The 137,566-nt window shown below is 39.0% G+C and overlaps 1 protein-coding gene across 1 annotated transcript; it reads left to right on the forward strand.

Moving 5' to 3' along the window:
• The first annotated feature begins 18,901 nt into the window (after positions 1-18,901).
• On the forward strand, positions 18,902-121,556 carry cgnl1 (cingulin-like 1). The gene is given in 20 exon segments (XM_028822808.2): positions 18,902-19,045; positions 45,436-47,053; positions 49,166-49,260; positions 52,255-52,360; positions 53,139-53,213; positions 53,215-53,241; positions 53,427-53,575; positions 55,268-55,409; positions 57,286-57,498; positions 87,140-87,346; positions 90,513-90,617; positions 95,666-95,818; positions 97,755-97,925; positions 100,762-100,923; positions 101,727-101,816; positions 111,979-112,062; positions 114,116-114,240; positions 114,712-114,820; positions 117,469-117,632; positions 120,695-121,556. Coding segments are annotated over 19 exon segments (3,906 nt in total). The 5' UTR covers positions 18,902-19,045; positions 45,436-45,460; the 3' UTR covers positions 120,831-121,556.
• The last annotated feature ends 16,010 nt before the right edge of the window (positions 121,557-137,566 follow it).

The following is a 137,566-nucleotide window of genomic DNA, read 5'->3' on the forward strand; positions in this document are numbered from 1 at the left end:
TTCCGGGTCCTCCCTGCGTGGAGTTTGCATGTTCTCCCCGTGTCTGCGTGGGTTTCCTCCCACAGTCCAAAGACGTACAGGTTAGGTGGATTGGCGATTCTAAATTGGCCCTAATAATAATAATACATTTTATTTATATAGCGCCTTTCCCATGCTCAAGGCACTTACAGAATATAATAAAGAACGGCAGAATATACAGTATATAGCATATGGCCCTAGTGTGTGCTTGGTGTGTTTGTGTGTGTCCTGCGGTGGGTTGGCACCCTGTCCGGGATTGGTTCCTGCCTTGTGCCCTGTGTTGGCTGGGATTGGCTCCAGCAGACCCCCGTGACCCTGTGCTCGGATTCAGCGGGTTGGAAAATGGATGGATGGATGGATAGTACCTAGTGCATAACTTTATTATTATTATAATACAATTTAATGAAAACTCAATTGTTTACAAGTTTCGTTCTCTAGGCTCTAATCCAACAAACTGTACTTTAACATGATACTTAGAATCTCTTCTTTCTAACTTTTTGTTCTGCAAATTTTGAAATTGCGTCATCAAAATCGATACCTTCAGCCACACTATTTTCAGTTGACAAAATGGCTAAGCTAGAGAGTCGTGTTTGCTTCATAGTGGATCTGAGATAATTCTTAATTAGTTTGAGTTTCGAAAAACTCCTCTCACATGATGCAACAGAAACACAAAGTTAAGAAAAATTTTAATGCTAAAGTGAGATTGGGAACAGAGTCTAAAAGTTCGACCACAAACTCTAAGAATCTTAAGGAAGTCCAACCAAGAGACTCTTCTTTTGGAACTTTGGCGGCTTTTAGAAATCTTCTTAGGCGTGGAATTTCTGTAAGGATGCCATCTTCAGAAAGCTCATTGTAATTTTCAACCAAACTTTGTACGCAATTGGGAAGTTCAGTTTTCGTGGTTTCGATCAGATTGCTGGGCTCTAAGACTGCAAACCGATCTGATATACATTTCATGCCTTCGCAACGTGTATCGATTTCTTGTTGAAACCTATCAATGCACTCAAACATTGACCTTTTCAGTTCTTGGGCCAAAGTCAGCGGCTCGTCTGCAGCCTTCTCTCCGGGTATAATTTTCTTCCTCCTGACAGTTCTTCTTTTTACTACAGTATCCATCGTTCACCCCGCAATTCGCTACAATTAGGGATTGTTAAAGCCCATGGAATTTATTTGACATGTTATTTTATGTAACAAAAACGCGCATTAATACAAAACCGGCAATTTTTTGTCACCCACTCAGAGCTGGTACCCGGTGCGGGCCGCACCCACCGCACCCGCATTCCTACGCCGCTGTCCCCATGGGCCTCACAGTCGCTGTCCACTGCTGTCTTCATATTTATACGATGTGAGGCGAGGAACTTATTACTTACTACATATCAGCCAGAAAACTCGGCGTTTGGGACCGATGGAACCATCTTGTAATTTTATATAGTGCCTTTCTACACTTAACACAAACGGTCCTGAACTGCTGTTATTTCCTAATTTCTCTAATGTAAGAATTGACAGCCTCTGCAGGCCAGTCGGGGTCAGTCACGGATGACGGCTGTCCGGCTGATTTACGACTCCAGATTGTGTGTCCTTCCTTTGTCGTTGTTGTCGCCTCCTTGTCTAATCGCTTTAGAGACACAGAGGACATTTACTGCCCCAATTCTGATGAGCCAGTCCTGCCCCGTCCTCGACTAATTCGCGCATGGAGAGACTGGGCGTCAGATTGAAGCTCCGCGCTTTGATTTACAGTTCAACAAGTTGGCCACTAGATGGCACACTTTCAGTTAATTTGAAGAGCAGGCGATAAGGAGACTCGGAGTTCAAATGCTGGAAGTTCATTGAACGGACCGTGTGGTTGCTGTCAGCTGCGTTTGGAAAGAAGCCATTCCTCCATGTTTCATTCACACAACATTGCTGCCACAAATAATTTAATGATGGAGCCTTTGGCACGTCCAGAGCAGTGTGGGGAGTGCGCAGTAAACTGTGATTAATAACTGCGTATTCATATTTAAGGTCTGCCGAAAGAGCGTCGATAGGGAACAGATGGAAGTGGACATTTTGTTATTTTTTTTAGAGATTTATTTTAGAAAATAGCGGAGTGATATCTCCAGCGGCACGGAGTTAAGGCGAGGACCCTGGCCGGCGCAGAACGCAAGCCCATAGCCTTCAACACGCATTGTGAGCCGCTGATCGACCGGCTGTGTCGCAGAACGAATCCATAGTTATGTCCGTCTATCCGTGGTACCCCATCGAAAAACACTAAAAACACCATCGGCCATAGTATGTGTGAAACCCTCCAGACCCGACCCGTTAGTAGAAAACAGAATTTTCTTTTGTATCACTTGACTTGAAATCTGCTGTTTGTTAAATCGAATGAAGCTCAGCCGGCATAAGCTTACCTGGGCTCGGTGTTAATTATACGATAACGTAAAGTGCAACAAAGAAACGTGGCTCTAATCCAAAACCTCCCTCCATGCAGTTTCCAAACCTGGGCAGGGGCGCGGGGAAGATGGAGACGAACCCCGCAGCATAGAAAACAAGGCAGGAGCAACACCTAGAGGGGGCGCCAGTCCGTCGCAGACACGTCGTTTATACATGCCGACTCATTTTATTATCATTGTTATTTCTGAAAATCACTAATCTTTACAAAATATTTACTGCGCAAAAAAGTGAGATAAAGTCAATAAAGAAAAATGAAGAAACCCCCAAACCAACTATTCAAATCTCCGAATGCTCCAAAATGTCATGTAGTGGCAACATTTTGTAATTCGTTTGAACTGGAAATTCAAGAGCCGAGCTCGCTGGACCCTGACGTCGCACATCTTCATCCCAGGACTTGGGTTTTCAAACCGTCTGTGTGTCGTGTCCAAGACCACCTGAGTGCCCGTTTAAAGACAATCAGTCGCTCTGAGAACAAGACGAGCCCTTCATCCTCCTCCCAACGCGCCTTCGTGTTGTTGAGATTTCATTCAAGGGAACATCAAAGGTGGCATTGAAATAAGAACAAAGGCCGTCCTGAAGAGCAACCTTCATTCCTCTACACGTTTCAATCTGAAATTGATCCGCACTTAAATGTTCCCAGGAACTGAATATATTTGGGAAGATGACATATTGATATAAAAAACGATTACAGGTAATGGCCAACAGCAAATGACCCGCTCTGTTTAGGTTTGGTTTGGAGAATCTGAAAGTCAGGATAAGAATCCACAAGTTGTAAAATATTTGTTATGCTAAACGCAAACGGAGACCCTTACAGCACTTCTCACCTCCAGTCTCTCAGTACACGCAAGTGCGCAGGCTGACGTTCAGCAAATCCAAGAAATCACCAGCAACAAACACGGAGCGGATAAAAAACTCACCGCATGGCCGACGTTAAGGGACAGGAAGTGCAGGGCAAGCAGACCGCTGGGGCTTATGGGCGTCGGACATTAGGAACAAATCTGTGGGGTCTTATTAGCTGTCTGTCGGGGACCACCTGTATTATATAGTGACTTTCATATCTATCTATCTATCTATCTATCTATCTATCTATCTATCTATCTATCTATCTATCTATCTATCTATCTATCTATTATATAGTGCCTTTCTATCTATCTATCTATCTATCTATCTATCTATCTATCTATCTATCTATCTATCTATCTATTATATAGTGCCTTTCTATCTATCTATCTATCTATCTATCTATCTATCTATCTATCTATCTATCTATCTATCTATCTATCTATTATATAGTGCCTTTCACTCTATCTATCTATCTATCTATTATATAGTGCCTTTCTATCTATCTATCTATCTATCTATCTATCTATCTATCTATCTATCTATCTATCTATCTATCTATTATATAGTGCCTTTCACTCTATCTATCTATCTATCTATCTATCTATCTATCTATCTATCTATCTATCTATTATATAGTGCCTTTCACTCTATCTATCTATCTATCTATCTATCTATCTATCTATCTATCTATCTATCTATCTATCTATCTATCTATCTATCTATTATATAGTGCCTTTCACTCTATCTATCTATCTATCTATCTATCTATCTATCTATCTATCTATCTATCTATCTATCTATCTATCTATCTATCTATCTATTATATAGTGCCTTTCACTCTATCTATCTATCTATCTATCTATCTATCTATCTATCTATCTATCTATCTATCTATCTATCTATCTATCTATCTATCTATCTATCTATCTATCTATCTATCTATCTATCTATCTAACATCTGAAGTGGCCAGATCTCATTTTGTTTCCTTCCTTTGTATTTCTTATTTTTCTGTGTTTTCTTTGGATTGCTTTTCAAGTGAATTGTTATATCTGTGATCTTATTATTATTTGTTTGATCTAGTAGTACTCCATTGTAATGTTCTGTTTTTGAAAATAAAACAAAAATGTCTAAAACCAAAAAAGATTTGAAATGGCTCCTAAGATCCATCACGTATTGCAGGCTTCTCAGCTTCTTGCCAGTTGTGTTCGGGTTCTGCTCATTTTTGGATCGTCTCCCTTAACTCGGTGAGAGTTGCTGTTGCTGTTGCTTCTTCTGCTGGTCCACCTTTTCCATTTTGCCAACAGTCCAAGTCCAGTAAATGAACAGTTGTGTGCGTCCAGCCAAGTGTGTGTCGGCTCTTTTGGTCAGTGCAAGCCCACCGGTTCTGACAGTAGCCCTCCTTATGCTGCCGCAGCTCTGCTGTAAATCAGCGGACACAAACCCGTAGCCCCAGCACAGACTCCACGTGGTCATCTCCCTTCACTTAAGCGTTTAACCCTTGGCTTTTACTAGTTTCTTTACCGCTTGGGGGTTTGGAAACATGTAGAGTTCAAATTCCACTTTCATTTTGGCCATAAACATTTTTTTAAAGTTTTTGATGTATTTCTTCATTTTACGGCCACACCATGTTGTGTTCCTATGGGTGCCGTCATCTTCTACTTGCAGTGTTGCTCTGCCCTGACACTGAAGGTGCTCAGTTGTGAGAACATCGACGTGACCACACAAAGATCAGCACATCAGTTATGGATGAAGAGTCTGCACACGGTGCTACACATCGATTCTCTGGTTCAAAAAGTCAGAGTTAGAATTTAGGGCTTTGTTTTAGATTTGGTACAAAAAAAGTGTGAGAGAAATCTAAGAAAGTGCAGGAAAGTAGAATGAGGTGGTATAGACACGCGATGAGGGGTGACAATGAACATGTGAGCAAAGAGTGATGGGAATGGAAGCCCAGGAGACCAAAATAAAGGTGGATGGATAAAGCAAAGCAGATCTGATGGCCGAGGGGGTGGAGGACCAAGCTGAATGGAGAAGGCTGATCAAACACTTCGACCACCACATACAGTAGAAGTGGGAAAAGACCTCCTCGTTCGGACAGCGCTGCGCGTTTCCAGGGGTGTGTCCTCTGAGGCTGTGACCTGTGGGTGACTGACACAACAGGTTCAAAGGTCTTCTGAAAGTCACATCCTCCACCGAGTTGTGGATTCATTACGACGTCCTTTCCTTAATACTTTTCTCATTTAATGTTTTTGTGCCTCTGACCATTTTGCCAACATTACTTGACTCGGATCTTCGTTTCTCATCTTGTCTACTGATCTCCTGATTTTGACCTTCGTTTTGTCCCACATCTGTCTCCTGATTTGTCAGCCTGCTAACGTAGCAGTTATTCATTTAACGTATTTCTGGTGCTGAAAGACTTCACTTTGTTTTTTGATTTTTAGCTCTGCGATTAGGATTTGTAAAAAGATAATTTTCACGTCCTGGTGACACACATTTTCTTCCCACGTCTCTTCTCCCAGGCCCATCTGCCCTTCTACAAACAGAACACCACTAGCTGAACATGCGCGCTGCATGTGGACGCTGGACCTGTTAGTTAGCCGCCTGAGCGGAGCTGTTCCTCTACCTGTCAGGTGTTCTCTTTACACGTCTTCATTTAATGATTCTCTTGTGCTTCTTTGCATCATCTGGGTTTTCTCATTTTAATGTATCTCTTCTTCTTCTTTCGGCTGCTCCTGTTTGGAGTTGCTACAGCAGATCATCTTCTTCCATATCTTTCTGTCCTCTGCATCTTGCTCTATTACACCCATCACCTTCATGTCCTCTCTCACCACATCCATAAACCTCCTCTTAGGCCTTCCTCTTTTCCTCTTCCCTGGCAGCTCTATCCTTAGTAACCTTCTCCCAATATACTCAGCATTTCTCCTCTGAACATGTCCAAACCAATGCAATCTCGCCTCTCTGACTTTGTCTCCCAACCTTCCAACTTGACCTGACCCTCTAATGTCCTCATTTCTAATCCTATCCATCCTCGTCACACCCAGTGCAAATCTTAGCATCTTTAACTCTGCCACCTCCAGCTCTGTCTCCCTCTTTCTGGTCAGTGCCACCGTCTCCAACCCATATTTACATAGCTGGTCTCATTACCGTCCTGTAGACCTTCCATTTCACTCTTGCTGATACCTGTCTGTCACAAATCACTCCTGACACTCTTCTCCACCCATTCCACCCTGCCTGCATTCTCTTTTTCACTTCTCTTCCACAATCCCCATTACTCTGTACTGTTGATCCCAAGTATTTAAACTCATCCACCTTCGCCAACTCTACTCCCTGCATCCTCGCCATTCCACTGACCTCCCTCTCATTTACACACGTATTCTGTCTTGTTCCTACTGACCTTCATTCCTCTCCTCTGTAGAGCAGATCTCCACCTCTCTAGGGTCTCCTCAACCTGCTCCCTACTATCGCTACAGATCACAATGTCATCAGCGAACATCACAGTCCACGGGGACTCCTGTCTAATCTCGTCTGTCAACCTGTCCATCACCATTATAAATAAAAAAGGACTCAGAGCAGATCTCTGATGTAATCCCACCTCCACGTTGAATGCATCCATCACTCCTACCGCACACCTCACCACTGTCACACTTCCCTCGTACATATCCTGTACAACTCTTACGTACTTCTCTGCAACTCCCGACTACCTCATACAATACCACAACTTCTCTCGAGGCACCCTGTCATATGCTTTCTCCAGGTCCACAAAGACACAATGCAACTCCTTCTGGCCTTCTCTATACTTCTCCATCAACACCCTCAGAGCAAACATTGCATCTGTGGTGCTCTTTCTTGTCATGAAACCATACTGCTGCTCACTAATCATCACCTCACTTCTTAACCTAGCTTCCACTACTCTTTCCCATAACTTCATGCTGTGGCTCATCAATTTTATCCCCTTTTAGTTACTACAGTCCTGCACATCCCCCTTATTAAATATCAGCACCAGTACACTCCTTCTCCATTCCTCAGGCATCCTCTCACTTTCCAAGATTCCATTAAACAATCTGGTTAAAAACTCCACTGCCATCTCTCCTAAATACCTCCATGCTTCCATAGGTATGTCATCTGAACAAACAGCCTTTCGATATTTTCATCCTCTTCATAGCTGTCCTTACTTCCTCCTTGGTAATCTGTTGCACTTCCTAATTCACTATCTCCACATCATCCAACCTCTTCTCTCTCTCGTTCTCTTCATTCATCAGCCTCTCAAAGTATTCTTTCCATCTGCTCAACACACTCTCTTCGCTTGTGAGTATGTTTCCATCTTTATCTTTTATTACCCTAATCTGCTGCACATCTTTCCCAGCTCTGTCCCTCTGTCTAGCCAATCAGTACAGGTCCTTTTCTCCCTCCTTAGTGTCCAACCTCTCATACAACTCGTCATTCGCCTTTTCTTTAGCCTTTGCCATCTCTCTCTTCACCTTGTGCCTAATCTCCTTGTACTCTTGTCTACTTTCTGTATCTCTCTAACTATCCCACTTCTTCTTTGCCATCCTCTTCCTCTGTATACTCTCCTGTATTTCCTCATTCCACCACCAGGTTTCCTTTTCCTCCTTCCTCTGTCCAGATGTCATGCTAAGCACCCTTCTTGCTGTCACCCTTACTATATCTGCTGTAGTTTCCCAGCTGTCTGGTAATTCTTCACTGCCACCCAGTGCCTGTCTCACCTCCTACCTAAACTCAACCTTGTAGTCTTCCTTTTTCAACTTCCACCATTTGATCCTTGGCTCTGCCCTCACTATCTTCCTCTTCTTGATCTCCAACGTCATCCTACAGACCACCATCCTATGCTGCTTAACTACACTTTCCCCAGCCACCACTTTGCAGTCTTCAATCTCCTTCAGATCAGCTCTTCTGCATAGGATGTAATCTACCTGTGTGCATCTTCCTCCACTCTTGTACATAACCCTATGTTCCTCCCTCTTCTTAAAATACGTATTCACCACAGCCATGTCCATCCTTTTGGCAAAATCCACTATCCTCTGACCTTCTTCATTCCTCTCCTTGACACCATACCTATCAATCACCTCCTCATCTCCTCTGTTCCCTTCACCAACATGTCCATTGAAATCTGCTCCAAACACCACTTTCTATCCCTTGGGTACACTGTTCATCACTTCATCCAACTCACTCCAAAAATCTTCTTTCTCACCCATTGCACACCCAACTTGCAGTGCATATGCACTAACAACATTCATCATCACACCTCCAATTTCCAGCTTCATAATCATTACTCGGTCTGACACTCTTTTCACCTCCAGAGCACTCTTGACATACTGTTCCTTCAGAAGAACTCCTACTCCATTTCTCCTCCCATCCACACCATGATAGAACAATTTGAATCCACCTCCGATCCACTTGGTCTTACTCCCCTTCCATTTAGTCTCTTGCACACACAATATATCAACCTTCCTTCTCTCCATCATATCTACTAACTCTCTCCCCTTATCAGTCATACTGCCAACATTCAAAGTTCCTACCCTCAGTTCCACTCTCTTTGCTTTCCTCCTCTCCTCCTGCCTACAGACACGTCTCCCCCCTCTTCTTCTCCTTTTTCTTCTTCTTCTTCGACCAACAGTAGCTTAATTTCAGCCAGCACCCTGTTGGCTAACAGTACTGGTGGCGGTCGTTGTTAACCCAGGGCTCGACCGATCCAGTTTGGAAATTTGTGTTGTTGTCCGCATATTGATTTGGCAAAATTTTACACCGGATGCCCTTCCTGACGTAACCCTCCCCTGCGTGGAGTGTTGGCTGGGATTGGCTCCAGCAGACCCCCGTGACCCTGTGTTCAGATTCAGCAGGTTGGAAAATGGATGGATGGATAAAGATAGCATATTCTTAAACTTATAGCATAAGAAAACAATATTTATATTGTTGTTTAGACTGTGGGTTTAAGTAGAGAAAAAAGACAACTATGCAGCTTTTTATGAAGGCTTAGTGGTTTATGATGTCTGCTTCCTCCATTCTCTTTTCCTTTTTGCTTGATCTGTTAATCTGAGTTCCTTCCATCTGTGGCTCTTGTCCATTGTTGTGAGTTTATGTCTGCTCTCTTTCCTCCCATCTGCCCTTTGTTGGCCTTTGCAGACATCTTTTCCTCTCAGGGATCTCAGGGAGCCAAAGCGTACGCCTGTGGTGTTGGTGCATCACGGATCCAACATGACCTTCTGCTCATACAACCTTATCCTTGGATCAAGTGAGTTTAATTATAGTAATTCTTTACATTTACTTAGCACTTTTCTCACTACTCAAAGCACTTTTCTTACTGAGTAGAGAGCCACTACAACCACCACTAACATGCAGCATCCACCTGGATGATGCAGCGGCAGCAATTTTGGGTTTTGGCACCAGTGTGCTCACCACACATTAGCTGTTAGGTGGTGACGTGGTGAGAGAGATAGTTAAATGATTAGGGGGCCAGAATGACTAGGCCGTGGTGAGCAATTTAGAGTGGACATCAGGATACACCCCACTCTTCACAAAGGATACTCAGGAATCTTTAATGACCCCAGAGAGCCAGGACCACGGTTTTACGTCTCATCCAAAGGACGATGCCATTTTTACAGCACAGTGTCCCCGTCACTGCACTGGGGCATTGGGACCCACACACAGACCACAGGATAAGCGCCCCCTACTGGCCTTGTCAACGCCTCTTCCAGCAGCAGCCCAAGCTTTTCCTAGATGGTCTCCTATCCAGGTACTGGCCGGGCCTGAACGTGCTTAGCCTGTTCTGAAATGTTGGTGGTTTGGCTGCTGGTCATAAATGAAAGGATTTTAAATGTGCATCCCAGGAACTTGAAAAGGTGCAAATGTTAGTTATGGAGTCCAAGTGGTGATTGAGCAAGCCTGGCGAAGATCTGGCATCCATTCTCTGTAACCAGCGTTAAACATTTGTGGATCTCTTATTCTGCATTTTGTCCATTTCATTTGGACATTAATGGACACCCCTAAAGTTTAAATGTGCCAGTACTCAATCAGATATCATCCCGCTCTACTGGCATTGTCAACTTTTATAAATATGTAGATGATTTATTTTTCAGAAAGTCATTCTCTAGTTGTTTAAGTTACCTTTCAAACAGAATTTAAAACATTTCTGAGCAGAGTTTTATTTTAATTTGAACTCCTTTATGTACAGTGCGCCAGTTTATGGACACAGGCCCAGGGGCACAAGTTGGCATGTATTGGCGACACATTCTTAGGTGTCTTAGTGTCTTCTTTCTGTCCTCTCTTATTGTCAAGTGCTGGTGTCTCTTAAGGGCAGGTGGGGCACTGCCACCCATCTCCTAGCAGATGGCGCTCTTGTGTGAAAATTAAATAAGCAGTAAACTCACCTCGATGTAAATGCTTGAACGGATGGATTGGCATCATAACTGGGACAAAGATTGATGATAACAGATATACTACATTAATGGAGTTGCAACTTACTGGGAAAACTCTAGGTTCGTACCAAAGTTGTGGTGATAATAAAATGAACCAACTGGGGTCCGAGGACAGTTTATCCCACAGGGGGTGAAAGGTGGCAGTGCTACCCTGGTACGATCCCATTTTGGACTTCTGCAGGGTTCCATGGGACCCTTAGTTCGGAAGATCAACCCTGTCAGGGTCCCTGGGTGCCACCAGTGGGTGCTGGCAGAAGAAGGTCTGCGAATTTTGGAGAACTTCCACATGACCCAGGAGTGTTTCCACCATGCAGTGTGATGACATCAGAAGTCCAAAATAAAAGTAGCCATCTCACCTCACTTAGGTGAGTCACAATTGGGAGGCAAAGGTCAACTGGAGGAGTTCAAATAAAAGAATTTGTAGAACCGTGGTTGTTTTTTTAGCCATTATCTACCTGTCACAGTTCAGCTATTTAATAAACTAGGGGGCCTTGCCCCCTGCTAGCTTCACTTGCCATCCCCGCGGCCTGCGCTATGCGCATCTCTGCCTCTCATGTATGTGGAGTTCACTTTCACCAAACAACAAATCTTTTAATTCTCGTGGATACGCCTCTTCATTGGGAAGAAACACTACTTTTCCCTGATGGCAACACGAATTAGATGATCTATAAGTCTCCAACTTAAAGTTTAAAGCCAAACAATATCTATGTTCTTCTGTCATATCACCTATGTCCATATATTCAATCTCTTTTTGCTGTTCATTTATTTCACAGAGTAATAATTTCCATTTGTTAGCAATAATGCAATCTTAACTATCAGTTTGTTCAGACTTTCAAATTTTAGTACTTTCATAGTCTATAACCTGCTCTGCATGTGTATCGCGCCAACGTTTTTGAACCTCTTTACGATATTCTACTTTGTCTTCTACTCTTTGTCTTTTATTTCCGACCCCGCTTGTAGCTGAGAGCACAGGAACTGGGTCTGACAACAGCATTCACACGAATGAGAAGAGAGTGGACCGTCGGCGTGGTTGTAAATGTTTGAGAGGAGGACGGGACTTGTCAAAATCTCTTGGAAAATGTCTCGGACCTGAAATTCTCTCTCGTGGGAGTTGAAATTATCTCTGAGAAAGTCTTGTCCCAGGATTTCCTTTTATAATAGAAAGATATAATTTGTTTAAACTTGGGGCTGTTTGGTAGAGTTACGTCTTGTGTTTGCGGCTCTGGGGTGCCCCCTTGTGGTCAAATGTATTGTTAAAAAACTTAAAACTATTCTCAGTTGACATAATCAGGTTTTTTCCAGTTTTTCACAATATACCCAATCCATTTATTATTGAGAAAAATATTTATTTTTCAAATATGTGAAATTGCCGTTGTGCCTGGTGCTGCTAGCCTGTTTGCAATCTTCAGCCATATCTTTGCTCGGCCTTGCAACTCGATTTTGAAGGGTGAGTGGACTTGATAATCTGAGCAGATGTCATCATTATCACGAATCACATTGATTATTTATCTACAGTATGATTTATCACTTTGCACACTGAACAAAAACTGGACATTTATAAATATTCATTTGAATTTCTGCCTTCAGGGTATTTGTTGTTGATACTGAAATACCTTTAAATGCTGTCCTTTGGTGTTTTCACTGTATCATAGATCTTCATTTTCTGTGATTTTTATGGTATTATTTAGCTGACATTTTATAATCACTAGTCCTTGTAGCCTAATAGATTGTGGAGTGCAAGGTCTCTACAAGTGATAGGTGGGGATGAGCAAGAACGCATTCGGATTGATAACGAAACGAAATGATACATTGTGAATTAGTTGTCTATCTTCCTAGAAATTATTATCGGTGTAATGTTTCTGTTTATTTTTCTTATTGCCTCGTAAATTTCAACTGCTGTGTCTGAAGCCGTCACAGAAGGACCGTCTGAAAATGATTTTTGAAGCATTTGTGGATGAAAATCAGAGAATTTGACTTTTTTTCATTCATGAGTGATATTTTTCCGAACCCTGCTGCTTACACGTGAAGTGTTTTGAGCCTTTTGGCCAATAATGCCGCCCCCAAAAATGTGCCGCCCGGGGTGGACTGCCCCCTCCACCCGCCCCTAGCTATGCCACTGGCGCTCTTGGAGCTAGTTTGCCCCACTGAACATTCGAGTGTAGTGTGGCGAGCAAGGCAGGTGCCCTCCCTAGGCTACTGAGGTGCGACCATATGAGTGCGAAGGAAGAAGGGAGGAGAGCCGACCTCGGACGGTCTGGCCGTGATGCCTGGAGGCAGCCAAGACGGAGGTTGGCTGAAAGAAGCTCGTGGCTGTGGAGTCTCCGCCGGCCACGTGAAAAAGGGGTGAGCCGGGGAGAATGAGAGATGGAGGTGTGCTGAGATCGTGAAGAGAGAGATTGCATTATAACTTCTTATTTTTAATGGATTTATATATTGCCTTTTATCCCCACTTTTCACTGTTTTTATGGATTATTTATTGGAACTGTGGAGCACGGCACTTTTTGTTTGGACACATCTGTTTTTGTTTGTTGATTTTAAATAAAAGCTCTCTGCACTTTTTGCACCATCCTCTGGCTTCATCTGAGAATTGTCCTAATTTGTCAGCTCATATCGGTCATAACTATCGACGGTGTTGTTTCCACCGACTCCTATGTTGGAAGAGGGAGTCTGTAGGGGACTGGCATCATCACAGTATTGAGAAGAATTTATATTGATAGCATTCATATCCGAGGGTCCCTTAATATACAATATTTTTGGTTTTGTTATCAGGGGCAAGAATGTAGCTGTGGTCTTTTTGCCAAAAATGTAAAAAATTGTCAAGGTATCTCTGGCCAAGAAGAGCATGTGGCCATGATATCTCTGCCAATGAGCAGGTACCCTCTAAAACACATGTAGCTGTGATCTCTCTCTTAAAAACGTCAAACGTTACTCTGGAACTGTCTCTAGATGATAATGTCTGCTGAACAAAACGGTATCACTAGCTAAGCGGGAGTTTCAACATGTGACGAGAGGCAGAGCGACTCGAACGGAGGCTGGCGTGTGAGTGAGGAGGTCCTGCCCAGCTCCCTAATCCTGGGGTCCTGCCTCCCCCTCCCCTCAGCCCCCAGCCTGTCTCTCGGATTTGCATGAATAAATCGGTGCTGCAACTGAACTATGATACTTAGCGTGATGAGAGAAGTCACAAAATCGACCAGAATGTTCAAGCAAATTATAGAAAAAACCCAATCTAAATCCGTTAAGTAGTTCTCTCATGAAACGCGGACAGACATACAGACATAGAGGCATTGGATTTATATATAGAGAGATGTAACATCTACAGATTATTATAATATGTGCCTTTACACACCACATTTCACATGTACACCAACTATTTGCCATTTATATACTGTACTGTATATTCCCCACCCATCTAGTACTTTCCATTTAAATAGGCCATTTCACTTATAAAGCACTTTTAAGTTAACCTGAATATATTCAGTGTAAACAATGTATTTGCTGTATAAACCATATGTTTGACATTTCAGCTAAATATTTGGCATATCAGTGAAACATTTCCCATATATGTTGGATTATTTGATATTTTAGATGAATATTAAACGTATCAGCAAAGTATTTGCTGTACAGTATAACCTACTGTAACTGAGATGTTTGCCACATAAGATTGATATTTGACATTTAGGTGATCCATTTGTCATATAATGTGCACATTGGATATTTAACTTGAATATTTGACATTTGAGTGAGACATTTGCCATATAACATGAGTATGCACCACATAATTGAGACTTTTTTCATATAAGATGAACAGATTTGCCATGCAAATGTGATATTTGACACATAGATTTAACATTTACCCTTTTGCACAGAAAAAAAAATAAAAAAGCATGTTAACATTTTGCATTCTCTAAATGTAGGAATAAAAAATGACACCACAAACACAAGTGTACATCTTTGCAAATGGCTTCAGCAGACGGAATCGTAATCCTTCATCAGCCGGCTCCACTCAGGTAAGAAGAAACAGGCAATTCCTATAAGTCAATAAACAAGGCTCAAGTCCCGGCCCCCTAATCTGGTCTGATTTGCGACATCAGTGATAAACCTGAGCCCCCCTGCCCTTTCTAACACACTTCCTCTAATAGTGTGGGAATGGAAATAATGAGTTGGAAATGACTTTAGATGGGCCTGGGCGTGTCAGGCTGTCACATACTGGCGCTTACTCTGTAATTCAGTGACCGGTCCACCTGTCAGCTTTACAGTAGCTCATCTCCTCCTCCTTCACCTCCTCCGCTTCCTCTCACTCCTTACATGACATCAGCCATTACTTCATTCTTCCTCATTTTATACGTTTGTATTAATGCACATGCAGAGATCCTGACAGTTGGATCGGATCTTTGACACTTTGTGAAAGGCTGTAAACTTTCTTGTGTTCTTTTCAGTCTCTTAGGTAGACAACTCCAGAGAGCTGAATGAGTGTTTGCTAAGAGTTTTGTAAAATTTACAGTGTTAGACACTGACTGTCTGAAAGTTATAGATAAGCATCCCAAAAACAGTTTTGATGATGGAACCTCCATGTTTGAGTTCACTTGGTTTTGATTCTCCTTCTCATGTCAAGGAAACATCTGTCCACTCATTTGTTTTTTGAATACCCCATGACAACATTTGGCATAAGACAGAAACCACCCTACAGTACACTAAAAAGTGATTTACAGTTGCCAATTACTGTACATTAACAGGGTTCCTTTACACACTTCAAGTCAGTAAGAGCAAAACCAGAATAAAGGCAGAAAACTAACACAATTATGTGGAAAATGTGCAAACTCCACAAACAGTGACCAAGAACCCGGCTCAGAACTCAGCCCCACCATGGTGCCCATAGAACCAAAACCCTTGTTATTATACAGCAGCTTTCCTTCTGAACACCCTCACAATATGTGCAGCTACAGAACTGTTTCCTGTGTATATGTTTTACAAATGAAACACAGGAAGATGAAGTGATTCATTCAAAGTTCCACAATCAGTCAGTGGCAGGAACTGTCCAGTCATTCTTGTCCAATACCTTAAACTTCTGCATGAGCCTATGCTGTAGGTACACTGTCGTCCGCATCCAGAGGTGGCCTTAGGGGTGTGCGGGGTCTCGGACTGACCAACCCCACATGGGGCCGGTTACTTCAAACGCTGTTACCGGTATGTGTGGACTGTATAAACTTGCACGTGAATTTAATAAAAATAATGGTAACTTACACCAGATTTTCTCATTACAGTGTTCAGCTAAACTTTTGCAAGATAACACACTGACTTTATCAAAATATAACTGGAGAATATAACTTTACAAATCCGCTCAAATAGGACATTTGGAACTCAAAAGTGAGCCCCCTTGCCAGCCCCAAATGCCTGTGGCATATCTGTGGCATAGTCTGACGCACACCTCCTCAAAAATGCGACTACGCATCTAATGGACATGAACCCTGCGCAGACCAATGTGACTCTGATTGGACGGTTGGATATCTTCAGATTTCCTGAAATGGATTTCCATTCAAACGTACGAAAAAGTGGAAAAATGTGAAAGACAAATACATTCATCTATGGAAGAAAATGTGTAGCAAGAGGAGCAGGGATCCTGCAGGGAGAAAACTGACCTGCATTTTAACAGATTTTTCACTTTTCTTGCATGCTACAAACACTGGAAATGGTGTGATGCAGAAGTATAAAATGGCATACCCTGCACCATAGCTTTGACACAGAAGTGTAAATCAGCGTTTAGCCACTAGGACACACTTTCTATAAAAGGTTTAACCGGCAGTTGACTGCTATACTGTATGTTTAAATGACCAGCTTTAATTCTTTCCTACTTATACTTTTCACAAGTTTATATAGATAGACCAACATTCTCCCTGTCCACTGAGTCTGATTGGTCTCTCTGTGTTCAAGTGCCACTACTCTGGGTACTTTAGTTGTCTTTCATAGGCCAAAAGATGTGCAGGTTAGGTTGACTGGTGACTCTAACACTCCACTAACTAGACGTTCCACTACCTTCTTTGTCAAATTACTGCTTTTACTATACTGCAACATCCTTCTAGAACACAAAGACATGCCTGTTATGTAGATTGGCAACACTAAATTTGCCCAGTGTGAGAGATTAGGGGTGAATATATGAGATGATGGTGACTTCCTATATACCTTCCTATTATATGGCTCTGCTTAGCACCTATAGAAATGATTCTGCTCCTTGTGACTCACCCAAATAAAACTGAATTCAGAAAACTGTTTCTATATATCAGGTTCTATATATCTGGTTTACAATGTGGCTCCTTCACTGATATGACTTAATTTCCCACCACTGGTACCTTCTGTGTGGTCTCATCCTCACTTTCGCATTAGTCATTATTGCAGTTAATGCTTGCTGCGCTTAGGACCCTGGAACTAGAGAGGGACCCTAACTCACACAAAGTAAATTCTGTTTCAGCAATAAGTAAACGGGTCAAAACCACAAAATGATGAGATGTAGCTCTGGCTTCAACATTACAATACATTGCTGAAGGGCATCCTGGTTGATTGCCAAAACTAAACTGGCCCAGTGTTGATGGGACAGCATTGTAAAAGAGAACCTCTGTACTGATGATGCACAGATCTTCTTCTAATTTCCTTCTTACAAGAACCTCCACCTCATCCAGGAAGAATGCTCTTCACCTTCAACTTAACCTTTCAAAGCCAGATATCCTGTACTTGCCTTCTGATTCTTCTTCCACATTTATGTCTCTAAGAATTGTTCTTGAAGATGTCATCCTTACACCACCAGTCATGGTCAGGAATCTTGTTATGACTCTTACTGTCATTCATTGAATATATTTCTTCACTGACTCAATCACATGTTTTTCTTCATAATATTCATAGAATCTGATCATTCCTCGCTTAGTTTGCCACACAACTCTCTGCTGGACTATTGCAACTGCTATCTGACCTCTCCAGTTCCTCCAGAATTCTGCTGCTTGACTGGTGTTTTCCGTTCCTCAAATCACTCCTACTCCTCCTTCTCCACTTTGGTCTATTCACTGACTTCCTGTTGCTGCAAGGATTCAGTTTAAAACTCTTGTCTTGATGTGTGGTTTTCTGAAGAGCTCTGCTCCTCACTATCTCCAGTGTTTGGTCCCTCCATATGACCCTTCAACAAGTCTCTGTTCTGCCTCTGCCTGGCCCTCCCTCCTCTTGCCACACGTGCCAAGACTGGACAACCATTCTCCATTCGGGCTCCAAAGCTGTGGAATGATCTTCCCTTGGCTATTCAAATTGCACCCAATGTAATCATGTTTAGGCGTCTTTTGAAAACGCACTTTTTCCTTAAATCTTTTTGGCTTAGCGACTCTTCTACAGAGTATCTGCTGTTGTACTGACAGAAATGTACTGATTTGAGTCTTCGTTTAGTTGAAGGTACAATCATATAGTAATATTGCTGTTTTTTAACTTGCTCTCAGTTGTGTTTGGTGCTTGCACCTTCTAATCATTCTTGTATGTCTTATAACTGGCTTTGTAAGTCGCCTTGGATAAAGGCGGCTGCAAAATAAATAAATAATAATGAATTTAAGCAGCCGCCCTTTAGCCAGCACGTCGTGTTTCCTTTCTTGTGTCGATCCCAGGCAGGCGCAGGCTAAGTTATAGCGATTGCTGTGCACCAGTCGCCCCTCAAAACCTGCTTTGCACTCCACTATTGACATTTGGTTCCCCCGAGTCTCCGAATCTGATACTCCGTTGCGCCCTTTTCTGTTTGCATTAATTAAACGCACATCTGTGATCTATTATTCCAACGCAGGATCTCTGACAAGTAATTTTCTTCGCAGGCTTATGCGGCCCCGATGACAGCATGTGCAAAGTTTTTATTCACTTCACCCAAGGAGAACAGCTGTGATAACAATAAAAAGAAGAAAAGAGAGCAAAAAAAGGTCGATTTAGACGGTATTTTGATTGTAAGCGTGTGCGAATCTAAACTTACGACTTTTAAACTTCACATAGACGGCAAAAGCCTTGCATTCCAGGGCCCCAACCCACCTCCGAGTTGCCAGGATACCCTAGTTACTTTTTACCTGGTCGCCTAACTGGCACGAGCCCGCCTAGCCGAGCCAATCACGATGAGCAGTGGGGTACGAGTGGGCGGGACCTCCTCCGTTGGGGGTTTGGCTCTTGTCTCTGCAGCTACAGTGAACTGAGTGGTGTCTGAGTCCCGTCAAAGTTTATCGTTCGGAGTCTGGAGCTGCCGCGGGATGGCGTGCGGTGTGTTGATCGTGAAATGCCGTTGAAAGTCGAAAGCAAAGCAGTACTTAAAAAACACACGGTAAGTGTCAGCCATTGGGCCGATTTTAGATAATCCAGTAAAAACAACAACAGTTTAAGGCTTGCAGGCTTTCGCAAGTTACGCGGTCTCGGAGGGCATTGCTCCGGACACTGAGTGCCTGCTGGCAAATTTTTTTTTCCCTTAAACGTTTGAAAGTGACACTTCTACGGACTTGTACGCTTGCCGTGGCCGTGTGGGACACATATGGTTTCACAAATATTTTTTGAATTCATTCATTTGATTACAGAATAAGAAATAAAGATAAAGGCGCCGTGATTTTTTCATCCTCGGTGTTTACGGCAGAGTTGGACTTGCCCCGAGCACTATACTTCACCGCTTTTCTCATATGCACCCATAAATGAAATAACTGTGTTATAATTAAAAAAAAACAACAAACTATGAACAACCTTGATTTTAAGACTGTGCCGATACCGATGATAGCCGGGCAGACGGGCGTTCAGCCGGACGCGGCGGAGATGTAGCAACTTTTCTTCGTAAAAGCTTTATTTTTTTACTTTTCCATAAATTAATATGATTTATTTTTCGTGATAGTGCCCCAACTCTCTCTCTCACTCTCACCCTCCCTCTGCAGATCTAACGTTAAGCGAATCATCGAGGTCTTTTATTTCGTGATGTTTTATTACGCACGGCATTTTATCCCCTGTTTACAAATGCGCTCTTGTTTAAATAACTTTCGTAGTGTTCTATTCAAAATCGGAAACAATTTTAGTTTCTTGGCTGAGAGAGGCGGCGTATTACTTATTATTTATATCAAGGATCAATCAAATCTGATATTCACAATGCATTTAACATTTTGAAACCAAATAAAAATCCGTCCTTTTCATGAAACTGCGCATTTTAGTACAGACACAGTGAAGGATAGGACTGGAATCTGCTGTGGACATGACTCCAGACCATCACAAGATATTCTTCACCACACCCAGCTGAGAGTTTCTAGTCCACCATAGTGCTTGTGCTTGTTACATGGGAGGAAGCTTGAAGCCTATGACTCCTCACAAGGGGAATACCTAAATATCTACTCTGTACCCATACCTTGGAAAAAGAGTGTTCTTTGGGAGGTTCAGTTTAGTCCAGTAGCAGTAGGTTAAGGCAGGAACCAAACCTGGAGGAGCTATCAGTCCATCACAGATATTGATATTAGGGCACTTTCGTATAGCATGGTCAACTGTCAGAGCTGCGGGTGGAAACAATGGGCAAACACAGTGTCCTTTATCTCTCTGTGTGCCAGCTGGCAATTACGCATTTGAGAGGAACTGAAGTTTATCACAGCTGCAATGAAAATAAGTGCCCAGTATGGATGGGACAGTGGCCTGTTACTATGCACACTTGCACAAATTTACACCATTTACTAGAGCTGTGGGATGTGAATGTGAATTTGATTAACAGTAGATGTCATTGTGTTAAATTTCACAGTGGTGGATGGTCATTCATGTTGCTAATCTTGTGGTTTTACGTTTACATAAAATAAACTTCATTGTATGTTTGCACTGTTTTACAGTTGTCTTATGTAAAATAAATATTCATTTGATAGGCGTTTGCTAACCTCTTCTATTAATGTTAAGTGTTTTTTTACCTGCATTAAATCCAGGTATTCTTCATCTTTGCATGTGAAAATTTTTAGTACATAATGAATTTTAAAATTGGCGCTGTGTCTTTGCTTTCTTTTTGGGAATGTTTTGGTAACCTCTAGACATATACAGACTAAGCCAAGAAAATGGATAATACTTGGTGTAACTCCTACCATCTGGAAGAAGCTGAAATTGGTTAGAATTTAGTTTTTTTGGTCAGCACCGTCTGTGTGGAGTCAATTTGTTCTCCTTGTGTTTGTGTCACTCTCCATGCATTTCCTCCTACATTTCATGGATGTGCCTTTTTGGTTAACAGGCAGCTGTAAATTCGCCCAGCAGAAGCGTGTGTCATCCTAGGTTGGTTCCTGCCATACTGTGAGGATTGGCACTGGCTTCTCATGACTCTGAATTGGACAAGTGAGTTGGCAAATGGGGGCACTTTTAAAAAGTGTTGGGTTGTGTGGTTCCTCGTTGAACCTTTGCTTGATAAAGCACCATTTTATTCTGGGAAGGGTCATTTGCATATAAAATTGGTTCTTTACATTTTGAAAAACTTCCTAATATGTAGAAAAAAAGAATAAAATATTTTAAGGGATGGTAGGCAATTTAGCAGGACACCTCGACTTGACTTGTGTTGCTGTATGATGGAGCCATTGATATTTCACAAATCTGTTACCCATCTATTCATGGCTCTTTACTGTATGAAGCCTGTTATACAAGTCTAAATAAATAAAGGATCTTTCTGGTTCCCCAAAGGCATTGCTCTGAAGAACCACTCCAGTACTTTTATTTTTAAGAGTGTGGAAGGATGGAAGCTGGACTTGTGTGAGTGCCCCATGATGAACTGGCACCTTTTCCACTGTTGTTTCTTGCATTGAGCAAAATGCTGCTGGCAGTCGGCTTTGGTTCCCACATGAGCCTGTGCTGGATACGCGTGTTCTGATTAATAGAACAGACTGCTAGGACGTCCATCCAACACACTTCTGAATGCTCACCATCTTAGAAAAGCTTGAGTGGGTTTTGTGGTGTCATAACTAAGAAAATGTCTATAACAATAAAAGATAAAGATGCATACTTCACCATGGCTTTTAGTTTTATTGAATATTATATGGAGCTTTATTTAAATAAAATAATTTTAAATGTACCTTTTTACAGTGGCTCTACATTGGAATTAACAGACGAGAAAAGCACATGTGAGAATAAATATTTGCAAATGTGTAAGATGCTCTGAGCTTCATAATTATATAAAAATGAAGTGAGTGACAGCAGAGCTTTTATTTGAACAAACGCCTACATCTCAGTGACTTGTTCTGTAATGACAGTTCCTGAATCTTAAGCTGCATATTTGAAATACTGCACTGTAGTTATGTGAGTTACAGGTGCTGTTTAAAAATCGAGCCATCTGCAATGTTTGCAGAACATTAAGGAATGAGATTGCTCAGCTGGTCGGTTTTCATTCTCAAGAGAACTTGATAAGCAGGTAATCCTATCAGTAACATTGTGAAAGCACAGTTTCTCCCCTCATACATTTTATCGTGAGCAGAACATAGCAAACCGCATTTGAAGCTTTAAAGAAAAAGATGCTGCTGAAGTTGTTTGGGGTGTCTGAGGACTCTGACAATTGAAGGGATTTACATCTAAACTGTTCCTGTGCTTAAAAAACGTTAGCTGTCATGTAGTTGTTTACATAACAAAGTTAGGGAAGGCAGGGAGGCCATTCTGCTCGTCTACCGCACTCGGTTAGCTATTAGCCAGTTTATCCAGGGGAGCGCTTCCTGTTGGTTTAAGCTATCAAATCACCTTTTAGAGTTTATCAGAAATCGCCAATTAAAACATCAAACTCAGTTACTTCCCCTTTTGATATTTCTTTACTACAGTTATGCTTATTTTAAATGAGTGTTTGAATTAACTTTTTGACTCATTAAGTCAAGTCTTCACACTGTGTGATTTTTTTTGCCACCTCAAGACTCAAGATTTTTGTGAACGTTCATTGTTTTGCAGAAATATGCATGGAAAGGCCTTGCATTAAATGGGACTCGGTATAAGTACGTATACATAGCATGTCATTTTTTTTTAAATATACCAGGAGGCAGCGATGATAAGGGTGCATTTTGCACACACTGTGTGTGTGGCCTAGCGAGTGAAGCATTGAACTGTAAACCCCAAGGCTGCCAATTCTTTTCTTCGGCGTCTCATTGTGTGGCCCATGATGAGTCCCACATTATGAAAATACAGTGGACCCTTGACTTACGAACTCAATTCGTTCGCGAGGGCTGGTTGTAACTCAAGTTGGTTGTAAGTCAAGACTATTTTTCCCATAAGAAATAATGGAAATGCCTTTAATGTGTTCCAAACCGCCCACAGCAACACTTACTTAACTTTTTTTTAATAGAAAAGGGTTGTATAATGTGCATAATTTACCAAAAACACCAATAATTTTTCTAATGTACTAACCAAAAAGTTATAAAAAGTGCCTAGCCTACCAGAAACAACAATTTCATACTGTACTCACCATTTAAGTTGACATCTTTGGCTTGCAGGAAGGAAGGAGGAGGAGAATGAAATGGAAGGTGGTTATTGTTTGGAAGGAGTTCCCTTATACAAATCTTTTCTTTGTAAAATTGTCGAGATGGTGGATTTCGACATGCTGTACATATTAGCGAGATGGGTCACATGAACGCCACTCTCATATTTTCACACAATTTCCTTCTTCGTTTCGATTGTGATCGCTTTCGTTACCTTCGCTTCCTTCCTTAGCAATTATCGAAATAAATTATATAAATCACTGCACTGACCGAAATTACGTCCACCAACACATGTATCTGGGCTCCGACTGACGCTTACAAACGCTCTCGGCTGTTTGTTTACAATCGCACAAGCGGATACACGTGACCGTATTCGGGTCGTAATTCAAAACTAAAATTTTGGTCATAAAGCAAGTTGTTCGCATGTCAGGCCAGTCGTATATCAAGGGTCGACTGTATTGCGTTAGTTCTGTGCTTTGTAATGTTTTAGAAAAACCTTCTACTGTTAAAGTCAATAACAGAGTAAAATAACCGTACTAATACACAAACTAATAATCCGGTTTATATTTTTGCTATCTCTTCTGTATATTCAAAATTTTCTTTCAAATTTAATAAACAGCATATTAAAACTATTACAGGAATATCAATTTCTTTTAGGCTGACCTTGAAAAGTCCCTTGAACCTTGGTAGCTCAGTCTGATTACGTGGGAGTTTGGCCGCCAACCACAAAGACCCCAGTTCATTCCCTCACAGTGTGACCCGAGAGTCATTTCACCTGCCTGCGCTCACTTTGTTTGAATGTGGGGGCGATTTTACTGTATCTGCGAAACACCTTAAGTTGGGAGCATGTGTTGATTTTACAACACCACATGATGAACCACCCAGTGCAATGGGAAACACATTTTGATGGTATAACTATAAAAAGATGTCTGAAATACGCCAATGTCTGTTCATTCTCCATATTGGACGTCCAATCAGTCATCCTTTACCCCTCCACATGTACAAGTTTTGTAGGACTGCTTGTACACCCTTGTTATCTGCATGTTTGACTACATAAATGAAATGTAAATAAAGAACTATATTTTTAACCACTTATTTTTTTGTGTTCATAAGAATTACTAATGAATGTTTTTTTGTTGTCTGGCTCATCTTGACTCAGCAGTATAAGAGAATCCCCACATATGATATACCATTTAACTTGTCTTGATGTATAGTTATGTTTGGCATCAAGTTTTTTTTTATGATTTTTAGCTGGCCTGCTAGACCACAAGAAACACTCATTTTTAGGCCGTTTTTATGATAACAAGTAAACCAATACGTGTCTCCAGTCAAAAATGATCAGAAGGACCTGAAGTTGTGCAGGCCACATCAGCTAATCCTAGGGGATCACCCTTATGTGATAACAGAGGAGTAAAAGTTACTCTTTTTTTGCAAAACTTTGAACAAATGGGCACTGGTAGTATAAATATGTGGAGTAGTGCTGGGTGGTATGACCAAAATTCTATATCACGGTATTTTTCAAAATGATACCAGTTTCACGGTATTCAATGGTAGTTTTTTCCCCATGCATGAGTGGATGTTAACCACATTTTCCACTGCAATCACTGCAGTAGACTGGCTAAGAACAACCTATTCCACTATCATGAGAATTGTACATTGTACAAAATCAACATTTTAATGTGCACACAAGTATTAATACAGGTTTGCATGGCCCCATAAAGTGATAGTTTTCAAGGGGGTGGCACTAATGAAGAGAAGGAATCACATTGCATGACAGTTGCAATCAAAATATAGAAACTTTTTATTGAACAAATTTTGCAAACAACTTAAACTATAATTTTGACATCATATGTTCAACCACCCAGAGAGGTATTTAGACTTAGTAAAATATCCAGAGGTGCTTGTCAAAAGTTGTATTGCACTGAACATGTCTTAGAAAAGGAATAAATAGTAAATATTTTTTGTAAACCAACTATACTTTCTGTTAATGTTAACAATCTCTGTCCACTGACACGTTAGCTATATGGATTGTAATGCCGTTGGTTATCTCGATCCACCACTTGCTTTTTTTGTCATAGGCAGTCCTCTAGCAAACGTGTCTACAAGTGACGTCTGACTTGAGTGTCCTCCAGCTTTTTCAGTTTTACCTGAGGACGTGGAGGGTGCCAATCTTAGTTCCATACATTCATGGTACTCCAAAGCATGTTTGCGACTAAGGTAATGCAACAAATTGCTCATGTTGCCGCCTCCGGCGACAACTTTAGCTCGACAGCATTTGCAGTAAATAGTTGCTTGGTCCACATCCGACCTTTTAAAATCAAAGAATCTCCAGACAACAGACGTGGCTCCTTTTTTTTCAGCAAAATTTCTTCTGTGTCATCATGTTCAACTTTATCGTCTGCTACAGCTTCAGTTTTGGAATGTTCTCTGTCCATTTTCACCACCCAATACCTCCATTAACGCATGTACTCCGTTGCATGCGTGTTTAGTGGTGTAGCTGTAGAAAAGGTACCCCCTTAAACAGTTTCCTGCCGTGGCACGTTCCGAACGTTGTTTATGCTATTTAAACCTGTGTTGCAGTATAAGAAAAATCCATATCATAACACAAATAAAAAACGGTTTTCGGTATGAACCGGGATACCTCCCAGCACTAATGTGGAGTATTGTTTTATACGTATTTCAAGGTTGCTGATAACGATTTTGATCACAGTTTTGATATTTGATTCTGTACTGGTGGTCCCAGAAAGTTAAAAATGTCAAATTTTCATCATAAGCATGTAGAGTATCATTTTATACAATATCAAGGTCAGTGATTATGAACATGATGTTGTTTTTGATCCATTGCTTGCCATCTATTGGGCTATATCAGTGGGTGAAAAATTACAAATTTCTGTTACAGTAGAGAATATCGAAACTTCAGACATTTAAATTGAAGTACACATTGTAATATTTCAAATATCTGATGCAATTATTCTTATTATGTACTTCTACCTCATGATTTAAATCATTATATTTCTCATGAACACCTTGAATTAAGATGTTATGTGGTAATTCAGACTTTTATTTATTTCATTTTCATATTACTTTTTGCTGCTTCTGGATTAGAGTTAATTTCTTCACTTTGTACTTTTATATGAGGTATCATAGACCTTTGCAGCCTGATTTGTGTTAGCTTTTAGGAGGTAAAGATGGGCTGCCATCAGAGTTCCACCGCAGGTGGTGTTGGTAGGCCAGTAGGGAGAGCTTGTCCCACTGAACCAGTAAATGTCCTCTCAGCACTAGGATGCGATGCCATCATTTACATTAAACATCATACCAAGTTCTTGGCTCTTCTAGATTATTAAGATGTGTTTTGTACCAGTTAATATCCTGTTTTCTGACCCAGTCCTCAAAAAACACCAACTGATTAAAATCCTCATGTCCTTCATTTTTTTTGTTTATACCATCTGGCACCCAAATGCACCCGAGTATGTGCTTTGTTATCCCTGTGCTCCGAGGTGAATCTGTTTTTACCACCTTCATGGAAATGCTCAGACTAATGGGATGGAGGCCAGTCTGGGCTGGCTGTGTAAATACGTACTTAATTGCCTGCACAAATACTTAACTTGCTACATCTGTGAATTGGTTGACCACAATTGTCACTCTTTATTTTGCTCTCCTTGCATTAACATGTTAGCAGGTAATAAAATGTGTTTTCTTTGGGCTTAATTAGCAGAACAATTTGTATTCTTGTTATGCGTCCTGATTCTGTGTCATCCAGGACTGAATCTGTTGCATTAAAATCCAGTTTCTGAGATGCCTTTCCACACTGTCTGCTTTGGTGTTAATGAAAGGTGTGAGAACATGGAAACCTAGGAATATTGGGTGTATACCATTGTATGCAGCAACCCCAGAAAGGCACTTTTAGGCCAAGTAATGACTTGATAGGTATTGCTGAGGAATAAACTCGTAGCTTGTAAAATGTAAATCAGGTGTGAAGTGCCATAATACATTTTTGTAGGTTTCAGCTGAGGAATGAAACTGTTTCAGAAAAGGAAACAAGTCAATGTTTAATGACAGATTTCCTTTTTTTTAGTTCAGGATGTGAAGGTTTTAAACAGAATGTTAGATACTTTATGACCCTTATAGTGGTAAGTATCAGTAATCTGGAGGAGGCCCTTGGGGCTTTTCTTGTGTGCTTTTAGGTTGTGTTAATGTCTATAATTCAAACATTTCTATGTTACTGACTGAATATTATTTAAGTACATTTGTTGCATATGTAGAAGAGTAACTAGGTAGCTGTGCCACATCTGCTGTCTACTCATATGTGTCCATGAAGCATTGCTGGTTTGGCACTGGCTATGATTGATAAATAAGGCGAAGTCTGAAGTTCCGTTTAAAACTAACATCAACAAGTAACTGGAAATGACATTTTTTGGATCAAAACAGTTGTGACTGCCCCAATTTGTTATTAATTGGCATAATCTCTTAGCGGTTTTCTTTGGAAATGTTAAATTAACCCATTTCTTTCATCCTTTTCCAATTAAGGCCATTGGAACTTTGTATTATTATATAGGTCTATCATATGAAATAGATAATTGTTTCAAATTTTTAAGCCCTACAATTTCATGGCATGTTACTGTCCCAACACACAGATTTATGCTATGCCATTTTTTGCTTGAGTAGAGTGAACAATGCTTTATTTGGACAAGACAAGACAGAGAACTTGCAAGGAGTTCTTTTTCCTTCTGTGCTGAGATGCAGCATATTACAGCTTTTAAAGTGATGGGTCTAATCCGGTTTCTAGGTTTTACTTTAGGTATTTGAAAAATGCTAACGTGTTGAGTGCGCAGCAGAGAGACTTCATCAAGCAGACATTGATTAATACTGTAATTTAAAATATCTGTTCACGATTTTAGAGTGACCTGCATACACTAGCACAGTTGATCATTTCTAAGTTGTGTGTGGGTCATACATGAGAGACGTGTCTACAGTGCTTTTCTAGTAATATCTCCATTTATTTTTCTGATTTTTGTTTGTTTGAGATTTTCATAAGTTTTTGGTTTACCATATCAGAAACACAGAATTAAGGCTTTACTGGACCACTGGAATTATGCAGGGTGCTTCCAGTGGAATTTACAGGTAGAGTGATCCCTGTTAGTTAAAAAATGCACGCACTTGTGTCTCTCTTTCATATTTAATAGAAAGTGAATTATAGTAAACATCATTAATTGTTGAGAATCTCTAATTGCCACATTGTCATGTTTTCCATATACTGTAATTATAAAATGTTTTGAATTGGTTATAGTAAAGTTATTTTATACATGATTAATTTTATTAGAAAAAGGCTTACATATTCCTTTTATATATTAGACATTGAACAGCATTAATCTTGTGTTCTCATTTTTAGTTTTTCTGCTACAATTTTATGTATTAGTGTGGTAGATAAAGTAAAATTTAATTAGCAGATGAAAACATATTATGTCATACCAGTCCTTTTATTTTTTTAAAACCCTCTTATTCTAATGCAGGATTTCTGGGTGCCACATCCTATCCTAGTGACATTGTGTACAAGGCAGGAACCAGTCCTGGGCACTAACCCAAGCCAGACCCCCACCCACAGTTACTCACAGCAAGCTATTTTAGAATCACCAGGCCACCTACAGGCACATCTGTGGCACACGGGAGGAAACTATAGAAGAACAGTAAGATATCATTTTAATATGTGAATTAATTTGTTTCTCAAACCTATTTATCAAAATTCAGGGTTGCAAAGGACCTAAACCTGTTAAGAGCAGCATGGCATGTCACACTTTATCTTGTATACATATTAATCTCGCTATCAGAAATATGTAGTGACTTGACACTCATTGGCATGGCAGTTTTTTTTGAGGGGGTACCAGTAGGCATTTTAATAAGAACCGTCAGTGTGTTCAGTATTTCACAAAGACCCCTTCACACCTTGAATGTGAATTAAACCTACTTGTCATTGCTTTAAATGTTACATTCACACACTTGAGGTATATACAGTATGTGTTACCAACAAAACGTGAAATTAGGTAATGCTGAAAAAAATCTTAAGTATTAATATTTCATGCATGTTTTTTGGTTTTTGGCAAAGAATGAAATCAAAAGCCTTTCATTTGTGATATTTCATAGAATACTGGGAGAGTTGTTTTGCCCGCACCCTTCATCTTGGTTTTGGTTAACAAGACTGTTTAGAACTGTTCAGTCTATGGTGTTTGGAGAAACTATCAGTAATCAGATCATTACAGTGGAACAGTTGTATATTACTGGACCGCAAAATTACAATTACATCAATAAACAGAATTTTCTTTACAAATTAACATTGCTAGGCATTTGTGGCTGAAGTGACAAATGTCAAAAGAGCACTCAAAACAAATCCTCTACTGTTGTGTCCTATGACTGCTTACAGACTAGTAATATCATAAACCTGATCAAAGAAAGAAGTAGTGCAGAGTTGAATTGCATTTTACACAGTTAATGTTCTTATTTTCTTCAGTTGACACATTATTTATTTGAAACAATGAACATAAGTGTATGATCAAGGAGCTGTCAGAATAGTACAAGAGTGTTGCGTGCGTTGATAATGAACTGTTTATTCATTTGTGGTAGCTGTGTCAGCAAAAGTAGAAACCTTCAAGAAAATGAACCCTTCTTAAACAGCTCATTTTCTCTTTTGCAGAGATTCTTGTTGGCATTTTTGTAAAATGTGTTGGTATTTTATATAACTACTGGGTGAACTTTTATATTAACATGAAAAGATACTCCTACTGTACATATTTTGGCAAAAATTGTTAGGCACGGTGGTCTTTTCAAAAGTTACCAGTAGTATGGGCACATGTACAGTGTTTAAGTATACAGGTAAAATTCCGTTACAATGAATATCTTTACAACGACATTTTCATTACAACGAAGTATTTTTATGGTCTTGACATTTTCTCCATATGACACGACTCCATGGAAATCTCATTACTACGAAGTACATTCATTAGATACGTTCATTACAACGAAGTGACCTTGAAATGCTTGAATGAATCATCCACAGAGCAGTTAGTTCTGTGGTCGCAGCTCAGTTGTGCACAACGCTCCCTGGAACAGAAACAATGTAACTTTCCTCATATTTTTTTATTTTTTTTGCTGTTTTTGTTTTTGGTGGTTTTCAGTGATACCTTTTGCTTATTACTCATCAACATTTGAAAAACATCCATTGAAATTTAACTCCTTGTCACCCTCCTATAGAAACGGCAGACAAGAAAAAACGATAGCAGTTCATATTGGGGAAAAAAAAACCATTACATTTTTGCAGCTCTCGATAGCGGCAAAAAGAAAAAAGACGTTGCCAGTGAAATCAGAATTTTTGCCATTGACCCTGTCAACTTTCTTGAAAGACCGAGCAAAAAAAGAAGAAAAATCTCAGGTTGCAAACGTATGCAAACTGCTGCATTTGAAGACGTCGAAAAAGCCGTTTTTATGTGGTTCAGTGATGCTCGTTCAAGAAACATTCCTATTAATGCGGCACTCATTCAAGAAAATGTGAGGTTTCTAAACTCTCTTGAGACTTTCCCAAACTAGACGACACGCCGACGAGCGTCCCGAAGTGCAATCACCGCGTCTGTGGAAGACTGTTTATCTGTTGCCGGAGCAACAACAGGCTCACAGCTCTGATGCAGCTCAGCACTGAAGCAAACAGAAAAGATCTTAATGGGTAACAGTATTATTTGAGGCGGCCCATACGGGTGTGCGCATGGAACGTCTTGTCTCTCCGGCAAGATGTTCATCTTCCTCTGCTGTGGGAGGAGCTGCGTAAACTACGCATTTCAGTGGTGGCACTCTCTGAGGTGCGCAGACTGGGGACTGGCCAGATCTCTATAGGTGGATGCACCTTTTATTGGTCTGGTCGGTCTGATGGCTGTCATACTCGGGGAGCAGCTGTTACTGTAGCGGATTGGCTTCTTCCGATGGTGTCTGATGTCACTCCTTTTAATGAGCGTATTATGAGACTCAGATAATGGCACTCCTTGGGTGCCTTGTCTGTTGTCTCAGTGTATGCTCTGACTGCGGTGAGTAATGTCTCGGCGAGGGAGCCATTTTATTCGCAGCTTCGCTTGGTGGTTGATGAGTGCCCACGAGGTGACACTTCTCTGATAATGGGTGACTTCAATACAGCCAGTGGCACTGACATGGCTGGCTTGAGGATTGTCTTGGTCCCCATGGGTCTGGTGACTGTAATGGAAGTGGCTTCATGTTCCTTGACTTTGCAAAAGGTCAGGAGCTGCAAATCGCTGGATCCTGGTTCCAGCGCCCAGAACCGCATCGTTGAACTTGGTACTCCAATACTGGTGGTGCGGTGAAGGAGATCGATCACATCCTTTTGGGCAGACACTGGAGGCTCTTGCAAAACTGCAGAGTCTACAGAAGTGCCCAGTTTGTGAATTCTGACCACAGACTTGTTGTTGCTACTCTTAGGATCCAGCTTAGGTCCAGTAGGTTACCACCTACTAGGAAATTGAGGCTGGACTTGGCCAGACTCCAAGATCAGGCTGTTTCTAATGAGTTTGCACGGTGTTTGTGTGAGGAACTTGCAGATTTGGGTACGACTGCTGATCCTAATGTGATGTGGGAGACCTTCTGTGACAAGACCCTGAAGGTTGCTGAGGGTTATGTTGGTATTACCGGTGTTCCCAGAAAGAGGTGTTTCATCTCGCAGGGAACCCTGAATATCATCGAGTGGAGTCGCAGCGCACAGCTCAATGGCAACTCTGGTCTGTACCGGGAACTGAGAAGGTCGGTTGCGAGGGCTCTGAGGGCAGATAAGGAGGCTTTTGTTAGAGGAATCTGTGAGCAAGTGACAGCACCATCTGTGGTCTACCGACCTACGTCCTGCTTACAGAGGAATCAAAGCATTACGCACATCTAAATCTGTTCCTTGGAGAGTTGCAGTCATGGCGGCTGATGGAATGGTCCTTACGGATGACACTGCAGTTATGACCCGCTGGGCTGGCTACTTTGAGCAGTTGTTCAAAGCTGATCCTCCTGCTTGGACGTTGGATATCTCTGGGTCCACAGTTCTTAGGCTGAACCTCCAATTAGCTGTGAGCCACCCAATCTCACTGAGATGGCACAGATGGTGAGCCAGCTGAGGGGAGGAAAGGCTGCAGGGATCTGTGGTATCCGGGGTGAACTTCTCCAGGCTTGTGGTAAGGCTGTCCTCCTGGCATTGCAAGACATCTTTGTTTCCATTTGGGAGACTGGCATCATCCCAACTGACTGGAAAACGGGACTTGTCGTCCCTGTCTGGAAAGGGAAGGGTGATCGTCTGGATTGCAGCAACTACAGGGGAATAACACTGCTCTTGGTGCCGGGTAAGGTCCTTGCTAGGGTCGTCCTCAATAGGATCCGTGATCACTTGCTCACCTACCAGCGACCGGAACAGTCTGGTTTTATGCCTAAGGAGTCTACCATCGACTGCATCCTGGCACTGAGGGTTCTCATGGAGCGCAAACGCGAATATCGGCAGAGTTTCTTTTCAGCCTTTGTCAATTTTCACAAAGCGTTTGACTCAGTTGATCGAGCTGCCCTGTGGGACATCCTGAGGGTTTGCGGAATCCCCTCCGAAGTTGCTGGATATCATAGCTGGTCTGTACAGTGGCACTGTGAGTGCTGTGCAGAGTGGAGGCAGGACCTCTGCATTTTTCCCAGTTGATTCTGGTGTTCGTCAGGGGTGTGTTCTTGCTCCTACTCTGTTCAATGCTTGTATGGACTGGGTGTTGGGCAAGGTCATGGGGTCCAGTGACTGTGGGGCATCTTTTGGTGAAGAAAGGTTCACGGATCTTGACTTTGCTGATGATGCTGTGATTTTCGCGGAGTCAATGGAGGCTCTGATTGGGGCACTCGAGAGACTGAGTGAGGAATCCGAGTGTCTGGGCTTGCGAGTGTCCTGGATAAAAACCAAGATCCAGGCCTTTAACGACCTTTTGGGCACAGCCATCAGCAGTGTGTCTGTTTGCGGAGAGAGTGTCGACCTTGTTGAGAGGTTTACTTACCTTGGCAGTGACATTCATGTCTTTGGTGACTCTTCCTATGAAGTCAGTAGATGGATTGGGAGAGCATGGGGGGTCATGAGGTCGCTGGAAAGTGGTGTGTGGCGCTCCTGATATCTAAGCAAAAGGACAAAGGTCAAGGGGACACCCACGTAACACCTGGCTGCGACAGATAGAGGGTGAGACTGGACTGCATGTCTGCCTGGGGGGGTTGCAAACTGGGATCTTGAGTTGTTTCGTCGTGTAGTGGGTGTGGAAACGCACTGTACCAGTGCATGCTCCCCAACTTGACTTGATAACTTGTAGACAGAAGGATATTAAAATTAACAAGAAGGAAGCTACTGAAATAATTGCAAACGCCTGGACGCAAGTTGAAGATAGCACTATAGTGACGAATACAGAATCTCATTACAACAAAATTTTCTGTACAACGAAATATTTTTAAGTTCCCTGGCAGTTCATTGTAATGGAATTTTACCTGTATATTTATAAATACAAACAAATAAAATTATACCTTCAGTATATATACAGTACATATAGTATTTTATATAAGTTTCTTGCCCTTCTTGCCACAGTTTACTCCCCTTCCTCTCTTGATCTTATGATCATCCCAGCTGTGGAATGAGAAAATGAGTAACATGCTCCGCCAAGCTAAGGGAAAACTCTTGTAGCCCTTGAAATGTCTGCTGCTCTTTGTTGTGAATTGGTGTTGTTTATTCCACTGGTTAGCTTAACATGACAAGTTCATTCCATACATCTCATATGCTGCATCATTATCTAATGAGTTGGAAGTTCTTCATATGATATTGAAAGATGTAAAAACTGTTTAGGCATTTTTAGATGACTTTGATTTCACCCTTATTTATTTTTTCCCTACATTCCTTGAATGAAGGAATAAATTTGATGACTAGAAAACCTAAAAATCAGAAATTTGCCCGCATCCAATACAGAGAGATCATACAGACCAGACATGAGTGGTAGGCTCTGCCTGTCCCATGCCTGTGACTTCATGTGCTCACAAATTTGCACTCACTTTTCCCATTTCCTCCTACAGAGACGTGTTATTTGTGATGTAATTTTTTCTGTTTGTAGTTTTTGTGATATTGGCATATCTGTAACCAGTTAAGGAATTATTATAACTACTTGCCAAATATGTGCCCAGTCTGCACCCCCCAATGCCATTTTAAGGCATGAAACACACCACTCATGCCTTCATAAGAAAAAACCTGGTGACCCCAGGTTCTACTCTTTCTTATGCTGACATCAGATTTGAGTTTACTGACCTTCATTCCTTTTTAATGGTCTTAAATATCTCCTTTATGACATGAATTGGACAGCATGATTGTGCACCATTTAATGCTGCTGTCTCACAGCTTTAGGGCTTTGGGTTCAAATCCCTGTCTCTCAGGAGTTAACACATTCTCCTTGAGGATATTCTACAGTTTCTTAAATCAGTCTAAATGTTTGTAGTTTAGGTTGACTGGCTACTCTGAATGGCCTTTCACATCCAGGTATGTTTTCCAATGCACAGACTCCTTGTTTGAGGTTAGTTTGTGCTTTTTGTCTAAAACTGCTTGGCATAAGAAAATGGATGCATGGGTGAAATGCATCTGAACTTTTTAGATCAGACTACTTCATGTACTATGGAAAGTGAGTTATCTTTTTACTAAATTAAATGTGTGTGTATGTATACCTTGTGATGGACCTTTTTTTGCCCTAGCCCAGACCAGATGACCTTTCAATGTTATAGTTTACTATAAAGCAAAAGTAAACAAACAATAAGGACATTTCTTTGCAGTCATTATCCAAAATGAAACTGAGAAACTGTTTTTGGTGAGAATGTTTGTCTGACATTTAACCTTTGCTATCGTGGAGAAGTTTATGTACAGGATTACTTGTGAAAGTAGCTCGCCAGGCCCTATGGAGCAGAGCTGCCACTTCCTCTTTGACAGAAGGCAGTGCTTCCATGGAGCACAATGTAAGGAAAATAGCAGTGCTGGGTACATGTGATACTTGGACTCAAAGCAGCTATTGTATCCTCAAAGCTAAATTGTTTTTCTTAGGATAAGGGCCTCTAGTCTGGATGGCTCATTCATATTGTGTTCTCTTTTGGAGTTGTGCTCTTCCTCCACCCCTCCCTAATCTTTGCAGGGTTTGTGGAAAGTATGAGATGTGTTTAATCAGAAAATCTGCTTAAAACTGATTTTGGAAAATGCAGATTAAAAGTACTGTTTTCTTTTTCTTTTTTTTCTTTTTTAATGCACGTCTCATTCTTTCCCTGTAACACTAGCTGCTTTGTTCTGTGTAGGCTTTGCTCTTTAAAATATAACCATGATGCAAGCAGGTTTTACAACCTGCTCTATTTGTTGAATGCGGCCTACATTTTGTCAATATAAACGGCAATTTTTTATTTTTTTTTTTGCATGTGTGAGTTTGGAGTGAATGGCTAAGTAGAGGTTTATAGCTCAAGTACACAGATTTTCGCTTGCCTTCTTAATATGTAAATCTGGGTGAGAAGGGTGGGTATACGACATGTTCAGTGTAATTATTTAAAAATCTCCTACCCCCTGTGAAGTGTCATTGCGAGACTAGACATCATTTAATTTACACAATGCCTTTTTTTGGTGAACACATACAAAAAAATTACACGGTACAAGTTAACACAGTGCACAGTTTATTTCACATAGAAAACTTGAAGGTCTTCAGCTATATTGTGCCAACACTGACAGGACCAGTCCAGTTTTCCACAAACTGTTTCCAGTATGTATATTGTCCTGCCGCCACAGCGAGTAGTGCCAATTGCTCAGTGCTCCAGAAAACTATAGGCTTAAAGTCTGACCTGTGCCCGTATTTATCAAGCGTCTCAGAATTACTACTAGGAGTTGCACTAAACGTCTGACTAGGATAAGAATGTATCCAACCTCAGAGAAGGACATGAGAAGTAGTTATGAAGCATCCAACTTCCACTACCAGCAAGGAGTAGGAGGCTAACACTGGGGCCTTGAACACTCCTGGATAGCGATGCAATTTCCTAATTAGCTGTTAATGAAATCTATTATTTAATTTAAAGGTTGTCAGTGGTCTCATTTTACCACATCAGTCATTATACAGTACAATACAATTTATTTTTGTATAGCCCAAAATCACACTAGAAGTGCTGCAATGGACTTTAACAGGCCCTGTCTCTTGACAGCCCCCCAGACTTGACTCTACGAAGGCAAGGAAAAACTCCCAAAAAAACCCGTGTAGGGAAAAAATGGAAGAAACCTTAGGATAGGCAGTTCAAAGAGAGACTTCTTTCCAGGTAGGTTGGGCGTGCAGTTGGTGTCAAAAAGAAGGGGGTCAATGCAATACAATACACAGAACAGAACAAACCCTCAATACAGTATAAAAATAAACATTTTACAAGTACGGAGCAATTATATCACCATCTAAATGCTTTGTGGACCACAGCTAATGAGTATTTCTCAAACCTTCACTTTAATCTTTTAAAAAGTTTTATTGAGACAGATATTGTATGAAAGACTTGGGTATAAATGAGATCTAAGTTAGCCTGGTCACACGTTGGTTTGCATTACATCTCATTATTGTTTGACTGCCGTTTAAAGAAAAAATTAAACCATTAAAATGCAAGACACTTAAAATCAAGACAACAAAGTATGCTTCATCAGCATTAGGGATTCATTAATAATGGAGAATGTGGCAGGAATAAAAACCTGCAACCGCTGCAGCCGTCCAGGAACTTAGTTTAACACTCCTGATTGTGTGTGTGTCATTGCCTATTGTCCTCGTGGATTTTCTGATTTCATCTTGCATTCCAAAGATATCTTTTAAATGTCACCTGGTTACTAGAGTAAATTAAATGGCATGTTGCTGTTCTATGTGGTGAACAGGACAAGAGCTCTTTTGAGTTCAGGTTTTCTTTGTGGTTGAAACTGGTTTTTAGTTTTGCTTTCAAGTGATCTTCTGAAAAGTTATGAAAGTGTAGATTTGTTAAGAAAACGCTGCAGTCCTATAAATGTGTAACTTTGCTAGGAAAATGCAGCAATCTGCATTTTTCATCCATCACTCCTTTTGTTACGTTTTTACTTCCTCCAGTTCAACTAAAGCCTGTCCTGACTACACTGGACACAAGGCAGACACTCACCTTAGGTGGGACACTTGGCCATAGTGGTAAATTTAGAGTCATCAGTTAATATGGTACAAAACTTCTTTGAGATATGGAAAAAAAGTAGAGTCCATGGAGAAAATCCATGCAGACATGGAGAACGTACATATACCACACAGAGAGTGATTGGTCTGCGATTGTAACATACAGGATGGTGGGCTGTCAGGCAGCAGTGCTATGCACCGTGTGCTTGTGTTTTCCCCCTGTCAAAAAAATGAAAGGTTTGAGATGACTCTTTGTGTAACTAATTGGCCACATTGACAAGCTGAAATAGGCCCTTAGGCATAGTGTCTCTTAGCTTTGTTCCTTCCCGACAGTGTGTTTGTTTTGTTCTAGACTTAATAAGATGTTTAGGAATAAGACAACTGTGATTTTAGTGAGTTTACGTCACCAGTGATTATAATGTTGGTAAATATGAAAGGAAGTATAACCTGTCTCTGACATGAATGCTAAACTGTTGTGATTTAAATCTTGCAAAATTAAAATAACTTTGCTTTTACTATTTTTGTTTTGGAGTCACACTATATGATTTGCTAGTAGCAGCATGAAATTGTATTGTTTTATCTCTTATAATTTGAATGGCCAAGGAACAATTAAAATATTTTCGCAGAATCCTTAGTGACAAGAGAGGTTTTGTCTTGAGTACATAGTAGTGAATGTTCAGAAACATTTTAATTTTTGCATTTAGCGCCATAACACATTGTGGTCTGTCTCAAGGTGGTGCACACAGTGCTATCTGTTAAAAGGCATACAGAGCGTGTCATTGTGTTTCTTTGATTCCCTTCTCTGCCTTGTTTATATTTTTGACATATACCTGTATGTGATTCAGTTTTTAATTTTTCTCAAGCAGAGCCTTCCCTAGTCAGCACCACCACAGTAATGTAATAAGCTGCAGTACAAGATAGCAAGGCGAATATAAAGTTACTAGCCATGTGCGCCCAACTACGTTGTGCGTGTTAAAGTTGTCTGTGAAGGGCTCCCTGTTTAAACGCGGCTGCCAGTCGTGAACTGGGCCTTTCGTCGCACAGCATTATGATTTTTTATAAGGGAAACAAAATTACAAAAGAAAACCCTTGGACATTGATTCGATAGGAACGGCCTACTCTGAATCACTGTCCGAATAGTAATTATGTGGTGGTGTAGGAGCATTTTTGCTTCTCTCTGTTCACAGTCCGTCTCGTTTTCACGACGCTGTCGTTTCCTCTCATGATCTCTTCTCAACCTTTCTCCAATCTCGCAGGTTGCTTTGTGGCAATCCAAAGAGTAAGGCAATATACACGGAGCAATGGTTATAAAAGGGGGACACACAGGTATCCAGGCTCTTTAAAGCATAAATAGGGATCACTTCACTGACATGTGAGCAAGCCAGGGTACAACTGTGAGACACGCAGCACTCGCCGGCTACAACGTAACAATAATCATTTCCGGAACGTGCTGTTACGTTGTCATTCATTTTACCCACTGTCTTTCTTTCATTCATATGTTACGTAGGCACATACCTTTTATCTTTGGCAATCTCATTCTCTAACCAGGCCTCAGGAGCTAACCAGCGTAACACTGTCCACCACCCCTTTCGTTATTCCGGCACGTTGTTGACATCCGTGAGTAACAACAACGTACTAAACTGGAAGGTGGTCTACGCATGCGTGGAATTCGTGGACAAACAAAGATCAAGATTCAAATGAAGATTATATATAAAGATTAGTTAATTTAAAGCACAACAATTTGTTTAGTTTGAAAGTCTGTGTTGTGAGGTGTGACTGGAGTACTACAGTCTTCAGTAGTATAAGCCTGGAGGAGATTCTTAATGCAATGCCTATGTTTTAGCTGTCTCTCTACTGCCATCTAGTGCTTCTTCTTCTGATTCATTCGCGGACAAACAAAGATCAAGATCCAAATGAAGATTATATATAGAGATAAGGATTTTTTTTAAGATGAATACAACTTAAATTCTTTAACCCAAGATGATTTAATTTAAAATAATCTGAAAGAATACAAATTGTGATGTGTCACCAAGTTTGGCTTAATATTTCTCAAAGGGGTCTTATTGGTGAGCCCCCAGAACTTCAAACAAACTAGTAAATTATTTGAGACCGCACCTGAGGGAGGGAGATGGACAAAAAAGATGACTCGGGGCTAAAGGTGGCCAGTGATTCTGACACTCACTCTCTTTTGGCATGCATACGTGGGAAGCCATTGTGGAGTGTGTACCATTCTGCTTTGGCAATGCTTAATATTTATTGTTGGGACGTGTTTGATTGAGGCGTTGAACAGGCCTAATCCTTCATTTTATTTCAGTTTGTGCATTGTTGTTGTTTATTTCTGTGGATATCTGATGCAGCGTGTTTATGGATGGAGCGTTTATATGTCACATGTTTCCTTTTCCTGTGAAAATTGAATGCTAGCCAGCCAGTCAGGCCTTGCAGATCTGTCTGAAGCATTCTCTGTTTAACTTCAGGTAGAACTAGCTATTGTCAGTGGGAACAATGAAATGAGAGCTATTGTGCAATCGGAAGCTTTTTTGTGTTGTGGTATGCTCAACTTGTCAGGTTGTCTTTGAAAATTTTGTTCAAGATGTAGATGATCAAAGTTGCTTTACTGGTTGCATATTTTTAACATAGTTTTGTATTTGAAAACTTGGTAATACTTTTAACTTTAACTGAACTCCTTGTGTAGTTGCAGTACATCATGGCCTACTTTGCTACATACCGCATCAATAAAAGAACTCCCTGTGATGTGTATTTGGCAGTTTGGACAGTCCGTACTCCTGACTAAGTTTTAATCCTGATTCTACTCACATGGCTTAAATATACAGTATGTGTTACTTCATGAGTAAAGTGCTTTAGGTAATCATGCAAACGCTTTATAAAATAGATTGGTTTATTTAGACAGTATGCTGCAGTAGATGTACAAAACTGGCCTGTAGCGGTGAATTTAGCACTTGTAAAACTCGCTCGTTTATCGTCAAAATTTATTAAAAATTTTAGCTTGTCTTGCAAAACACAAACCAAGTTACTCGCAATCCAAGGTTCCACTGTATAATAATCCATTGATATCCATTCTTTCTGTCATTTTTCATAGCTGTTACAAAGCAGGCATCTTGGCTTTTAGAGACGTATCCGGTCAATCAAAATGCTCTGTATTATAGGCTTGATTTTTGAAACAATGGGCTTGAATCCAAAACTGACTAACAGTTTCCTAATATGTGACTAATACCCATGCTTCCAAGTTCATTTTAAATATACGTAAGTAAACAGCTACTCTTACTAAGCAAGGAATTCATATGCAGATGGAAACAGATTGTAACCAGCACCTGCCAATACCATCACCAACCTAGGGTAAGCATCTCAAATCTTGTTTAAATTTGAGTGGATTTCACAGTTTCAGACATTCAGAAGTTAGTCATTGTATTAATTGTTGCTTTTGTCACAATCTGAATTACACTGGGATTCAGTGCTGGGTAATGAACTCACTGGCATGGTGGGCTTGTAGGTTGAAACTGATATGGGGCAATGCTGACTGGCTTCAGGGTTCATGATTATAGTAACTTAGCTGACCCCACAACCATATATGGGAATGAGCAGGTTTGGAAATTAAAGATATTTAGCTGATAATAGTATCCAAATAGATTCTTTGTCTTATCATTCTGTGTGGCACATGATTGCTGCTATAACTTTTTCCATTTTCCTTATGGGATGCGTACGTTTCTATCATTTACTATCAACTCTGTACAACACCTTGTGTGAGTTACTTTATGTGTCAGTGTGGAAATATAGAAATAATTCTTCTTTTTTTGGATAGATGGAGACTTACATACAGTAGGTAACCTGGGAGGTCAAAGTCCAACACAATAACCGCTAGATCATACGTACATGTTATCAAAATGTAGGCATGTGAGAAACTGACTCTTATAACTTTCATAATCTGCTATGCACATGGAAGGAACTGGGATATCACAAAAGAGGAAGTTACTGTGATTGATACTTTAGCCAGTAGCAGACATTTTTAAAAATGTTTTTTTTTTAACCTTAACTTCAGAAGTATATCTCAGTTTAGTAGTAGGCTGGTTTTTATATAGTTCCTTTTGTACTTTGAACAAGCAAAGAGCAATGCAAATTACATTACTGTAAAGTCAAGAGGTGTGTAATGATTAATCTGCAATATCAACAAATATAAATTGTTTCAATAAATTACTTCAATATTTGTGATGCAATACAAGATTCTAAGCTTCCCTAGCATTTTTCAATTTATATCTCTGCTTTATTGAATTAGCCAAAATAATATGTGGAACAATGAAGTTTATTTTGAATGTTTTGAAGTGGATTGGTTTGTACGCTTGCTGCTAATAACGATTCACTCACAAATTAGGACTGGATGGCACAGTGTTGCAGAGAGTATTATTTTGGACTCAAGAGCCTGGCTTTACTTCAGGCTGGACTGCTTGTTCTCCCCATCTTTCTCTACTTTTTCCAAGTGGGTCCAAGTTTCCCCCTGCAGTCCAGTGAGGGGCAGTCTGAGAAATCAGCAGCTGTAAAGTGGCCAAGAGTTAAGAGTGTCCAGTCAGGGCTGCTTCTCCTACAGAGACTTGCCAAGTAGCACATTGCCCTCTGTAAGGTGCAGTTTTATGGAGTATTAAAGGTCAGAAAAAAGAATGTTTAATACATTTTAAAGGTTAATACATTTACTAAACTATATTTGTAGAATGGACATGTTGTATAGTGCTTGTGTTCTTGAAAGCAGTCTTTCTAAATGAACGATTCCTACTTTTCGAACTGCTATTGTCATGATTCTATGGATTTGAGCACTGCCGAATGAATTTCTGTGCATATTTTGTACTTTTATTTTTCTTTTATGTTATTTATAATAATTATAACTTTGTTTATAGTGTTGTTGCACTCTGATTTTTTTTTTATTGGTCATCATTGTCCAGGTGTCGCTAAGTGGTTTTGATGCATAATCTCACTGACTGTTTGCTGTTTAAGATAGCAGACTGCTATTCGAATCATCCAAGTTTCTTTATTTCAAAAAAACAGTGTAAGCAGTGATCTAGTGAGCCAGGATTTTTTTGCATTTGCATTGTTTTCATCTTCTTTTGGGATGTGTACTGGGCTCCTCTTTTAACTTGGCTTCTTTGATCTTTTTGGTTTTGACCTTGGTCCGTTTTAACTTTGATTTTTTTTTCTTCTTATCTCCTGGTTCTTGTGAAACTCATTTTTCATTTGTGTCACTTGCGTTTTGGTGTCAGAAGAGTTTTATTTTGTCATGTTTGAGCCAGGTTATTTTCAATGCAGTTAATAGCTTAGTTTGGTTATTTTCTATTTTTGGTAATCCAACGGTTACAGAAAGAAAGGCAAAAAAATAAACAGTAACATTTTTGGTTACTATTAGGCTTTTTTAGCATTATTGGTGACATCATCTCAACAACATTTATGCAATGTTTGTTTCACACAGGTGTATTCTTTTTATGTTCAATATTGTTTTTAATTATGGAGCCTATCGCCAGCCATGTATTTGCCAGCATTGCAATACGAGACATCATCACAGAGTTCTTATTTAATGTGACAGCATAGTTATCCGAACATCCTATCTTTGGATCTCTTTATTTGGGGAAACAAACTTTAGTAGTGTAGTGAGGTGTAAACCAAAGCAAAGTAATGTTAGGATTCTTGGTAAGAAACTGATTTTTAAACAGTGATTTGGCTTTAGTGACTTTGGTTTGCCAATTAGTTTATTCCAAGGCCATCAAGCAGTTAAAATTTTGAATCACTATCTGCTGAAAAATGTCACTCAATTATTCTCGATTAGCTGTGTGTTTACCCAAATAATTCAGGAAAGTTCAGTAGCCCCCTTCTACAGAGGAGGGGACACTGGCGCACACATGCTGCTGCTGTTCCTCCCTGTTACCAACATTTTCCTTAAGTGCCTTGAGCATGGGAAAGGCACTATATAAATAAAATGTATTATTATTATTATTGTTAATATTACAGCTGAACAAAACAGAGGGAGACTCTGATGTTGCATGTTTTACCCACCACAACAGAAAGAAAGAAAAGGACCGAAATTGTGGTTAAAGTTGCTGTACTGTAAATTCTTTGCACAGACAGTGGCTCTGTCATAGAACACATTATTAGTTGTCAGAGAAAAGGGTGAGCTCTCAATCCTCTGAAAATGTCACAAAGTTACATAATTTGATGTACCTTGCTAGTTGTGTACAATGACATCCTCGGATGGCAAGATCAGAAATGCCAGTTGTCATGTTTGACATCCCATCTGACTAGAGGTCATGTAATGTGAAATGGGCTTAACTTGGTGTTGATGGGTTGATTCTTTCCTGGCCAGTTAGACTATTTGTTCATTTTCAACCCTTTTTTTTCCTGAATAAAAATACTTAAAGCAATGCTAAGTTTCAATTCAAAATTAGTCAATTTGCATAAAGGAATGCCTCTTTTGCTGACCATATAATATTACATATGTCAGTGCTTGCAAATTACTCATGCAGTTGGAGAAAGTTGATTTTTCTGAGTGGCAGTGGATTTTGAAATGTTAGGCTGGTTTGTGAACCATCTGGAAAGCCTGAACTAACTGCAGTAATAGCAAGAGACATTTCTATCAGCCCAGCTATTTTTTGTCACTGATAGAACAAAGATGTATAAATATTGCAATGTACAGGTTAAATGTGGCAAATGAGCATGTTACTGTATAGCCTAAATAGAAAGTCACTGTTCTGCAAGTTTAAACTAAATAATATGTTTTATTTCTATTTAAAGGCATTTGAGGTTCAAGTCATTATTCTAAATCATTTCCCACAGTAACCTGCTCTTGTAGCAGGGGTATCTGGGTTTATGAGCAAATGCAGACACAGCCACACAATGAGGTAGGAGTTGATGTTCTTGGTTACATTTTGCAGCTGAGTAAGACAGGTCTGTCATCGTGCACAGTGGTGTCAGAAATATAGTTGCTGCTGCCACATTCATTTGCCGGAATCCCACTCCCTTCTAAGGAGTGCTCGCTCTGAGTAATTCACAGGAATTTTCAGTATTCAGGACAAAACACCAAATGCTATGGAAAATGGAAAAATTACTTCTAAATTGTTTTTAAATAGAGTTCATTTGTTAGATATAAAATGCAAATACAAATGAGCTGGTAAATGCCTGTCGCTTGCTTATCTTTTCATACAGGGACATTATCATAATAGTCCCTAACATTGTTGAAAGACAGAAATCTAAAACAATTCTAATGAAGAACCCACAAGGGATTGCGTCACCCAACCAGCTCTACAAAATCAGGAGTGAAATGATTAGTTTTTGTGAGAAATGCCTCAAAACAAGTGAGAACAAATGCAATGTGGAAAAACATGTAAATTCCTCCTAAATGCAAATTAAGTTATAAAAATAATTTGAACCAAACCGAGTCTATTTGCTGACATTAGGCAGATGTTCTGACAGTTTAGCAAAATTCCTTGCTGTTTCATTTTTTCAACATGGTGTCACCGTCTTTACATGTGACTGTGTGATAAATGACAGAGAAGTCAATTGGAAGCTACGGTGCAACTTCTGACATGATATATTGTCCAACCCGCTATATCCTAACACAGGGTCACGGGGGTCTGCTGGAGCCAATCCCAGCCAACACAGGGCGCAAGAGAGGAACAAATCCCCGGGCAGGGCACACACATACACACACACACCAAGCACACACACTAGGGACAATTTAGGATCGCCAATGCACCTAACCTGCATGTCTTTGGACTGTAGGAGGAAACCGGAGCACCTGGTGGAAACCCACGCAGAAATGAGGAGAACATGCAAACTCCATGCAGGGAGGACGCGGGAATCGAACCCAGGTCTCCTTACTGCGAGGCAGCAGCAAGAAACATTCAAAATGGAGCAACAGCATGTTCAAATGGTTGCTGAAGCTTATACTAGGCAGAATCTGCAAAAGTGATGAAAAAGTTTGTCCTTTAGTCAAAAACATAGTTTTATTTTTACAGTAGGCTGTTTGTATTTTTAAATGTGTTGAGGGTTTCATTGTTTCAACTGCTAATGGGATTTTTGTTTCTTTTCAGTTGTGGGCTTTGTCTGGACTCTACAATGGACTCTTATAAGTTAGCTGGTGATCCCAGCAGTCAGTTGAGACAGGATTACCTGCCATATGAACATTCCGGAAGACTAACCAATAAACCTGGAAGTTATGGAGTCAGCATTCGGGTGCAGGGAATAGACGGTCACCCTTATGTTGTGCTAAATAACCGAGACAGGCAATTTCAAACGTTTGAGACAGCTGCTGAAAATGGCTATTCTGATTCATCTAGAGATGTACACAGAACACTTTCAAGTAAAAGTAATGAGTATGATTCTATGAAAAATACAACAAATGGAGAAGTGCCACATTCAGAAGTCCCACATTTGGAATACAAGTCCCAAAAACATATGCTATTGAGTGGTTCACAGAATGGCAGTACAGAGTTCAAACAGTCCTCTAGAAAAACGGCCACTTTGCTTAATTTCCAACGACACCCTGAACTTTTAAAGCCCTATGATCCTGAGAAGAATACTTTAAACTTGGGTGGATTTCCAACAGTTCCTGCACAAGTTTCAGTTACTTCTGATAAAGAAAACAAGGAAAACAAGCAGTGGGATACTTTGCCCAAAACTTCTTCCTCACTTAAATTTCACCATAGGCCTTCTGTAGAATCTGAAAACCTTAAACAAAGTAAAAATGGACCAGTTACTACTGCACCGTCAGTATTCCAATTTGAACCACCTATAAAACTTCACAATTCTGCTAATAATTCAGGTAACTCTTTAAAACTTGTTAGTGGATCTTCTAGTGTTGTGAGTAGTGCCAATTCCAGTTTGGAGCACAAAAAAACAAGACCAGATGTTCTTCCTCTGCGTAGACAAGAGTCAAGTGGACCAGTATTGGACGCCTCAAGGTCAAGAAGATCTTCAGCTTCATCTACAACACCAACTTCAATCTGCTCTTCCAACAAATTTGGTCTAGAAGATCAAGATGATGCTCTTTGTGCTGAAAATGTAAATAGGCATGAGAATAGAAGGTATATACCTTTTCTACCAGGGACAGGACGTGACATTGACACTGGATCGATCCCAGCAGTAGATGAATTAATAGATAAATTTGATGGAAAAGATAGCCCACAAAGAAGGGGTCGGTCAGGACGCAGAAACAGGATCAATCCAGAAGATCGCAAGAGGTCTAGAAGTGTGGATAGTGCATTTCCTTTTGGCCTTCAGGGTGAATCTGAATATTTGGATGAGTTTAGCAGAAGCCAAGGCAGGTCAACTGAACACTTGCTTCGCCCATCCCAGTTACGGCAGCAAAATTCATCCATGAGATCAGACACTGTTACTGATGGAGTGAGAGCCAACAGGCTGTCCTATATGGCCAAATACACTTCCACCACTGCAACTTCTAAAAGCCAAGAAGAACCAAACTACCAAGATCCAATGCGAAAGCTTCAGGATAAAAGTGGCGCTGACAAGAGTGCAGCGTACAATGTTAGCAGAAGTGTTTTAAACAGAAATTCTGCTTTACCTTATGGCTTTAAGGGAGCTGAAGAAAAGAGTGTGCGGTCAGTGAAAGTGCTGTCCACAAACACTGCACAACCTTCTACTACTAACAGGAACTTGACCAAGGCTACAGCTTCAGAGCAGGATGTTCAGGTATGTATTACAAATTAAATTATGAGGGTAATAATTCTTTGCATTTATATAGTAATAATAATTCTTTGCATTTATATAGCGCTTTTCTCATTATTCAAAGCACTCAGCAATTGCAAGTTAAGGGTCTTGCTCAAGGGCCCAACAGAGCAGAGTCCCTGTTGGCATTTACGGGATTTGAACCGGCAACCTTCTGATTGCCAGTGCAGATGCCTATCCTCCGAGCCACCACTACTTTCAGGGTAAACTGAAAGTATACAATAAAAATGTGACTGCATTGTTTTGAATATAAACACACCACAGCATTCTGTAAATAGTTTGAATTGTTTCCTTATTTTGTAATATATTAGCCTGTCAGTGATGCTTGTACTTTTTTTGTTAGTAATATGAATTAAATTACTTTTAGATAAAGTTTGACAGGTGCACCTGGCAGCAATATTTTCTACCCTTAGTATTTTTAGCGTATATACCTTACTTAACTTTTTCCCCCAGCATGAAAGGGGAAGTTTTCATGTTTTATCACATACAGCTCATTTTAGTACTTACAAGGACTATGTGTCAGTGTCACACACCCTTTGAATCTTTGGCTTGAATAAAACAGTATTAACCTTATTCTACCTCTCTACTACCTGTTCCACATAAACCTTTCTTACACTGCTGCATCCTCAGTGTGACTTCAGCTGCAGTTTTGGCACATTTTGTTTAATACCAAATATTTCAGTAGTACAAACTATTACTTCATTTTGTTTTGTTTAATGAACATCAAAACATCTGTTTGTGAGCAATACACGATTATGTGAAGGTGATGAGCCTGTTGTATTGCACTTTGACGATCTTCTTCTTATTTGCTATCTTAATGAGCAACAGTAAAAATGCTGGTTTGTCTTACCCTTCATAAATATGAAAGAAAATGGCTGAAGCAGATCAGGTCATCCTCTGTTGGCTAGAAATGTCTTTTAAGATGGCAAAAATGCTTTTCAGGAAGGTATTGCCATTTATTATTATTTGCAAAGTAAATTGATGACATTGTTGTGTATTCAAAGTTAGCGCAAACCCCACAATATTTTGAAAAGCTGTCCTTATCCTAAAGTGATAAACAGGAAAGAAGACCATCTGCTGTTTAGTGCATAGTCTTTTAAATTCATCTTGTATTCTGATAACAAAATATCATAACAAGTACTGCTATTAAAATATTTCCTTTTATCACCATTGAAACTTGTAACAGACACATTTGTAAAATTGAAAAAGAAAGGAGTCATAAGTAGTGAAACGTTCAGACACAGGAGTTTGGTAAGTAGAGGAAGGACGCGCTAAAATGTACTGTAATGCTGCATTCCATTTGAAGTGAGAAGTTGGAATTTATGAGTTACCAGTTGGATTTTTCAACTGAAACGCACACTTAAGTTGGATTTTGAACTCGGAAACTCAGTAATGGTCTGTCAAGCCCAAGTTTGTCTGACTTCAGATCATGGCATCAATCCAAACTGGCGATTTATGAAGCAAACTTTAGTGAAAGCTGTAGTATTATACTGTTTATTAGTGCTTTTGTCTGTTTGTGTTTCATTAAATCAGTCGTACACACAGTACTGCCCTACTTCTATCTGTGGACATGTCGTACGGTGTTTCAATATGCAAAAATACAACATGTTGCATTGTTATCAACTGCTATTTATTCTGATGGAGCAAGCCTAGACGCATTCATATTGATTTTCCGAATGTTTAACTAGAACATGGTCAACTCGGGTGTGACTTTCGAGGTAAATGGAATGCAGCCTAACACTTTTTATGTAGATGTGTGCATGAATGTGTTCTGCAGTAGTCTTTTACAGGATAACTTTGGCAAGGATAGATTACATTCCAATGCTCCAGCTGTAGAAATAAGGAAACAAATGTGTTATTTAATACACTACTTTGAGCTTGTAAATAAATATAAACACAAGCTAATGCCGGGCCTCACAGCCACTGACTGCATCCATCTATTCCCCACTATGTTGATGTGTGTTGAAACAGTCCACTATCTGATGTGTGGTTGTGTATGTGAGATGTTTATTGTATACTGTTTTGATTGTGTTCTAGTGATAATTTTCTATTTTCATTTTTTTCCAATGTACATAGGCATGTCCAGATCTTTTAAAAGGTCAGCAAGACCTCGCACAGCAGACAAATGAGGAGACTGCAAAACAGATCCTATTTAATTACCTTAAAGATGGGTTAGTATGAAAGTAAAAATAAGAATAAACATTTGCTTCAGTATGATTTACTAGGCGATCATGAGTGAATATGGATATTTTGGAATTATTATTAAAAACTGAAACTTTTGGGGATATGTGTGGATGTTATGTAGAGTATTTATGGAGCAGGATGCCTTATTGCATATTTTTTAAAGGATATTAGCTTGGTGTAGATATTCTAACCAGTAGCTGTTTAGCTGACTTAACCCTTGCACAGGGCAATAGGCATTAAGTGTATCTTGAATTAACTGGGGGCGGCATGGTGGCGCAGTGGTAGCTCGCAGTTAGGAGACCTGGGTTCACTTCCCGGGTCCTCCCTGCGTGGAGTTTGCATGTTCTCACCGTGTCTGCGTGGGTTTCCTCCGGGCGCTCCAGTTTCCTCCCACAGTCCAAAGACATGCAGGTTAGGTGCATTGGTGATCCTAAATTGTCCCTAGTGTGTATGCTTGGTGTGTGTGTATGTGTGTGTGCCCTGCGGTGGGCTGGCACCCTGCCCGGGGATTTGTTCCTGTCTTGCGCCCTGTGTTGGTTGGGATTGGCTCCAGCAGACCCCCGTGACCCTGTGTTCGGATTCAGCGGGTTGGAAAATAAATGAATGGATGAATGAACTGGCAGCCTGAGAAACGTATTGTAAAGCTGTTAAAATATTTTTATGTAAATGAACAAAGAAAAGCATCATGACATGAGTTTTAATAGAGACAATCAATATGCAAAATATTTTAATAGGCTTCACAGAGTACAGAAATGATTTGGTGTTCATTTGGTGCAGAATGGGTTTTAAAGCTATTCGTTTTTTATGTTTCTAATGAAGCTGTGATTACTCTAATAAGCAGAGCCAGAAAAGTAGAATGCCTAAAATATGATCTGTTTATAATAAGTTGTATCTAAGGAGAAATACAGCTGATCACTTAATATTTCAACGTCTCATTTATTTATCATGCCAGATTCAAAGGAATATTACACCCAAAAATAACATTTTTTTTAAATGTTACTTTTTTAAAATCATGTTTTCATGCATAATGGAGATAACAAAGTTCCTAATATAATAGGTATCTATGGGGGCCAATGCTGGACAACAGCAAGTGATACCAAAAAGTACATGAAAACATCTTACGTTTCTTGTGTCGCATAATCCACATCAAGTCATCCAGTCATGTGCTGAAACTACTAAGCACCTGTTTTTTTACTAAAATATTGTTAAATAAACAACTTCTGGGAAACCCACTCTTGTGAATGCAAATAGATTGTACTCAGATGCCCCCAAGTATTTGAAAGGAAGACCCACCTCTCAGCTGCATTTATTGGTCAGGAGTCTAGCCTAATAACAGCATATTCATTGGTTAACATTGTGCTTCACATGATATCAACAAAAAGCATACAATGGGAGACATGTTAAATGTCAATTCACCTGTTTAGTTTCACAGAGTGCTGCTAAAGAATTTCAAGGTACTCCGGTTGTGTCTAACAGCTATTAATATAAATGTAGTGATGGGAGATGGGTCTACAGTTCAAATGTTCATTCATGCCTAAGCGTGTTCCATTTTCTATAATGAGAGTATTTTCCGGAGATGGTATATTTCACCATATTTAAACAATAATACAGATACATGGGATAAGTAAAGTATAAAAAATATAATTCTTGGGTGGAGTACTCCTTGAAATTGTTCCGGTCTCCTGCTTAAGTTCATACTCTTGTACCTCCCTACGTACTTTAAATAATATTTCTTGCACACATGGTGCTGTCACCTACTGGGTGGCCATAAATATTTAGGCAGGATAAATAAAGTGGCCTTATAGTGCCAAAGTAAAAGCTGTAGTTGCTTGTTTTTGATGGTGAAATTAAGCTTACTGTCAGTCAGTCATTGTCCAACCCGCTATATCCTAACACAGGGTCACGGGGGTCTGCTGGAACCAATCCCAGCCAACACAGGGCACAAGGCAGGAAACAAACCCCGGGCAGGGCGCCAGCCCACTGCAGGACACACGCCAAGCACACACTAGGGACAATTTAGGATCGCCAATGCACCTAACCTGCATGTCTTTGGACTGTGGGAGGAAAACACGGGGAGAACATGTAAACTCCATGCAGGGAGGACCCAGGATGCAAACCCAGGTCTCCTTACTGTGAGGCAGCAGTGCTAATTTTGGACACAATATACAACCTTTGTGTTTGTGTGTGTGTAAATTTTACTTACAGTAATGAATATTTAAACATGTGTCTTTAAAATGTTACAGATAGTTATGCAGTAAATTTAAAATATTGTTTCAGTAAAGAAAACCGTGTCCGGCCGTTCTACTGTTATGACAAAAGTGAGTGGAGACGTGACAGCGAAGCGCGCCTGTGTTTTGTTTGAAGCTGTAATATGATATACTAAATGGTGTCTGGAAGTCTGGTAAATTGCAAAAGCGTTATGCCCTCTGTCATTATTTAACTTGTGGTTTTTGGAGTAAATAGCATTTTTGGCAGCTAATAGTCTTATGCTAAATCCAAACACAAATATATTTCTGATCTGCCTGAACATGGCAATCAGCAAATATTGTCTGAAAGATAATTTACATTATATTATAATTATAGTTTGTAGGTATGCTGTGAGTCAAGTGTTGTAAAGAGGCCTATTTCAAAGAAAACTGTGCTTCAATTACAGACTTTTTTTACTTGATGTAACATATTGTTCTGTTTGACTGTTTGTACACAAATACAAGTACGGATATTTCTTTGTTTAATGGTATACCACTTGATAACTTAATGAAGTGAAAATCGATGAGATACTTGAGCCTGAAAGTTGACTAATAAAACTAGCAGCTGTTGGACTCGTCACTGAGTGGGAGCTGTGAGGTACACATGATGAATTGTAAGTTTGAGGTTTTGAATGATGCATTATTTTTTTTTCTCATTCCTGTGAAGACTACCACTTGAAGCCTTAAACATGAACAATACATTTAGAGGATATTAATTATTACCTTTCATTTTAGGAGTAATGATAATGATGATGCTACCAAGAAGAAAGTGAACTTGGTTTTTGAGAAAATCCAGACCTTAAAATCCAGAGCTGCTGGAAGCATGCAGACTGACAACAAAGTAAAGAAGCATTCTTATTTTTAATTGGGTTGAAATTAATTTAATAAAGTAGTGGAGTGTTTTTATAATCAAGCACAAAATATATGATGGAGCTGATAGTGCAAGTTGTAAGTGACTAGGGAAAACACTGATTTTTTTTTTTTACCAATTTATTCAGTTTTGGTACAGATTGCTAAATCAGTAGAGTAGTCTGATCAAGTTAGAGAATAGATAAGGAGGCATCTATAAAGAGAAGCTCCTCAATCAAAGAGAACAGTTCAAGATGACCATTGGTCTGGCACTAAATCTGTATCATTGCTCATAATTGTTATGTAGTATTGGGTTGTACAGTATTTAAATTAAAATGTAAGTTATACAACTAATAACATGAAGGATTTAAATGTGTCTGTGCATTCAACAGGAAATATTTGCTAGAAACACCTTTATACTCTATATCATTATAAGTCATAATCAAGATCTCTGTCCTCGGCCCATATCTATCTGTAGCCAGCATTTTGTGCCGAGCTAAACCAGGCAGCATTTTGTTATACCCTGTTAGATATGGAACAGTGAGAAAGCCGTGGCTTCAACAGAACAGATCTGTTGTAAGACTAGTTAGTTAAGTTTATAATTAAAGGAAAAAAAACAAAATTATAACTTTGTAAATAGAGTTAAGAATGGAGACATTGTGAAAAGCATAATTTGTGCCACTGACCATTAACCTTCCAGATGATTTACAAGAAGCAGTATTAATGTCCACTTTATGTAAAGGTCATAGTTTGTTACTTTTTATTGACAGACTTTAGAGTCCCCATCAGAGTTGAAGGCACTGCAGGAGCAGAAGAGTGAGCTTGAGAAGACTGTGGTAGAATTGAGAAAAAAAACTGGAACAAGAAGCTAAGGTAGGGGAGCTCTGAAATGTCTGTTTGTAATTTATCTTTTAAAACTGTTTCTATTCTAATCAGTCTTTGAATAAAATGTTAAATGGAAAAAAATGAAATTTGCTCTTTAGCAGCTTTCTATTATACCATGAAGTAATGAATGCCTGAGGCGTCCACACACGTAACACTCTTGTGTTATCATTTAGAATCACCAGACCACTTTAGAAGCAAAGAAGCGAGAAAAGGCAAACAAGACTGATTTACAAAAGAGTTTAGAGGAGAGTCTAGAGGAAAGCAACCGCCTCCGAGAACAGCTAGCCAAAACAGAGAAGGACTTGCGGACAACTGTGGAGGAGTAAGTAGTGAGATGTTGCCAAAGTTTGTAATGATGAAAACAGTTTCTTCTTGGCATTGATTGCAAGAAAACACTTCCTTAACCTGCCTTGACTTCAGTACTCTGTGTTAGCAGAGTGTTATGCATTTTATCAAATATATTTGAGTCCTAGGGTCTCCAGGCAAGAGTAATGTGCACTCTGTTCTTGTAATTCTTAGACTTTCCTCTGCCCAAAATTATATGATGCTGGGACAAAATTAAATGTATTATCTGACTGGGACAAACTTCAGCACCAGTATTTTGCCAAGGGTCACAATGTTAAACTGGGACAATTACTACCCCAGTGCAGCTCCAGGATTTCATTATTGTTTTTATGAAGCATTTTGTGGAATTGTTTTTTATAGGCTGCATTGTTGTTGGTTGAAGTCAAACATGTGAAAAAGTAGAACGGTGTGATGATTTCATTTTTCATTAGAAGTGTTTTTTATGTCTTCTGTGCAACCTACCAGGTTTTGAATGCCAGTGTATGAAACATGACACTTTATAATGAAAATAAATGTTTAAGTATCTTAACCCAGCTAACGCTAGTTCTACCAAAGATAAACTGGTGTCAACAAGTTCAGACAGCATTTGTGCCAGTCAGGTCAGTACTCAAACCAATAAAGAGCAAGTCCCATGTTAAAAAAATAGTTTATATATCCAGCAAGCAAGCAGAACAGTTGGTCTAAGTGAAACTTTGCAAAACTAAATGAATTCAGGCTGAGAGAGGTTCCCAAACTTTTTCATATGACTGTATATTGCCATTGGCTTAGAGAGAGTATAAAGTTTTACATATTTGGCCTCTCTGAGTTTTATATTTATATTCCCCTTTTGCAGGGTTAATCCTAACCAATTAAAATTAAGAGCACCTAACAGAGAATAGACAATTAAAAATACAATATCCATCAGCACAATATGCATCAGATTACTTTAATATTTAAAAGATTTCCTATCTTTTATTTTGCATGCTTGCCTAATGAAATGAATTCTAGAATAACAGTATTTTGAAAATAACAAGATTAAATAAAACAGTGATTTTACAAGAATTCCTAAAACATTATAGGGCGCTTTTGTTCATTGCTTGCCATTTCCTGTTCCTCATTACTCTTTGGTTATACTGATGGTTGCACAACACCATTTATATGAAAATTGTTCCTAAAGTTGTATAACTTGATTACCATTATTATTTTAAACAGCTGAAACACAAGGGGAATATAAAGCTTATTTTCTGCCCTTAGTCAAACTAACTACTAACAAATTTATTTAAGAATAAGAACTGATCAACTGTTATCATTAAATATTTTGTTTGATTTTTTTTTTTATGATACTTTGACTAAACATATCCCATTATCATTAATTAATTTACTGCTGCTGAATCCAGTGTTGGAGTTGTGAGTGGGGAGGAACCCAGAAGAATTTGGCACAAAGCAGGAGCAATCCTTTGATGGAGCACCAGCCCATCACAGGGCACAACCATGCACATACTGTGCCCACATTCCTTACAGCTGCCACTTTAGTTAACCTGAACAAATCTGTGATTGTACCGCTTTGCTTCTCATTGCCTATTGTTTAAAATATTTTAAACAAACATCTATGATGAATAATTTAATAATATTAAGATATACCCTGTAATTTTTTTAAAATATGCAAGTACTGTGACTGCATTTTATTTAGACTGTTCCAGGTGAAGATGGAAAGAGAGCAGTGCCAGACAGAAGTTCGAGACCTTCAGGATCAGCTGTCAGAAATGCATGATGAGCTGGATGCTTCAAAACAAGCCAGATCTGACAGTGAAGAAAAACAGGTTCTTATGAAGGTGAAGTTTCCTTGTAATAGTTGGCTTTGTCTAGTCTTCTGCAGATTGCTGTTTAAAGTCAAAACATGTTTCAGGGAGTTATAAAATGTAATTTTTCTAATGTTATGGGCTTTGAGGGTGCAGGAAGGATTGAGCGTTATTTGCAATTTTGAAAGAAAGTTTTCATGTTGTTTTCTCTTACGTATATTATGATGTGGGTGAAACATTTGTTAGTGCTGCTGTCAAAAACCTGCAGAGACATGGGTCAAGGCACAGCCTTTGAGCTCTTTGCATGTTCTCAATGTGTTTATGTGTAGTGGCAACATGCATGATGACAACTTTGTTTAACTTTTGCAGTTTCCCAAGCTGGTCTATCTATGGTGCAAATGATTTATGGAATATTGCTGTTAGTGCATTGTGATTTAGTGCCCATCAGTATTAACATTGGGATCTATAAATTCTGTGGTGGGCTGGCGCCCTGCCCGGGGTTTGTTTCCTGCCTTGCGCCCTGTGTTTGCTGGGATTGGCTCCAGCAGACCCCCGTGACCCTGTGTTGGATAATGGATGGATGGATGGATCTATAAATTTTATAATTGCTGTAACTGAAAAATCACTGAAAAAATATACCAAAGACTTTTCTAGCCGCTTGCTGTTTGTAAGGGAAGCCTCACCTTCCAGGGAGTGTATCGTCATGGTTAATGTCTGACAGGTCTGTGGATTTTCATTCATTATCACGAGTCCTGCTTAGCATTGCTTAGCCATCAGATTTGGCCAATTTGACCGTTAGTTTCTTTAATGTTTAAGCACACTTCTTATACTATCTTATTATCTTTTTATAAGTCGTCTTTATTAACCCCTGCAACTTTCTTCAGGACTGAGTGGGTTAGAAAATGACATATTGGCTGTGTAATATTATGTTTTTGCCTACTTAACATCTTGACTATTATGATATTTTAAAATGTATGCAAGTGTCTATCTAAATTACAATCAGTTGGTATGTATTTTATGTTTAAAGGTCTTAGCTATACACTAGCTGCCCGCCATGCCTTTTTTAATGCAGAATACTGGGTCTCCCCATAGGCTATGGACAAATCATTCAGGAAGAACTGACATTCAGTTTAATTGCCTTTGGAAAATTGTAACAACTAGATTATTGAAAACTAGTGTTGAATTCATCTCTACTCGTTCATTGAACGTTACATGTTAGTTAGTCCCCAGATCTCCAAGGTTCTTTGACTAACAACCCAACTATGTGTTTTTGTCTGGATTTGTACATGGGTCACATTTAGCATAGCTTTTTTGACAACTGTCCAAATGAACATTGTTCCTGAAAGATGGTGGATCAATGAAGACTTGTTTATGAAGCAGACGTTGGTATATTGTTATAAATCAGACATATGATGCGATTTAGAAGTCAGATAACAAAAATGATTTATTGAGAGGTTGTTAACAGATGAGCATTGAGATGACCAGTAATATCTCTGTGCATGAGCTCTTCAAGGTCATTGAATATATGGAAAAATATTGAACATAAATCTATAGATTTATTGCCGAGTAGCAACCAAAATGCAGATGCTTGGTCTGTTTTCCTGTTGCTGATCTGTTAACAGGAATTCATTGTTTTCTTTATTCATCTGTATGCAATTCATGTGTTCCTCAGAGTGAAGTTCATTGTTTTTTTCATGGCAGATGCGTTAAACATCTTTCAGTAAAGAAGTCTCGGTCTCAATATTTCTGCCACTAGCAAACTATCCCCTGTCATCTTTACAATTTTAAGCTTCAATTTATTTTTAACTCTTCCTTATATACAGTACAATATACACACATTCTGTGATAGTGTGTCTAATAGTGGGTATTTAACCATGTACTGTATATATGTTAAAATTGTATTTTTTAGAGTCTACTGCAAATGAAGCAAGAGTTAGAGGATGTCGTTTTTGTAAAAGAGGAACAAGAAGAGATGCTGAGAAAACGAGAACGTGAATTAACAGCTCTAAAAGGGGCATTGAAAGAAGAAGTATCCTGCCATGACAAGGAAATAGATCGTTTGAAGGAGCAACATGACATGGAGATGAGAAAACTAAAAGTAAACCTTGATGAAGCAACCCAGGTAACAAATGACAAGTGTGTTGTAGTGTTTACATGAACTAAATTAAAACCAGTCAAGCCAGGGCTCAGTCCTTCTGAGGTTAGGGAATATTATGTTTATTATAATGTATTTTTACGATTATGATTTAATTTCAGGAAACTGATACAAAAGACTATTGTTGTTTGTTGACATACTGAAGGGGACAAGATAAAATAATCTGACTAATGATCAGTATCTTTTAATTCTATTTACTTTATTTAAGGTGAAGTTTTCATAAAATGTTGTTATAAACATATGCACTATGCTGTTGTTGTGAATAGCATGCTTGGCATTGATGCATTCTAAGAACAAATGAGATAGCAGCTTTCATCAGACCAACTGAGAAGTGCAGAAAGAATGGTACTTTCTTTGTAATTTAAAGTTAAAAGCAATATCTTCCTTCCAGTGGTAGTAAACACCATATTATGAAGTGCTTAACTTCTTTCAGTAATTCACCAGGTTATTAATGAAAATGAGGAAGTTGAGAAAAAAAAAATTTTATTTGTCAGGCCATAATACAGTATTTTTTTATTTTTATATTCCAGACAAAAATGCAGATAACCACCATGTACTGATACTACATGAAAGGCAGTATACAGCTTTATTGATTGAGATTAATAAAACAGGGAGATTCTTCTCTGTGCTAGGCGTAGCCTGAAGTTGATCATTTTAAAGGTCACTTAGAAGTACAGTAGATAATTGCGCCTCAGATAGAATCTTTGCATACTTATAAATGCCACTCGTTTCAGACATTTCCTTTTTTTTTATTATGTTTATTTGCTTAGGCACATTTTATCTTTTAAAAACCACACAACCAGACAAAGATATGGGTTATTTAGGAAAAGTGCTGAAAGCCCCATGTGCTCTGTTTGACACCTGTGTACCATCCTAAATTGTTGTTGTGTTTAAAAATCTGAATTTGATGAGGTTTTTCTTTTCAGGCATCTCCTTTTCCAAAGTTTTAAACAACATCCTGTCTGTTGCTTGGCATGGTGTATCCTCTCCATGAAGTAATTTCCTTTATGTGTCCTATTCTTGTAGGTCATAATCTACAGGTTGTCTTCTCTTCAGAAATTCAGCTTCCTGATGACTTTTTTGCATGCTGGCGTTTCTGTTTCCTCTTAAATAGTAACAGCTTCTTCCACTGAAATTGTTTTTGGGGTTTTGTTTTTTTCTTGTCAGACATCATTAAAGGGATTTCCTCCTTTAGCCATAACCATGTGTTTTAGTGCTAGGTGTACTTTATTGAATGTTTTGATGTCAGCTGTACATGAATGAAAGAACACCACCATGTAACCTGTGTTTAAAAAAATAAGTAGAGGTATTCGATTTATGTACTGCTATGCAGTAATGGTGCTCCCTTGAAGCACTACACTGTATACCCTAAAAAACTTCTTTGGATTTTTTTTTTATTTTGTTCAATCACACAAGGAGAGACATAGGGCAATGAATAACTTGACCACAAACCCTTATTTCCCCCCACGTATTATTATCATTATACAGTGATATCCTGACTAATGGATGGCCTCTAGCCTTCTTTTGGACCCAAAATGTTCAAAATAAACAGAATAATCCAGCATGGTAGTCACACACTGCTTATGTCACTTAACCCTTTGCTAGTATTCACAGAAAAGAACAACCATGACTGATCCTTGCCCTATCCCTACAACACTCATCCCTTTTCCTATCTCTCTATAATATCACCTCCTTTGAAGCCATGACTTCTGTGTGTATTTTGACTATAACCCACCCTCTCGGTTTCAGCTGTTTGCCAACTTATTTGACAGTCCCTAGTTTACTTAACCAGGTTGCTGACCTTCGCCTTTGGCCTAGACATTAAGTCTAGTATTTTCTGATCTTTATATGTCTTTTTTTTAAATTGCTTGCAATGATCTTCAACTACGCTTTATCTCTTAATTTTGCTTGCATAGCTTGCTTTGATTTTGACCTTGGTACATTTATTTTTGAATACATCTTCACTTGTTCTTCATGTATATTTTTACAGATAGGCTATTGACCTTCGTTTTGAAAATGTCTCTTTATCCACTGACTGTCAGCCTCTTTATCAGAAATCCATCCTTAAATTTCACAAGTCTCTTATAAACTGTTCATTAAACCCAAACAACTCCACTCTTAAAAATTTCAAAGTGTAAATTAATTGTATATGCCAAAGAGGTGGTGAAGAGCATTTTGGGCAACACAGAATGTGCAGTTCTAAACTTAAGACTTTTTTGTTTTAATGGGAAACCGCTCAGTGCATTTTGGTTACAATCACCTTGAGCCCCGCAAATACATTTTTAGGAAATTATTCGATTTGAACCCCATTCTAGTCTTTTCTTTAATCTGGGGAAAAAAGTTTGATGCCCTGTCTGCATTGGTTTTCAACATTCAGTCCAAGTCTACTACATGGACTTCTGAACTTTTCCCTTGGAGCAGAATGTCTTATGACAGACAGCTTAGCTGTTTAGATTTCAAAGTGTTCCTGCACCTGCTGTAATGTAATGTCATATTTAATACTCGGGTCCTTGCAGTCTGTACATGGAGGCCTGAACAATTAATTCTTCCTTAGCCTGTTAAAGCAGGTCTGTTTTGGTCATTGGATCTCCATTCCCAAAGGTAACATTTGTCACAATCTTACATTTCTTCACCAAGTATGTTACAGTAATTTGTCTCAACATGCCATGTGACAAACCTGCCAAAAAAGTTTGCAATATTAGAAAAAAAGAAGAAACTAATAAAAAAAAGTGGCAGACAAACGCATCCCCTGTGTGGGCCTCATTTCACCAGAGTTAGCATATGAATGAGGAAAAAGCTTTTGGAGCGTCTCAACTCGGTCTCGTTATTCTGGTTCTCTCACGTGCAAATGTCTACAGCAAAAGTTTGTGCAGATGTCCTTATCTGCTGTCAGGACATAATGTACTGTAGTTTCTAGCAAGATTTAAAATTTCTTCCTGACACTTCTCCACAGGTTAAACTCAATAAGGTGTATAGCATTTTTGAATTACTTGATTCTTCTTTAAGTTCTGTTTGTGCATTTTTCCTTGCTGTGATTTTCTTGCTCCATCTGTCTTTCAGCTAGAAAAACTCATTATACTTTACATTGTTGCATTATGGTAACAATTATTAGTTTATAATTTCCTTGACATAAAATATTAAGTTGAAGAAATTACAGCTTACTTTTACATGTCGTACCCTAAAAATTTAGATATCTGTAAGTTTATATGTACTATGTGTGCAGTCATAATGAAAAATGTATATGGGTGTGCGCATGTGTGTATTACAGTAATCCCTCACTTATCGCGGGAGATAGGTTCCAAGGCCGACCGCGATAACTGAATTTCCGCGAAGTAGGGACACCATATTTATTTAATTATTTAACGTGTATTTGGACGTTTTTAAACCCTCCCTGTATTGTTTACAACCCACCCTTTACTCTATTAATAACAGGGACAACTGCTAAGCAATATAAAATCGGTAGATAAGTTTACACTTACTGTATAGCGAAGTACACGTAACTATATATGACGTGATGATGGTGATGAATATGCTGCGCAGTAAAAATGATGACGATGAAGGTGATAATCCCCTGAATGCAGTAGCAAGAGCACGTTAATGCTGAATGAGTGAGATGAGACTTCCTGGTTAATGCAGCACTCCGTCGCTGAGCCAATCAGCAGCACACAGGAACTTAACTGCGTGCTCTGATTGGGTAGCTTCTCAGCCATCCGCCAATAGTATCTCTTGTATGAAATCAAATGGGCAAACCAACTGAGGAAGCAAATGCCAGAAGTAAAAAGACCCATTGTCCGCAGAAACCCGCGAAGCAGCGAAAAATCCGCGTTATATATTTAGATATGCTTACATATAAAATCCGCGAAGTCGTGAATCCGCGAAAAGTGAACCGCGAAGTAGCGAGGGATTACTGTATTAAGTTATACACACTTTATTTATTTTGTTTTTTTTTTTCTTTGGTTGAATTACTTGAAAAGGTTGATCTAACCATTTCACCTGAGTTATGCATGACTGATTTATTAGTTCCTCATACTTAAAGTGCAATCACTAAACCAGTTTAAAGTAAAGTTGTGCATTTTAGGTTCCCATGTGATCATTCTGTCTACTTCATAATGACTTTTCTCACAGCTATTTGTGTCAAATGGAGTTTTGCCCTTTTACTGAAAAAGTGAGGTTGAATATGTGCTTACTGACGTTTAGTTTTTTTTTTCTTTGTATAATACAGTGCATCCAGAAAGTATTCACAGCGCATCACTTTTTCCGCATTTTGTTATGTTACAGCCTTATTCCAAAATAGATTAAATTCATTTTTTTCTTCAGAATTCTACACATAACACCCCATAATGACAATGTGAAAAAAGTTTACTTGAGGTTTTTGCAAATTTATTAAAAATAAAAAAACTGAGAAAGCACATGTACATAAGTATTCACAGCCTTTGCTATGAAGCTCAAAATTGAGCTCAGGTGCATCCTGTTTCCCCTGATCATCCTTGAGATGTTTCTGTGGCTTAATTGGAGTTCACCTGTGGTAAATTCAGTTGATTGGACATGATTTGGAAAGGCACACTCCTGTCTATATAAGGTCCCACAGTTGACAGTTCATGTCAGAGCACAAACCAAGCATGAAGTCAAAGGAATTGTCTGTAGACCTCCGAAACAGGATTGTCTCAAGGCACAAATCTGGGGAAGGTTACAGAAAAATTTCTGCTGCTTTGAAGGTCCCAATGAGCACAGTGGCCTCCATCATCCGTAAGTGGAAGAAGTTCGAAACCACCAGGACTCTTCCTAGAGCTGGCCGGCCATCTAAACTGAGCGATCGGGGGAGAAGGGCCTTAGTCAGGGAGGTGACCAAGAACCCGATGGTCGATATGTCAGAGCTCCAGAGGTCTTCTGTGGAGAGAGGAGAACCTTCCAGTAGGACAACCATCTCTGCAGCAATCCACCAATCAGGCCTGTATGGTAGAGTGGCCAGACGGAAGCCACTTCTTAGTAAAAGGCACATGGCAGCCCGCCTGGAGTTTGCCAAAAGGCACCTGAAGGACTCTCAGACCATGAGAAAGAAAATTCTCTGGTCTGATGAGACAAAGATTGAACTCTTTGGTGTGAATGCCAGGCCAATACCAGGCACCGCTCATCACCAGGCCAATACCATCCCTACAGTGAAGAATGGTGGTGGCGGCAGCATCATGCTGTGGGGATGTTTTTCAGCGGCAGGGATTGGGAGACTAGTCGGGATAAAGGGAAAGATGACTGCTGCAATGTACAGAGACATCCTGTATGAAAACCTGCTCCAGAGCGCTCTTGACCTCAGACTGGGGCGACAGTTCATCTTTCAGCAGGACAACGACCCTAAGCACACAGCCAAGATATCAAAAGAGTGGCTTCAGGACAACTCTGTGAATGTCCTTGAGTGGCCCAGCCAGAGCCCAGACTTGAATCCGATTGAACATCTCTGGAAAGATCTTAAAAAGGCTGTGCACCGACACTTCCCATCCAACCTGATGGAGCTTTAGAGGTGCTGAAAAGAGGAATGGGCAAAACTGGCCAAGGATAGGTGTGCCAAGCTTGTGGCTTCATATTCAAAAAGACTTGAGGCTGTAATTGCTGCTAGTGGTGCATCGACAAAGTATTGAGCAAAGGCTGTGAATACTTATGTACATGTGATTTCTCAGTTTTTTTATTTTTAATAAATTTGCAAAAACCTCAAACTTTTTTCACGTTGTCATTATGGGGTGTTGTGTGTAGAATTCTGAGGAAAAAAATGAATTTAATCCATTTTGGAATAAGGCTGTAACATAACAAAATGTGTAAAAAGTGATGTGCTGTGAATACTTATCAGATGCACTGTAGCTTGCTCCTCAAATCCAGTTCATTTTATAGTCCATATCTGTTGTTTTTTTTTTTTTTTTTTTGGTAATGTGATTTTGCTTGGCAGTCATTCAGTTGTTTTGGAAGTGTCTAAATTACATTAATAAATCAAATAATACTCCTGAAGAAATCTTACAAACACTTCCAAGTATGGTGGTCTTTCTTACATTTTCCAAATTTGATATGAATATCTATACAGTATATATGATATACAGTATATAGCTATATACTAAAACACTAATAAGTATAATTTCAGTTCTTCATTAGCCTGCTTCAGCTCCATTAGAGTTCAAGATACCGTGCTATCTGAAACTCTTATTATCCAAAACTGTGTATTGTAGTTAGATAGAATAGGTCATGCCCATTGATATTGGGTCTAATAAAGAAACATTACTTTTTTTTTTTCTTCTGTTTAATGTGAAGGGAGGTATCAGCCTACAACATTACACAATGGGACATTGGGATTTTAGACTCATGCTAAATCTAAAGTGGTGTATACTTGTTTTTTGTTTTTATTATCTCTGCCTACTCCTGGCACATTCACATTCATCAACTAATTATGGCAAACTGATTTTGTTTCTTGTTTTATTTAAACCTAAAATTGTCGGCAGGTATCATTACTCTTAATTAGCCAGTTATGTGAAATAAGAGATGTCCAGGCAATATTTTTAATTGAGATCTCAAGTGCTTGTCAGTCAAAAGTGTCAGAGTATCTACTTATGTTTCATATAATGTGCTAGTAGTGTAGTAGGGTGTTGTACCGTGTTAGCCATTATGGATGCCATGAGAAGTGAAGCAAAATGACACTTTTTATTGGCTAACTGAACAGATTAGATTTAGCAGATTAACTTAACCAATAAAAGGTGTCATTTTGCTTCACTTCTCATTGCGTGTAATATGCTACACATGCATTTGTTTTCTCCTGGGGATTAGAAAAGCTTACAAAATAATGTGTTCACTTAAAACTAAGCATTGTTATTGCTCATTTAAAGGAACACCAACTCTGGTTGATCTATTTTTTACCTTTTTTTCCTATAATAATATTCTTCTACCGTCCTGGATCATTTTGTTACTGTTTTAATATCTACATTAATTAAAAAGATAGTTAACAGTTAATTATCACATCGGCAACTTAATTAACTTATCTGCTTTTGTTTGGTTGCATATGTATATTTTCTATACCATAATTTATATTCCATACATTTATTGAACCGGCCTTTTTCAGTACAGGCTCCTACTTCTGCTCTGTCCACATGAGGCAGCAAATAATCCTGGATGGGAGACACATACACACAGACTCAAACTCTGAGACAATTTAGACTTCATTCGATTAGATAAAGTAGATCTTTATTTGTCCCAAGGTTGCATTTGGCTTTTTGAAGAAGCTCTGGAAATAAATACACACATATATAGAAACAAAAATATTACAAAAACACACCCAGAAAAATTAGTAGAAAGAAAGAAAATGTCTGATGTGACTAAGGATAAAAAAGAGCAGTCACAGTCCCAGTGAGGCATTATCCAGGTGTATTGCCTTTGGTATTAAGGAACCCCAGTCATGTTTCTTGACACACTTCTGCTGAATATTTTGATGACTGAAAGTCCTCAGTGTTACCATATCAGAAAGAGGATGTGCTGCATTGTTCATAATGGCACTCAGTTTTGTCTTCAGTCTCTACTCCTCTACCACATCCAGCTGGTTATGAGTGTGTCCCATAATTAGAATTATGACTGTTAACGTAACTACACATATTCGGGGTTTGAGAAGAAGCCATGCTACGCAGAGAAGACTCCTGGGACATGGTGTTGCATGCAGACACAGCAAAGGCAGTGACAGGGCTGTGAATCAATCTCAGATGTTACTTAAAATACGTTATATAGCATCATACTGTGGTAATTGTTGACATGAGCACTAATTTGCAGTAAGATTTTTTTCTGCCATCTATTTGCTGTTGTAGTCCTGGTAGGAGAAGAAAATGATTGTGTGACCCAAGAAGGAAAAGATTGTTGGTCCTTCAACTTTTTTTATATACAGTATAGGCAGAGATTTTGTGTACATTTTTTTGCTTTATTGCAATCTGTTTTTGCTATATAACGCATCATTCTAAGTTGCATACAGTTAATGGCATTATATAAAATTGGGATTGATATAAAATATGTAATTGTCAATTTTGCCGTAAATAGTATTGTTAAGGTATACCCCCTTACTTAGTCACTTTGGGCAGAGAAGGCAGAGAATAAGAAAATGAGATGAAGCTGAAGTATCCAGAGAAAACCTTTCCATCCATTGGTACAGCCTTTAATTCAATCTTATAATTCAAACATTAGAAAAATATTTGAATAAATTGACATTGGCAGAACTGATACTTGCTGGAGTTCAAAATTTGCTGTGGAATATGCTTATGACAAATTATTGAGTTCCACTCTAAGATGAGAGTATCTCTGAAATATTTGGGTGGCCTGCAATGTACACCTCTACCTCTTTCCAAAAGCATATTTTGAAATGGCAGATGTATCTTCAGTATGTATTTTTGGATGTCTACATAGTGCGGAAACTAAATATTAACCACATGTCAAGCTTTTCGTCTTTTATTTCTCTTGTGTCTGTCTGGTGGCCTCTTTAATTGGTCCAGAGGTGTGTCTTTAGTAGTCCACTTTGAGGAAACAGGAACTGTTTGCAGTACTGATGACATATTTAGATTCTGCATAGAGGATTATTGCATGTTTTGGGTAAACCATTGAACTACAGCTGTATGCTTGTTACTATATATCTGTTAACTTTAGCATACTTTAATGATTTGTCAAGAACAAAGAAATGTGTCTGAGTAACCTGAACAAAATACACTTTAATTTCTTTTTTTTACACAAATGTACCATTTTGGCTCCTCACAAAGAAAACATGTTTGGCAAATAAACTGGGAGTTGAGCTTAGTGTCGCTTGTGAAAGATTTCCTGTTGTTCCAGCTGTGCCGGGTTTTGCTATTCTTCAGTTTAACAACATGCTTCCTGTGCTTACATTTTCCTTTTTGATTTTACAGTTTTCAGTGTTCACTGTTTACTAACTGCTGAGGTCACATCCATTTTTGGGATATAATTTCCTTTTTCTAAATTTTATTATGGTGTAGCAGTACATAGTCAGTTTTGGAATCGCTGCAGATTCATACAAGTTATTTTACTAATTCAGGAAAGCATATGTGCAGTTTAGGTGGGGCTGTTTACTGGTTAATTCCTGAACATGAAGTTGTATTTTGCAATGCATTTTATGCATTATGGTGACCTGAACTTTTAGTGATAGGTGCAGAACCTGTTAACCTCTCAACTTAACAGATACAAATATATACAGTAAATAATCTTTTTTGTGATCAGTTTGTTTTTATTTTGCCTTCAATAAGCAGAAAAACAATTAGGAATCCTCAAAAAATTAACTATAGCAACAGTGATTAGTCATTTTTAAGTAAATGAGAATAAAGAATAAGAACATATGAAGTTTTGACAAATGAGAGGAGATTATTCAATCCATCAAGCTCATTTGGTTCACTAATAGCTACATTTTCACAATACCTAATCCAGATAGTGTCTAATAGTTATCAAGATTTCTGCTTCAGCGATCTAACTTGGTAACTTGTTCCAGATTTCCTTCACCTTTTGTATAAAAAAAAACAAAAAAAAAACCTGCTATCTGTTTTAAAGGGCCTACCCCTTGATTTTTCACCAGTGTCCTTGAGTGCATGATTCATTGTTTAACTAAAATAATGCTACTGGATCTGTTTTGCTGATTTTTATTTTCAAGGTTAGTTCTATATGAATCCATTTCTGTCTTAAGGGTAAAGCAGTTTAATTCCCTTAACGTTTCAGAGTAGGATAAACCCTTTATTCTCTTTATGTCAGTCATGCCATACAGATTCTGTAGACATTGTTGTATAGCAATTATCAAAGTATAATGATACCTTTTGAAATGAGCTGACAATGGTTCATTTTAATTCATTAATTCATATATTATTAATATCTTAATTTACTTTTCTTCTTCAATTGCACCAGCTTATTGCGTCTTTTGATCTTCATCTACTTTGTTTTTTATGATTCGGTTGTTTAAAAAAAAAAAAAAATGTTACTGAAATTATGGTTCAGAAACACAGTAGTTGTGTGGTTTGCTTTTCCTGTGGGGGTGGGGGTGGGGAATCCAAATTACACACAGTGGCTCAGTGTTTAGCACTTGCACCCTTGTAGATCCTGTACCCAGTCCTTGGCTGCACATGTGGTTTTCTTTGGGCATTCCAGTTTTCTTCCTACATTCCTAATGATCTGCTGGTTATTTTATTGGTGAGGGTGGACATGTGCTTAAGTGTGTGCTCTGATAGAGTGCTTTCCTACTTTGTGCTTTGCTGCTAAGATAGGCTCTGCCCCCCAATAACCCTCTAAATGAAGTTGTAAATGTCTAAATGAAAATGTAAATGTTAGTGAAGTTTAATTTTTGTAAACCTGGAAAATCTTTAATTTATAAGGCAAATAATGGTTTTATAGAAAGTTATATGTTCAGAAGAAAGCAAAGTACAATTGTGCTGTCACAGAAGTTAACTGTGGTTACGATAAATATTATTGCACATGGGGAAACTGAAGATAATGAGTGAGTTGCAAATTAATGACAAAATATCGGCTAAATAGAAATTCACATACAGTAGGTCACAGAAAGTTGCAACTTGGTAACTGTCTTTCCTTTTACATTTTCAGCCTCTAATTAACATCAATCTATCTATTCATTCAATTTTCACATTTGCTTATCCTGGTTACTCATTCATTTTTTTCCACATCTAATTACTGTATTCCATTTAGTCTTGCAGAGTAGTTCAAAACATTATCAGAAATATACCAAAGTTCAGTTTGTGCAATGCTAGTAAGAGCTCTTGAATATGTTTCCAGGATATAGACTTTACACTGCGGCTGTTGAATTCTGTACATAATTATGGGTAATTAAGAGCAGAATGTGAGTCTCTGCTTCCACCTTAAAAGGAATTTTGTATATGGAAAAAGCTTAAGTGCATATGCTTTAATTATTGTCTGATTTTAGAGAAAAAATGGTTTTACATGCAGCCAGACATGAAACACACAGACTGTAGCAAACGTTGCCTGCTATAATGTACAGGGCACACCAAGTGTGTTTTCAAGTGCGTTTTCAGTTTGTTGAGATTATCCAACCATCACCAATTTTCAGTCTTAGTCCCAGAATGTCTTTTTTTCTGCTGTCTCCTCTCATTTACATTGACACTTGAGATTCTATAGAGATGGCCTCTGGAAACTAGAGCACTGATTTGCTCTTGTTGGAAAATAATTGGAGTGGCAGGTCATGTCTAATGAGGCGTTGCTCAGTTTTGCCTTATTATCTTCCAGAAAGAGGCATAATTATGGATGACAATTGGTGAAAGATGAGCTTGTTTCAGGCAATAATAACACAACTGATATGTTAAGAATAAGTAGGTCAGTGGGGATACGTTTGTGTGACAAGCTAAACTGTTATGGCCCACCCCTACAAGCACACACACCCAATACTACTTCTGCCATCACAACAGACTGTGTAGACATCTTTTCTAGGTGGCCATTAACAGCAGTTTAGTTAATTCACTTTAGGAAAGGAAAGAACAAGATACATGACCCAATCAAAACAAGAAGTACAATTAAATTTAAAAGAGCTCTGGATCAAATGCAAAGTATCATTCTAGATAGATAGATAGATAGATAGATAGATAGATAGATAGATACTTTATTAATCCCAATGGTGCTGATACTGCAAATGAAACATAAAAGCAAGATAAAACAATACTTCATAGTAATTAAATTCACAACAGCTTTGCTGTCCCATGGTGTCTCGCCTCTGAATGACTTTCTTACCCTGGCTAGTGGTGGCTCTGAGGCTAGAGATCTGCACTGGCAATCGGAAGGTTGCCGGTTCGAATCCTGTAAATGCCAATAGGGACTCTGCTCTGTTGGGCCCTTAAGCAAGGCCCTTAACCTGCAATTGCTGAGTGCTTTGAGTAGTGAGAAAAGCGCTATATAAATGCAAAAAATTATAAAAAAAAAAAAAATTATTACTTCTCACGTTGAAATATTAAAAAGGCTGTACTGTACCTGTAAGGCTTCTCCAAATTTTAGAAAGGTGCTGCATGAAGTCACAAGTTTGTAAGTTCTTTCCCAAAAAACAGTTTTGTCACCCTTAACAAGAAATATGACTTTCCAGTACTCACACAATAGATATTTTTAAATGATTGCTTTCATGGTTAAACATACTAGTTAAATAAATAAAATACTCTTTAAAAGAAAAAAATTAGCCACCGGCTAACAAAACTGCATCATCTCCTCGCAATTTTTCACTTGCTCTTATCCTTCAATTACAAAGAGTTTGAATCTCTAGGAGTTGCTTGGAAGTTTTTGCATTCAGTGAGCATTTGGATCATTTTCAGTTTTATAAATGAGCTATTCAGCAGTGAAATTTGACATTCTTTTGTTGTTCATTATTTACATGCAAAAAAGAATAATGTCTGGAATAGTGCCAACAGTACTGGAAACAGTAAGAACCTAATGGTGCAGGAAGGAGTTGACAGAGGCCTCCGTTTGGGAATGGGATGTTTTTTTTGGGGGAGTATTCCTGCCCCGTGATATTGAAGTGTTTTCAGGTCACTTTTTTGTCTATTAACTCTGGTAATTAAATGGTATTCAAAAATATTTCTTTACTGGCCCTAATATAGGATGAGATTATTGATCTGGGCAGATGGTCATTGTTCAAAAAAACAGCATGCAATAACAATAAGGTGATACTATAGAGAAAGTAATAAAATGAGATTCAGAAGTGTTTCTTCACTGACCCTTGGATAGCATGGGTTTATTGATCTGGGCAGATGGTCGTTGTTTAAAAAAAAAGCACACAATAACAATAAGGTGACACTATAGAGAAGGTTTTGATTAAGCTGATGTGTATGCTGATGATGGATCATTTGGAGTGAGAGTCTGATGCTGATGTATAACCTTGTAAGTGAAGCCCACTAATTATCTCTGATCTAAGACTTTGAAAGCCAAGCTGGGCTTTTTATATTGTGTGTGATGGACATATTTGACTGCTTTTAGTTTCCAGGGGGATGAAATGCTTAATATTGTTTTACTTGTTTGCTTGTTGCAGCTGCTTTCTGCAATGCGTGCTTAAATGTGTGCTTTAATACATAAAAATATGTTTCCTACACATACTTCACTGTTGGTGAAGATTTCTTTATTTAATATTATAGAAAGATCTTCTTCATCCTAGCATCAAACCAGAATCAGTACTTTTTTTTGGTTTCCTTTGATGTCTTACTTTTAAAATGAGTTGTAAACAAATATATTCTTAATTTTTGAGAATGAGCCAATTTGTAAACAGAACCATGAACTATAAACCAAGGTGAAAATAAAACTCTAATCTTGTGTGCGCTTGATCCTCAAGATTTATGATAATATCATATGAAGATTTCTCTTTGTTTGGTTTGAGTGTGAGCGGCATGTGCATTACCGAGTGATTTCATGGCAGACAGTGAGCCAGAATGATATGATGACAGTGTGACCCACTGACAGGAAATATTTATGCAACACTGAGAATCACCTCCATTTAGAACGAAAAACAGCAAATGTGCCAGTTGCCAAACAACCAATTCAAGACTCTGTAGGTGTGCTCATGAAGTTTCATTGATCCTAATATTCAAACGCCATGGCTCTCTTCTCTTGTATTTTACATTTTCTAAGCCCACCTCTTGTACTCATACTGTACCAATGCTGACTGCGCTCTTTTGTCTAGCAATACTTTCTAATAGTTATTATCACTTGACTTGAACAGATACTCAGGTCATAGTGTTTATTATTCTGTCTCAATGTCAAAATGCTTACAGTAATTTGCAGTCATTTATGTTCTACTAGAATTTTATATTGTTACCTTGTATTGTTTAATATTGAATTTTAAGATGATGTACGAGAGGTAAATTTGAAATGCACATTAATATGAACATTTTCCATTGACAGGTTCTTAATTTTTTTCTGAAAATTGCTAGAAAGTTTATAATTTTAATTTGTTTAAGAATGCTTGTACACTTGTGCTATTGGTAGCAGTGTTTTTCTAATATAAATATATATAGTGGCAGAGGTGCTATATAGGCGTCGACCCGACACAGACTGGCACCAGAGGCACGTGAAAATGAAAATAAAAATTTTTTTTGTTCTTCAGCCGTGGGGCACATCTTCCCTGTGTCCCACAGGCCCTACACAGTCCCAAAACATACAACCAAAGACAAACACCCACAAAAATCACTCTCTTCCTCCACTCCTCCCAGGCAGCTTTGTCCTCCTCCTTCCGACTCTGGTGCCTTGAGTAGTGGCTGCAGGCTCTTCTTATAGCCCAACGGAAGTGTTTCAGGTGTTAATTAATGTTATTCAGGCTGCACTTCTGGGTGTGGCTGCATTCCAGCCCACACTGGCTTCTTAAGCCATGCAGCTCCTCCCAGTGGTGAACATGGAGACCCAATAGGGCTGAGCCCTGAAGTCCCACGCCTGTGGCACCAATGTAACCCAGGAGGGCTGCCACCATGCGTTCCGGGGATGTTGTGTGCATCCCATGGCTGCTCCCCTGGTCCCGTCCCAGTGTCAAAGGGGCGTCCTGGCCGGGCATGGGTCCCGGCTGTCCGCCACTATATACATACAGTATATATATAGTATCTTGATAAATCTAATGTAGGGAACGAAACAAATTTCTTGGGAGAAAACTGCACTGCATTTGCATTAAATAGTTGTATAACTGAAAGTTGAGTGACTGTGGAAGGCAGAAGGTGTTCTTGGGTAGTTAGTCCTTGGTGGAAACATGAAAAATTTGAGAGCAATTAAGTTCTGTAGCATAGGAGTGAACAGTGAAAAAGTGCTCTGCAGCCTTGTTTTATTGTTATAGTGTTACATTATTTATTTTATTTAACTACACAAAGAAGTCTGAATTTGCTTTTGTATGTTCCCATGGCTTTGTGTTCATTCTGGTTTTTTTTAAAATATTTTTCAGTTTTCACTGCAGTTGTTTATGTTGTTTAATATTAGATTATATAATTTAATTTTTTGTTTGTCCGGTATGATTTAAAAGTTTGACTAGTCATTTTATTTTACTGTGTTGGTTGAGTTGCAGTTACCTAGAATCATACATATCTTTGTAAATTCCTCAGCTATCATTTGTGCTATTGTGAATAAGTTGCTAGACTGGATCAATTTTTATTCTACATAGCATTTATCGATACTAAGCACACATGATAATTTAAAGTCAAGGTACTTCTCGGGGAAATGTGAGACACAAGGAACATTTAGTAAAGCATACAATATAGAAGATGCCCCATTCCAGCTCAAGTGCTGTTATACTATAAGATTGGCTTTTTTATTCCCCATTTCTCAAGTGTATCTATAGACATTAATGCTCCACCATGCAGTGCATTAAAGGTTTGTTAGGGGCTGTCATTTTAGGCAAACAATAAAGATTTACTTTTTAGACTTACACACCTGGAATGAAGCAGATCACCAGGTTTTGAATTCCCAGATGTTTTTTAACCTCCCAGAGAGGACTTTATCTTTTGAGAATGCTAAGACACATTGTAGAGATGCCTTTCAGTTTGCACTGGTTTTTGTTAACAGCATTGGGCATTCATCCTTCAGAGAGTCCCCTTCAAAAGTTATTTGTCCATGCCCTCCCAATGTTATACCCTTGTTACCAATGTTATTTCAGTGTAACCCCATGTTTTAATTCTCGGTCAAAGATGGATGATGATGTTTGATGTATACATGGGCATGCTTCTGAAATATTTTCTCATCAAAAGGTGAGAGGTTATTGTGTGAGAGTGGTTGCATGTAGTTTGTGTTTCAGCATGCTGAATGAGACAAGGCAGATGATAGATAGATAGATAGATAGATAGATAGATAGATAGATAGATAGATAGATAGATAGATAGATAGATAGATAGATAGATAGATAGATAGATAGATAGATAGATACTTTATTAATCCCAGGGGGAAATTCACATACTCCAGCAGCAAAAAATATTAAATTAAAGAGTAATAAAAAATGCAGGTAAAAAACAGACAATAACTTGAATAATGTTCAACGTTTACCCCCTCTGATGGAATTGAAGAGTTGCATAGTTTGGGGGAGGACCTTGAAACTGCGAATGCTGCTGGGAGTGTTTGGAATTAGGGGACAGTACAGATATAAAGTGAATGATACGAAAGTAAATGACTGATTTAGAAAATGCTTATGTTTCCTGCCCCCTGTTCAGGAAATGTATATGAAGGAATCTATACATGTGTGTTTTTCAGGTACTCCAGTTTATCTCTCATAATCCCAAAGGCATTCCTGCACAGTTTGTGATTTTATTTTTTTTAAATGTAGTTGTGAGAGTGAGCCATGCAAGGCACTCACATCTCATCTTCCATTGGTCTTGCTTTCTACCCAGGGCAGTCAGAATATTGCCCTCTGCAACACTGTATTAAAATAAACACAATTGGCCAGGTAGACAAATGTCTGCTTAGTAAGAATTTTCTTAAATTAAGCAGTGAATACCAATCCTTCCACTTTATAGTCTGATTAATCCATTTTGGGAAAGTGTGGAGTCAGAGCCAATACCAACAGCACACTCAAGGCATTTACCAGCGCAGGATGGGGTGCTGGTCTTTCATGGGACACACAAACTCCCATTCTCACTTATATGTGTCCAATTTAGAGTTCAGCATTTTTTGTGATTTAGGAGCAACACTGGAGTCTCCAGAAAAAAAAAAAGAAATAAATAAAAATATACAAACTCCACACAGTGCCCGCGTTCAGGATTTAAGCCTACTATCTTGGAGCTGTGAGGCAGCAGCAGTAAATGTTTCAGTGAGAAATCACTTGCTGTATATTTAGCTGTACTTTAATTTACTGTATCAGGCAGTGAAGGACATTTCTTAAAGTTATTAAAAACGCTTTCATTGCACGTTCAATACTTCTCAAAATCTGTTAAACGTTTTACATGAAGTCTATTTATTATGTGGTTGGAGGATAAAAGTGGTTATCATTTTTTAGGAGTCATCTGTGTGTGGCTGTTCTGCATCATAGTTGCTGGTGGGTCACAGTCACTATCTAAATGTCTTAATGCGGGGATCAGTGACCTGGAGGAATGCAAGTTAGTGGGTTTGGTCCTCCGTTATCATCTTCTTGGAAACATCTGCTTTTGATCAATGACTTTTTTTTTTTCCTTTTTCAAATGCATGTGTGCATGTCAGTTTTAAAGAACCCCTGTCCCAATTCCCTAATAAATTAAGGTTTGCTTCAGGAATAAACATTCTGAGAAGTTTCTTTATCAAGATTTGTCTTTACATTAGGTGAAGTAAGTCATAAATAAACCTTGATATCTTAGTGGTAGATCCAGGAAGGTCTTTATCATCTTGCATGCTGTTTCTTTTGGGTTAGGCATGTGATTTAAGTATTCTTTTAAGTAACAGTTTATATGTTAATCAGACAGGAAGCTATGAAGCAAGTGTGTGTTAACTTAATTTGACACTGCAGCTGAAAAAAACGCTTGAATTATTTCTTTACCTTTCTTCAGAATCTTATAAGAAGGATTTCTAAAATATTTGTGTAAGTTGAGTATGTATGGGCAGAACAAACTCTGATCCAAAGAGTGTTTTGAAACATTTCATTTAGTTTTTTAATAAATCTCCTTTCATTAATAAACACAGTTACAAAAAACATTTGGATTAAGCTCTTTATGTGTGATATTAAGTGTTACATGGTAAATTTAATTTACTCACAGGGTTCTTTATTGATAGTCTCAGTTCATTCATCGAATAGTGTATCTTTCATAGTGACCACATTCATAGACTATTGGCAGTGGCATTTACCAGTACAGAATCACTCCAAAACCAACTTTCCTTTTTATTTACAAACTGGCAGCTCTGCTAGTATATCAGAAAACATTACCAATAGAAATTATCATCAATCCAACAGCATGTTTAGATAAAACTTTATTCATCCCCGGGGTTGGGGGGGGGGGGGGGGGGGGGGGGGGGGGTGGTTGGGTTTTTACAGAAGTTTTTTTAAATAAATAAATACATACATAGGTATACAGTATAAGTAAGTAAGTAAATAAATATACACACATACTTTTTGTCTGAACAAACACAAGAATGACTGTAAAGCAAGAAAATTAAAAAGAAAGAAAACTTCTAACTGGGCTGTCACAGTCAAAGTGATTTGTTATGTTTTGAAAAGCTTTTAAGTTTCTGAGTATACTTTCCATAAGGATATTCAGCAGTCAATGGAGGCACTGGTACCCAGGATGACCCACTGCCAAAGCCCTTCTTGCTTCTTCCTCTATCTCTTCTGGATCTTGGTTTGGACTCATTATAGTACTGTAGGCAAGCCATAATGATGCTCTCTGTGCTGCATCAAATGTCTCTGTATTGGATGCCTGTGCATACCCTTAGTAAATAGTCTTAAATTTCTGTCTCATACTTGTTTACATGAGTTGTTATTGGTTAAAATCTGTTCACATTAATGGCCAGATCAAGCTCCAATAGTCCCTTTGCTCATTATCTTTTCCTGCATTTGGTTTCTTCACATTGTTGCCTTCCATATCTTTAGCTTGTTATTGTTCCTCCCCGATGCTTGTGTTGCTTGTTATCTGTTTATCACAAGGATGGTGTGGTTTGTTATTTTTTCTCCCCAGGGGATGGTATGCTTGACTCCATGTTTATTAATTCCATCAGGTAAACAAATATGTCTTCATGTCACCTCCTCAGACCTGCAGTCATTTTAAGTGCTAATTTCTGTTGTATCTCATAACTCTTCAAGCTTTATGTGAGACAGTGAGGCCTGACAGCTTTTCTTGTTTCCACTGCAACATACAGACAAAGATGTTCATTTTAAGATATTGGTACTCAGACAGGAAATTATGCTTCATGTCTGCATTTTGCAAGCACAGATTTATACATTTTGCAATGTTGTCAATGTTTATTTATATAGTACATTTAAAACAACATAGGAATGCTGTGGCCAAAGTGCTTTACAATAATAGAAGAAATAAACATACAATTAACATAAATAACATAAATAGAAATAAAATAAATGAACATAAATATAATAAATAATAAATAGAAGTAATGTTACATAATCACAATGAGGAAACCATCAGTATTACTGAAGGTCACGGAATGCAAGTGAATAGAAATGAGTCTTTAATCTTGTTTTGAACAGTTCAATTGTAGATGACTCCTTTATGTAATAAGGTAAAGAGTTCCACAGGTGAGGAGCAGCAGCTGCAAAAGCCCTGTCCCCCTTAGTTTTACACTTGGTACGAGGGACAACAACAGACAACTGACCAGAAGATCTAAGCACTCTAGATGGCTGGTGTAAAGCACACAATTCAGATAAATAGGCAGGAGCAAGCCCATGTAAAGATTTAAAAACTAGCAACAAGATTTTAAAATCAATTCAAAAACTGACAGGCAGCCCCAAACTATGCGACTCTTCAATTCCACCAGAGGGGGTAAACGTTGAACATTATTCAAGTTATTGTCTGTTTTTTACCTGCATTTTTTATTACTCTTTAATTTAATATTTTTTTTGCTGCTGGAGTATGTGAATTTCCCCCTGGGATTAATAAAGTATCTATCTATCTATCTATCTATCTATCTATCTATCTATCTATCTATCTATCTATCTATCTATCTATCTATCTATCTATCTATAGAAGCTAATATTGGAGAAACAGAATCAGACTTTCTTGCCCCAACCAGAAAACGAGTGGCAGCATTCTGGACCAACTGTAACCTGCGTATTAGTGATTTGCTAATCCTAGAATACAGCGAGTTGCAGTAATCAATGCGAGAAAAGATAAAAGCATGAGTAGCTTTCTCAAGATCCCTAGAGGATAAAAAAGGCTTGATCTTACCTAAAAGACGAAGCTGGTAAAAGCAACTCTTGACTACAGAATTAATCTGTTTCTCAAAAGAGAGGTTACTGTCAAAGATAATACCAAGATTGCGGACATGATGTTTGCAAAAGGTTTTTTAAAATATATGTTAAAATTTTTTTACAAATCCATTCCTCAAAGAGAATTTCTGGCTAGTCGATGGAGACTAATAGCCACAAGTTCTTCAAAAGAAGTTAGCTTGTAATCACAAGTAATAAACCTCAAAGTTAGGAGAAATGTATCATTTTTGTTAGTGTGCACTGAATCATGTTCCTGAACTTTTCCCTGCAGTCGCTGTCCAACATGGAAATGCAACCCACTAGTTATGTGCATTCGTTCTGCATGCGTATTTGTCTTTGTGCTCTGAATGGTGTGATCGAAAATACCAATCACTTTTTATGTACTGTATTAGATGTTCACTTAAACACATTGTAAACTGAAACAAAATTTAGATAACTATTTGCCAAATATTAGTAAACCGTGGTTTAAAAAGAAAAAATTGTTGATACCAATGCAATTATATATGATGGTTATAAGTTAGTAGGCAACAAACAAAACAATTTGCTTATTTTCTTATAGTTTTATGCATTATTAACAATTTAGTTTTTTTATTATTATTAATAGGAAATGCAGTTTTGATTGAAATGATGCCTTAAACTTCAGTGCAACTGCCTTCTGTGTGCAGTTTGAATATTCACCCTGTGTTCACCTTAGTTTCCTGCTCCACACCCCCCCATCCCATAATTTAAAGGCATGATGTTAGGTTCATTGGTTACTCTGTAATTTTCCCATGCAAGGCAGTTTGTGTTTTGTGATGGATGCAGTGGTAAGCTCTAACTACACACAACCATGACTATCAAAAAGCTGGTTCAGAAGATGGATTAAAGTGTATTTTGAGACCCCATCATAAATATGGACTTACTAATATAATTATATGCGAAAGAAGTTTGGAGTTAAGCCAGGGTGTTTCTAGCATCACTTTTTCATTTCCACGGCAGACTATGCTCACTGTTTCTTAATGCATCCTTTCCTTAGTGAATTCATCTTTCCCAATAAGTTGGATGTGAAGGGATTCATTGTGGCTTTCTGGCAAAGGTCTAGACGGAATATTACTGATTTCGTTCAGACATTGAAACCTTTCTGTAAACAATCTTTATATGCCTTTGAGCTTTAATCTGTAATATTAAACTGCTTTGTAGTTCATTTTAACAGTTATCCATTGTCTTTCCTCTCAGAGCTTTTGGGCATTAAGTGAGTCAAATTTCCCAGGGAGTTGTGTAATTGGTGACTTAAATCATTCCAGTTTATGCACTAATTTATACTGTTTATAGGAAAAGACTTCTGCGTGCATAAAAATATTCAAAGCATTAGGTTAACAATTATATTTTAGTATGGTTCAATGCATATTAAGCCACAAGTGCACTGATAGCCAAACAATTACCAAGTGTTTCACATCTCTCAATAATGTGGTCTGGAAAGCAAACAAATTAGTAGATTAAATAAGATCTTATTTTTTATGTTCCATTAATTAGGTGCTTCTTTTCCTATTTTAATTAGTCACTACTTTGTATCACTTGTATTTGTTTGTATTTTATAAAGTGTGTTGCTCTTTGATTGTGTACCTTGTTTTCTGCACCCCTTTGTTAACTGGCAGCTAGTTCTCATTCCAGATGTCAAGAGTTCCCCATTGATATCTGAATCCAATTGCCTTGTTCTGTGAAATCTCAATAAATGGCATGTGTTTGGTTATGGTTATTACTCCTGACTAATGGATTTTGATTTATAATGGAGTTCAGAATAATTAAAGAGTGTTATTCAAAGATAACTTTGAATGAGGGAGAGACTGCTGTGTGGTTTGTTTTGAGATACATTAAGTTGTATGTGTGTTATTTCTTTATTGTCTTGGCAAACTCATGAAATATATTTGAGGGGTGGTGGTTGTTTGTTGTAGCGTTTCTTGTGCTTCAGTAAAAAGCTAAATTTCCCCCTTGAACAAATAAAGTACTTTGTCTGTCTGTCTGCTATTTCCCATTCTCACAATGTTTTGTGGATAAACTACAGCCAAGTAACAGGCAGTCCATCATCCAAGCTAACAAATCTGGTGATCTCTATCTTCTGGTGGAATCTGCTGTAGAATAATTAATGTTTCTCCTTGCCTGGGTAATGTTCCACACAGGTTTGGAAGTCATCTAAGGGGAGGGCAAAGATCTTATTGAAAAGGTTGTATGCTTGGGAAATAAGTTTTGAATACTAGCTTTGTGCGACTGTGGCTATCTGAAGAAAATGACCAATAATCTCCAAACAGGAAGGCAGCTTCCATTGTCACTGTTCAGTGGAGTCTAACTGTCCAAAAAATCAACAAAGTAATTTGAAACCAAGAAAAATAACTGAACTTAAAAAATATATAAATGTAGGAAGACTGGTGTCACATTAGTTAGTGCTGCTGTCTCACTGATCCAGCATTCCAAGTTTTAACGCTTCCCTAATTGCTGTCAGTTTGAAGATTTGAACATCATTTTCATCATCTGTGCAGAACTGAGTTTGTATGTGGCAGGGATGTAATCTTGTTAACACAGTGTGACCTTTCAGATGGTGGAATGGTATTTGTGCCTCAGTCATTGTCTTCAGAAGCATGATAATAATTGGCCACACAAAGACAAATATATCCCCCATAATGGTTCTCGGCAAATCAAGCTGAACCTCTCAGAACAGGGATATAGCAATCCACTCCTAGAGATAAGTCTTGGGTTGCTGTTCACATGGGAGCCTGGTAGCGATGTGACATATGTAAGCCCAGTTGCATTCTCCCTAAAGAAGTCATGCACCAAGTGTGCTCACCACCCACCAAAACAAGAGGTGGGAGTTGAGTGCCATGCCATTTTGGTAAAAGGGCACAACATGGCTGAGACAGAAATGTGTCGAATAAGATTACAGTAGTTGATATTATTAGAGGAGCTTTAATGAAGAAAACCTTTTGTGTAGTTAATGATCTACCTTTTAGTGTGTTTAGGTGCTTCCAGAGTATAACCTTGAATGTCTCACTGCTCAAATATCCTTGACTAGTTGGGTAGAATGATTCTGTCACTGTTTATGTGCCCAGCTCTTTTGAGGCTTTTATCAGCTGCATGGCTGGGGCTTTAAAGAAAAGCCGTCTATCTGCGTAATACTACACCTTGAGTAAACCTGCTGAGTAAGCTTTCTACTCAGCTGGCTGCAGCGTGAACTGGATGTGCCCCATTTGCTTTCTCAGATTTGGATTTCCTTTCAGTACTTTGGAGAATTGGCTTTTGTGTGGAAATCTCTGACATTCCAAGGGTTTCTGGTTTCTCATTCTCATATGTCAGCACCTATAACGCCTTTGTGTGTTAATATAAATGGATTGGAGAGCACCTTGCTTTTCAAAATGGTCAGCTGAACATTATATTGACGTTAAGGCAGATCATGGGAGTACCAGTCTAATTTAAAAGATCCAAGCTGGGGATGCAATACTCAGATAGCTGTGTACAAGACCTGCTTCTATGCTCTTTGAGTTCAAATCTGTTTTTGCTTTGTGGTCTGCACATGTGAGGCTATACTAGCCAGAGCTTTAAGAAGGAAGTTACATTCACTCTCTATTTTAGGGTTATTGTTCTCAGGTAATATCATTCTGAAATCAAGTTGACTCTTCTGTGCTGATTTCAATATCATTTCTATCAAACAGCTCTTGCGTGTATTGCTTGTCATATCTCATTGTCTGAATGGGTTCCTGGACATTTTGCGGGCTTTATACAGTCTCCTTCATTATTTTTTGCAGTATACCTTGTATTGTACTGTATTGTGTAAAAGACTTAGGCATCCTAGTGTTTTTTTTTTTTAATTTGGTCTTAGATGCTTATTTGTTGTCTTCTGCATTAGTATATTAGTAGAAAAGAGCAAATTTCTATCATGCTGAAATGTTTTAATTGTATTAAAGAAAGTAACATATTAAGTTACAGTCCTCTTTTGAATGATTTTGTTGGCATATAGCCCAGTGGATGATTAAACAAATATAACAAACTTGTGCTAATGATCAAGGACATAATGAGCTGATTGAACACAATGATTAACTGAAGCGGAAATGGCTGTAGCAGGAATCAAACTACTGAAGGACAACCAAACTAAAAGCTGAGGGAGTGGCAGATGGGAGATTTTAAACTTGAAATCATCCATTCTTACACCATGGCAATATTGAGCATAGGATCAAGACACAGGGTGGTCATCCTGTATTAGCAAGAAATCTCCCAAGCAGAAATTTCACAGCGGAAAAGAACTTCAAGATGTGCTGTTTAAGATCATCCTAACAAGGACAAGGAAACAGACAACACTGAGGACTAGAAATGAGAGATGCATCATACTATTGTCCATTCGAAAAAAAAGTCCAGTTGTGGTGTTGCCTGTGATCTCACAGAAACCGTTGGAACGCAAGTATGCACTACACTTCTAGAAAAGCGTTTATGAAAGCTGCCTTCATGAAAGAGTTGGTGCCAAAAAGCTATTGCTCCAAGTGGAAACAAAGCAGAGGGACTCACCTACTCACAAACACAAAAGGAATAAGGTACTGAACAATGGCAATACCTAATGGCAAGTATTCTGGTCTGGCTAGTCATATATGAAATGTTTTCCTCAGACAGGAGACAGTTTGTCCATAGAAGAGCTAGAAGAATGTAAATGGATGAGAGACTGCAGCCAGCAGTGAAATATGGTGGAGGTTCCCTGCAAATATGGGACTGCATTTCTATGAAGGAGTAGGTCAATTGGTCAGAAATAATGGAATCTTCAATGATGAGAAACACAAGCATACTCAAAGCTATCACACGGCATCATCAGGGAGGCACCTTCTTGACCCCAACTTCATTCTGTAGCAGGATTATGACTCTGGACATGTGGCCAAGGTCATGAAAAATAAAGGGAACAACAATGAATCCTACAACAGAAGGTACGACTTCCTGTGAGCCCTGATCTCAGCATTATTGAGGATGTATGAGATTCATTGGAGAGGTGGAAGCAAACGAGGCAGCCAAAGTCCAGAAATGGATTAGGGCAGGTTGTAGGGGGGAGAAAACATCCTGTCAATTTAGAGAATTGATACAGTTTAAAGGCAATGGAAGGTCACACTAAATATATATATATTTTTTGCTATTTACTGTACTTTATTGTACATGTTTGATATTTACATTTTTTATTTTTTTTGTATTTACACTTTATTCTTTTTTTAAATATCTGCCTTACCTGTGTTGCCTGGATTGGATTCAAAACACACTGTAAATAGTACTAGCTATGAAAGGTATTGTTTAAAAGGAAATGTTGATTGGTGAGTGATTGCTAGATGTCACTTTTCTATACTTAACAAGAAAGCTTAGAGTTATGGTAGACCACAGCTAAAGACTGTCCAGCATGTCACAGTTAGTTAAACATGCCTTTACCACCAGAGGGCATCTGGGAGTTGAAATGACAGAAGTGGCAGGGCAGAGTGAAATCATTTTAGGACAAATGCTCATGTTGACATGGGACAAATGCATGTTAAATAGACAGTAAATGCAGAACAGTGTATTTGTGATCAAAACTTGCCTTGTTATACGTATCTGTTATGCAGTAAGCAGACACTAGACAGCTGCTGGGACAGACTTCAGGGAATGAATAATATAGCAGGGCATTTTCATACACACTTCACATTTGGCCAGTTTATTTTCTGGAGCTCTGTACATACTGTAATGCAACACTACAGCTGCTGAGCATACACATATTACAAGAAACTTTTACTATTTAAGCAGAAGGCATCTCCCAGTCTTTGGTTTAAGCAGCAGCATTTTTATTTTTTTTCTTGAGGGTATGTATTGGTAAAACAAATGATCTGCAGAAAATTAGTTGCCGTTGACTGGGATGGATGGAGGACTTATTGTCACCTGAATAACTTAATATTATAAATCATTTTGTTCATTTTCAAGGTCAAGTATTAAATTCCTTTGTGATTTTCTTTTTTTTCTCTTTAACATTCAGAATATACCAAATCAATGACACGCTGCTCCGTAAAAATAATCAACTTTTCGTAACTGAATATAAAAAAGTGTTTGAGTATGCTGCTATGCTTATTGCATAAAGTTTACTCTTGGTTTTGCAAAACAATCAATAACAATGCCTTTAGATTTGCTCTCCCCATATAGTTATCTACACATCTTATTTGGCTACAAACTTGAGGCTGTATGTGCATGTATGTATTTGCTTGTGCTGGTCAAGCACAACCCATGACCTTTGTAGGAAAAGCTAGTAGAAGAGAAAGTGGGATAAATTACCAATATGTTGTCGGGAAATCTGTAATTCATGTGAGGTTTGGTGTATTTAATTATGATTCATGACCTTGTAACAACCATCCATTCATTTAATGAATCCATCCCAGCAGCATTAGATACAAGGCAGGAACGAACTGGCCATGGACAGGCCTAGTCATGTGCGAACATACTCCTACTCATACTGGGCTAGTTTAGAGCTGACAAAAAATAATATGCAGATAAGCTGTGAATAATGATATTTTATTCAACTTGGTTATCTCATACTTTCATCTGTTTCTGTTTCAGTTTATAATAAGCGATCATTTTTACATTATGAACCTATCTGCAAATCTAGTGCTAGTAACTTGAAAAAACTTTTTCTTCTAAAATATTTTTTGCTAGCCCTTCAAAGTTGATGTATACAGTATAGGCAGTTGCCTGTATCACATGCACATCAGAATAGATGATCCACCTGAAGTTAAGCATGTTTGGACCAGGCCAGTACTTGGAAGGGAGACCATCCTAGGAAAAGATTGGGTTGCTAGTGAAAGAGGATTTGGTAAGGCCAAGAGAGGGTGCAGGTTGATCCTAATGTCCTAGTGCATTGACGAGGATGCTGAGCTGTAAGACTTGGCCGTTGTCCTTTGGATGAGATGTAAACAAAAGTTTCTGCCTTTCTGTAGGAGGTTACACAATGCATTATTCCCATTTCATTTTCTTTTCCACGTCTCCTGATTAAGGTCATGGTGGTAAAAGGCATCGCACCTGACCCTCACCCTTCGTCTTGCAGGTGATGAGCCTGGTTGGTTTATGTGTGTTGCCCGATACACAGGAACTTGTCGGCGAATGCCACCTCCAGACCTGGCTGCAGAAGTGGGTCCTATCCCGGGCATGGAACACTCTTTAAATTTGTATCTTCATGAGGGTCAATGTGAACCATTCTTTGTCTGGTCTTTCAGCCCATACCTGTTTTCCAAAAGAAACACTACCTGGAGCACAAAGCCTCAGACAACCTAGATCTGAGCATCACTAAGGTGCACAAGCCCCACCACCACATCAAGGTGATGGTATTGGCTATTTAGGGGGCTTGGGGTTCCCGATGTCCTCGCTGAATTGCTCATCACTGACCCCTAATTATGTCTTGTCTCTAACTGTATAACTTTCCCTCTCACCCCCTTCACCACATGATAGCTTGTGTGTGGTCAGCATACTGGTGCTACAATGCTCCATGTGGCTGATACATATTTGTGGTGGTTGAAGTGACTCCACACTGTCAATGTAAGGCACTTTGAGTAAGTCAGAAAAACAATATATGAATGTAATTGGTTATCGTTATTAACAATAACATTAATGTCTAACATATTCTTATCCTTATGACTGAATTTTCCTTTGAAGGTTTTTTCTCCTCATCTCTGATCTAAAAACTATTTTTGCAACATTAGATACATAGCACTATGGCAGAAACTTAGTTGATTCTTTTCCCAAATGGTGTGGCTTTTACTTTGGATTAATGTGTGGATTGTGGGATGTCTGATCACAATTTATTTTTCAAATTGACATTAGTAGAACAAAAACAGTGCTTTCATAAAACTTAAAAACATTTGACATATAATGAAATTCTGAGTTAAAGCCCAACAGGGGTCATTAACATTTATTTGTCCTAGACTGATGGAAGAAGGCGAGTGTGTGTTTGTTTGTTCATTAATTTTCAGGACGTCTAAAGTTAATAATTTTAAGCTTACTAAAAGGAAATTATTTTCTTATGTCACATACTGTAATTGCAAAAATAAATATCCATGCCTTTCAATAATTAAATATCCACACACCTTCCAATAATTAAAATAAATATTTACACACCATCCAAAAATTCTGTACTGTATGGCTTCACAAGTTTTTGTTGCACTGGCATTACTGCAGCATTTTTCTTGGGGTTAGTGTTGGTTTTTGCATTTACTTGTTTGGGTGACGCCTTTACCCAAGGCAACTTACAACATGATGCAATTGGTTACATTTCTATTGGTCTTACAGTTGGAGCACAGGCAGGTCAAGTGACTAGCTCAAAGTCATACAGTGTTAGTAGCAGAGTTTGAACCCATGGCCTCAGAGTTTGAAGTCCAAAGCCTTAACCACTACACCACACTGGCTGCACTGACTGCCAGATTAGGGTTATGGGTAGAGAAATTTGTATATCCTTATAGAAGACAAATGAGCGCCATAAACAGTTGTTTGGTTGGAATTCTAAAGAGAACAAAATAGACAGAATAAGTTAATGATATGCATATATTGATCATCTGATACAATGTGTTCCCTGATGCTTTATACGTGTCTGTATTTTGCATATATTGATTTTTTTTAATTAGCACTGAAAACCTAAAAGTCAGTACACATAACCAGGCATGATTGATTAGCTAGTAATAATACTTAATAAATCTACCCAGAATTACAAATTTTAAGTGTCTTATTTCCTCCTCATTTACATCTTATTATAGAGTTTACAGCTGAATTCCAGTTTTAATTTCAAATGCCTTTATTGACAATTTGTGTGTTTTTTTTATTATTTAAACCCCCCTGAAGTCAAGGTACTAGTGCAAAGGCACAATATTCATGCACGTTTTATATTTTTAGGCCATGCTTACATTAGGCATACATATTGCACTGGAATCATTTAGCTATAAATAAGAGCTGCCATGTTTTTGTGTAACATGTCAGTGTAACGTTTTATTACAGTATATTATTATAGTCTAGAGAAACACCAGAATAACACTATTGTGGCTGTCAGTAGGATAGTGGGTACAGAATATTAGGTTTTTATTTATTTATTTATTTTTTCTAATATATTTTTAATATACTACCTTGATGAACAACCAATATCAAAAGCTAATGCCACATAGTGACATAAAGCATAGTTGGTAAATAGTAGAGAAAATATATGAAAAACTGCTAGATTTCTCCTCATTTTCTACTTTTATAAATAGTGCAAAATCTTTAGTGTAAAGTCTCAACTTAGAGACAATGAGATTGTGCTGCAGAGGAAGTAATAACAATTCTGTTTGGATTCACTCTAGTGTTTTTTTTTATTTAAACTTTCAGGGGTCCTTCAATACATCGTCATCTGCCTCACTGTGTACCTCTTGAGGCGCACTGCTTCACACTCGGCACCACCTGTCTGTTTTGTTTGTGGCTATCATACATTCATATATGGGCTGCAGTGTACATTATATTTTAGATTTTTATTTGATGCCAGCACATTTTTAAGCTCTGCTCAGGTTTTACTTTTCTTCCTGTTAATTTGATGTTGATGTCCTTTTAGTTTTACTGTCAATTAAATTTTAATTTCACTTAATTAAAAATCTCAATAAGCCACACGTGACCAAGTTTGACGCTTTCCTCGGCTAAATAACAATAACAAATGTCCACATATGTGCAACAAGTAAACTTTACAAGGTAACTGATTTGTGGTGTTTTTTTTTCCCCAAACAGAATCATATAGACATATCAAAAGAGAAGACTGCAGTTGAAGAAGCACGAATAGCTGCTGAGAGCAGGGTGAAACAACTGACTGAGGAAAATGAACGACTACGGAAGAGAATCCTGGCCTTGGAGGCTGAAATTGTTGAACTTAACAAAATTATCGATCAGACTAAGAAAGAAGAGAACAAGGGCAGAGAAAAGATTGCTAGGCTTGAGGTAGATTATCGTGTTTAATCTTATTTATCATGTTAAGTCACTTCTATATTGCCTGCTAAAAAAGAGATATTTCACACATTTTCACACATTAAAGTGACTTTTATATTCTTGGGATCTTCTGGTGTGGGGGACCTCCAATGTGTCATTTACTATGTTTTTTTTTAATAAATATTCTAATCCAAAGGTGCTATTCATTTGAATGGTAGTATTGTAGGGCCCAGCTGTACCAATATATACAGTCTGTGTGTTTTTGTGAGTTAGTGTAGGGCTACGTCAGTGTGCATCTGCAAAGGAAAAAGGTTGTTTCTACACCGAAAAAGGAAAGAAGGTTAAAGACACAATGCTTTTGCTGTATAGATTTCCTGGCACAACCTAAATGTTGTGTATTTAACCTTCTTTCCTTTTATTATTTAGTGGCACACTGAACTCGTGCCTTTTACTGGGACAATCCTTAGCTGTTGTGTCTACCAAAGCTAAATAGCTGATTATTTAATGGGAAACATAACTGCATCTAATTCAAAGATTTCTAATATTACTGTTGAATTGAAGAGACATACAGAGCAGTATATAATAAGAGGCAGAGGTCAGCAGTTTTTACATGGCTTTGTTTAAACATACTGTAATTTGTTATCTATCTCCTTTCTAGAGACTCTTGTTTTACATCACTTATCTTGCTCTGCTTACTTTAAAACTTGTACGTTCAAGCAAATTTTTTGTTTCAGTGTTTCATTTTAGAGGCTAATGACAGTCAGTGTGTGCTGTGTCATCTTTTGGTTGGCCTCTAAGCTTGGCTGACGTGCTATTATTGCTATCAGATCAAACATTTACAATCTTATGATCTTCAAGTCAAACTACTTTCATGTATAGCAAAAGTAAAACTTTTAACTGGTCTGCTCTAGTGTACTTTGTGTATTAATTAGGCATCATAACTAAGTGTTACCTGGCACATATACACTACTCCTTTAGTCAAAAAGTGATCTTTGTATATTAGTGACTAAATATTTAGTGAATTGTTTTAACCCACACCATTTAAAGAAGCAAGGTGAAATTCTAGCTGAGAGTTTTAAAGACTTAAGATCAGTGACAGTTCAGGAATATTTATGAGCAAACAGATCCTATGCTTTAAGGCTCCCACTCTTTTGTTTATTAAATACCTAAAGTCTATGATGCACTGGAGCCCTGCCCAGGGTTTGTTCCTGCCTTGTGCTCTATGCTAGTTGGGATAGGCCCCTGCCCTCCAGCCATCCTGGTTAGGATTAAACAGGTTAGAAAATGATAAAACATGAAAACTACTATATACAGTATGTTAACACTTTGCCTGAAGAAAGAGTCTGAGCAGCCTCGAAAGCTTGCATATCGTAATCTACTCAGTTAGCCAATAAAAGGTGGCATTTTGCTCCACCTTTCATTGCATCCATAAATGGCTAATATAGTACATCACTGTACTAATACTGGTTCTATATAAAATAGTGATATGTATATATATATATATATATATATATATATATCTGGCTGGAACACTTCAGGGCAGCTGTCCCCATCTCAACATCCGTTTATTTTTTTTCACTCTGCAGGATGTTTAGTTATTTGTCAAATTTTCATTAACCAATCATCCTAATGCCTTTTTAAGTGCTGTGTTGCTGTTGCTTTTAATTATCCAGCATTATGGCAGCTTCAGATTGTAACAGGATTATTGGGTGGAAACGTTATCACCTTTATTTTTGAGCATTTCATGTAGTACATGTGATGTTATTGCTCAACTTCCTCAAGAATCATACTAATGTCAAATTATTTTTCATCTGTGCTTACTGCCCATCTTACTTTTTTGACTAGGGTGATACAAAATGCTAGCATATCTTATAATGGACAATAGTAACGCTATACAAATTAAGAATTTAAAAAAGTATGATAAATATTATGGGCAATTTTATTCTGCTTTTCAGTTGTATCAGAGATAGACACACAGAATCTGCTGCCACTTAATCTTGGACAACATACTGTATTTGAAAATGTATCCCCTTGGATATATTTGGATTTGGTAGATATTTGTATTTCCCTTGTTAAAATATTCCTCCTTATTTACCAAAACTGATTGTCATATCTCTGTTAAACTTAGGGTTTCTCTCTTTTGTTTTCCTTAAAGCAATACCTGATCCATTATCACAGTAGTGTCATGGTCTTGATAGGACCCAATTCTTAATTAAACCAATGCTAATCTATCATAGTGAGAGAGTTGAAGAGTAGGCACTTAAACAATTTAAAAGCTCTACTTAACCTAACTTACTTGTGTTTAGCATGTGGGAGGTATCAAGAAAATCTGAAAACAAAACCCAACAATTAGATGTAGGGAGGATGTACAAACTTGGCATATGAACCCAAAACGCAAGAGCTGTAAGGAGGAAATTCAAACCGGTATGCCCCTGTACTATTCCTCATACTGTATTCCAATAAATATTAAAAGTTTACTATACAAATAATTCAATTTATGTGGAGGCAGTTTTTCTGTCATTACTTTAGCAATGTACTTTTTTCACTGCCTTTGATCAAGTAAGTATGCATGCCAAGCGAGTGTTTAACATACTTGTGTGGGCAGTTAAATCATGACAGCAAACTGGTGATGATTATCTGGTGCAAAGGGTAACAAAGCTGGAGTAGAAAGTATCCTACAAGAGAAGTGGTGGAAAGCCTGCTGTATGGCAGTCCCTGTCATGAGGGGATGTTGATGTCTCTCTGAATCTTGTGAACTGCTTTACAAAACTTGCTGATAGTTTTAATGAAACTGTTAAAATAGTCAGCACAACAGTATAAGAAGTCAAGTACACATGTTTTCTTCTGCTTCAAGCTTCACTTTATTTCATGCTCCCTTGTCAGGGGTGATCCAGGATATGCAGATTGTAAAAGTAAATTCTCTTATGGAGAAGACAGACACATTTGAAACCAAACCACCCTTCCCTTAAAAGGACAACATCCAGGAAAGCCAATTATAAAAAGCTTGAATTAATCACACAACTCTTTCACAGAATGACTGGGCTGTGCAATGAACAGGTGGTGTTTTATAAAGCAGAAACATTAAATATTGCTGCAGAACAGTTCTAAAGCTTTTCTAATGGGTTTGTTTCTTTTGTTGAATGTTACCTGTCTTTATCTCCCTTTCTTTATATAATAGAAAGAAAAGAGTCAATTGGAAGAAACTATGAATGAAACAAAGGAATGTGAGCATGAGATACTTTCAACCAAGAGAGTCTTAGAAAACCGTCTGGAAGAAGCTCAGGTATATTTTTTCATTAGAGGCACATTATTGAATATATCAATAAACATGTACAATGTGAGTGGAGCAGTCAGAGACTTCTGTGATACGGGTCTAATTTGGAAACAGGGGTATATTTCATTTTGACCTAGAATTGATCTGAAGACAAGCTCATATTAACTTCATTACACTCCACAAAAATATTGACATTAAACTTTATGTGTCACTAAACAGATAACTGGCTGGATTTGGAATTTCTATGTATTAATAGAATTTCGTTTGTAGTTCTAATGCAGTTTTCACAAATTTGACCAGGTTCATTGAGAGTAGCTATGTGGGGACATTGTGTTGTTCTGTAGAGCGTTGTAACGATGGGATCTGGGGTGGTGGGTTCACATGCTACAAGTTATGGGGCTAGTAGCTGAAGTTCTGCCTCATGTGTTATAATGTAGGAGAAATTCCATTGTACCCATAAGCACCTTCAAGAATGATTCAGAATGATTTGGCTGTTTATTTTTTTAAGTGTGACAACTTATAGGAACAATTTATAGGAAGTACCTATTGGTCTCAAATCAAATTGGAAAAGACACAAGTCCAGACTTCTATCCAGTGAAATATTATAAAACACTGTCTGTTAAATTAGCTCCATTAATGCTAGCAGTGTTTAAGAAAGCTAGAGAAGATAACATTTTAACAAAAATATTACGCCTGGCATCAATTAGTGTTTTTCCAATAAAGAACAAAGAGAGGCATTTTTCAGTGTGCATCCTACAGACCAATCTCATTACTGAACAGCAATGTTAAGATCCTGATTAATGTTTTAGCTAAAAAAAAATAAACTGCTTCCTTCTATAATATCACAATATCAATCTGTAATTTAATAAGGGCAGACCTTGATTGTCAAACTTCCTACAGTTTTTTAGAGTTTTATATATTCTTACGACATCTAAGCACCAAGTGGTCTTGTTATCTTTGGACATGGATAAACACATACATAAAGTTGAATGGGGATATGCAGTATCTTACCCTTTCTGAATTTTACGTACATATTTATTGAAGAGGGAGTTTGTATAATGCGAACAAATGTGGTCAGACATGCAGTAATTTGGAAGGAAACCAATTTAACTAATGCTTAAGACAGCAAGGAAGTCTCAAAGGCCCATAGGATTCCCCTCCAATGAAGAAATGCTCTACCACACCCTCCTCACACCTCTGTTGGATTGTTGCATTTTTCTTCTCACTGGTGGTCATTAAGAGAGTTTAGCAGACTATACTGCCAGTTTCATTCATAAACAAATGATCTTACTGTTTAGGTGCCCTGTAGGTCTTTACAGGATAATGTGGTCTGATCTTGTCACAACCTCAGGGCCCTGCTACAAAGACATTGAGAGCATTCATTCAGCTCTTTAGCACTTCACTGTTTTTATACTACACTATACTGACTGGTTTTGAGTGTTTTTTGCACATCTTCTTGTGCCGTTTTCTCAATATGCTTTAAAAATCTAAGACTTATAAATTAACATAATAAAAATAATGCCATTTTGATTGGATTTTCAATTTTTAAATTAGACTTTTTGTAATATAATTTTTTTTCATAATGTTTTTAATGGAGTCTTATTGCACATTAGTGGCAATTTGTCATCTGCAGTCCTCAATAGTGACCACCATTTAGCCACATGAGTGTGAACTGGGCCTGTACCCACAACTTTTAGGTTGAGTCCTATGTGATCACAAGGCAGATGCACACCTCTCACATACTTCTTTATTTGCTATGACACGCATGCCCCATATACTATGTGATGAGACTGTGTCATGATATCAATGAGGCATTTGATGATGATGCTAGTCATGATTTCTAATACCGTAAATGAGTAATTACCAAAAAGTCAGAGCAACTATGCCTTCTATAAAAGCTAAGATTTGAAACATGACCCTTACTGAAGCTGGAGTCTCAGTCATTGTTGTATGTTTTAAACTCCACCAGGCTGCACATATTGTAAAATATAAGTATGATTGCAGTTATAACATATAAGTAAATTGTGATTTAAAAGTTTTAGTTGATGGATAGAAATTGATTTTGAAAATATAAAATAAATGAAATAAACAAGTGTGACAAAAAAAAACATATAACATGTAGACAAACACTATAGACAAATAGAGATAACACCATGTTTAAAAAAAAAAATCACTGTACTGTGGATATTATAGCTCCACATTATGTACAGTGCCCTCAGAAAATATCTAAATGCGGCACTCATCCATATTTTTATGTAACCATTTGCAGGTGGATATAGTGACAATTCTTAATTAATGTTACAATTTGTAGTAAGCAGGCTCTTACTGAGTGAATCTTCCACTTTAAAGGTACATATAAAGCCAAGGAGTCAAATGAGTTTCATTTTTATAAAATCAATTTAGTGCTGTATTTGGTAACTCTTGTGAAGAGCAAAGCAATGCAGTAAACGTGTATAGCAGAGCACATGTGAAGGCTTGCTCAGGGTGGGTACAGTGTGGCTCAAAATGTAATACGTTTTCCCATTCAGTATCCTTTGATCAGTGTCCAACATGCTGCAAACATATCTATTGTGTACACTCCCAAAGCCCTGTTTTAAAACTCTAAACACTCATTTAGCTTTATGTTTGCCTCTCCCTAGATCTGTCTAATGTCAGAACATTCAGACAGGGTCTTTTCACTTGTATTGTAGATTCTTTAGTTCTGCACCTAATTCTTTCATAATAGAGAGTGAGAGAATAATTTTAGGGTTACATAAAATTAATCTTAAGAAGTAGCATAAAGGGTTAATAAATGTCAGAAACCTGTTCCAGCATATCAGGAAACCATATAAAGGTCACATGTATAACAAAGACTGGGATGTATCAGAGGAAGATTGATTAAGAGATCAGTAGATGTCCTGTAAGCAAAAAGACTGGATAGTTGTCTCCACAACAGAGATTTCAAGGTTATGGACTGAACTAGGAGATATAAAAAGAACAAGAGTGTAAGACCTTAATTTATTAATTCATTTGGGTGTAAGCCAAGAAACTAATCAGCGTCAGTGTCCAGTGATGTGTATGCATTAATTCAGCACTGTTGTGTAAATTCAGTTATCAATAAGTATGACCTTTTGTCTTTATTCTGTGATCATTTTGTAACAGAATACTCCCTGTTCAGTATTTACTGAAGAGTTAATGATGCAATGAAGAGCTTTTCTCCTGCCTGATTTCTGACACAAAGAGGTTTTATCTGAGTTTTTCTAGTAGATGATAAATTTTCTTTAATTAACATGTTTGATTTCAACCACAGGAGTCTTGTTTGTCTTACTGATGCTGTCTCTGCTTTTTTCAGTTATTCTCAATTGATGGTAGGATGTTTCTAGCTAATTACAGAGTTTAATTATTCTTTTGTCACTTTTTTCAAATTCTTTCATTTTTCATTGCTTTATATTACATTCTGTGTTTTGCAAACAATCTTGTAATGGTGCGTGCTGTGAAATGTTCTGAATAAGGTATATTTAGTATTTAGCTTCATTAGGATTTATATAAGTGATCAAAATTTGAAAAGGTGTATCACCCCCATTGTGCAGTACCTAGTGCTGCTTGTGGTTCCTGATGATTACAGTGCTGCTCCTTGCATCCTTTCAGCCATGGTGGCCTGTGCTCTATCTTTGTCACAGGCTGCTCCTGACAAGCGCATTATTTTTTCTTCCTGTTGTTTTTCCCCTAGGGTTTGATAGTAAATGTACTCATTTGATGCTTTATCAAGCTTTTTTGTTGACTTTTCCCAGGTGAACTGGCCGTTATGCCTGCTTATCTGCTTTAAATCATCCTTTGGTGCCTTAGTTGCACTGGGGTTGTTTTGATAGACCTGATAGCATCATGGTTTAACATTATCTACAGAAAGCTGTATGTGATTAGAGAAACCAAGAGCCTTTTAATATGCCCCAGTATGATCTATAGGCCGCTTTGCTAGTGTCTTAGGGTATGTATTACAAGTGAAGAAGCCACTGCTTATACATACCAAAAGACAAAAAAACAGCTTTCCGATTTAGCAATACAGAATTAATATGCAGAATAAAGTCTTAAATTATACAAGACTTATTTTTTTTTGTCCTCATGAATTCTGGCAAGTCATGGTCAGTATATGTGTACTAATGCAAAACCCATCATATTTTGAAACCTGGTACCTTTACCAGTCCGATGGCCACATCACTGATTTGCAAGATACCTTCACTTTCCCAACTTTCATGTAAAGAAAATCTGAATCAAGAGGATCAGGAATAAAAAAACTATTCATATACTACAGCACTTTGAGCTACTTTTTGTATGAAAATGTGCTATATAAATAAATGTTGTTGTTGTACAGAGCTGACTACAACAGCAACATCATCTAACAAGCGATGTTGCATTTAAGTACTATAAACCCATTTGATTATTTTTAATATACTGTTTGTGTAAAACATATCCTTTGATATTTTTGTAAATTATGCAAGCACATTTTATATACAGTAGCTGTGCTACCTGTCTGAGATGGATTTAAATCTAAGTACAGTAATCATTGTAGAACACATTGTTAAAATTTGCAGTGCACCATGGAATGTGTATGTCTTTGTTATATTTGTGTGGGATTTGTAAAAGCAGTGCTAATGTTTGTGATTTGCCATCTGTTAGAAAGACAGAGGCATAGCAACCAGACAGACACAGAGACGCTTATCCTGTGGATTGTGCAAGGAGCCTGTTTGTGACAATATAATAGGCAACTGCATGATGGCAAAGGATGCTGCATTCTTTGTGGTAGTCTTTATAAAGTAGGATGTAATAAATACAAAAACAATCCTGAAAGTGTGTGTGGTGGTAGACTGTTTTACAGCGGAATAAAGGGGAAAGAATAGCTTCATTTCCTAAGTGATGCTAGTGTGAAACAGTGGGAAAAAGTTGCTTTAGGAAAAAGAGGTGTTGCTTAGTCCTATGTACTTTGAGACCCTACAGTATATAAAGGTATTCAGAAGACTATTTTATTTATATAAAGAAAAGCTCTTGAATCGTTTACTCATTTACATTTTTATTTCTATCAGAGAAATCTTAACAGATTAAATCATGAAAACCGGGAATTGAATGAACACTTAAAGGAAGAGAGAAGCCAGAAGGAGCAGTTTAAAAGAACAAAGAATGAAATCGAGGATGAGAGGCGGCAGTTGGATAGAACTGTGGAGAAACTTCAGAAGGAAGTAAGAGAATGGCTTATGTATGGAAAAGTAGAATATAAGACTATGTGCAGTATGTAGGAAAATGTTGCATGACTAGAAAGTTGAATATTAAAGTATTCTTAATATGCTTATCAAGTGGTCAGCATGAGATATTTCTGGTATTCCACTTAGTTAAAGCTGAAATATAGTTTTTCCCCCACAGAATTATTTCCAGTATAATTTTGCAAAGGTAAGGAGGCAGTGTCACCCCTAGCAGCCAGGAGCAGAATTCTAACCCATATGGTTGATGTTTTAATAACCACTACAAACTCACTGCATAGCCCTTAGTAAGACATTTACAAATATTAAAACAAAACAAATAAAATATAGTGATATAAAAACTGCTGTGGGCAAACACATTGGCTACAATATAAATTACCCAATATAAAATCATCACATTAGCACGGCATGTCATAATAGACTTAACCCCATCTTTTGATGTTCATTTGCTGCATGTTATAAACAGTAATTTGAGTGTGAACATTTTTTAGCTTCAAAACCAGCATTGTGTTGGGTGTACAGTAAATAATGTTTATACAGTTGTTTACTTGGGACACAATTCTGGAAGATAAACATTTTTGCAAATGTGACATAGTATCCCTTTTTTGTTGCTGTATGTCTCCATCCATCCAGCTATTTATTTTCAAAACCCGCTTATCTAGAACATGGTGCTGGGGAAGCTGGAAACTATCCCAGCAAGCATCTGGTGCAGGGCAAAGACAATGCTAGGACAGTGTGCCAGCCCATCACAGGGTCCACTGTCTTCAATAAGTGCTTATTTAGTGTACTCCTAGTTTGGTGATCTTATTGTTGCATTGGCTGTGTGATGTTTTGGGCTGTGGTGAGTCAATATAGTTTTAGTATGAGAAACGTACTCCATAAAATCATTCAAAAAGATGGAACAAATCATTGCAAATTGGGTTATTTCTCACTTGTAAAAAGATGGTCCTGCTATTATCTTTGGTTAACAAATGCCGCAGTTGCGATATGGACCTTTGCTTAGGTGATACCTTTTGCAGGTGACAGAATACTACTAATATATGCTTGAAAAGTTTATTTCATTGTTCAAAATATAGATATTCATTCATTCATTCATTTTCTGAATGCATTTATTACAAATTAGCATTTCAAGCCTATCCTGCACAAAACTGGATGTCACAGAAGGACTCAGCCCTGAATGGACAGGCAGGTGACTGCATTGTATACTCATTCAGTATATACGCCCACCCTGAGTCACACAAGGCCAAAAAGCCTGTGCAGATAAGGAGAAATTGTACAGACTTCTCCAGGACAGTTGTTAGGCCAGGGCTTGAACCCAATCAGTTAATGCTGTAAATCAACAGTTTTAACTAAATGTTTAAAAATTTAAGTGACAAACGTGCATATTTTGTTCTGGTAAGAATAAACACATTTTTTCCAAGATGTATTGTCTGAAAAAGAGCAAAAATCGTTTGAAACAAAACGCAGACAAAATAAGAACTCTTGTGAAATACTGTACCACTTCTACCACAAAATAGATAAAAGTGGGTTGTTCATTTTTGTTTGCCAGATGTTTGCAGGTTTGTTTTCATATTTCTGTCTAAAATCTAAGACACTTTTAATTTGTCTTTTATCGCTTCTTGATTCATTCATTTCTTATTTTACTGTAGGCACTGAGTAGAATCTAATGTAATGCATTATAAATCTTTTAATATGATGATAAATTATAAACATGATCAAAATCTACTTTCTGCTGAAAACTGAAAAAGTCTTAGTTATACTTACTCTTTTATTTTTTGTTAGCTGAATGAAGTGCGCCTTTTTTACCTTGGATTTTTTCTATCAGACTTCAAAGAGACTACTGTATAACGTTTTTTTTTTTTTGGATTGTTTAGTTTGTGTTTTTTAACTTTCGTTGTATGATGCCTGCATATTCCAGATGAATGAAATAGTGGAGGCTTCTCAGAAGTCCACCCTTGATCTGCAGTTCCAAATTGATGAGTACAAGGAGAAAAACCGCAAGGAGATGACTGATTTACAAAGGCAGCTGAAAGATAAAAACTTAGAATTGGAAAAATGTCGCATAGCAACCAAAAAGCTTCAGGATGAGGTAAAATGATTTTTACAGCTGAAACTCTGAGTTTGGGAGATGAAAAGATATAATATGCATTTAAAATAAATTCAACATAAATAAACAAGTGTGACAATGTGTAAATCATTGTGGAATTATTACACAGCAAGGTCATTTGAATTGTCACACATGGTCTATTCTGGTGGTGGATTACATTGGCAGGATGCATCCTACATAGTACACCAGAAGACGGCTGTCTAATGTCCGGAGTTTGATTATACAATGTATCCCAGACTTGGAGTTAGCACTACATTTTGAGTTCTGCTCATTTTAACATTTACCAGTGTTCGTACTGTGCATCAAGAAGGATATGGTGATCCTAGACTTGGATTTTACTTTAGAGCCTATCACAAAAGACTGTTACTTGAATTTCTACTCTTGCCTGTAAGTAACAAAATCCCAGCAGACTCCTAGGGCAAAGTGTTATTGTTGCTTATTATAATGGTGTATTTATTTATTTGTTGAGATTCTGTAATAAGCTTAAACTTCCCACTTGGGATAAATAATATTCTGTCTTTCTGTCTAAAGGCTCTAGCGCCCATAATCATGAACTGATTATTATCAATTGCATTAATTATTTATTAGCTTAAAATATACTGCTCAGATAGTTTGCTAAATGCAAGAACACAAAAAAAAAAATGTTAAATGCAGGCACATTCCCTCTGTAAACCTTGAGACACAGGAGATAATCACACTGGCAGTGATCAAGCTCCTCCAGGATACATTTACATATATTTATTTGGCTGGTGTCTTTACCCAAGACGACTTACAATATTTATGATACAATGTGTTCCATTTCTTTTGGTTGTCCAATTGGAGCAGAGCACAGGCAGGTCAAGTGAATTGCAAAGCCTTAACCACCATGCCACACTGTCTGCCAAATACAAGTGTGGCAAAATTTTGGAAGCTATGAGAAATAGTGGCTTTAAAGTAAAACTTAAAGTGGAACAAGAATGAGGGAGAGTGACAGAGAGGAGGAGGAGAGAGAGGCCATGAAGGCTGTCAAGTGGCCAAAAGATCTCTTGGATGATGGTTAGCAAAACATGAGAAGATGAGACCATGATACCCTATTAAGGAAGAGCCCAGTAGGGACTGGCAGTTGTCCACTCTTCTCCAATCTTGTCTGCAGTGGACAGTTCAATACTCCTTAATAGGATGGGTTAAACTGTGTTAAATGCAGGCAGAATGGAGACTAACGGGCAAAATCTAACATAAACCTGGAACTATAAAACTAAAGCAGGAGACGGTTTAAAGCCATCTTAGTATGCAGCTACAGCAAGACAAGAGGAGAATGTGAAGTGAAGCCTCACTAACAGAGGAGATGGCCGACGTTAAGAGAGATAGAAAGCAACTGATAAGGAGAGCAAGGAGAGCTTTGCTGAGGTACTTTTAGAAAATTACAAGGCATTTATGAAGGCTGTCCCACTGAGGAAGTATGGATTGTGATTATTTATATTTCCTTATTGTGTGAACAAATATAAGTATACCACTTATGATATACATCAGCATGATTGACATTATTCTGGGTGTGTCAAGATCACAGGAGTGTGTTCCTGTATCACTATATAGAGTAATATGTACATACGTACAGTTGAATTATATATATATTATTTTATGGCTTTATAGGTGTTTACGCTTTAAGGAAGTTACCTAATCAGATTCTTTCTCCTGCGGTTACACTTGTATGTGGAGCAGGGGATGAGTGGATTGTTTTCTTTTTTTTTTCAAATTCATGATTCATTTAACAAACGTGGAATGTATTTTCTCATTATTTTGGTTTTCATTTCCCCCATGGTTCATTCTCTATTCTTTTTCTATCAAGTACTAACAAGCTATGTGTGTAGAGTGAAAGCATGGGTGGTGCTTCTAAGCATCCATATGCTGACGTGTTACCCCAAAGAATGTGGACCCTGCAGCTTGAACATTTTTCCACATTTTCAAACAAATACAGGATCAATATGCACAGCGGACTGTTTAACCTCCCTGTTGTTCATGATATGCTCTTTAACCCACATTCTGCAGAAGAATCTATGGAATTTCTATTGTCCCTTATGGGAATACTTGTTACAAACAGGGATCGGTCTGTGTAAAGGTTTGCTAGGACAATTCACATATCTTACTTTTAAAACTCTTTGATTAATTCATTTTCTTATGTGTATGCAGGTTTGGTTGACCAAACCCAACTCCCTGACTAAGTTCTTGTGCCTGTCCTTGGATCTCTGCTTTGCCCTGCACTTTATCCCCCTGCTTGTGTTTAGTCCATGTAAGACACAGAAAGCTAAAAAAAAAATCTTAATTCGAGTCTTTGTTAATAAGAGGTTTGAGACTGAAAATGCCGTTTTTGTCGACACTTTTATTTTTCACATGCTTGCTTCCACTCCCTGCATTCCAAGTTTCGTTCCGCGGCACAGACATTCAGACCCGGCCCATCCTGTTAACTGTTGTGTGTTTCCAACTGCATAAACAGAAAGGGCTTGCCTGTTTTACTTGGAAGGATGAGGAAATTTGTGTCTTATATCTGAAGTTCCTCTTTTAATCTTTGCTCGCAATACTTTCTAAAAAGCCCCATCTTTTGGACAAAGACAAGAATTGCACATTAAATTTTCTGTGAAACTGCTGAAAATGTTGCCGTATTGGACATATGCTTTAAATGCTGCCTTTGTGTGCTTTCTTTTTCTTTTGTTATTGTATAGACTCCATATTTGTTGTAAATACAGGCAAACACATGTGCAATGAGGGAGCTTCCTAAGCCATGTAGTCATCACGCTCTGCTAGACTGCTTAGTTACATGGGATGTGTGTTCTGCTTTTTTTAGATTTCATTTCTTGAAGAGGACATAAAGCAGTGCAAGAAAGAAAGAGATGAAGCAGTGTTCAAAGCACAGCACATGGAGCAGAAAGCTTATGATCTGGAAATTGAGTTGGAAAACAGAACACATACCAAAGATGACAGATCGCGACAAGTCAAATCATTGGAGGTATGCATGGTTATTTAAAAATTGCATTTACTTCCATTGTACTTCCCTTTGCCTTAAATCTGTGTTAGTTATTTTAATTGCAAGCCATTAATTTGATCTCCTAACTACCATAATTAGCTATAAATTGATTAAATAGGAAGCTTGCTTCAAAGTGGTTTGTTTCATCACATTGTTAAGCCAAAGTGGTCATAGTTGTAGGAAAAATAATCTGAATATATCACACAACATGTCCATGTTAATAAAGTAAAAAAAGATATTTTTTCCTGGAAGCAGCATTTTTCCTTTCACTTATAAGAGACGTTGAAAGGGCCGTCCCACTTCAAGACAATGAAGTGTAATTGTTGACAAGATCTCTTCTGAGCTCCCTCTTGCTATGACAGACATGTTTTGGACTTCCTAAAACTACTTCCTGTCCATCCATCCATTCTTTGTCTTGATGTTGAAGAGAGCTCCTGTACCACTACAATGTGAAAATAAATGGGAGAAACGAAACCTCTTTGTAGAAACAGTGTTGTTTATTAACATGAATGTTCTATTTTCCTCTGCTAATTTTATACTAAAAGCACAAATAAAAAGGTTTAGTAACAGAGTGCACAAAAGTGGGCAAAGTTTCAAGTAAACATTTGAGTGAAATTTAAAAACAAATGTCCATTAATACTGTATTTTTATGGGATTGTTTTGTGTCTCCCAGCAGAGGTGTATTTTTGTAGCCAGTGTTCATGTTATATGGGAAACAACACAACATGTCTGTCTATAAAAATACAAGCAAAGCTGACTGAACACTTGTGAAATTTTCTTTACAGGACAAAATATCTCAGTTAGAAATGGAACTGGAAGAGGAGAGAAGCAGTGGAGATTTGCTGATGGACAGAGTGGACCGAGGCAGAGAACAGGTAATGATGGAAGAGCATGTTCACTATACAGTATGTCACAGTAGGGACTACTACTTGAAGTTAAAAGGAAAAACCATCTCTGGCATATAGGCCCTAACTTTGCTAAGTGGTTTACTTTATTCCATTTTGGTAAAAAAAATAAATAAATGAGTACATTTATTCCAAATTAAACCAAGCAGAATTTGACATCACCCTAAATTGAGGAATCCGGGAACATGCAGGTGGCTGAGATGTGCCTCCTTGTGTGTACAACATACACTATGATCATATATTAAATTTAATTAATGGTAATTAGAATTAATGAAGTTTTTAACTGCTCTGATTTTTGGACACGGGCTCCCTAGAACTAGCATTCAAGATGTTGTTTATGTTCTTTTATGAATTTTTCAAACTTGCAATACAGAAATGCTGTCTTAGTGCCACACAATTCATTTGCTAGTGCTGTGTGATTCATTTGCTAATGCCACAGATTTCATCTTTGTTTTGAGCAATTCTGAATTTATTTAAAGACAGTGATGGAATAAATTGCTCTAAAACTCCAGTGAATGTCTTGTTTTATCATATATATAATAGTGAAAAAAAATTTTTGTTTGGTTTTTATAATGTCTTGCAGTTTTATCAGTAATTTTGCATTTATACCTCAAGGATTTCTGCCCTGTTAGAAACAGAAATTGAGCTGTGATACACTCCTGCTCTGTTGAAATTATGAGAAGAGTGCATGTTAATTGAGGAAAAAAATACTGATATTTGTTAAAAAAAAAAAAAAAAAATTAGATTTATTTTCTTAATTTTAAAAATTGAGTCAAATTAATCTTTTTTATTTGTATGTAATTGTTAGAATTCTAAATTATAGAAAGTGTCTATTGCATATATACATTGCATAAATTAAAATGATTTGTGCAAGAAAAAATACAAACTGAATAGAAAACAAGTTATTAATTTATTCATTATTTCTGAGTCCTGTTTTGAACCAGGGCCGAATTAATAATTATTCATGCCCTAAGCACAGCCCGGCACTAGTGTCTGCTCAGCATCTCTATTTCATAACTTACAATATATTAAGATTCAATAAGTGCTGAAGGTGAAATTAAGAAATTAAAAATTGCATCACTTAAAAGAAAAATCAGTAAAGGTAATAATAAAATAAAGAGCTTACAGGTCCATTAATGAACTGATGAGTTAAATGCTAGCCAGACTCTGACGGCTTTGTTTATACTTGATGGAAGAAAAACTCTTACGCCATGAGACGGAACCAAATGTCATGTCTGATGACACCTAAAACCAACCTTTTAAACTTTAGTCACCCACCATACCAAAAAAAAACAAACATTTTTTTTTGTAGTTATGCAGATTAAAGATGAACATGGCAGATTAGACACATTTTTTGAAATTGTTCTTAAGGCAAACTGGCACTGAAACTGTTAGGATCTTGATAGCTAGATAAAGAAACTGTGTGGTGCCCGTCTTCCTTAGTGCCCTAACCAAGTGTTTATTTTGCTTAATGGTTACTCCAGGGTTGATCTAACCTAGGTGTTTCCAAACCTTATTAAACCTGCATGTCTTCAGCAAGTTATCACGGATAATCTGAGCGCGAGGTATAGAAGCTACATGGCAACTCAAAACTGGCCTATAGTTTGTTTTGTGTTTTTACAAAAATGGCTTTTCGTACATTTGAAATTAGTATTCTTTTCTTCCCAGAACAATAAATTACTTCTGCACCACCTGAGAAGTGGCTTTCCTTGAAGAGTAATTCTTTTCAATGAGAAAAAATTCTTAATTGCTGGCAATTTAGCCATTCAGAGTGCCATTTTTCATGGTTTTTAAAGGCTAAGATAAGTTACTCAGTAATTCTGCAGAGCAATAACAGCATTACGTAATTGTGAAATAAATAGCAGTATTGCCTTAATGTGAACTAAATTGCAATGCACACAGAATGGTTTGTATTTATATTTACTTTTCATTTATTTTTTTAAAGTCATTATTTTCCAAGGCAACTGACAAATCATTGGTGACTGAATAAAAATATAAGAGAACAGTTTAAGCACTTCCATATTAGCTTATTCCATATGTGGTAGACAGTAAGAGATGGAGTAGTAAAATATGAATAAAACAATAAGTTGATGTGCAATAAGTGTCACATTCAATGCAGAAGCTACAGCATATTATAGTACACCGATAGAGAAGCAGAAGAGCACAGCAGCACAGATTGAACGGGTTTGTATTTCAAAATCAGAACTTGAAATCTGGTGTGAGGTAGGACATGTAATACTCATAGCTTTAAAAGGGAAACTTGTACAACTAGGTATCAGAACTGACTAATGGCAAGATGGAGATTCACAGTCCTACTGCATGCAGCATCATGAGAAAGCCAGTAAAGTCTGGTCTGGGCCAGAAGTGACATTCTTGTGGTCCAGTAAGCCAGCACGGGGGGTCTGCATATGATGCTGACAGCCAGAGAACATCATGTTCTTTGCTTTTGTTATGTACAAGTGTTTCTTGAGTATTTTATTTGAAAGTTTAAAGTACTTGACAACTCTGTGTCACAAAGGACAAACACTGCATGCATAACCATAAGGACTTGTGATACGAGTGATGAATGCGATGGAAGGAGCAGACGTTAATGTCTGCTTCTAGAGCAAAAAGCAGCAGTGTAAAGCTTTAAACAAAATTGTCAGCTATAAACTGGTAATTACTTTTAGCTTATTATTTAATAGTGTTGGCATGGAGCAGTCATTACAATTCATGTTATTCATGCTGTCTAATCCTCTGACTGGTAGTATATTTTTAAGAAGTTAATGTGTCAGTCTCTGTGAACAAAATCCTCTCATGCCAGCTTCCCTAATTCATGCACAGGGTAATTCAGAATAGGTCACTGTTTGGAATTCGCGATAAAAGATAAAAAGAAAAGGAAACTAGAGTAGGAAAGACTCTACAAAAAAGAAAAAGAAAAAATGTCTGAAGGTAATGAGTGATGAAGACATGAAGGGTGCCAATAGAAAAGACCAGTTGAAAAAGCAAATTTAAGTTTGTGCCAAGATGAAAACAAATAAGCTCTTCTTACTCTCCAGGTTGCTATGAGGAAGAAGAGTTGTCGGGGAAACAGCAAAAACAAATATACCCCGGGAGGCAAGTCCTTCTCATTGGTTTGGCCCAAATGCTAGTGGGTTTTTTTTTTTTTTTATATGAAGGGCCAGGCATCATCAGATTGACCGCTCAACTGTTGGTATCAGGTGTGTGGTGCTGCTCAATTATGTGTCTGCAAGTAATTTTTCCATTCTCTCTGAACCTGATGAAGAAAATGCGCTTAGCTTTGCCGTGCTTAAGTCTGTTCCAGTCTGCTGACTCTGCATCCCCTGAGCATTTCACTCGATGTGCCAGTACTGTATGTAGGCCAGCGTTCAATAGGCATTGCCCCATTCAGCTTTTAATTGGCATAAAATATTGTCTGCGGTGGGTTCCTGTTGTATCCCTCAAGGTCCTTTAATTTTTACATCAGTTAAACTGAAATGGGGCTTTTCCACCAACTTATAAAGCAGGTCACTGGTAAAAAGCATTCAGGTCATTCACAGTTTACTCGAGAATATTGGTGACAGGAAGCATTATGTGGGTTTGTGTTTTCCAGTTATAAGTGAATAAGTGGATGTTGATATCTGTTAGTTACTTGTCAGTAAACATTTAAGGGAAAAGAGTTATTGAGTTTATGCATAACATGTAGCCAGTTTGTGTATTTCTTGTTTTCTGCTCTCAATACATTCTATTTTAACATTTAGGGTTGGAGTTCCACTTTTGGTTTAGTCCTCCATGCTGGTTTGTCTGTGGAGTTGTTACCCTGTCACAGGCTATCTGCTTTTTCCTCCAGTACTAGAAATGATATAAAGTCATAAAATTTCATCTGATTTCCTTAAAAACATGATAACTAAAACTTCCCCTACTTTTTCATAAACTTTGTTTCACACGTTTGCCCGATATGGCATCTTCACTACAGCAAGAGTCATAATTGCTGTTTTTTTCTATTGATTATAATCACCCCACTTTAACAATTGGACTGTTATATTCCAATGCAAAGACGTTGTTGTTGCTTTTTTATTATTAAACACCCTTCTTCTCCACTTCACTGAGTCAATTTAACGTCTGAATAGTAGTTTTAAGGACCCCCTGCTCATCCCATGTAACTGAATGTTCAGTCAATGAAAGCACCAGATGTGCAAGGACTGATGTTTAAAACAGGTCGGCTATTTTCTACATCATGTGTGCAACTGAGAAAGACCAGAGTGAAGATTTAAGGATTTTGAAGATTGTATGCCAACATGTGTCAAAGAGCAAGAAGCCTGCTTGGTGTTCATGTATAGTGCCATGGCCGTATGAAGAATGGAGCTCCCTCTCCAATATCCCCCCATACTCCACCCCCAAAGAAGCAGGTCCAACCAGTGAAGTACCTGTGGTTGAAAATATATCATTAATAAATGGAGGCAGAGCTGTGTAGAGTAATTGCCAGGCTACAGTCAACTACCAGCTGAATTCAAGTGATGACAAAGGAGGCCTCAGAATACACAAAATTGCTCTAACAATCAACGCCATGACTGCTACGTGAACAAATTGAGATTTGAATTTTGCATGCTAAAAATATATATCCCTACTAATGTGAAGGAAAACCTTTTGAGGGGTATATAGGGGGTGCGTTCCCATATCAGATACATAATGCTAGTAATGATGCGATTAAAGTGTTTTTAAAGTTCCATACAGACTAAGACAACAAAGATGTTGCACCTTTACATCCCTTTCAAATGTTTCTATCATGTGCTGTTTCACTGCAATTTATGCCTAAAGTATGATTTCCTCTCATATTATAAGTATTCATATACAGTACAATAACTACAACTGGAATATCTGTACTGATCTCTAAATCACGGTATTGTTCCTAAGGCCAGGTTTATACTTCACACGACGCATGCTGCACCGGACGCTCCTACTACGCATGCGATTTACTGTTTATACTTGCGCGTGTACTTTACGTAAATCTCGAGGAATCCACCAGGTGGCAGTGTGAGACATTATCATGGTGAGAACAGGTTTGGCTTCGCTGTGTTGTGAATTGTCTGGAACACCCATTAAACTCAGATGACACCTTTCCGCAATATCTCTGAAAAGGATGTTTAATGATTAAATCCATCAATTCAAGGATGTGTCCATTCCAGCAAGCACTATGCACGAGGCAGAAACAATCCCTAGACAGGGCATCAGCTCATCGCAAGGTGAATACAAGCACACACATACACTGGTGTCATTTTAGAGTCACCAACTCTGCATACAGTATCTTTAGAAGAAAACCGGAGCTCACTGTGGAAACCCAGCAGGAAAACATGCAAACTCCAGGCAGGGAACACCAGCAACGTGACTCCCTGTGAGACAGCAGTGCTACCGCTCCACCACAGTGTCAACCCCATGTGTGTAATTAGTAACAGTATTCATTATTTAAATGAAATTAACAATTTATCTGTAAAATGTAACATACATACTTTAATGCATTTCATCATGAAAGTGATATCAAGTATAAATCTAAGGATTCTAAATGTGCAGAGAGTTGGAAAATTATACATTTAATGTGTTCTGTGTGGTGGTCTATTGCTGTTTGCCGCTGCTGTCAGGTCAGGAGGAAACCACCGAAAAAAGACAGCACAAAAGATGGTATGTGAGACTTTTAAAATGTATTGTGTCACTATGATCGGGAATATGCGACGCTTGAATATAAAAGCACCACGAATGCATCTGTATGTCGGCATTTTGCTTCACCACATCGAACCATTCATCAAACATTGAAGCGCGCACATCAATCCTACTAGGATCTGCAGAGTGGCTTTCTGTCACATGTAGATAGTAAACAGAGACTCTGACGTCACATTCCGACTTTTATCACATTGCGCCCACCAACTTTTTTCTGGTACTGCAACTCGCACACGCATCACGTTAATTTCTGAGGATCTGCTCAGAGGACACGTTAAATGAACGCTGGGAAAGCGTGGCAGCCATGATACGTGCGCATACACGTTCTGAGCGTGAAGTATAAACAAGCCCTTGCAGCTCGGAGAGACTAAGTACTGCGAATGGGAGAGCCATGCTGAAGAGTCGTATTGGCCAACTTTGTTTATTTTACCCTTTTCATTTACTTACAGATCTTCACTACTCTTCAGACCTGGGTGTGCACTTCAAGTGTGAGTGAGCATAGCCCTGGTCAAAGGATTTAGAGCTTACAATTGTCTCCCTCTTGGTTTAAGCACACATTTAAACAGTGCAGCGCATCAATGAAAGTGACAATGTTTTGTTAGAATGCTTGGTTTTGCACAGCAGGACCAGTGCTACTAAGCTTCCCATGTTGTACTACAAAATTTAGTTTCCCAGTTTTTTTTGCAGTCTTTAGACTTTTCTTCTAATATCACTGATTTCCAATATATTGCAAAGTTTTTTTTACATTAAATGTTTTTAACTCCTGCGGTGGGTTGGCACCTTGCCCAGGATTGGTTCCTGCCTTGTGCCCTGTGTTGGCTGGGATTGGCTCCAGCAGACCCCCGTGACCCTGTGTTTGGATTCAGCGGGTTGGAGAATGGATGGATGGATGGATGTTTTTAACTCTTCAACCAAAATCCAATGAGTTAAAGGGACACCTAAGCAAAGAATATGGTCACCTGATTGAACATAGCCAGCTCTGCTCAATATAAACCTCACTTATTATATTTTGACTCTTGCAATCAGCGTTAAGCTCCCAACACAAAGTTTCAACAGGCTCGTAATGATATAGTCAAAAGAAACTCCTGAAGATATAAGAAAAAAAAATATCCATGTCATTCTGGCAGGAACCACAAAGCAGTTTGTAGGGTTCATGGACTCCACTGAGCTACAGTCAAAGCAACAATCTTTACTGACTACCGAGTGTTTTCCATTTAATGAGTCTTCCCAGGAGTGGTCAACCCGCCAAAATTACTCAGAGAGCACAGCAAAAAGTTGTTCAGAAAGCCACAGAGGATCCTACAAAAACATCCAAAGAACTGCAGACTTCTCCTGGCTCACCAAAGGTCAGTGTTCATGGCTCCACAGTCAGAAATACGCTGGGAAAACTGGCAAACAGCTGCTGACCAAGACCACCACACGTTTGTTTTGCTCTGTTTTGCTAGGAAGCCCCTGGATGATTTCCTAAGCTTTTGGGAAGAATATCCTACAGAGTGTATAAATGAGATGAAAACTGAAATGAAATAAATTGAAAATTGGATGATATGGGTCCTGTTGTTGTCCCTCGTAAAGCTAATACAGTACTCCACAGTAAGAACATCGCACCAACAGCAAAATGTAGATAAGTGTGTGGATGCTTTGTTGCCTCAGCATCTGGATGGCTTACCATAATTGAAGAAACCCTAAAAAGAAAATTCCTGTTTGTGAGTTTAAGATGAAGCTGAACAGAGTTGAGAAATACAACAAATTGAAGTTTTGAACTGGTTTTGAAAAGTTCAGACATAAACCCAATAAACATGCAGTGACAGGGCCTGACACGAGACACTGATGTACAAAAATCTACCAATCTTTGTAAATTAAAGCAGTTCTTAAAGGAAGAGTGGGCTAAAATCATTCTAATGTCAAAGACTTCAAAGAAGCGTTTGGTGGCAGTCAGAGACATAACCTGTTTTTAAACGCAGTTCTTCACGCAGTGTTGCATATTTTTGACCATTCAAGAAATGAATATCTTCTTCTTCTGTTCCCCCAGATGCCATTTATCTAATATTTGATTTTACTGAACACCCGAAAACATTCAGTTCAGATAAAAGTATCGATTTAATAAATAAAATTGCAATATGTAGTTGTGATTTTGGCATTCATTAATACCCCTGGTACAGAGAAGTACTTGTCGAATGTCAAGGATTGTTTATCCATCCATCCATTTTCCAACCCGCTGAATCCGAACACAGGGTCACGGGGGTCTGCTGGAGCCAATCCCAGCCAACACAGGGCACAAGGCAAGGACCAATCCCGGGCAGGGTGCCAACCCACCGCAGTCAAGGATTGTTTAAACATTATAAATGCATTTTGCTAACAATGAATTTGTTAGAGTAACAATATATAGATTCAGTCATTATCCAACCCGCTATATCCTAACACAGGGTCATGGGGGTCTGCTGGAGCCAGTCCCAGCCAACAAGGTGCAAGGCAGGAACAAATTCCAGGCAGGGTGCCAGCCCACCATATTTTATGATTGTGTGTGCTGTGAAAGGCACTATATAAATTCACGACTACTATTTTGTTCATACTCATGGCTGCTGGCTGTTGTGTGACCTTCTAGATATGCCTCATTAATTCCCTTAAAAAAAAAATAACCTTCCTCATTTTCTGCATGTTATGCAAGCCAAAGAATGCACACGAATTCTGCTAGGGTGGCGTCACTTCACGGTGGAGCTGTGTGCAGTGGGGCAGCTCTCTGGGTAGTTAATCTGTTTATGTAAGAAGCACATTAAGTGCTAACATTCAGACCCTAATAGCTGCCACGACCTTCACAGCATGCAGCTCAAGCACTCCTCTTTGAAGTGTGTCCACTTCAATGTGGTCATGTGAAGCCTTTTATTATGGTGTAACTGTTTAAAAGGTCACTTGGAAGGAAATATTTTCTTGCCCTGAAGACGGCACAGTCCGTTACAAATGGTTTGCTTGAGGTACTATGTTAGCAAAAGAAGTTTTAGAACCAGGGTGCATCAAATCAATTTGTAAATTTTAAACTTTTCCTTTTCTGCTAAAATTAAATTTGAATTATATTTTATATTCAGTTATCTGAATGGTGGTGACATCAGCAACCACTTAGGATAGGCCACAGGGCCTATCCTAACAAGTGTTTGTTTTTAAAGCTCTTTTGATAGGTTGAATTCTAACTAAGCAAATAAAAGTACATTAAAATATCTGGGGAGAAGTATATGTATAACTAAGGCATTGAACCAAACTTTCCATATCTCATTTAAATTTTTATCAACAGGTAAAAGATAGCAATTAATAATGCAGTAATCCATTTTGTTAAACCACACTCATGTACAGGTGCGCAGAGAGTTAAAGCCTATCCTGTCAGAACTGGACAAATGACCGGAGACAAACCTCACTGGAACACTAGGCCATTATAGTGTATAGTCATGCTCACCCACTAGGTGAATTTACAGCGGTCACCTTCCCTAACAAACTGTGGGAAGAATCCAGGAAACCTTTATAACTACTGGCGAGAATGTGCATACTGCATGCTAGCCGTGACCAAACCACAATTCAGATCATGCCGTAACTATAAATCGATAGATAGAACTTTATTTGTTCTCAGGGGCACATTTGGCTTTTTACAGAAGCTCTTTAAATAATGAATACTGTCATACATGCACATCAGAGGGTCACCATCTGGGTCCTCCCAGGTATGCAATACCATTGTGGAGCCAAAGGGGGTGCTGCAGCAAACTGTGTCATCTACTGCCCAGTGAGGGCAACTGACTCCGCCCCTTCTGGTCTGAGGATCATAAAAGCTCAGCTGCCTGGAAAGAGGCACCACCTGTAGACTTAAAGAGCAGAAGGGACGGAGTCCCAGTGAGGCATTATGCAGGCGTATTTCTTTTGGTATAAAGGAACTCCTGTTGCCTTTCTTTGACACACTTGTGCTGAATATTTTCATTGGCTGAAAGTACTTGGTGTTGGTGTTTCCGAGAAAGGGCATGTAGCATTGTTCATAATGGCACTAACTTTTGTTTTAATTCTCTCCTACGCTACTACCTCCAGGGAGTCCAGAGTTCATCCCTTAACTGAGCTTAATTAGCATGTAAATTCAGTGGGCCTCTCTTGAAATTATGTTACCAGCCCAGCACACCACAGCGTAGAAAATTACACAGGCCATCACAAAGTTGTTGAAGATGTGAAGGATTTCACTACCCACATTAAATGAATGCAATCTCCTATAGAAAAAAGTCTGCTCTGCCTTTTCTTATATACTTCACAGTTCATGAGAAGAAAAAAGCAGGTGGAAACACGTATCATCACCTTGAGTCATGAAAGTGCATTTATGTTTCTTGTTGGATGAAGAAGCCCAGCTTCAGCATATCTGACTGAGTGAACCTCTTTTAAGTGACAGATTCATGAATTTATTTTTTACATCTCTTAACAGTTAGAGCAGATGAGGAGTGAACTTCTGCAAGAGAGAGCCACGAGACAAGATCTGGAGTGTGACAAGACTTCCCTGGAGAGACAGGTAACTGGTTCTTCATTCCTTCATAGATGAGGAAAAAAAATTTAAAAATTGGTTTACTCAACAAGATAATTGATAGGAAATAAATCGTGGGGACCAAATCGTGATATGTCTGGATATGCTTGAAATGCCCCAGTTTTTTCTTGCATCTTTCTTATGTTCACCCACCAGGGAACAACCATCATTTTTCCTTCTAATATACCTCTTATGTGGGGTGTGGTTATTTTTGTCCTTTCATTTGGTTATCAGTCAGCCATACTATTTCTGTAGCAGCTTTCTGTTGCAAATACTACCCACGATGCTTTGCAATATAGTTACTTATTTTTTTCTTTGTGATATGGATGAACAGGCAACATTTTCTTATACAGTTCAAAGTTTTAATCTGCAGACCACACTACTATTATATGACATATCTCTATTGCATGTCTAACAATTTCTTTATTTTCATTAATACAGCATGAAAAATATTCAGTTGTAGTTTTAAGTTTTTGCTTAATCGACATTCTGAATTCACAGAATAATGTCTTACAGGCCAACAGAATAACTGGTAGAAGGCTGTAATCCCTTCTGATCCATTACTGCCAAAACAGTTGTATCTCTTAGTAACCTGAGGTGCACACTATAGCCCTATTAGCCAGGTGAATTTATTTTTTTATTTATTTTCCACTAATCCAGTGGTTTGTCACAAGTGGATGCATAAAAGATCTGGTATAAAGGGCAGTCTACTGGCAGCAAGTGCAACCTTTGTGAAAAATGTGTATGAGAAATTCAGACTACTGATGAAGTAAGGAGAAATTTAGATACCAGCAATGGAGTTGTTTTGGACAAAGTGGGAACGTTCTGCTACTTAGGCGACATTTTGAGTGCAGAGAGAGGTGTAGCAACATCAGTGATGGTTGGGATATGATGTACATGAAGTGGTTCCCATTCTGACTTCTAAAGGAATCTGCCCTGCATAGAAGGAAAAAGTTTATTTAAGCTATGCAAGAAGTATTGTTCTCAACGGGAAAGAACAGATAATCAAGTGGATGTGTGAAGTGCCAAATTAAGAAAAAGACCTGGTGTGAAGACAAATGGTGTTGAGCTAAGGAGAAATAGACTAAGGTAGTTTTGGCATGTGGAGCAAAAGGAAAAGGATGAAGAGGCACACCAAGATGGAGAAGGAGGGATGAGGCTAAAGAAGATGCAGTGGTTAGTGGGTGTCAGATGATATGTAAATAATGGGCCTCACCTTAAAGGATGGCCAGGAACATGAAGAGCAGAAGAAAAATTAGGCCTATAAGATTAGCAACTGGCTAACCTGGATAAATCCAGCAAATGGCCCTTAAATTGCTTGTGATTCTTCTATTCTTCTATATTGTGCTTTTTTTCCCCTTTTTTTTAAATTAGGTTACCATTTGAGGGATAGACGAACCCAAACTGTCAATTCCCCCCCATGCACAGTTGACAGTTGGCATAAATTCCAATATTAAGCAAATAGCTGTGAGGCAAAATGAGTTAAATTACAGTAATTAAGTACAATAAACCTAGTTTTAAAGGCTGTGTAGCCAGCAACACTTCCATATTGTCAATGCTGCCTCCTTTCCAGGACCCAGTACTCCTCTCCTCAGTGTTCCTCCCATACCATTTGCTAGTACAGGCAGGTCAACCTACATCTCAAAATGCTGGGATTTCTATTCCTTTCTTTATCCCAACACCAGAGTCTGTTGCACTCCCACCTTTAGAGTAGTGCAAGAATGGGGCTACTCCATCATGAATGCACCTTCTTGTTTGGTTAAGAAAGGGACATGCACTGCATTTGGACTTGGAGGCAATAATTGAAAGAGGTTTTCTCTGTTGAGTTACTTGCTGTTTTCAGTCTGCTTAATTAACTGATGGTTGTCCAAAGGCTTAGAAGATTCCAGTTTAAATTATTTGGGTGTGATCAAGGACAGTAGCTCCTAGTCATCTACCCTTGGATACCACTCTTTTCTTCCAGACTTGCAAAACACAGATTGCTGCATTTAGCAGATGAATTAATAACCATGACAATCTACTTGGTTTTATTAAATTTCAGAACAAAGATCTGAAGAGCAGACTTTCACATCTTGAAGGATTCCAGAGATCCAGTAAGGAAGGAATTGTATCACAGTTGGAATCCAGAGTTCTGGAATTGGAGGAACAATTAGAAAGAGATGAAAGGTACTAATCACTTCATTATTTGTAGTATAATTAACTTGTTTTTTTTTCCTTTTTTTTGTACTCTAAAGTATTCTGCAGTTTGTGATTAACTCTTGTAAGAGTTAATAATATGATCTTCCACTTGACCGTCATTATCAAGTTCTTCCATGAGAACCCTGAATACAATGAGGACTGATTGAGGTCATTTATGTTAGGTAGAATGCCGAGAGGGGGCTGGGTGGTCTCATGGCCTGGAACCCCTGCAGATTTGATCTTTTTTCTCTAGCCGTCTGGAGTTTGTTTGTTTTTTTCTGTCCTTCCTGGCCATCGGACTTTACTTTTTTTCTATGTTAATTAGTGTTCCCTAATTTTAATTATTTATTTTGTCTTTTTTCTCTTTCTTCATCATGTAAAGCACTTTGAGCTACATTGTTTGTATGAAAATGTGCTATAGAAATAAATGTTGTTATAATATGATCTGTATGCTGGCAGGGATCGAGCAAGTCTACAGTTAGCCAATCGAAAGTTGGAGAGGAAGGTCAAAGAGCTGATGATGCAGGTGGATGATGAGCGTACCTCCCTAACCGATCAGAAAGATCAGGTATGAGCTGTAAAAGTGTGCTGCTTTTGTTTTGATTAACAGAGAACAGTAAATGGTGGTGTACCGAACACAAGCATAGGTATGATGGACCTGTCAAAATGTCATCATTTCATGGGAGGTCTGCTAACACTGACCTGTCAAAATATTGCCTGATGGCTGGGTCTATAAGAAATGGTGATGTGAATTCTTGCCTTAACTTTGGAACTGTTCACAGTCCATTCCCTGGACAACAGAAACAAAATGTGCGCTTCATTTCCAAATCGTCATTATCAGCACTGTGCTACAAGATTCCTAACAGGGCAGGAGGACCATCAGAAGCACAAACATGAATGACATGAGATTTGTACACATGTGGACCATTAGGTATGGCTGTACTGCCCTCATATTTCAAACTGATCTCTCGCTGGTGCAGGAAAAAGAAAGTACACTTGCAAAAACTGCATTTAGTTATACAAATGTCCATCTTTACTGTGTGCTGTAGATGAGTAACCAATTTATTGTTCATCCTCTGCCTGATTTAATGCTGCAAGAAGCCAGTGCTGATTAGTTTTTTTGCTTTGTGTAATATATTCATTTGATTGTTTAGTTCTGGGTTGGTTGTTTTCTCCTATTTAACATTTCAGTTCTATTTTTACTTTTTGTACATATTTTTTGGAAAGCTACTCCTGATTTTTAGCTTCAGTGTTGTTTGGTATTGTTTAATCTAGTGGATGGCATAGTTAGCACACTATTATCTTTGTGTTTTTTTCATAGTTGTCTTCAGTAACAATTGTTTAAAACTCTTGTCACACATGTCTACAAGCCACAGTAATGAGCATTAAAGAAATGACATAAATAGTACTCCGAATCATCTGTCACCCCTAAAGTGTTTAATTGTAGTGGAATGAGCTGCTTCCATTGTGAAAACTGCACCTTTGGCTGAATTTAACACATATGGTAACAAACAATTAATACAGACAGTGTCTGGGGCTGCTTACGTTTGAGAAACTCTTATTTACTTGAATTCCTCACATATAATAGTCAACTGTTTATTGTACCCTCTAAATCCAATTTAAGGGACGCCAGGAACCAAAGCTTATCACAGCGTCACTGGACACATGGATGCTTATCTGTCCTAAGGCACAATAAGAAACTCTCTTGCTGTGCGCTGGGAGTTACATGTAATTCAGTTATGATAGAACCTCTACCCAAACAGTAAATTAATTTTCAGAACTATCTTTAATAGTGTTGCTGGTAGACTAAATGTCACGTTTCCACCATAAAATAGTGAAATAGGCCGTCGTTAAGGCAGAAAGGCCTGTCAAATGACACTCCAGTGGGCGATGAGGGCATAAGCAGAATGTTTCAATAGATACAATACACCAGAGATTCTTTGATTTACTATGCACCATATGCACGCTTCATAGTATACACAGTTCACCAATTGATCAAACATTAAAACACATTTCAATTAGTTAACATGAAAGCTTAAATTTGCTACTCAGTAATCAGTACCAGCTTCTCTCTTTGCAAGAATCCATTAATGGTGTCAAAATGGGATGTTATCACAAACATACCATATTCATGTAATTTGGTGGAGTGCTGCAGACATTTCAAGAAAACTTCAGTTTGGCATCCATTTTATTCTTACAGAGTTTGGAGTTCCAGTGATAGTTAACCTCAATTTTAAATTCCTGTTACCAATCAGACCTTACCCCTGGTAAAGACAAAGAATCAAAACTCTTCCAGTCTGAATAGGCATGGTCTGGAGCAGGGGTCGCCAAGTCCGGACCTGGAGGACCACCGTTGCTGCAGGTTTTCATTCTAACCCCTTTTTTTTTTAATGAGTGCCCTGTTTGTGCTGCTAATTAACTTCTTGTGAATTCATTTTAATTGAATTGCTTTTGGAGATTTGTTTCCCTGAATTTCTTCATCATTCCTCTGAATTGCTTCATTGCTTTCCTTAAATGGCACCCAAACAGAAATGAAAAGTGAAGTGAGGGAGCCAAGAGAAGAACAACGAAGTCAGGGCCTCAAACACCAACCAGTTTCACTCCCACCACCTGCTTAATGAGGTGCCAATTCTTGTCGCTAATTAAACCCATTCTTTAATGTCGTGGCTTGTTGCTGCTCTCGTGGTGCATTAGCAGACATTTCTGAAATTATCGATTTTCTCTTTCTAAGAGCACAGTAATAAAATGTTTTGGGGACCTGAGCAGATCAACATTCCTGAGATCTTCATCTTTCTTTATTCTCTGATATTGTATGATGGTCACAGTTTGCTGGTCCTGTTTTGGCTCATTTTGTATCTCATTATTGTTTGGCTGCTAAGTAAGGAACAAGAAACAATTAAGGGGTCTGAGTCTTCAAGAACAAGTCAAATAAAATGAATTCAAAAGAAGTTAATTAGCAGCAAAAGTAGGTCACTCATTAAGAAAAGATTTAGAATGAAAACCTGCAGCCACAGTGGTCCTCCAGGACTGTACTTGGCGACCCCCGGTCTGGAGGACAAGTTTAATTCCTTGATCTTTTTTGGCCTCACTGCCTGTCAGATCAGTCCATTTAGCACAGTTTGCATTGCCACTAATGATTTTTTCTTGGGTTTATTGCTTGTTTTATATCTTGTCAAAAGAAAAAATCACAGCCACTCATTTATTATTTTTTCTTAGCTCAACCTACGCTTGAAAGCACTGAAAAGACAGGTGGACGAGGCAGAAGAGGAAATTGAGAGGTTGGAACACAGCAAGAAGAAGTTGCAGCGGGAACTGGATGAGCAGGCAGAGCTGAATGATCAGCTTCAAGGACAGCTCAACACGCTACGGAAAGATGCGCGGTGAGGCTTTTGAGCTTTGATGGATCATGTCTTTGGGCCTTTTATAGACAATTGTGTGTGTGTGTGTGTGTGTGTGTGTGTGTGTGTTTGCCTGCCTGTTCAATTCCCATCATAGTCGTTTTCTGTGGATGTTGTCACCAACTACCTTATTTTCAGTGCTTTATTAAACATTTGTGCTTTGAGGCATTTACTCTCCCTGCAGTGCAAGGATTTTTTGTGTTCATTCTGAACTGGCTTCTTTATACAGTAACTTATTCCTGCCACTCAAAAAAAACCAAATATATATAAAATAATATACAGTCATATAGGAAAAGGTTCGGGACCCCCTCTTAATTCTTTGGATTTTTGTTTCTCATTGGCTGAGCTTTCAAAGTAGCAACTTCCTTATAATATATGACATGCCTTATGGAAACAGTAGAATGTCAGCAGTGACATTAAGTTTATTGGATTAACAGAAAATGTGCAATATGCATCATAACAAAATTAGACAGGTGCATAAATTTGGGCACCTCAACAGAGATATGACATCAATACTTAGTTGAGCCTCCTTTTGCAAATATAACAGCCTCTAAACGTTGTCCTCCTATAGCCTTTGATGAGTGTCTGGATTCTGGATGGAGGTATTGTTGACCATTCTTCCTTACAAAATCTCTCCAGTTAAATTTGATGGCTGCCGAGCATGGACAGCCTGCTTCAAATCATCCCATAGATTTTCGATGATATTCAAGTCAGGGGACTGTGGCGGCCATTCCAGAACATTGTACTTCTCCCTCTGCATGAATGCCTTTGTAGGTTTCCAACTGTGTTTTGGGTCATTGTCTTGTTGGAATATCCAACCCCTGCGTAACTTCAACTTTGTGACTGATGCTTGAACATTATCCTGAAGAATTTGTTGATATTGGGTTGAATTCATCCGACCCTCGACTTTAACAAGGGCCCCTGTCCCTGAACTAACCACACAGCCCCACAGCATGATGGAACCTCCACCAAATTTGACAGGAGGTAGCAGGTGTTTTTCTTGGAATGCGGTGTTCTTCTTCCACCATGCAAAGCGCTTTTTGTTATGACCAAATAACTCAATGTTTGTCTCATCAGTCCAAAGCACTTTGTTCCAAAATGAATCTGGCTTGTCTAAATGAGCATTTACATACAACAAGTGACTCTGTGTGTGGCGTGAGTGCAGAAAGGGCTTCTTTCTCGTCACCCTGCCATACAGATGTTCTTTGTGCAAATTGCGCTGAATTGTAGAACGATGTACAGATGCACTATCTGCAGCAAGATGTTCTTGCAGATCTTTGGAGGTGATCTGTGGGTTGTCTGTAACCATGAATGACTTTAAAGGTGAGAAGAATCATTTTATATTTGATTCTTGAATAAACTGGTAACCAATGCAAATCACAGAGGACAGGAGTGATGTGAGCAGATTTTTTTATGGCGTATAAGTAAACGAGCAGCAGAATTCTGAACATACTGTAATCTATTGATAAATTTAGTTGGGAGGCCATAAAACAAAGCATTGCAATAATCCAGATGGGTAGTGATGATGAATGCATGAATGAGTATCCTTCACACACTGAGGAAAGAATGCAGATGAGCAATGTTATGGAGATGAAGAAAAGGCCATCTGTACTATTGAGCTAATGTGTGGTTGAAAAGTAAGAAGCTGATCAATGATGACACCCAAATTATAGACTGATGCTGAGGGTTCAACCAGGATCCCATTAATATCAATTTTTAGCCTACGATGGGTAGAGAGGACAGATTTGGTACCAACTAATAAGATTTCTGTTTTATCAGGATTAAGTTGTAAAAAATTATCTGTCATCCAAAGATTGACTTCCTGAATGCAGTCAGTCAGTGCAACAGGTGAAGATGTTGCAGTTGCATCAACACTTACATAAAGTTGTGTGTCTTCGGCATAGCAGTGGAAGCTTAAACCATACCGACGAATAATCTCACCTAATGGAGGCATAGAGATGTGAGAGGATTGGACCGAGAACTGACCCTTGAGGGATACCTTGTGTGAGAGAAGCAGTGGCAGATTTGTGTTCCCTAATGAAGACTTAATACTGGTGATCACTGAGGTATGATGTGAATCAAATAAGAGCAGCACCAGAGAAACCAATAGCTGAAAGTCAGGACAGTGAAATGTTATGGTTAACGCTCAAGTCAAGGAGAACTAGAACAGTGGTCTACCAACATGACTACATTTAGTTTTAATCCAGTTAAAGTTTAGTACAGATGTTTTAACCTGGACAGAGTGGTAGAGCATAGTCTACATGGGCTTTGCATGTTCTCCTTGTGTATTTGTGTGTTGATTGGTATCCGTGATTGTGCTTAATTGTGTATGATTGTCAGTTTTAACACTGAATAATGAAAATGTGTCAGCATGTCAGCATCCACAGAGTGAACATTATATTGCATTTAGAACTTACATGACTTGGCTTATGACTCACCGCTTTCTCTCATTAGGTGTGAATATCCTTGAAAGGCATAAAGTTTAAAAGGTGAAAAACATACAATAAATAGTTTAATGAGTAATATGTTTAGTAAATGTGGGTATTCAGCGATGGTGTTAGGTAGACATATGCTTTAAAGGAAAAGAAAATGAGAGGTGTTCATGGAAACCATCGGGTCGTGTTCATTGCTGCTGGGGTTGGATTCAGCTGCCTGGTGCCCATACCAGTATGTGAGTAAGAAGATGGATGGAGATTGAAAGAATGAAAACTTGTTCAGCATTTGGAGATGATTGTCCATTGTTTAACGCTGAAACAGTGAGCACCATTTCAGCTGGAGTGGATGAAGCAGACTATGCCAGGCTTCTGGTCAGAGACTTCTGCGCTTTTCTAAAGACGGTCCTTGTAGACCGACAAGAAGGAGGCCAGTGGCTGCATTCATGAAGGTGCCATTGGTGTACTCTCTCTTTTAAGTCTAAATTTCTTACGCACACAACAAAAGTAACAAACTTTGATTTCACTTTATATTCCAAACATTTAAGACAATGAAAGAATACGCGTATTGTTAAACCCAACAGTGAAAGAAGTCTCTCGTTTTCCTTTCAGGCGTAAAAGTACATCGACAAATGTCCTGAACGAGCTGGATGATGATGATGACGATGACATGAGCACAGATGGCGAAAGCCTGTATGCTGGCCACTCTGGCTACACCTTTTCTCATGAAGACGCTCTTCGGAGTTAACCGTTTACTGCCACAAGAAATGCTATGTAGAAGACAATTGAAGGAGCCGAGACGGGTAGCACCATCACATCGGCACTGTCAAACATTTTGCATTGTAAACAGGCCTGGTTACTGCTTTTTAGAAGACCAACATTATCTCTGATACCCTTTTCTATATATATATATATATATATATATATATATATATATATATATATATATATATATATATTTTTTTTTTTTTTTTTTTTTTTTTTTTTTTTTTTTTTTTTTTTTTTTTTTGCAGCTTCTTAAGTCTGAGTTGAAATTTGATAACCAATATTTTACTTTTTTTAACGAACAAAGCAAAGAATTCTCTTTTTTATATTCTTTGCTCTTTTATTTTGTTTGAAAAAAAACGTATTAAGCTTCAGTTATTTTTTTATGTTTTTTTTTTTTTTTTTGGATCTTTATTAAAAGTAAGTTGAATATTTACACAGTCAGCTCTACCAATAGAGCAAAGATAATTCTGGTTTTTTTATTTTATTCTTTAGACGAGCCACTTGGGACTTGAAACGTGACATTGTGTTTGCACCTAAAAAAAATAAATAACTTTTATCTTCTATTTATTATCCACTCTGAAGAAGTCATATGACGTGTTTGGACAAACGAAGGCATTTGTATTACAATGATTTAAAGGGAAATGGAAACAAATCATTTAAAAGCATATTGTATATAATACAGTGGATCTAAAGCACGTTTTAATTTGAGGTCTGATTTTTTTTTTTTTTTAATTAGTTATTTGTGGTAAATAAGAAAATTTTTTTTAAAAATTCAAACCCTGATTTTCATAATTTGTATTAAGTGGATAAACGTAGAAAATCTGACAGACCCATTGTTTTTTTTTTTCTTTTGTGTGCACCACTGTGTTTTAGCCTCTGACTTGGAGCCCAGTGCTGTGTGCGGCGTCCAGTGTTACCACAATAAACACAAACTATTGTTTTGGGTGTGTCGCTTTTGTTTGTTTGTTTGTCTTTTTTGCTTTTCTCCACAGAGTTACTTCTTATCTGCAGTCTGAATGAGCGTCTCAGTAACAGCTGTTCTGACACCAAACTTTTACAGAATGAGGCGACGTTAAAAGTGGTGACTGTTAGGAGTCAATGCTGTGGCTGCTGCTCTGTTTAATAAACTAAACGATCGGGACAAGAATATAATCAGGAAGCTGCTTCGGTGTGCAGATGCTGCCATGCTAGACGAAAAGGCAGATAATGGCGATTCAGCAAAATTGTTATGGAGGGACTTGGACAGAGATCTGTGGCAGATGAAATGTAATGTAAGTAAATGTAAACTATTACACGCAGGAAATAAAAATGTTATGTATGAATACACAATGGGAGGTCTGAAACTTGAAAATACACTATATGAGACGGACCAGGGAATCATGATGGGCTCATCATTATCTACATTCAGACCAAAGTGACTGAGAAAGTTAAAATGGTGTTAGTCTATTTATCAGAAGGTGCAGAGTACAAGTCGAGGTTACGTCACTAGTGAGGCCTCGCCTGAACAACAACAACATTTATTTCGATAGCACATTTCCTTACAAATGATGGAGCTCAAAGTGCTTTACATGATAAAGAAAGAGAAGAAAGACAATAAATAAAATATAAATAAAAATAAATAAGAATTAAAATTAGGTAACACTAATTAACATAGAATAAAAGTAAAGTCCGAAGGCCAGGGAGGACAGAAAAAACAAAAAAAACTCCAGACGGCTGGAGAAAAAAATAAAATCTGCAGGGTTTCCAGGCCACGAGACCACCCAGCCCTCTCTAGACATTCTACCTAACATAAATGACCTCAGTCAGTCCTCATGATATTCAGGGTTCACACGGAAGAACTTGATGATGACGGTCATGTGGACTTCTGGCCTTTAATCCATCAATGTAGGGACATCACGGTGCCCTGATCAGGCGGTGGGGGCGCAGATCAACATCACAGAAAACTGGAAAAAGAACAGCAGAGAAAGTAGGGGTTAATACGGATTACGGAGCCACCAGGAATGATATTGATAATTATACAGAGTATCAGGATTAAACTAAAATGAAGCTACGAGAAGGCCATGTTAAAGTAATGTGTTTTCAGCAGTTTTTTTAAAGTGTTCCACCATATTAGTCTGGCGAATACTGAAGTGCTGCGTATTCAGTTTAGTTTTGTGTAGGGCTCTTCACTGAGTGCAGGTGCAGAGCACAGTGAAAAATGAAATTGGAAACTTTATTAATTACATAAGTACTGTGGACCACCGGGGTCTGTACATCCACCCTAACCCGGCACAGACAGACACAGAGGCCAAGTTCAAAACAGCACACGTTTATTTTCAACTGGGGAAACGCTGCTTCCTCGCTCCCCAAAATATAGCACAGTCAACAGTCTTCTTTCCTTTCCTACTCTTCCTCCAGCAAGCTTCGTCATCTTCCACCCAACCCTGCCTCTCTGAATGGAGTGTGGTGGCTCCTTTGAAGCAGACCCTGGGAGTGTCCCAGGTGGCTCGTTAATCAGGCCTGGAATCGCTCCCAGGTGTGGTGAAAGCCCAAAGTAGGGCTCTGCAGCTCCCCGTGGTGGCCCCCACAGAACCTAACAGGGATATGCCAAACTCCAATTTCCAGGGGGGCTGCCCTCTAACGTCCCGTGGGAGGTAGTGCCTTGCAGATGCCTTCTCTCCTGGTCCTTCCATCCAGCTGGCGGAGCTAGCCAGGTAATGGTCATGGCTGCCCATCACAGTATGTAAAGACACAAAGTAGTTTGCAGCTGATTAACATAAGTGGAGCCTGGCACGATCTGTTCATTAATTGATTGGTGAACTGTGGCCATTTGAGTTTGGAGGAGAGGAAACCAGAAACTGCAGTCAGCAGCATCCCTGGAGAAAATGAAACTCAGGAGGGTCCACTTCCAATTGTAACCATTTTGTTGTTGTGTGTTTGTTGTCTTTATTAGGAAAAAAGACACAGCAGCGCTAGAGAAAGTCCAGAGGAGAGCAACAAGGTATGAGCTGCAAGGAGAGACTGAAGGAGTTGAATCTTTCAGTTTAGGCAAATGAGATTGAGAGGGGACATGACTGAGGTATCCAAAATTAGAAAAGGAGTTAGTACAGGGGATCCTGGCTGTTACATTAAAATAAATTCTGTAACAAGAACATGAGGATGTGGTTGTAAAATTGAGAGCACCAATATTAGAACGTTTTTCTTCACACAAAGAACCGTAAACTCATGGAATAAATGGCCGATTACTGTGGTGGAGAGACAGACTTTAGGGGCCTTCAAGGACCTTCCGATCTCAACCTGATGTAATTTTGGCCAAGCTCAGTGGACAGGATGGATGAGATTGTTGGGCTGAATGGCCTGTTCTTGTCACAATTGTTCTCAATTTTTAAAATTATTGTCGGAAAGCAAGTAAAAAGGAGCAGGAATTGAGAGCAGAGTAACAAACAAACCGTCAAATCGTCAAGCCCATGACGGTGATCAAAAATTTAAAGTCAGAAGAACAGAATATTAGTTTGTTTGCCAGAAGATCAATAATTATACACAAACTCACATGTTTAATCTAAAGGAATTGTTCAAAAGAAATGTTCAACATTCAGAGTAAAAAATAAATCATAACATCTCAACACTAACCTTTTTATTAATTTGTCCTTCGCTCTTTATCATTCTTGTCAATAAATATTTGAATATGCGATTCAAAAGCGAAAAAGAGTTTGGAATTTGAGGCATGTACGTCAGACAATGATTGGTACTTTAAAGCGTGTGAATGCATTGTGTGTGGAAGATGGGCGGCCGAGGTGCACAAGTGGCATCATGGGTTTCACATTCAAGGCTGTAGTTTCAAATGGCGGGACACAATAAACACATTTCTTAAGACGCATGCAAAGAACACGTCGAGAACACAATGCTGTGTTGACCCCGGCTCTCCAGATACACACCGGCAGTTGCTTTGACTCGTATTGAGTGAGAAATTCATTGAAAAAAAACACACACGCAAAACAAAACAGGAAAGCAGAACCCAAGCAATGGCTTCTCAGTGCGGCCGCATCGTTTACGAGCTCATGTTTCAAGAAGTTCTTGAAAAGAATAAAAAGACCTCATGTGTCTTCTGTCACTCCTTTGTCCCCAAGTCTTGACTTCCATTAGCTGGCCAGGCGTAGCAGACAATAAAGGTCGACCTTTAGCATGCCATCCCCAGTGCATAGCAGCTGCCCTCATTCTTTAAGGCTTCACGTGTTGCTCATCCGACACAAATCAGAGTTTACATTTCTGAAATTCCTGAGCTACTTGGCACAGCATAAAAAGACGAGGGGGGCATCAAAGCAGATTGGGACTCCTAGTAAAACTCAGTGAGCCAGAATTTATGAACAAGAGGAATTTGTTTCAAGTTTGTCCAGCTGCAGATTATGTTATATAGTGCCTTTTCATGGCAGGCCCCACTCTGGCTCAGCACTGCTGTTGTTTGCACAGTTGGCACTCGGGAAGCCTGCCTTTCTGTTGAGTGGTATAAAGTGTGCTTTATTTCATATGCTGCCGTTCTTGATGAGGTGCTTTAGAATGACTGTGTAGTACTTGTATGATGTGAGGTTTGGTAGCGGAAGTGACGGGGAGTGGGATGGGCAGCCTTTAGTTGTGCAGTCTGAGCTGCTAGTCCTGACTGTGTGTACTAAAATCAAACCCCCAAACCCCCCCGCCCCCAAACAGCAGCTAGCCAATCCAACCTGAAAAAGTCAAATTTAAGTATTACATATATGCTTAACGAATGCTGTAAAGAAAGGGCCTGGCACCTGTACAAGTAAATTATGTGACTCCAATTAATGGAAATATTTCAAATTATTTTGATGAACAATCCTGTGGTTATCTAAAACAGGTTAAAATACTGAATTTGATAAACAATCACGCTAGTGAAAAAACTTGTTCTTCAATGATATCACAGTTTAATGAATTTACTACAGTACTGTGCAAAAGTTTTAGGCAGGTGTGAAAAAATGCTGTAAACAAAGAATGCTTTCAGAAATATAAATAATGATTGTTTATTGTTATCAATTTACAAAATGCAAAGTGAGCGAACAAAAGAGAAATCTAAATCAAATCAATATTTGGTGTTCCTACCTTTTGCCTTCAAACCAGCATCAATTCTTATAGGTCCACTTGCACAAAGTCAGGGATTTTGTAGGATTCTAGTCAGGTGTCTGATCAACTAATTCTACCAAACAGGTGCTAATGATCATCAATGTCACACGTAGGTTGAAACACAGTCATTAACTGAAACAGAAACAGCTTAAAACTGAGTGAGGAACAGCCAAACTCTACTACCAAGGTGAGGTTGTGGAAGACAGTTTCATGTCATGGCAAGATTGAGCACAGCAACAAGACACAAGGTAGTTCTACTGCATCAGCAAGGTCTCTCCCAGACAAAGATTTCAAAGCAGACTGGGGTTTCAAGATGTGCTGTTCAAGCTCTTTTGAAGAAGCACAAAGAAACTGGCAACGTTGAGGATCGTAGACGCAGTGGTCAGCCAAGGAAACTTAGTGCAGCAGATGAAAGACACATCAAGCTTATTACCCTTCGAAATCAGAAAATGTCCAGCAGTGCCATCAGCTCAGAACTGGCAGAAACCAGTGGGACCCAGGTACACCCATCTACTGTCCAGAGAAGTCTGACCAGAAGTGGTCTTCATGGAAGAGTTGCAGCCAAAAAGCCATACCTCCGACGTGGAAACAAGGCCAAGCGACTCAAGTATGCACGAAAACATAGGAACTGGGGTGCAGAAAAATGGCAGCAGGTGCTCTGGACTGATGAGTCAACATTTGAAATATTTGGCTGTAGCAGAAGGCAGTTTGTTCGTCGAAGGGCTGGAGAGCGGTACAATAATGAGTGTCTGCAGGAAACAGTGAAGCATGGTGGAGGTTCCTTGAACGTTTGGGGCTGCATTTCTGCAAATGGAGTTGGAGATTTGGTCAGGATTAATGGTGTTCTCAATGCTGAGAAATACAGGCAGATACTTATCCATCATGCAATACCATCAGGGAGGCGTATGATTGGCCCTAAATTTATTCTGCAGCAGGACAACAACCCCAAACATACAGCCAAAGTCATTAAGAACTATCTTCAGCGTAAAGAAGAACAAGAAGTCCTGGAAGTGATGGTATGGCCCCCACAGAGCCCTGATCTCAACATCATTGAGTGTGACTGAGATTACATGAAGAGACAGAAGGGTGTGAGGAAGCCAACATCCATAGAAGATCTGTGGTTAGTCCTCCAAGATGTTTGGAACAACCTACCAGCCGAGTTCCTTCAAAAACTGTGTGCAAGTGTACCTAGAAGAATTGATGCTGTTTTGAAGGCAAAGGGTGGTCACACCAAATAAATAAAATAAATGATTAACACTTCCATTTTTGAAAGCATTCTTTGTTTACAGCATTTTTTCACACCTGCCTAAAACTTTTGCACAGTACTGTTCATCTACAGTGGATTCAGAAAGTATTCAGCCCCCTTTGTGCACACTTCATTGTGTTAAAGATTTCTCTCTATTACAAAAAAAAATCTCGGGAGGGAGACGTGACGTGATCTTCTCGGAAGACAATCTGACATCCCACGAGACATCGATGAGGCACTACCTCCCCAGGGATGCTACAGCGCAGCCCTCCTGGGCAGGTGTGGCACCACAGATTCCCACAGGGCATACTGGGAGCTGGAGTTTGGCTCTGCCCTGCTGTGTTCTGTGGGGGCCGCCAGGGGCAGCTGTAGAGCCCTATAGTGGACTTCCACCACACCAGGGAGTGAAAGAGAAGAAGGAAAGGACTGTGCTTTTTATGTACTGTGTTGTGAGGAGCAGAGAAAAGCACTCCGCAGCCATAAATAAAATGTGTCGGGGTTAGGGGGGCTGTATGCACCCCAGTGGTCTGCAGCAGTTTGACTATGTTTTGTCCACCTCCCAATTCATTTAATTCTAAAATCTGTCCATTCCTCCTTAAGACAGAACCTCTAATCTGGACATTGAGATTTATGTTAGACATTTGACGTCTAATTGAGACATTTAAAGGTAATCTTTTACATATCAGCTGGACATTTTGACATCTAAACTAGACATGTAATCTATGAATTTGATTCATAAAGTATTCAGCCCCCTTTGTGCACACTTCATTCTGTTAAAGATTTCTCTCTATTACAAAAAATAAATCTTGTGAGGGAGACGAGACGTGATCTTCTCGGAGACACTTTAATGTCCCGCGAGACAAGGCAGTGAGACAAAAGGACAGCTGCTGCACAGGTTTTTAAATGATCGACGTGCAGCGCGACATGCAGAACACGCAGCTCGGCAGCAGGAGCAGAAAGCCAGCAGCTGATCCGTCCGCATCTCCTTAGCGAGATTTCAGCTCCCCTCTTCACAACGTGAGTGGGAGAGACACAAAGTGGCAGGAGCATAGCGCGCCTCCGGGGGGGATGAGTGAAGCGATCGAGACGTGATCATCTCGCAGAGACACTTTGAAGACATGCGAGACTAGACATTACAACCTTAGGAAACAGAACCCATGAGACGGTGACTTTTGCACATCACGCCCTGCTTACAAACAATTTAAAACAAGTTCACGGACATCTAACCTAGCAGTTGTTGGAATGCTTTTGGCAGACGCACGTCATGTGCACTCTGGAGAAGGACCTCTCTGCCTTCCCTCAATTCCCCTCCCCTAGCCAATTAGAATTGAGCTTTGAGATGAGTGGGCGGAGTAAGGACCGGCGGCCATGTTGATTATTGCTGGATGATTCCATTGAGCGTTTGGGGGGCCCTCTTACTGTAGAAAGGAAACTGACAATCCCTTCTATATTTAAAGAATCTCCCCTTATTAGAAGATGTGCTAAAAATTGTGGCAATGTAAAGCCCTACACCCTTTTCACAGGCCGGACAGTGTCTGCCATCTTGTATTTATCATTGATGTTCTGGTTGTCCATGTGTAGCTCTTGCCTTTTTTTCCAGCCAACCGAGAATCGGCAGTCAGGCTGTGGAGGTGCAAATGGGAGCCTCTGGACAAAACTCCCACCGAGACCGAGCTGGGCCTCTGAGGCTGTCAGGGCAGGAGTGCCAACCGTTACGCCACTTGGCCTCCCCTTCAGTAACTGTCTAATATTCTTAATGAGATTTTCTTTTATGGATCTTAATATGGATTGTTGGGCTGAATGGCCTGTTCTTGTCCCAATTTGGAATCGCTTGAAAAGGATATTTGAAGTGAATTTTTTTACACATACAGAACACAAAAGTATGTGCACACCCCCTAAACCAGGGGTGTCAAACTCCAGTCCTAGAAGGCCGTAGTGGCTGCAGGTTTTCATTCTAACCATCTACTTAATTAGTGACCAGTTTTTCCTGCTAATTAGTTTTAATTAACTTGACTCCGGCCCCTTAGTTGTCTCTTTTTCCTTAATTAGCAGCCAAACAATAATGAGACACGAAACAAGAGACCACATGACCAGCTCACCTGTGACCATCACACAATATCTGAAAACAGAGAAAGGTGGAGGTCTCAGTAAGGCTGATCTCTCAGGTCACCAAAACATCTTGATGGTGTTCTTCGAGAAAAATCAGTTTTAGAAATGTCTGCTGTGGCAGAAAGAATAATTAAGTAGCGGGTTTAATTAACAGCAAGCATTGGCTTCTCATTAAGAAACTGGTTGGAGTTTGAAGCCCCAGTTTAGCTGGTCATCTGTTGGCTCGTTTCACATCTCATTTCTGTTTGGCCGTCATATAATGATGAAAGGAGTCAATTTAGAGGACTGAATCCTTAAAAAGAGGGCTATTAAAATGAAGGGAAAAAAGTGAATTAGCAGTGAAAACTGGTCACTGATTAGGAAAAGGGTGAGAATGAAAACCTGCAGCCACTGTGGCCCACCAGGACTGGAGTTCGACACCTGTGCCCTAAACGATGAGCTTAGGTGTGTCGTTGTCAACAACAACATTTATTTATGTAGCACATTTTCATACAAATAATGTAGCTCAAAGTGCTTTACATGATGAAGAAAGAGAAAAAAGACAAAATACAGTGGAACCTCGGTTCACGATCATAATTTGTTCCAAAACTCTGGTCATAAACTGATTTGGTCGTGAACTGAAGTAATTTCCCCCATAGGATTGTATGTAAATAAATTAATCCGTTCCAAACCATACAAACTGTATGTAAATATATATATTTTTTTGTTTTTAAGCACAAATATAGTTAATTAAACCATATAATGCACAGCGTAATAGTAAACTAAATGTAAAAACATTAAATAACACTGAGAAAACCTTGAACAACAGAGAAAACTAACACTGCAATAGTTCGCGCTATAGCGCTACCAACCGCTGGCTAAAAACACTTTTTTTTTTTAATGAGTTTTAAGCACAGGGAAAAAAAATGAACATTTGAAAAAATCCATAATTTAATAAACCACCAAGAAAAGTAACATTGCAACAATGCACACTACGAACCGATCGCTGTAAACAGAAGTGAAAACAAAATCAAGCCCAGTGCATTCTTTAACTGCCTTCTCTACCTTATGAGTTCAGCTCTCTGTCTCACTTGCCTGTGTGTGTGTGTGTGTCACACTCTCTCGTTCTCTCTTTCTTTTGCTCACTTCACAGGAAATGCACAGGGAGAGACTGAACACGTACAAACCGAAAGGGAAACTGGCTTGTTCGTATACCGAGTGTGTGATTGTGAACCGAGACAAAAGTTTGGCGAACTTTTTGGTCGTAAACCGATTTGTACATGTACCGAGACGTTCGTGAACCAAGGTTCCACTGTAAATAAGAATTAAAATTAGGGAACACTAATTAACATAGAATAAAAGTAAGGTCCGATGGCAGGGAGGACAGAAAAAACCAGAAATACTCCAGACGGCTGGAGAAAAAATAAAATCTGCAGAGGTTCTGAGGCCACAAGACCACCCAGCCGCCTCTAGGCATTCTACCTAACATCAATGACCTCAATCAGTCCTCATGGTATTCAGGGTTCTCATGGAAGCACTTGATGATGATGGTCATGTGGACTTCTGGCCATGTAATGTGTCAGTGTAGGGACATCACGGTGCCCTGATCAGGTGGTGGGGGCTCAGGTCGCCAACACAGAAAACTGGAAATAGAACAGAACAGAAAGTAGGAGTGAGTACGGATTATGGAGCCACCAGGAATAATAATGATAATTAATTGAATATACAGAGCATCAGGATTAAACAAAGATGAAGCTATGAGAAAGCCATGTTAAAGTAATGAGTTTTCAGCAGTTTTTTAACGTGCTCCACCGTATCAGCCTGGCAAATTCCTATTGGCAGGCTATTCCAGATTTGAGGTGCATAACAGCAGAAGGCCGCCTCACCACTTCTTGAGAGTTTAGTTCTTGGTATTCTAAGCAGACACTTATTTGAAGATCTAAGGTTACGATTTGGAGTGTTACGTGTCAGACATTCCAAAATATAAGATGGAGTGAGATTATTTAAGGCTTTATAAACCATAAGCAGTATTTTGAAGTCAATTCTAAATGACACAGGTAACCAGTGTAGTGACATCAGGACTGGGGTGATGTGCTCGGATTTTCTTTTCCTAGTTAAGATTCTGATCGCTGCATTCTGCACTCGTTGCAATCGATTGATGTCTTTTTTGGGTGATCCTGAGAGGAACGCATTACAGTAATCTAGTCGACTGAAAACAAACGCGTGGATTAATTTCTCCGCATCTTGCAATGTTATAAGAGGTCTAACTTTTGCTATATTTCTTAAGTGAAAAAATGCTGTCCTAGTAATCTGATTAAAAACAGGCACATCAAACTAAGCACACAACCATGCAGCCTCCCATCGGCTCGCACTGAAGAGCTCCATGACTTTCAAATGTGGCACTGCCACAGTCAGTATGAGAAATTTCTGTTCTGATAGATCTGCCCAGGTCCTCCATAAGTGCCATTATTGTGAAGTGGAAACGTCAAGGAGCAACAGGAGTTAAGCCATGAAGTGGTAGACCACTTGTTGCTGAGCCTGCTACAAGCGCCTGCTGCATAAAAACCCACCAGACCATTGTGGCATCGTTCACCACAGAGTTCTAAACTGCCTCTGGAAGTTAACATCGGCACCAGAACTGTCCGCCAGGAGCTTCAAGAGGTGGGTTTCCAAGGCTCAGCAGCTGCACTCCAGTCTAACATCTCTACGTCCCATGCCAGGTGTCAGCTGGAGCAGTGGCCACGTGTCCTCCAGAGCAATGAACTGAACTTCACTATCTGCCAGTCTGCTGGACCAGTCTAGGTTTAGCTACCTACTGGACTGCATAGTACCCACTGTAAAGTTTGGTGGAGGAGGGCTGGTGGTCTGGAGCTGATTTTCAGAGTTTGTGTCGGGCCCTTTGGTTCAAGTGAAGGGTCAGCATGCAAACAGATTTAAGACAATTGTGTGCTTCCAAATTTTCTGGTGACGACGTGTTGAAGGCCCTTTTCTGTTCCAGCACCACTGTGCTCCTGTGCTCAAAGCCTGGTCCATAAAGACATGGAGGAACTCGAGAGGGCTGCATGGAGCCCTGACCTCATCCCTACTGAGCACCACCTCGATTGCCAGCCAGGTCTTCTCATTCAACATCAGCACTTCGACTGAATGGGCACAAAATCCCACAGACAAACTCCGAAATGTCATAGAAAGAGAAGAGTGGAGGTTGTTGCAGCTGTCAAGGAGGACCCACTCCATACTGGAATGGAGTGTCCAACAAGCTCAGGTAGGTGTGATGGTGGACTGGTCAGGCGTCGGCAGACCATACTGCGTAGGTATTTGGTTTTATTTTATGGTAAACATAAAAACACACAATTGTAGACATTTGGGTCTTGGATTGCGGAGGTGGCTATGTGCGCCGTGATCTTTATTATCGTCTTCACTGCCAGCGAGAAAATACTTCTCTCCAAACAATTCAGGTGTTAGCATCTCATGAGTAAGCTCATCGGTGTGCCCCTGAGGAAGAGCAGCAGGCCTAAGAAGCACAGAGAGGTGAGGGCCCCCCCGGCCCACCTTGAAGTGAACGGACTTCAGCTTCACAGAACAATGTGGCTAAATGAGCTTCTTTAATTTATTTGAGTGACAGGTGGACACAGGCCTGCTAAGGACCACTCATTGATTCTCCAACTCACTGACTGACTGCGTGGGGGACAAGACAAGCCATTGAGAGAGACCACCAGTCCTCAGACCCTCATGTCCGCTCAGCACCCACAGGCCTCTCTCAGCACTTGTTGTTCTCTGCTGCCCTCTAGTGGCAAGTAAAGGTACTGCACATGTCTTGATCAAGTGAACAATGCCAGGGCCTTCCAGACCAGTGCTGGGTAATGCAAACATCTTTCTTTTTCTTTGGCACTGACAGTTACAGAGAATGCAGTACAACTCCTGGTCCAGACTCTGGGCATGTGCCACCAAGCCACTTCAGCTTGAGTTACATAGACGGTGCCCTTTGGTGTCCAGAGCATAAATGGCGCCCCTCAGGTGATGGCACCCTAGGTGGCCATCTGATGGATTGACTGGCTCTGTTCTCACATTCCTTCCAAGGCACTCCTTTCCAAAACCACAGGCAGCAGTATGGAGTTGGCCCTCCTTGACAGATGTTTTTGTATTCCAATTGACTGAATTTCATGGGTGTCCCCTCATCTTTGACTTTCGTCTTTGCGTATGGAGCTTTGCTAGTTTGCTAATTCAGAGTCTGCTATTTGCAGTGTGATTGGCGGCCTCAGCCATTACCCAGCCGGGACGCCAGCTGGATGGAGGGACCCAGGGAGAGGACATCGATAAGGCACTACCTCCCCTGGGACGCTACAGGGCAGCCCTCCTAGGCGGCTGTGGCACCACAGATTCCCGCAGGGCATGCAGGGAGTTGGAGTTTGGCTCTGCCTTGCTGTGTCCCGTGGGGGCCACCCGGGGGAGCTGTAGAGCCCTATAGTGGACTTCCACTACACCATTTGGGGAGCCAGAGTCGGGAGGAGGAAGACGAAGCTTGCAAGGGAGGAGTGGAGGCAGAAGAAAGAGAAGAAGGAAAGGACTGTGCTTTATGTACTGTGTAGTGGGGAGCAGAGAAAAGCACTCCGCAGCCGTAAATAAAATGTGTGTGCTGAACTGGAACTTGTGTCAGCCTGTCTGTGTCGGGGTTAGGGGTGCTGTATGCACCCCTGTTTTATCTTGGTAGAGTAATATAGTGCTCTACATTCCCCTTTTATATTATTAATAAATAGCCTTTGTCAGAATGCCTAATCTCACTCCTACCACTGTTTATAAGGTATTATAGTATATAACTTATCCCCACCTTCCCTTCTATAGGTATATCTATAACCTCAGGCAATTAGGTATGATTGATAGATAGATAGATAGATAGATAGATAGATACTTTATTAATTCCAAGGGGAAATTCACATACTCCAGCAGCAGCATACTGATAAAGAATAATATTAAATTAAAGAGTGATAACAATGCAGGTATAACAGACAATAACTTTGTATAATCTTAACGTTTACCCCCCTGGGTGGAATTGAAGAGTCGCATAGTGTGGTGGAGGAATGATCTCCTCAGTCTGTCAGTGCAGCAGGATGGTGACAGCAGTCTGTCGCTGAAGCTGCTCCTCTGTCTGGAGATGATACTATTTAGTGGATGCAGTGGATTCTCCATGATTGACAGGAGTCTGCTCAGCGCCCGTCGCTCTGCCACAGATGTTAAACTGTCCAGCTCCATGCCAACAAGAGAGCCTGCTTTCCTCACCAGTTTGTCCAGGCGTGAGGCGTCTTTCCTCTTAATGCTGCCTCCCCAGCACACCACTGCGTAGAAGAGGGTGCTCGCCATAACCGTCTGATAGAACATCTGCAGCATCTTATTGCAGATGTTGAAGGACGCCAGCCTTCTAAGGAAGTATAGCCGGCTCTGTCCTCTCTTGCACAGAGCATCAGTATTGGCAGTCCAGTCTAATTTATCATCCAGCTGCACTACCAGGTATTTATAGGTCTGCACCCTCTGCACACAGTCACCTCTGATGATCACGGGGTCCATGAGGGGTCTGGGCCTCCTAAAATCCGCCACCAGCTCCTTGGTTTTGCTGCTGTTCAGGTGTAGGTGGTTTGAGTCGCACCATTTAAAAAAGTCCTTGATTAGTTTAGATTAGATTAGTAAAAGACAAGCAGGCGTTAAATTACAATTTAAACAATGTATCCATCCATTTTCCAACCCGCTGAATCCGAACACAGGGTCACGGGGTTCTGCTGGAGCCAATCCCAGCCAACACAGGGCACAAGGCAGGAACCAATCCCGGGCAGGGTGCCAACCCACCGCAGGACACACGCAAACACACCCACACACCAAGCACACACTAGGGCCAATTTAGAATCGCCAATCTACCCAACCTGCATGTCTTTGGACTGTGGGAGGAAACCGGAGCGCCCGGAGGAAACCCACGCAGACACGGGGAGAACATGCAAACTCCACGCAGGGAGGACCCGGGAAGCGAACCTAGGTCCCCAGATCTCACAACTGCGAGGCAGCAGCGCTACCCACTGCGCCACCGTGCCGCCCTTAAACAATGTATTATTGGTAATATTCATAAATAATAACAATATGCAAAGTACATTTGAATATTGGCAACCATACAACCTGATAAATGGTGATGTGTAGTTTCGGGCGGCACACAGACTTGTAGTTACTTAAAATGTCTCTAGTTAAGGCATCATTGGTGCTCAGCTTTCTTCAGAACAGGCCGTATGCCTGTTCTAATATGGCTGCCGAGCTGTGGTCTCCATTGTGTTGTCCTTTCAGTTCATCAGTTTGGTCTTCATCAGATGTTAGTAAGAGAGATGCTTCTTCATCATCAGAGGTTAGTGAGAGAGAGAGAGAGAATGTGGTTGAGCAAGCAGATTTATAGATTCTCTGTCCAACCCCTAGAGCCAATAGGACATCATAGTACTTAAAAGCTTCTGATCCAAACCAATTCCAAACAGCCATACTTCAGACCAATGGGGGAATAGAACATTTTAACACCTGCCACCCCCCAAGACCATATGTTAAACATCCTGGCCTTCTTGCGGGGGTTGAAAGACTTTAGCAGAGAAACACTCGCCAAACTGGTTTAAGGAACATCCTCCCCCAACTCTGTCGTAAAAATTCAAAGAGACCCATTCCTGGTGGGGGTAAACATGAATGCTTCTCACTAATGTAACACTAAATCACATTGCTTTGCCTAAATTACAAATAAAGACATACAAAATATTTATCAAGTTATATGCAAAATCTTACATCACAACAACCTGGTGGTCTGCAGCAGTTTGACTGCGATTTGTTTTTTCCACCTCCCGATCAATTTAATTCTAAAATCTGTCCATTCCTCCTTAAGACAGAACCTTCTAATCTGGACATTGACATTTATGTTAGACATTTGACGTCTAATTGAGACATTTGCCATTTAAATGTAATCTTTTACATATCAGCTGGACATTTGGACATCTAAACTAGACATGTAATCTACGATTTTGATATCGATATTTGACATTTAAAATCCACATTTGACATTAAACATTTGCCATATAATCTGGTGTCACACACACGCGCTTAGGAGGCAGTCAACAAGCGCAGAGGTGAGTGAAATATCGCAAGACAAGGGGCTGATCCACGGTAATAACGCCTCTCTCTCTCTTCAGACAAAAAGAAGAAAAATAAAACGCCTCCAAGTACTTCCGGGTTCCCAAGATGGCGACCGATCGTCACCTCCTCCTCTGACTCCCAACGACAACGTCACTTCCGGCACCCTCGTCACGCTGTCACTTCCGGTCCCACCCTGATGACACCACTTCCGGCTTCCAAAGATGACGTCACTTCCGTCTGACAGCCATGACGTCATCTCCTGCCAACTCACTTCCGTCCACCATATTTTTCTGTATAATAACACCATTCTTGCATATGTACTGTAGCAGTCGAGGTTGTTATTGACCTCTTGAACCCTCAGGTACCACACCAAACACCAGGTAAAAGTGCAATACTTCTTCTTTTTATTATTATAACGTGCACTAAGCACCCTCCACTTCCCACTACACATACAAAGCTCAATAATCAATAACCAATTCAATAATCTCAATCCTCCTCTCCCAGACACTTAGCCACCTTTCCTCCCAGCTCAGCTCAGTGTTCTGGTCTCCCAGAGTCCTTTATATAGTCCATGACCCGGAAGCGTTTCTCTCTTCTGTCCATGTGACCGTGAACACTTCTGGGTCGGATAAAAGCTCCTTTCTTCAACCTGGAAGCACGTCGTTTCTCCTGTTCATATGACCAGGATGTACTTCCAGGTTATAGGGCACATAGCACTCCCCAAGCCTCCCTACAGCGGCTCCTGGTGGTCCCCATGGTATCCAGCAGGGCTTTGTATACAAACTACAAGGTCCATAAGGCCCTGCTGGAATTCGGGGAACCTCCATGCTGTTGGGAGGGCTCCACTTGGCGGCCTGGAGGTGTGGGCCGAAATATTTAGCCGGCCATCCATCATAGTACTTTGTCAATTGCTACACAGTGTTTTGATCACGATTTCTGGTCCTTTGGACATTATACAGTATGTGGGACGGTCCCCAACTCTTTTTTGTTGTGTTGGAGTCTCATAATTCATCACACTGGATATCTAACCTTTACGCTACACGTTTGCCATTTCAAATATAAACTGAAGGATTGTCATTTACTTCGAGCAGCCGCCACTAACGTAGGACGTTTGCCACATGCGAGTCAGCGAA

Source organism: Erpetoichthys calabaricus, chromosome 17, assembly GCF_900747795.2.
Source record: "Erpetoichthys calabaricus chromosome 17, fErpCal1.3, whole genome shotgun sequence".
In the NCBI taxonomy this organism is placed as follows: Eukaryota; Metazoa; Chordata; class Cladistia; order Polypteriformes; family Polypteridae; genus Erpetoichthys; species Erpetoichthys calabaricus.